At 47.7% G+C, this 143,736-nt stretch overlaps 2 protein-coding genes and 1 pseudogene across 3 annotated transcripts; 2 read left to right on the top strand and 1 right to left on the bottom strand.

The window, feature by feature from the left end:
- The first annotated feature begins 27,280 nt into the window (after window positions 1-27,280).
- Rab6b (RAB6B, member RAS oncogene family) lies at window positions 27,281-86,985 on the top strand. 2 transcript variants are annotated; one of them, XM_075964836.1, is made up of 8 exons: window positions 27,281-27,808; window positions 54,902-54,960; window positions 73,431-73,484; window positions 73,662-73,767; window positions 74,880-74,991; window positions 76,212-76,305; window positions 79,195-79,261; window positions 82,942-86,985. In XM_075964836.1, the coding sequence occupies exons 1-8, from the start codon at window positions 27,739-27,741 to the stop codon at window positions 83,004-83,006; spliced, it is 627 nt and encodes a 208-aa protein (XP_075820951.1). In that variant the 5' UTR covers window positions 27,281-27,738; the 3' UTR covers window positions 83,007-86,985. The 2 variants fall into 2 exon arrangements, with proteins under 2 accessions (XP_075820951.1, XP_075820952.1); XM_075964837.1 differs by lacking the exon at window positions 27,281-27,808 and adding an exon at window positions 35,750-35,991.
- A 2,377-nt stretch (window positions 86,986-89,362) lies between these two features.
- On the bottom strand, window positions 89,363-135,208 carry LOC142845663 (serotransferrin-like). The gene is given in 24 exon segments (XM_075964835.1): window positions 89,363-90,366; window positions 91,952-92,006; window positions 93,800-93,936; window positions 98,101-98,183; window positions 102,449-102,526; window positions 104,683-104,777; window positions 105,328-105,481; window positions 105,483-105,583; window positions 110,924-111,110; window positions 112,725-112,909; window positions 115,462-115,526; window positions 118,089-118,218; window positions 119,625-119,780; window positions 121,658-121,687; window positions 122,764-122,854; window positions 124,209-124,360; window positions 126,005-126,182; window positions 127,347-127,525; window positions 127,976-128,031; window positions 129,000-129,132; window positions 129,765-129,941; window positions 130,669-130,777; window positions 132,877-133,049; window positions 135,005-135,208. Coding segments are annotated over 24 exon segments (2,961 nt in total). The 5' UTR covers window positions 135,048-135,208; the 3' UTR covers window positions 89,363-90,152.
- Window positions 107,927-108,662, top strand: LOC142845662 (NADH dehydrogenase [ubiquinone] iron-sulfur protein 8, mitochondrial pseudogene; annotated as a pseudogene).
- Window positions 135,209-143,736: the final 8,528 nt, after the last annotated feature.

Below are 143,736 nucleotides of genomic sequence, written 5' to 3'. Positions count from 1 at the left end.
TCCATCCTTTGCTGCCGCCAGAGCTGAGTTTCCCCAGCCCCGCCCGCCTCCCCTCCTCCCGACACCATCCACCCTCTTCTCCACGCCTTTCCTCCCGTCTTCTCGCTCTCCAGGTGGGAGCTGCAGCCCGAGGGGTGTAATTAGAAGCCAAAAAGATAGACTCAGTGTATAATGGGGCAGCTAATTTTAACAGGTCCTCTGTTCAGGTTCCTTATGTACCCCTAAACCCCTTCTCTTTGCACTACGGGTCTCTCAGTGCATCACCTAAATTGTCCACAGGCCCCAAACCTCCAAGTGACCTCAGAGGATTCAGATAGGGACAAGCATTAGACTGAGTGTTCTTACCCCTCACAAAGACCAGGTTACAGGGGACCGGATCTCGAAATGACAAGAGCACTCTCCCCTGAACTTGTCCTGGAAAAAGGCAATTGGAATTCCAGAAAGGCTCCAGAAGTCGGGAGTGGGTTAAAAGATCAGAGGCCGCCAGGCGCTCCGTGCGTTCTGCGCGAATCGTGAAGCGCAATTAGTACACTGTTAAATGAAGGAAGCAAGTCTGGCTTCAGGGCAGAGGGCAGTATCTCCACCTTGTTCTTGCAGCGTGAGCAGTGCTCCCGGTCCCTGCAGTCTCAGTAAGCCACCAGGGGGCACCTCTCAACTGGACCGTGATGAGGTAGCGCCACCCTGGGGTCACCGCAGCTAGCCTGCAGAGAGGGCGTTCCCTGCGCTAGGGAGCTCGCTGCAAAGGGAACCCCTCAAACTCGCAGCCACACTGACACTCCAGACTCCCCACCCAAGCACCCGAGGCCCTGTGAGCGAGTATGATTTCCCCAGGCCCTACGACAATATGGGCAGAGTGGTCTCTAGGCTGCATCATGGGACCACTCTCCCCCAGGTGCTATCAGGCTTCCCAGGATTTCATAGGCTGCAGTATTCAGAGACTGCAGGACGCTCAGTGGGCTTCCACCTCTGCCTCCTAGGTTTCCAGTATTTAGCACCTCTTGGGCCTGAGGAACCGGCCTCTGAAAGAAAGTTGTCCTAATTAAAGGCACTGCCCACCTCCAGAATAGGTCCCTGCGCCTCCTGTCACCTTCTAGGGCATTCTGGAAAGGACTGAGCTCTGGGGCCAGGGTCAGGGTGAACAAAACTAAAGAAGCCTCTTGCTCCCTGGAAGCAAAGGCAGACATAGCCAGAAAAGCACACCCACTGGGCCCCTGCGATTGGCTGATCAATTTCAGGTGCTGCGGTGCTTGAAGGAGACCAGACAGACACCTGCATCCTGATGCAAGAAAAACTGGATTCGCCACCTTTGGCCCCACATCTGCTGTCCTTGACTTCTGCATCTCAACTAATGACATTCCAATCTTAAGGAATCAGGCCAAAACTTACAAAAAACGTGAAGACATATTTTAAGTGTCTTTCCTGGAAATCACAATTAAAATCATTTCAGGTTCGCTAATTGTTCTGTGTGTTTTTATAAATGTATATGAGAACACGTATATGTAGAACAGTGTGATTCTTAGAAACCATGCTACTATTCCTTTGTGTACAGTCTGTGCCCACTTTCCCACCCTGTCTCCCTCATTAAAGAATTTTCTCTCACCATGGGTTAACCTAACTTATCCCAAAACGTCATATAAATGGTTTTATGCAATTCATTCTCAAGCTTTTGAGATTTATTGCTTGTAGTTGTGGTTATTCATTCTTTTTTATTGCCATGTGGCACTCTGTTGGTTGAATACGCCATGATTCCTGTTTCTATTCATCGGGCCGTTTAGATGCCTTGCCATTTTTTATTATCACAAATAAAATTACTATGAAGATCTGTGTGTGAGGTTTTTGTGGATCTATGTTTTCATTTCTGTTGGGGAAATATCCAGAAGTAAAAACGGATAGATCATAGGCTAAGTTTCTTTTTAGCGTTATAAGAAATTAACTCTTTCTAAAGTTGAATAATTTAACACTTCACTAGCAATGTAGAAGTCTTGAAAAACTTTGGTGTTTCAAAAAAAAAAAACCAAAAAACAAAACAGCTTTATTGAGGTTTAGTTGGCATGCAGTTCTGTCCACACATACTCAGTGCTCCTTCAATTTATTAGGATAAATGTATGCATTCGTATGACCACTGTGGTGTCCCACGTGGGCTGGTGTATTGAACACTGGCTCTCAGTTTGTAGCACTGTTCAGGGAGGTTGTGGAGAGATGCAGCTTGCTGGAAGAAGGTCCAGGGCCAACTTTGAGAGCTTGCAGCCTCGCCTCATTTCCACCCGCTTTCTTTCCACCTCTGGCTGCCATTAAAGATTAAGTGTCCTGCTCCAGCTTCCATGACTCTCCCACCATAATGGACTCTGCCTGGGCACAGCGAAGCACACTTGGTATTCGCTGAGCTATTATATCCTAGAAAATTTCTTTTTTGTAATTAATTGTCTTAGACCCTTCCGGAACTCAACCGTCGTGGATGATCTGAGACATTCCACAGAGCCCCTGTGGGTTCGTTTTCCTTCACCTTTTTTCCTTGCCGATCCTCAGATTACATTTTTATTGAGCTGCCTTCCAGTTTATTGAGGTTTCTTCTGTATCCGATAAATATACCCAGATATATTTTAATTTTAGTTTTATGTTTTTCAGTTCTAAAAATACCGTTTCTTTTTTCTTTTTCAGTCATTTCCATAATATCACTGCTAAAAGCCCTTCTTTGTCCATTAAGATTGCATCTTCCTTTAGCTATAAGGTCTTTGAACTATTATAATAGCTACTTTAAACCGTCCGTCTGCTAAGTGAGACATCCGGGTCATCTCACACCTCAGCTGCTTCCATTTCTGGACTTTGGCCACCCTTCCCTTTTTATTGCTAGTCTAGTGTACACGGGAAGTTATGAGTGAGGTTTTGTAGAGACTCCAGATTCCATTGTTGTCTTTCCCACCTGGTGCTGGGATTGATACACAAGGCCTTTTATATGGATGTGGAGGGGAAGCTCTGGTATCCACTCTAACATCTTGAGACTTTGAGGTTGTATGAGACAAGGGACTGGGCAAATAGGTGGTGTTGGAGTCACCTTCTACCTATGGAAGGGAGCTTGCTTGGGTCTCTTACCCATCTTGTCTTTCTCAGGAGTATCCTAGGGATCCCCATGAAGAGTATTGCTGGATGGCATGCATGATCCACCAGTGTCTGCGGTCCCTTAGGGTCTGTGACACCTAATTCTTCTAAACAGATATGCAGATGCGCTAGCCCAAATTTGTCTTTTAGGAGCTTAGTTAAATATGAGCTGATCATTTTGCTTTGTTTGTGTTGTTTTGTTTGCCCAGCTAGATGTGGAGTCACACAGACAGTCTCCCGTCTCCTCAACGCTCTTGTAATCACAGTGTCTGAAGGACACATAGTGTTGTGTCTTGATCGCTTGTCTGGGTTTGCTGTGTCTTAAGAATGGGAAGAATATTCTCTTATAGCTTTTTGTTACTGATTTTTATTCAGCTCCACATTTTTCTCTGCTCCCCTCCCTGCCTCTCCCTTCCCCTTCAACCCTCTCCCAAGGTCCCCATGCTCCCAATTTACTCAGGAGATCTCATCTTTTTCTACTTCTCATGTAGATTAGATCTATGTATTTCTCTCTTAGGATCCTCATTGTTGTCTAGGTTCTCTGGGATTGTGATTTGTGGGCTGGTTTAATTTGTTTTAAGTTTAAAAACTACTTATGAGTGAGTACATGTAATAATTGTCTTTCTGGGTCTGGGCTACCTCACTAATACAATGTTTTCTAGCTCCATCCATTTGTCTGCAAAATTTTATCTGTTGGGTAGAAATCAAAGACCTCAGATATAGTCTCCTACAGAGAGTAAAATAACAGTAACCATAAAATGATCATCAGTTGAAACATATTGTCTTAGAGTTTCCATTGCTGTGAAAAAACACTGGAACCAAAAGCAACTTGACAAAGAAAGGGTTTATATCAATCTTAAAATTCCTATGACAGTCCATCGCTGAAGGAAGTCAAGACCGGAACCCATAGGCTAGAGCTGACTCAGAAGCCACAGAGGGGTGCGACTTACTGGCTTGCTCCCCATGGCTTGCTCAGCCTGCTTTCTTATAGCACCCAGGACCAGCTTAGGGGCGTGGAGGCACCCACAATGGGCTGGGCCATCCTAATTACACTGTTTATAATGCTACCAGTACATCACAGATAAACCTTGCAAATATTTTGTTGAGTAAAAACTGAAATATAGAACACAAACCCAATGATTCCAAAACCAGACAAACAGTTAAAAAAAATAAAAGAGGCTAAATTTGGAGGAAGCAATGTTAGTGACTGGGAAGAGGAGGGAGGGGTGTTGACTGTAGCAATGTCCCATTTCTTGACCTCATGGTGGGCATGCTGTGCTGTCATAATTCATTCATTATGAATTATGTGCACTCCGCATGCTTACTTCTTGTACTTCTGTGCCCTGGATCCCTTCTTCATTAATACCAAAGATAATTGATCCAATGTTAGAAAAATTATAGATACTTTTTAAAGTTTAAGAAGCCCATGGGGCATAAGAGATGCTGTTCTATGGAATTTTGATATAATAGCTTCTAGGATGTCCAAATTAGTTTACAAAATATTGCCCATTTATGGCCTAAAAGTCTGAACTGAACTGAAATAAGAATATTTTGAATATTTTATATATGTCAAAAGTAATCCCAGCTAGATATAAATAAAAGTAGGCTCAAGCATGCCTGAAAGTGTTTCAGCAATTTTAAGTAAATAAGCCAGACTTATGAGAAGTTCTAAACAAATGTTGGCCAGATATTCAATAAACAAAGATAAAAATGTCAGTGGGATTTGTTTCCTTCCTGGTATTACACTCTCATGTGAAGTATCTAATTTTGAAATGGCAAAGAAAGAGGAGAGATTATTTATGATCTGGCAAAGTAGGGACAAACATTTATTTTGCAGCTTTTTATAATACAAACCAAAAATAATGACTTGAAACAGTTTTGAAAATGAATCAATATGCATATTTTAATTATAACCATTGCTATTATATACAATGGCGGACAAAATATAAGACATTTGTGAAGAACATCTTATGCTGAAAAATTTAGAGTTATTTTAAGTAATATATTACCCCTTGATGGGATATTAATGCTAAGTTGACACAGGTTCTGTGCTCTGAATTCTTAGCGCAACATGGTTTTGAAGCTAGTGTTTTAGTTACTTTCCTTGCTGCTATGAGCAAATATCTGACAAGAAACAGCTTAGGGGAAAATTCGTTTATTTCAGCTTATGGTTTAGGATTTCAGCTCATCATGACAGGAAAAGTAGGACTCTCACCTTTGACCTTTTACCTCTTAGCTTCTCAGTGGAACAGAAGAGAGAAAGAGAAATGTCAGTGCTCAATTGACATCATCTTCTTCTTCTCTCTCTTCTTCTTCATTCTCCTCTCCCTCTCCTCCTCTTCTTCCTCCTCCTCCTTCTCTTCTTTCTCTCTTTTTTTTTTCAAGTCAATCTAGGACTCTGGATCATGGGCTGCCCACATTCGGATTTGGCCATTCTTCCTCAATCCTCTCTAGAAGAGTTCTCACAGGCACAACCCAAAGTGTGTCTCACAACCTCAGGTGTCTGTTAATCTAATCAAGGCTAACAGTCTAAATTAACCATCACAAGTGCACCCCTTGGCAGCTTGATACTCAAAACCTTCACTTTAGACCATAACATTCCACTCCTGATTCCCTAAGTCTCCTGTCCGTCTCATAGAACAAAATGTATTTGGTCTATCCCTAAGAACTTCCCAAATCTCAATAATCCCCATGCTGTCCAAAAGCCCAAAGTCTCTTGTACAATTCAAGGAAATCACTTACCTGTGAGCCCCTTGTGTAGCCAATAGAAGAAAGTCACATTCTTCAAATATACCACATGGTAACCATTCTTATTTCAAAGGGGAAGAATGGGGCCATATCAGGAAAGCTCTGGCTAAAACAAAAACATAATCCAGCAGGACAAACCGCAAACCCAGTAGCTTCATGTCCAGCATCTGGGGCTCTTGGAGGCATCAACTGGGCTCTAATGGACTTGGGAATCCCTGATTTTCTCGGTTGTTTGCCTGTGTGTCATCTCTCATGTACTGGCCTCAATCAGTTCCAGCCATTTTTTTCAGTGAACATCCCACGGCTCTGGCATCTCCAGTATCCTGGGTCCTCCACTGCAACCTCAACCTCACCTTCCCAGTTTTGAATGTAGCCTACTCAAGAGTTCCATGTGAGAAATCCAATCTTGCTATAGAAAGCTTGGCCTCAGCAACTGACTGGGCCCTGAGTACAAGCCTCCATGACATTCCTACCTTGAATCTTGCATGCCTGTAAAATAATCAATTATGGGATTGATGTCAAATTCTGCTGTTAACCTGAGGTGTAGCCTGGCCCCCTTGAACCACAGCTATAGTAGTCTCTGTAGACTGAACCTGAGAAAACACTTCCCAAGTCTTCTGTTCTCCAACAGGACACCTAGAAGGCAATTTCTTTTCCAGGCACACTCTTTTCAAATGAATTTACATTGTTGTATCTTGATGCTCTGCCTGTGTGGGGTCTTACCCATAAGGCATACTTCCTATTGCCCCAGCGCATTAGATATTTCTTAACGGAACAAATATTCTTTTTATTTAATATTTGTTTATTTTTTTATATATACCTGCATAACAGAAGAGGGCATCAGGTCTCATTACAAATGTTTTTGAGTCACCTTGTGGTTGCTGGGAATTTAACTCAGGACCTCTGGAAGAGCAGCCGGTGCTCTTAATTGCTGAGCCATCTCTCCAGCCCTGGAACAAATATTCTTAAGAACGATAGCCACTTCTGGCCACTGTGTCCATAACCTTAACATTCCCTTCCTCACCGCATTGAATATCTTGAATATCATTGGTTTAGGAAAATTCTTACCCATTAAAAGGTATTTTTTTTTCCGTATCACTCTCTCCTCTCTCTCTTTCCAGGACTATACTTATAGTTAGACCTTCTCCTTTCCTTACGTTTCTTCTTATCTTCTGAAAGGAACTGAAGGAAGGAAGGGTTGATTTAGGTTCATGGTTTGAGACAATAATTGATTATGAAGGAGAAGGCATAGTGCCAGGACTCTGAGGCAGCTTGTCATATTGTGTTCAAAGAGAGACCAGTGCTGGCACTCTGCCCCCTTTATCCTTTTTATTTGGTTTGAGACCACACGTCCATGAAAGGGTGCTGCCCAGAGTTCAGGGTAGGTCTTTCCACTTAGTTAAACCTCCCTGAAAATGATCTTATAGACAGACCAGATATTTGCTTCCCATGGGATTCTAAATCATGTCAAGTTGACAATCGAGATTACTAACCATGCCTTCTTTGTACTTCATGTTCTTTTTGTCATTTCATGCTGCTTTGGGATTATTTTCTTTTGATCAACTGTCCAGCTTATTAACTTTCTCTTTGGCTCTGTTTTATATTTTAAAACCTCATCTAATGGTTTCTTAAATTTTTGCCATTGCATTTAAAGTCTAGAATGTCCATGCTCTTCTTTTTTAAATCTAATATATATATATATATATATATCCTTTCACAGTTTTCCCTTTTTTCCCAGTATTTCAAACTTACCATTTAAAATCATCTTTGAGTTCATAAGCATTATTTTAGTGTGCATATCCAATATCTTCACAATCTACAATCCATATGTGCTGGCTGGTTTTATTGTCAACTGACACAACCTAAAATTGTCTGGGAAGAGAATCTCAATGAAAGGCTGTCTAGATCAGGTTGGTCTGTAGGAGACTGCCTTGATTGTTAATTGATATAAGAAGATCCAGATCATTATGGGTAGCAACATTCCCTAGGCATTCTTATTCCGAAGGGAAAAACGGGACCACATCAGGAAAGCACTGGTTAAAACAAAAGCAAAAACCTAGCAGGACAAACACAAAATCCAGCAGGTTCATGCCCAGCATCTGGGGCTCTTGGGAATCTCTCTTATGAGAATGGAGTAAGCTAGCAAAGAGCAGGCGAACAAAGCAGGTATGTGTGCAGTTATTCGCTCTTTGATCGTGTCTGTGGGTGTAAAGTGACTGCTTCAGTTCCTACCCTCACTTGCCTGTAATGTTGGATTCTAACTTGGAATTGAAAGTTAAATAAATCCTTTTCTATCATGTTATCTTTCCTGTATCTTCAAGTATATATTGAAAACAAAGCAAAACTGTGCCTATTGGCAAACTCTTTTAATCCCAGGAGACAATCCCAAGTGGACCTCTATGACTTCAAAATCAGTCTGGTCTTTACAGCAAGTGACAGGCCAGCCAGAGCTTTTAGACTTGCCATTTTCTGAATGGCTTGTTTCTAGTGACTTGTTGTTCCTTCTTAATTTTTCTTTTTTATATACTTTATTTATTTTTATTTTGTGTGCATTGGTTTTTTGCCTGCATGTATCTGTGTGAGGGTGTCAGGTCCCCAGGAACTAGAGTTACAGACAGTTGTGAGCTGCCATGTGGATACTGGAAATTGAACCCAGGTTGCCTGGAAAAGCAGTAAGTGCTCTTAAGCACTGAGCCATCTTTCCAGTCCCCGCTTCTTAACTTTTCTAATATTCTTTCTCACATATTGAAATAAATTTATAAAATCCATAATACTTATTTACAGATGCTTTTACAGTGGGGTGTGTATGTTCAGATTGTTGTATAACTTTTATAGTAGATGTTAGGTAAAATTGAAATGTACAACTATTAGGAGAATGATAGCAATAGACCCAGTGTTTGAGATGATACTATAAGATACACATTGTTTGTTGCAATAATGTTTATTTGGGTGACCAAAAATTAGGACATGAGTTGAAAGACCTCCTTATTTTTTATTGATTTTATCGAGCTATACATTTTTCTCTGCTCCTCTCCCTTCTCCCTTCCCCTTCAACTCTCTCCCATGATCCCTATACTCCTATTTACTCAGGATATCTTGTCTTTTTCTACTTCTCATGTAGATTAGATCCACGTAAGTCTCTCTTAAGGGCCTCTTTGCTGTCTAGGTTCTCTGGGATTGTGAATTGTAGGCTGGTTTTCTTTGCTTTATGTCTAAAAGCCACTTATGAGTGAGTAATATGATAATTGTCCTTCTGGGACTGGGTTACCTCACTCAATATAATATTTTCTAGCTCCATCCATGTGCCTGCAATTTTCAAGATGTCATTATTTTTTCTGCTATGTAGTACTCCATTATGTAAATGTACCAATTTTTCTTATCCATTCTTTGGTCAAGGGGCATTTAGGTTATTTCTATGTTCTGGCTATGACAAACAATGCTGCTATGGACATAGTTGAGCACATGTCCTTGTGGTACAATTGAGCATCCTTTGGGTATATGCCCAAAAGTGGTGTTGCTTGGTCTTGAGGAAGGTTGTTTTCTAATTTTCTGAGAAATCGCCATACTGATATCCAAAGTGGCTGTACCAATCTGCACTCCCACCAGCAATGGAGGAGTGTTCCCTTTACCCCACAACCTCTCCAGCATAAGTTGTCATCAGTGTTTTTGATCTTGGCCATCCTTACAGGTGTAAGATGGAATCTCAGAGTTGTTTTGATTTTCATTTCTCTGATGGCTAAGGATGTCCTTAAGTGGAAAGACCTCCTTATTAAGCCCATGGAATGTGTGGTCTTCTCATGATAGCTGAAAATAAAGAGACGGAGAAAGAAACTGCTTCCCACCTGGGAAATGATATGAGTCTTCAGATTTTCACATAAATTGATGAACCACTTGGATGGATAAATGAACTAACAGAAAAAAAATGATGTGAGTTGTGATTGAGAAGGCTAATAGGTGACTGTAATGTTGGGTAGATAAATGGATGAGTAGGTGTGTCTAGTACACACATCTAACCGGGTGGGTGCTAGAGTAAATGAATATAGATATACGGTAGAGGGAAGAACAGTAATATGGTGGGTGGTTTGTCAGATAGAACAGATAGACTATTTGTATAGATGAATGGCTCCAGGTGAATATACTGCATATATATGTATATATACATATATCTATATATATGTATTTGCATATGTATATATACATATATATTGTATATACATATATACATGAATGGAGAAGAAAGAAGTAGTAAGCATGGTAACTTTCACCAATAATCCCAGTACATGAAGCTGAGGCAGGAGAGATCACTACAAATTCCACACAAGCCTGGGCTACAGAGTGAGATTCTGTCTCAACAAAACAAAACAAAGCAAAAGTTAATTAACTTAAAAATTAAAGAGAAAGAAAAGGAGAATAAGAGAGATGTTTAATGGGTGGATGGTCCACCTAGCAGACGGATAGACACAGAGGTAGATTAATAGAAAAAACAGAAAACTAACAAGTGTGTAAGTGAATGGCAGCCTGGGTAATGGGTAGATGCTAAGAGAGAAGGTTCTGGAATTAGACCATGCTTATATCCTGGCTTTTCAGACTAGCTGTGCAATTCTGTGTAACACTGAACAAAAACTTGTAATTTCTCTGAGTCTTGGGAAAAATATAAACATCCCAAAAGATCACAATTTATGGTGAAAGCTTTTAAAGGATTATGTTGGAGAAAAATCAGTATTTTTGAGAATAAAAGCATTAAAATGGGTGTCATTAACTGTGAGTGGTAAGTCTTATTTGAAATTAAATTTCTGTAAATCAAAATGAAAACTTTAGGAATGGAGAACTGTGGTGAAAGTCTAGTGGTAACTCTTGAAAACAACTAACTATCAAATAATATTAATATAAAATATTTTGAAACTGATAGTTACAAAGTAAAATGTAAATAGTACTTATCTTGTACTGTTATCATTATAATACATAAAGAAGGGGAGATAAGAAAGAAACATTTTAGATCTACTTTCTTCATCACTCATAGCAGGATCAAATAATAGTACCTCTATTGAAATTTGGAAGCTGGGCGGTGGTGGCGCACGCCTTTAATCCCAGCACTTGGAAGGCAGAGGCAGGCGGACCTCTGTGAGTTCCAGGCCAGCCTGGTTTACCGAGCAAGTGCCAAGACAGCTAGGGCTGTTATACAGAGAAACCCTGTCTTGAAAAAAAAAAAAAAAAAAGGAAAGACGTTTGGAATGTGTATTAGTTCAGCTTTCTGTTACTATAACAAAATGCCTGAGACAAATGCTCGAGAAAAGATTTATTCTGCCTTATGCTTGTAGTGTTCAGACCCTTTTTTGAGACAGCACAGCATGATGGAAGCATGTGGAGAAGTGAAACGGCTGACATTGCAAGCCAGGGAAAGAGAGAGCACAGGTCTCCGTGAGTGCACTCCTAGTGACCCAAGAGCTTCGCAGGAAGCTGCACCTCTCTGTGGCTTTCTACCTCCAATCCCAGGGATCAATTCATAGCCCACTGGGAGCGCATTCCAGGACCCAGCTCTAGCCAGGAACAGAACATCTTTGTCTCCTTTCAGCTCTGCCTCCCCTTCCAGAGCTTCCTTATTGTGACGTGAAGGGTTTTCTTTTTCAAAATTATCTTGAAGCAAATAATACCTAATTGAAATTTCATAATTCTTTCATTTTCCTTTTGATTTCTTTTTAAATTTGAAAATAGAAAGGCAGTTAGATGTAATAACTTATTACAAATAGTGCATAGAAAGAAATCACATATTCATAGAAACGTTTTACTACGTTTGTCTAGCCTTTCTAGAACACAAAATAACGCCTGGGTGATGCTGATGCTGATTGTGATGGCTCTGAACTGTTTTAACCTCTTTGCAGTGTGTGAATAATTTATACTAATCATGCCTTTTCTTTTTTAAACCCAAACTGAGTTTTCTTTATATAAAAGAGAAAGTGGGAGGATATTAATTATTTGCTTATTTTTATCGTGTCAGAGCCTGGAAGCCATCTACTTTCCCAAGTGTTCTAACCTTCTGTAGTTGAACTCTAGGCTTTGTGGTTAATTCTGGAAGGACTTTAGTCCTTAATATAAGATTTTGTGGGGCTGGGTTTGGAATCCAGCTCAGTCGTGTGCTTGCCTAACATGCATGTGACCCCACGTTCAATTTCAAGCATTTTAAATACCACCACCATTGCTGCCCCTGCCGCCGCCACCACCACCATCACCACACATACACACATAAACACACACACACAGAGGCACACACACACACACACAGAGGCACACACATACACACACACACACACATCTTGAAGCTTTGGAAAAATACACTTATAACGCTAGCTTATTTTGTATATTTATTCAGGAAAGGAGTGCTTACTAGGGCACATTTTATAAAAACTGGCTGCTTATCTGGAGTTGCAAACTGTTTTTGTGCTAAGGATTGGAATTTGTTCTCTAATCACTGACAAGAAATCCATGGCTACGTTTCCTCTCGTCTTGTGATTGACCAGAGAGTCCTTGGTGGATAAACATGTCAGAGTGTGTGAGAGGGTGTGTGTGCAGGAGGGCATGTGTACGAAAGGGCATGTGTGTGGAAGTGCATGTGTGTAGAAGGCACGCGTGGAGCTCAGTGGCAGAGACACAAGGTTCTGAGTTTGACCCCACCACTGAAAAACAAAGTAATGGTAAACTTTGCTCTTTAAGAGAGTTTTTTTTTGGTAAGAATTTATAGCAGATTCATTTTAAAATAAAACATGGCATTTTATTTTAAGACAGTTAAGGAACTGTGGTAGATCCAGCTGGAGGAGGTGGGCAGGCTGTGTTCAGCTGGGTTTCTCTTACAATGCCAGGACCCAACCCCAGGGAATGATGCTGCCCACTTTGTGGAAGTTTCCCACACCAGTTATTCTAACCAACAATCCTTGGTTAGATTGGCACAGGGGTTAAGATCCCTCACAGCTGTGCTCAGAGACTTGCCTCTCGGGTAATCCCAGATCCTGTCGAGCTGAAGACACCAACCATCACATCTCCCTTCCGCCGGACATCCCACACTTGATCCCCTAACCAGGAGGTTACCCATACAGAGATGTGGTAATGTTCCTGGCTTCAGATAAACACCAAAGTGGTTTGTAGCTTCCCGACTCACCGTCCTTACAGCAGCGGCTGATGGGCGTGTTTCTTTCTCTGTCTTCCTTGTGTCTCTACAGCCAGGGATGCGCAGGTACAGCAAACATCTTGGCAACGCTGAGAGAACCAGCGAGTTTTAAACTCTGAGATGTGGGTGAGCATATTAAATAAATTTCTTTCTCTCTCTCTCTCTCTCTCTCTCTCTCTCTCTCTCCTTCCTTCCTTCCTTTCTTTCAAATTCATGGGTAGAGGACTCGACTTTATTTAAAACAACAACAAAAAGCGTTTTTGGAATAAGTACTTTGTAAGTATAAAATTAAGCCATCTAGCAATAATTAAGCTTTCTTTAATAAATACTGCATTCTGTTGAGGGGTAACAAATAGATAAAGATACTTAGGGCTAAAAACCTACTAATTGCGATATTTTCAGTCCCAAATTAGTTTCAAGCAACACAGGCTAGTCTGCTATTATAAATTATGCCTGGTGTTACAACTGATGGTCCCATTTCTTCCCACATAATTTGTTTGTTCTCTCTGACTGCAGACTGAGAAAGCAAGGAAGCATGTCACCTTTCTCTTAGATTTCACTAAGGAAAAAAGTCAGGCTTTTGGTTTGAGGCCATGTCTGGGGAAAATGAATCTCAGAGTAGGCAGGTTCCTTGGAGAGCCATCATATCAGCCCTCATTCAAATAACAATACATGGAGAGACAGATTTGCACAAATTCCACAGTGGAGAATGTTTTCTGGTCAGGACATTTTAACACAAAAGCATCTCTTTCCAGTTTGTAGCATGCTATTTATATAATAGAACCATGAGTGCTGACTGTAATCTGAAATCCCGCAAAACGTCTAATTAAATAAACCTGTAGAAAATATTAGGTATGAATTTGACTCCAAAGATGATTCTTTGTTTAATTCCTGGGATTAGTGGGGCAATTATTATAGTGCCCAACTGAGGCATGTGCCTGGTATCGTCATATTTTATACTGGAAAGTCTATAGGAAATCCATTATCAAGTTTATCTTAACTGAAGACCAATTTTGTAAAGTATCTTTTTTGTATTCTTATTTTAAAGATAATTTCCACAACTGATATAAGGATTTATTTTTGTCATTTCTCCATTTATTTGGATACAAGAAGGCCAGTTATCTTATCTGGTCAAAATTTCAACTTAGATCTCAGGAAATGTATTATCATTTAAATTCTGGTTTCAAGATAATAATTCCATTACTTCTTGCTGACCTGTAATGAGATTCTTAGCCAATTCATTATGAGTTGAAAATACCTATGACTCTTGTCTCATTTTTCACATGGAAATTTACTTTTTGCTGCTGTATGTTGAACAGGTTTTAGTTGCTATCATTATGACATCTGTACATAACTTCCTTCAGCTTCTTTTCTTTTTAGTGTAAATATGTGTGTGTGCTCATGCGCATGTGTGCTGTGAGCATGTGTGTGCACGTGAGCATGAGTGTGTGTGTGAATGTGTGTGTGAGTGTGTGTGCATGTGTGTGCATGAGTATGTGTGTGAATGTGTGTGCACGTGAGTTTGTGTGAGTGTGTGTGTGCATGCGTGTGTGCGTGTGAGCATGAGTGTGTACGTGTGTGCATGTGAGTCATGTGAGTGTGTGCGTGTGTGTGTGTGTCTCAGAGGTCAATATTGCATGTCTTCCTTGATCGACTTCCATTTTATTTTTTGAAATGAGTCTCTCACTAACCCTGAAGCTCACCGATTTGACCAGACTGATTGGCCAGCAAACACCAGGGTTCTACCTATCTCCTCCTCCTTGGCACTGGATTTACAGTCCTGAATAGCACCATGCCCAACTTTCCGGGGTGGTAGGAGCCAACTCAGAACCTCATGCTGGTGAAGCAGGCAGTTTACTGACTGGGCCATCTCCACAGCCTCTGGTTTCTGGCTTTTGTTCTGGTCACAGCATTGCTGCCTCCACCCGCTAGAGTCTACACTCACACTTTCGGTTAATATGTAAAGTTTTGCACACTCATTTTCTCTTTAATTAATTGATGGGTGTTGTATGCACATATGTGTAGCTGTGTGCGCCTGCGTGTGTACACAGAAGGAGAGAAGGATGTCAGGTGTCCTGCTTTATCGTTCTCCATATTATTCCCTTGAGAGGGGTCTCTCACTGAACCTGGGGCTAGGCTGGCAGAATCCAGTGAACAGCCGGTCTCCTTACCCACACAGTGAAGGGATTTCTAGCTTCATGTGACCACACCTGGTTTTTTATGTGGTTTCTGGGCATTTGAACTCAGGTTCTCATGCTTGCCCACACAGCAAGATTTATTATCCATTAAATCATTTTCCCAGCCCCTGCACAGTTACTTTCTAGACTAGGAAAATAATTCCATTAGTACTTACAACTTATATAGGTCCCACTGTATCTATATCATCCATCTGAATATAACTCTATACTATTATACTGGCATACAAATATATAAATAAATTCATGCTGAGTCAATCCATTAGCACTGACTAGAAACACGGAGTGCTTATGCATAATTATAGAAACCCCGTGACACGATGATACAATAAATTATGTAATGTAACGGTTAGAGCAAACCATAGTCCAGAAAAAATTATAAATCTGTGTTTAAAAAGAAAATATTTTACATGGTTTCAGTGTTTAAGTTGTGACAATGGTATTAGCCACGTTTGTGTGGAAAACACACTGTTAGGAGAACATCTCAGAAACCTCTTCAATGTCAGAGAAATCCATATGACAGAGAAATCTAACTCCTGGGAACCCGTACCAGTGGTCTGAAGATACATGTTAACACCAAGGTCTGGATGTGAATGCTGAGGGCAGTTTTAGTTATAATTTCCCCAAATTGAAACAATAAAACTGTATTGTAATTGACAAACCGATTTCAAAAAAAAACAATAGCATTATCTAAATGGTGGAATGCTACCAGCAACAAAAAGAAATGAACAATTTAGCAATTCCACAAAATGGATGAAGCTTAAGCAATTTTTCTAAGTGAGATAAAATAGATCCCAAAGGCTTTGTATTGAATGATCCTATTCGTGTGACATTCTGGGAAGGACAAAGCCATAGGACTAGGAAGCAGGTCAGGAGCTTCCCGAGACTGGTGAGAAGGGATATAGTCATTGTCGTGAGTGAGAGAAAGGACTCAGACTGTTCTGTGTGATGCTGTAACAGTGGATATATAACTCTAAATCTGTAGGAATTAGCACAATAAATACTTTTACTTAAGAAAATGTCACATGCAAACTAGGCTATCAAGAGAACCAAAGTGGAATACAGGCTAATAGGCGAATCAAGCTCTATTGTTAATTAATGCATAACCATATCTTAGTTTATTTCCCTGTCACCGTGATAAGATACTCTAATAAAACCAACTTCAGTGGGAAAGGGCTGTACTGGCTCATTTTTTTGCCACCTTGAACCAAAATGAGTCATCTGGGAAGAGGAGACCCTGGCAGAGAAAACACCTCCATTGTATTGGTCAATAGGCAAGTCTTTGGGTCACTTTCTTGATTGACTGGTGTGGGAAGACCCAGCCCTCTGTGGGCAGTACCAGGTGGTCCTGGATTCTATAGAAAAGCCGGCTGAGCAAGGCATGAGGAGCAAGCCAGTAAGCAATATTCCTCCACCGCCTCTGCTTCAGCTCCTGCCTCCAAGTTCCTGGCCTGAGTTCTCTCAATGACAGATTGTAATATGCAAGGTGAAATAAATCCTTTTCTCCCCAAGTTGCTTTTGGTGATGGTGCTTATCACAGCCATAGAAACTTAACTGGAATGGGGTTTATTTTAGCTCACAGTTCCAAGAAAAGTGTCCCGAAGGCAAAAAAAAAAAAAAAAAAAAAAAAAAAAAAAACACATAGTGGGCTTCATCTTTTGAAGATGCAAACTCACTTAAAGGAAGAAAGCCCAACTTTGGAGTTCCCTGCTCCTTGAAAGCAACTGCCTAAGAAAGTGCTTCTCCAGACTGGCACACAGAAGCTGATGTGACTGGTTCAAGGGTACCAGACTTCATGCCAAGCTAGCAGCAGACTCAAACAGATGGAGGATAGGAACTTTAGAGACCCTCGATGAGCAGCTGAGGCCTGGCAGTGTGTGGCAGGGGTGGAGTCCCTGAACAGAGATAGTAAGAGGCCATTGTGTGAAGCTTAGAAATGAGACCTCAGTTGTTACAGAGACCCTAGGACATCAGAGATGTCAGGATTGTGCGACATCTGTTAAGGATTGCTGCAGACATGCTGTAGGAGGCTAGGAGAGAATCTGTGCATGCTGCAGCTGAAAGAGCCAGAGGAGTGAAGCTATGCAAGCCTTTTGAAGCCCAGTTGATTATATCGTGAGCTCCAGATGCTGGACAGGAAGCTGCAGGATTTGCTATTTGCCCTGTTGGATTTTGGTTTTACTTTGGTGTGATTGTTCCCTGCTATGCCCTGGTTCTTTCGTTTTTAAATATATTTCCTCTGTGGCTTTATATATGTTGGAAGTGTGTAACTTGTTTTGTTTTTTCTAGGAGCTGACAGTTAAGAGATTTTGGGCTTTTAAAATACTGGAATTATTAAAGACTATGGGGACTTTTAATGTTGGAATAAATACATATATAATCATGAGCATATGTTGGGGGGGAATGAAGGGCATATTATTTACTTTTCTGTTGCTGTGCTAAAACACCATGACTAGATATGACTTACAGAAGAAAAGGCTGATTTTGGTTTACAGTTCCAGTGGGAGAGTCCATAATAACAGGAAGAGTGGCAGCTGGTGGCCCCAGCAGGGAATAGCTGTCTTCAAACCCAAGCAGAGAGAATAAGCTGGAAATGGGGAAAGGCTAAAACCTCTGAAAGCCTGACCCAGCTGACATACTTCTTCCGACAAGGCTCCACGGCTCCACCTTCCAAAGATTCTATAGCCTCCCAAACAGTGCCACCAACCAGGGACAGAGAGCTCAAATCTGTGAGCCTATAGGGACCATTCCCACTCAAACCACTACAAAGGTTATGGCTTCAAAGTAAAGTGCTTGACACCCTTCTTTCAAAGCTCAGGGAACATCATGGAAGAGGAGGGAGAAAGACTGTACGACCCAAAGGCCAAAAGCAGCATCTTCTGCATATGGCTGGGCGGCTGCCCTCATGAGCTCACAGCTGCTAGGCTTGCCCACGTGAGGCTCACACAAGGTAAAACAACAAATAATATCAATAAATCAAAAGTGCATTAAAGCAACCAATAAATCTCTAGATAGAATGTTAGGGAGCAGGGAAGAAGGAATATATAAACTGTCAATATCCGAAATAGGAGACGTATCACTAGAGAGTTTATAGAATTAAAAGATTAATAAGGCAACGTTACAAATAACTCATGTAAATGAATTGTATGGCTTAAGTGGACCAATTCCTTGAAAGACACTGTTGGTGTCCCTTCCAGCAGACAGACAGATAGCCTGAAGAGCCTAATACTGACTAAAGACACTGAGTTGGTATTGTTACGCCCAAAGTCCAGATCTCCAAATAACCACCAGGAGACTAATTCCAACACAAAGGCAGAGTCTTCATTGCGAGTTAATTCGGGTCCCTTTGCCAATCAGGAGCAGCGAAGGCAGCAACAGGAGCAGATCATGAGAGACGCTAGCAGTGTGGGAAGGGGATTTTTTTTTTTTATTATTGAGAAAAGGAAAAAAAAGTTTCTGCCTCCTCCCAGCCTCCCATTTCCCTCCCCCTACTCCCACCCTTCTCCCCCTCCCCCCACTCCTCTCCTCCTCCCTCTCCAGTCCGAAGAGCAGTCAGGGTTCCCTGCCCTGTGGAAAGTCCAAGGTCCTCCCCCCTCCGTCCATGTCTAGAAAGGTGAACATCCAAACTGGCTAGGCTCCCACAAAGCCAGAGCATGAAGTAGGACCAAAACCCCGTGCCGTTGTCCTTGGCTTCTCATCAGCCCTCATTGTTCGCCATGTTCAGAGAGTCCGGTTTTATCCCCTGCTTTTTCAGTCACAGTCCAAGTGGCCTTGGTGAGCTCCCAATAGATCAGCCCCACTGTCTCAGTGGGTGGGTGCACCCCTCGTGGTCCTGACTTCCTTGCTCATCTTCTCCCTCCTTCCGCTCCTCACTGGGACCTTGGGAGCTCAGTCCAGTGCTCCAGTGTGGGTCTCTGTCTCTATCTCCATCCATCACCAGATGAAGGTTCTATGATGATATGCAAGATATTCGTCAGTATTGCTATAGGCTAGGGTCATTTCAGGTTCCCTATCCTCAGATGCCCAAGGAACTAACTGGGGACCTCGGCTTGGGCTCCTGGGAGCCACTCTAGGTTCAAGTCTCTTGCCAACCCTAAGGTGGCTCCCTTAACTAAGAATTGTGCTTCCGTGCTCCCCTATCCAACCTTCCTTTATCCCAATCATCCTGTTTCCCCAAGTTCCCCCCATCCTGCCCTTCTCACTTTTCTCTCCCCATCTCCCCTTACCCCCATCTCACCCCACCCCCAAGATCCCAATTTTCTCCCCGGCAATTTTGTCTACTTCCCATAGCCAAGAGGATAACTATGTTTTTCCTTGGGTTCACCTTCTTATTTAGCTTCTTTAGGTTCACCAATTGTAGACTCCGTGACCCTTATTTATGGCTAGAAACCAATTATGAGTGAGTACATCCCATGTTCATCTTTTTGGGTCTGGGTTACCTCACTCAGGATAGTGTTTTCTATTTCCATCCATTTGTGTAGTAATATGGAGCGGCGGGGCTGCGTCCCCAACACCCCAGCCGCCTGCTCGGCTAGCTTTTGCCCCGAAATAATTACACAGACACTGTATTCTTTTAAACACTGCTTTGGCCCATTTCTATCTAGTCTCTTCTAGGCTAATTCTCACATATTAATTTAGCCCATTTCTAATCATCTGTGTAGCGCCCCTAGGTGCGCTTACCGGGAAGATTCTAGCCTATGTCCATCCTGGGTCAGAGCTTCATTGCTTGCATCTGCCTGGGAGCTGGGAGCATGGTGTCTCTCTCTGAGGCATCTGCTCCCGAGAGGAGAGATGTCGAGTCTGAGCTCACTTCCTCTTCCTCCCAGCGTTTTGTTCTGTCTACTCCTCCCACCTATCTTCTAACCAATGAAATGGGCCAAGGCAGTTCCTTTATTAGCCAATGACCTTCCTCCATCACATTTGCATGCAAAATTCGAGAAGTCATTGTTTTTTACCGCAGCGTAGTACTCTAATGTGTATATATTCCACACTTTCTTCATCCATTCTTCCATTGAAGGGCATCTAGGTTGTTTCCAGGTTCTGGCTATTACAAATAATACTGCTATGAACATAGTTGAACAAATGCTTTTGTCATATGATAGGGCATCTCTTGGGTATATTCCCAAGAGTGGTATTGCTGGGTCCAGGGGTAGGTTGATCCCGAATTTCCTGAGAAACTGAAACACTGATTTCCAAAGTGGTTGCACTTGGGGAATTCCAAGCCTACAGGCTTATGATTGGCTGCCCCCTCTGGGTTAAGGGCTGGAAAAGGTCATAGTACATCTCTAGGCTAGAGGTTACTACTTCCCTAGGCTGAAGTTGAGAAAAGGTCATGCCTCTAGATTAGGGGTTACTGCTTTCCTACTCAGGGATTGGCCGGTTTTTCCTGCTCAGGGATTGGTTGGTTTTGTGTCAGGGGAAGAGATGACTCTGATTTCAGGGCCAAACTGTGTTTCTTTCTCTGGTCCATTTTATATTTTGGGCTCCAATTTTAGAGCCAGGATGAATTTCTTATCAGGTTCTGATTCTAGGGGCAAAGTGTGTTCTTTTGGCTCTGATTACAGAGTCAGGGTGCTTTTCTCTGGCTCTGGGTACAGGGACAAAGTGTTTCTTTTGCTGGCTCACAGATCTGCTAGGGTCTGGATCTCTTAGTATTTTTTTTAAAAAATCTTTCCATAAAGAAAACCAGAAATGAATGGCTTCATTAGCTAATTCTGTGCCACTTAAATAATTTTTCATTTAAAAAAAAATCTTAGCTGGGTACTGGTGGTTCACACCTTTAATCTCAGCACTCAGGAGGCAAAAGCAGATCTCTGAGTTTTAGGTCAGCCTGGCCTACAGAGGACAGTCGGGGCTACACAGAGAAACTCTGTCTCAAAAAAAAAACAAAAAAGAAAACCTTTATACGTGTCTGTGTGAGTGTATGCCACATGTATGTGGGTCCCTGTGGAGGCTAGAAGAGGGGCTCAGAGCCCCTGGAGCTGGTCATGAGCTGCCTGATGTGAGTGCAAGGAACAGAAACCTGGTCCTCAGGAAGCCCAGGTGATGCTCTTAACCACTGAGTCATCCCTCCAGTCCTTCCATCCAATTTTACACAAACTCCTGCCAGAAATCGATGACGCCCTTGTACTTCTCAGTTCATTTTTGTGAGGTCAGTATGACCCTGATACCCAAACCAAACGGTGGCATTATTAGAGAAGAAAACTGCAGGCCAACATCACTCCCACACATAGGGAGGAAAAGTCCCAAAATTTTAGTAGATGGGATTTTTAACTGTATATAAAAGAACAATTTATTATGACCGAGTAAGGCTTATCCAAAGAATGTCTGCATCCTTTGTGGGTGAGGGAATAAACAGACTACCATCATCTACACCATGGCTTATCTCTCAGTAAATGGAGGGAACCTAATGGAACAAATAGGAACTCAAGAATCTCCATGGAGGGCTGGAGAGATGGCTCAGTGGTTAAGAGCACTGGCTGCTCTTCCAGAGGTCCTGAGTTCGATTCCCAGCAACCACATGGTGGCTGACAACCATCTGTACTGAGATCTGGTGCCCTCCTCTGGCGTGCGGGCATACATGGAGACAGAATGTTGTATACTTAATAAATAAATAAATCTTTTAAAAAAAGAATCTCCAGGGAGTTATCATGAGTGGAAAAGAAAAGCTAGTGCCCCAAAGTACTATGTAATTTCCATTCAGTTCTTGAGATGACGAGTTTAAGGAGATGAAATGGTCCAATGACTGACAGGAAAGCAGGAACAGGAGGTTCCTCATGTTGATAGGAATGCCTTTTCCTTGGCTGCCTTGGCTGCCTGTATACAGACCATGACAATGAGCTGGTGAGATGCAATCATGGGGGAAGTGAGAGGAAGATAAAGGACCCACAGGGTTTGTCTTTCTTGCAACTGCTTGGGAACCTATAATGACTTCTGTTGTTTTATCTTTGGCACAGCACAGCTGTGCCTTAACCTACTGCTATTTCAGCCAGCAATTGAGACACCACAGTTACTGGCCTGTTTCTCGGGCAGTGGCTTGCTGCTTAGGCTGCAGCCTGGCAGGAAATCTGCTCCCATAGGCACCAGCTCTAATGCTGCTGCTAAAGGTAGGTTTCACTAAATCTCTATCATTCTGTTTTATAAATAGAACTCAAGATTCAAAGGCTGGGTGAAAACCTGCTAGCTCAGAGAGGTTGAGTAGCAACTAGCTAACCTCTCCCTGCTGGCATCTCCCCAAATGTCCATTCTTCTGCTCTGCCAAAACAAAAAAAGGTATGCCACTCAAAATCCCTCCCTACTACTTCCTGTGTGTCCTTATGTCTACTCAATGACCTCTGATGCTCTATGATTACTTTCTGTCAACTAGTTGCTAACTCAGCCTCCTGACCCAAGGTTAGTTTTATTTAATCGATGCAAACTTGGGGTTCACAGTGTGATCAAATATCCCCCAACATTCCACCCTTTTGGCTAAATAAAAAGGAAAGGTTTTAACCTCAACACAGTAAAACTACATACAATAAGAACAATCACCAAGTAAGGATTACATTCAGAATATCCAGTCTATTTGGCAAATCCAAAGAAACTGCTATATTATCTACCCTATCTTGGTTAGTCCAAATTTTGGTAGTTAATTCAACTTGTATTATCAATCTAAAACTATCTTTTTAAAACCTCCAAAACATTTTCTTAGATAAACAATTTAAGCTTTTATGTCTCTCCACCTTGTACACATTATACCTCTTTTGTGAGTTTCTTTTCTGAATTTAGTAACAAAGAAAACTGTAACTGTTAACTATCTCAACTTCAACTCCATCAGATACCTGAGAAGGATATAATATTACCCAAATAAACAGGAAGTAAAGAGCAAACATCTTTCAAAACCATAGAACTATTAGGATATAACATTACCTAAGTAGCCAGGTGGTTGGTGTAGGAGGTTCTTCTGTTCATATGTTGCTTTCATTGGTTAATGAATACAGAAACTGCTTTGGGCATGATAGGACAGAACTTAGGTGGGCGGGGAAGACAGAACTGAATGCTGGGAGGAAGAAGTGCAGAGTTAGAGCCTCCATGGATCCTCTGCCTGAGATGGATGAAGGTTAGAATCTACAGTAAGCCAATGCCACATGGCGATACATAAATTAATGGAGATGGGTTAAACTAATATGTAAGAGTTAGCCAATAAGAAGTTAGAGCTAATGGCCAAGCAGTGTTTTAATTAATACACTTTTCTGTGTGGGTATTTTGGGTGTAAGCTAGCTGGGCAGGCAAGACAAACAGGCGGCCCATCTCTCCTTACAACAAGTGGGGGTGGCAAACACCTTTAATACCAGCACTTGGGAGACAGGGGCAGGCAGATCTCTGTGAGTTCGAGATCAGCCTGGTCTACAAGAGCTAGTTCCAGGACAGGAACCAAAAGCTACAGAGAAACCCTGTCTCGAAAATAATAATAATAACCTAAGTAAACAGGAAGTACAGAGCAAACCTCTTTCAAAACTATAGAAATGACAGAAGCAGTTGACTACAACACTGTGGCATCTATCTTGGGCCTAGAGGTCTGGATATCTGATAGACTTTTCTGTGAAGCAGGAATTTTGAAGGACTTGTCCTACCCTGTCTTGGCAAAGCTCAGCAGTCACTTTATTTTGTGTCCTGCACATCTAATTTGGACAAAATACTGTCAGTAGTGAAGGCAAGGGTAATTTCTTACATAGTGGCTAACTTTGACACAACAAAAGCAAACTCCATGTGGAAGTTCTTTGATTCCCATCATCCTTTTTTTGAAGCAAATTAGTACTACTAGGAGCATGTCTCACTCTCATAAAAAAAAACTTAGGTTATTAAAGCATCTTAAATGCCATATCTGTAAGTGTCAGAAGTGTTTGAAGACCATTTACTGTCTAAAATATATCCCTGTTTAACCTTGAAAATATAACAAGTTTAATTATTATAGATGACTAACTACTAACCTGTATTTTTAAATTATACATTACATTTTTAATGAGCTTCATAAGTACAATACCTACTCTACAAGAGTAGAAACATATATACAGCATAACAAAAATAACCTTAAATTTGTATCACTACACAAAAATCCATACCAATGTAAAATATTTGAGATTAATAGTTGCCTTTTAAACAATAATCGCCCCTTTTATCCTATCCTTTTAGTTTGCTTTTACATAAATATCCAAGGGCAAATAGCCAAAACCTTCTTGAAGAACATGAAGAAACCTGGGTAGCAAGGTAGCTATAGGTCCTGACAACGGTCTTTGCGTAAAGACAGCATACATTAGGTTCTACCGCGCAATGTATCTCCTCTCTGCAGAGCTCTGAAATCTGTTCATAGGTGCATCAGGAGACAGGTAGAGAGCAATCCTATCTGTACCATTTGCAAAGCAGAAAGAAGACTGGGTACATTTTCCAAGGTTAATTTCCTGGCTCTGCTAAGGTACTGTGGTTATGTAAGATGTTATTGTGGGGCTGTTGGATGAAGAGACACAGAAACTTCCTGTACTATTTTCTGAAACCTCTATGTTAGTCTAAAATTATTTCAAGCTTTAAAAACTGGACACATTTTGCTGAAAATGGTTTGAAAATTGGGGCAGACAGTGGAATATGAAGCAGCCGTGGGAACGCAAGACTCTGCTCTATGCACTGACAGGAACCCTGGGAGCATAACGAGGAGGAAAGTGCAGGTCATGGCACAGAGTTTGAAATGTGTACTCGAAAGACTCACGGGAAATGGAAGTGCCGAGATGTATGTCTAAACAGACTGCACCTGAAAGAAAAGCCATAGTTGGGGGCTTGGGGGTTAAGGAAGGAAGAAAGTGGGGGAACCCCCCCAGGGCATTGGGAATATTAGGAGACAGGTATGTACTCCTAGTGGTGACAGTTTTTCTGTGTTCCTCATCCCTCAACAAATGGCCCAGAAAGACGCCTTGCAGAAGAAACTCTCTCTAGTGGGGCTGCTATGTCAAGGCATATCGTGGCTGTTTTTTCTATCTCATGGGAAATGCCTGATATCCCAAGACAGAATACCCCTAAGAGACAAAGGGATGAAAATGTGGGAGACTTGGACTAGATCAGACTCTTCGTGTCTGAGGCTACGATTCCCACAGCATGAAGACCACACTGTGTGTACCAAGTACTGCCCAGACTACAGGAGCCAACCCAGCTTTTGCCATCTGACCTAGAAGTATCATCATCAGAAGAATGCTGCAATGCATTCTGGTCCATGGTTACCCCGGTTGTACTTGGAGCTAAGCCCCATGAGCTATCTCAGAGGCTTAGAGGTGCCCAGAGGTCTTCTGCTCCCTTCCTCCTTCCCAAATGCCCTCCACACGCTACCTATGTGTGAAGGACCAGATATTCAGAGAGACGGTACAGGATCAAGTGATCAGAGAGGGGTGGTCAGGGCTGAGCTAACCTTGCCCAGAAGACCATGCTTTCTCTCACACACTTTAACTTGCTGTCTCTGGCCTCAATGATGTCTTCAGGCCAGCATGAGAGGCTATGGGGAGATAGTAGTACCAGAGAGGAGGTGTGGGATGGAGGAATGTCTTGATTTCCATTGGCCTTTACTCATCGGCAGAGAGGACTGTGACTGAGGAGTATTTGCAGGGATGCCCACCTCTTGATATGAAGACACAACATTGCCATCTACAAACCTCACCCTGGAGAACCAGGAAATGAAATCAACAGCAACAAACTGCAAAAAAATAAAAATAAAAAACCCACCCCGATATCTCATGTTTACGTATGATTACAATACTGCATTGGTCAGCATTCATAGCTATCCTGCACGGCAATTGGACTGTGGACAGAGGGTTGGACTGTCCTTGCTTGGTGATCCTGAGATGGCAGCAAACTCAGGGCTCAAGTTGGGTGGAACCTGGGAGCGTTATCCTGTTTGGTGGCAAACACAGCATGCTTATATCCCAGGGGCATGATCTCCAACCCCAGGACCTGTAAACCAAAGAAGACCATGAGGATACAACAGTTACAATGATTGGGGTTCTAGACATTAGTTTGAGCTTCAGTGACTCTACCCTAAGCTCTGAGTGAGGTCCTTCAGATTCCAGATGGAGTCTCAGCTGCCGCTTCCATGGCGTTTACTGTGAGGGCTTAACAAGCGGTGGGAGACTGCAGTGAATACTCCCTGGGAAAATTCACAAATTTACGGTAGGCATGGGGCACATTCGCTCCTGGCTCTGTGTGTAGCATACACCACAAATTCCAAATAAGCATTCCCTGAAGGCCAGAGGTCAAGACGAGCAGGCAGCAAGAGAGAAAGAGGGGGCTTCGTAAGGCCTCTATTAACTGGATGTTTTAGACTGGGCTGTCCTGTGAGTGAGTCTAGTCCTAGTGTCTACCCTTTCTCTCACCCTGTTGTGTGTGTCCAGAAAGCAGAGATGAATAGGGGGTTGCCCTTGTGTCCTCTTGGAGCTCATTATACAAATAAACATAAATAACAAGGCAAAAGAGTGCAGTTGGACTGGTGGTCTCAGGGTCGAGAAAGGCTGGGCACTGTCCTGGTGTTAGCGGAGCTGGCTTCCACCAAGCCTTCTCTTCCATGGAGTAGATTAGGATTCAAACCAGTGGGTTTGCCTCAGGCACGTCCTGTGAGGGCGTCTTCTCTCCCACGGGCCAGACCTGCTGGGGACACCATAGACCCCTCCCCATGAAGAGTCTGGGCCTAGATGGAAGGGCGAGCTAGAGGTGACCAGGGGCGACAGAGGAGCCCCACCCCGGTCTGCGCCAGGTATTCTCACGTCTTCCTACTAGCCACTATACCATGCCCTGGCCCTTTCCTTCCCGCCTGTCCGACCACTACTCTCCGTATCTGTGCCTGAGACGGAGGAAGGGACCCGCATCCAGGTGTCAAAGACCAGAAGCAAATGTCCCCCTGACCACGTCATATCTTTTTTTTTCTAGGTGGGTGGGGGAAACAGAAGTAGCCGGGCCAAGCAAGCCGCTCCGATGCGGGGGTAGGGTGGGGTCGGGGGCGCCTCTCGTAAGCACAAGGCGAGGTGGTTCTCCCAGGCGGGCTGCGGCGGTTGGGGAGGGGGGGTTGGCGCACTCCCCCCAAGCCCCGCAAGCCCACGGGCCTCGCATGACATCAGATGCCGGGGAGCTCGCAGAGCGCAGGCGCGGGCGGAGCAGACGGGCGGGAGGGGGCGCGTGGCGCTGCTGGGGAGAGCGCTCCTCCGCCCAGCTCGGTCCCTGCGCCCCGCTCCACCCGTGCCTAGCTGCCCGCGCCGAGCCTCGGGCGTCCACAACGCGACTGTCGCCCGTGCAGCCAGCGCCGCCCTCGGCTGCGCCGCACACCCTGCCTCCTCCCTTTCCGCCGTCGCCGCCGTCGGACACGCAGCCGCAGGCCGGGGCCGGGCCGCAGCTGGGGAGTCAGGGGCGCGCGCAGCCAACCCTTCCCCCTCCGGCTCCCGCACCGCTCGCCGCCTCCCCTCGCCCTCCTACTCTCCCCTCCCTGCTCCTTCGCCGCTTCCTCCTCCTCCTCTCCGGGCCCCAGCTGCCAGCACCATGTCCGCAGGGGGAGATTTTGGGAACCCGCTGCGAAAATTCAAGTTGGTGTTCCTGGGGGAGCAGAGCGGTGAGTACTCGGTTTATTCTCTCGGCTCGGAGCCGAGTGCTTTCCCCATGCCGCCCATTCAGTCACCCCACTGGGGACCCTCCCAGCCCCGGCTCACCAAGGCCCTTCCACGCCCGGGCGGAGTAGGAAAGGGATGCAGATGGGGAAATGGGGCCGGCTCGGGTGGGGCCGGGCTGGGGAGGACCCGGGGTAAAGGATGGAGGCGGCTCCAGGGTCAGGGGATGAGGGTGAGGGTGGGATCTGGCTAGGGGTCCCCCGTGCAGGTGCGTCGTGGAGGACCGAGGGCGTCGGCTAGCACAGTGGCTCTAGGCGCCGGGCTCGCGGGCTCGCTGACTAGCTCGCACTGCGGCACCGGCTGCGGAGCACGGTGCAGGTGTCTGGGTGCCAGGGAGGGTGTGGGCAAGGGGACAGGAGCCTCTTTTGGGAGAACGAAGTGGGGCTAGGGGCTAGTCGCCCCCACCCCAATAAGGTTGCGCCCTAGGGGTTCCCTTTGGACCCTACCCGGAACCAGAGAGAAGGACAAGTCCAGCCCCGAAGCAGATGGCCGCTCGGGAATGGGGGACACGACACCTGTCCCTTTTCGAAAAGAGTGGGTGCAGGTGGTAGGGGAACAGAGTGCTTAGCTTCCCTGGCTTACATCTGACTGAGAAGGTTCTAGACCCACTGTCCTTCGCTAATTCATTAGCCTCTTTGGGGCTCAGGGGTGTAGACCATGAGAGTGAAGATTCTCTCCATAGCAGGTGACTTGGGGGATGGTACAGAAGCGTCTCATATCAAGGAGCTTGGCACTGGGCAGAGAAAGGCCTAAGCGACACGCCCTGCCTGGCTTCCCTGCCCCCTCCAGAGAGCATCATTGAAGCCGGTGGATTCTCCCACCCCCATCTCCCAGCTCACCGCCCTTCTTGGGGGAGGGGAGGTCACCGTGACAGCCAGCCAGAGCCAAAGGAGGGGGAGACTGAGGGTTTCTTTGCTGTCCAGGAGCCTCCCCACCCCAAGTATCTGAAACCCAGGTTGGTCCAAGGTGGGAAGCCCAGATGGAAGAGCAGCGACCCCTCTGATACCTGTAGGAAGGTGTGGCTCTATGAACCTCGGTCCAGGAGCCTCATCACCATCACCAGGGGGTTACAGAGACAAGTTAGGCTCTGAGCATTTCTGCTGGAGGAGAAGAGGATCCCCAGGGGGCGGGATCTCCGACTCTGGCTCTGGAAACCAGTCCTGTTAGCTGGTTTAGAGTCCAAGAGAAGGAAGGCTGTGGGAGGACCTGGTGGGCTCAGGCACAGTGCAGCTATGACGTGCGTGCGTGGGCTGTGGGGGTCACATGGCCACCTTCTGTCTGTTGATGCTCTCGGTACCTGACATGGAGGGTTGGGATCAGAATGGAAGACGTGGTTGGCTGTCCTGGAGAACTGGGTTTGGGACATTTCAGATCCAGCCCAGCCCAGCTAGGTAGTCAGCCGGCTCTGATTTCCAGTCCTTGGTAGATCCCAGTGTCACAGAGGACACTTCCATCCCTGCTGTGTAGAAAGGGTTTGGATGTACCTCAGCCCTAGGAGGGAACCTGCAGGTGTACAGCATCCTTGAGGTAGAAGTCTCAACTATATTGTCTTTTGCCTAATTTGAGGCCTCTCAGACACTCAGTTTCTGTCTCTGAAAAATGGCTGTCTCTGAAAAATGCCTCATGTTTTCCTCAGTGCCTGCACTATGCTCAAAGAATTTTGTTTATTCCAAGTCTGAACACAGTTCCATAAAGAATCATATGTGGTGGATTTGAATGAAAACTGTTTCCTTAGAAACACTGCTGATGGGGGAAACCCCTGCTGAGAGTTCTGCCAATCCCTCCCCCTTTGCAGGTCAGAAGTCACAAAAGTGAGAGTCTGCCTTTGCCCCAATGCTTCTGTGGAAAGGAAGCACCAGGGGATAGGGAGGGTTTGCCTGGAGACCCGTCGTGAATTGTGAGCACTTTAGGAGCAGGAATCCACATTTTCACTAGCCTGTCACTGGGAAATAAGATGACCTTCAATGGGGGAAGCCACATCCGGAACCTCTTAGAAAGGATATAGGGGCTCATGGATAGTTTGGGTGACCTAGAAGGAATGCTGGGGGTAGAGTTCATGGGCCCTTGGAACATGGTCCATCAGTGAGATTAATTGCTAGCCACCTTGATCCTTTCTGGCAGACAGCCCAAACTCCTGAATAGTTCCTTCCGCTTAGCTGTGTCATTAGTGAGTTGTTTACCTCAGCTTTACAGAGCCTTTGGTGTCTGTAAGTTGCAGAGGTTATGTGTATCCCCAAGCCCGGCGGTGTTGCCTTACCTATGCATGCTTTTGCATGCTAACATCCTTTGCAGCCTGTGCTGTGGAGGGAGGCTCCTGAGGTCTGATCCAAACCCTATCCTAGGTCTCCCTTCTTCTGTGATCTTGCAGGCTCCTTGCCTTCTATACCGGGGCACTTGAACCCGCTGAACTCTGAAGCATAAGCTTGCCTATCTGAGCTGGGTCTGCTGGTGATGAGGGAGGGGAAATACAGACATCTCCTGATCTCTACTCCTGGCAATATGGTGGTATGCTCTAGACTGGTGGGCAGAGATATCTGAACTCCAAAGAGGAGGGTAAGCCTTGGAGCAGGGTAAGGAAGAAGATACCCTGGGGCAGATAATCGCAGGTAGGCATGATGCCTTCAGAGGTACCAAGGAACTGGCTCAAATGGAAAAGCTTTTGAGTGCCCCGTCTCTGGAACACACCTCCAGCCTGGAAGAGAGCATGACAGCAGAGTCAATGTTATCACATGACCTATGGACTATAGTCTGGCTGGCAGTGCCAGCCCCGCCCGGGGTAGGGGCCTCAGTGGACGCTAGGGGACCTAGGGCAAGGTATTTCTTTGCATGAGGGAGGCCATCCAGTCCCGTTTGTGCTCAGGAAGCTGTCCGGGTCTTCCTGACTAATCCCAGCATGGATGACAATGGCGGGGAACACAGGAGGGTGACACACACCAGACCCTTGATAGCATCCAGAAAAGACAGACAGGCACAATGTCTGGAGGGGAAGTGGACCTGAAGGGTTTCTGTCTTCCTCCCAAGTTATCACAGCCTTCAAGGGCATCTGAGCCTCGCCAGACACATCTTGGTGTGTGTGGTGAGGAAAGGGGGAAGAAAGAGTGGACGTACATGAGGCAAGCTGTCTGCTGTCCCAGGCTGAGGTCAGTAGGCCAGCCTGTGCATCCGTAGGCCTGAGTGCAAGGACAGGAAGAGATTTCAGAGAAGCTCCCTTGCTCCCCTTCCTCTAGCCTGCTCGCCAGAAAGCATAGATGGAGGCACGGGATGTCAAGAGCGACCCTAAGGGATCTGGCTTGCTGGTGCCCAGTAGAGACTGACCCCCACTTCCTCCAGTTAAGGGTTAAGGACAAGCTGCCCACAGGCTCAGCCCTGTTCCCTGCAGCCTCCCTGCCCACCAGCACACAACTGCCCTTCAATAGCTTGGTGATGTGCCTGCTGCTGCCCTTCCAGAAGCTTTCTCCTTCTTTCAATTCCCAGGCCACAAATGGACACAACTTGGATTTTTTTTTAACAAGTACTTAAAAAAAAAAAAACAGTTGGTCATGTGCTATCCCATGACCCTCTTCTGTTGTTTCAGTTAGCTAAGGATTTTAGGATGCTCATTAACCCTTTGGGGTACCCAAATTCTGGGAGGCCAGAGCACTTCTAGAGGATTGTGTCTTAGTCATCTCCTGCCCTCGCCGCCCCATCTGTGGGCTGTGTGTGCTCACCAAATATCTTGATTTGAAGATGACGACATCCCTGATGTGTGAGATTTGATGATGGCCTGTTGGCAGATTAACAGTGAAGGAGTCAAGGCAGCTTCCCTGCATCCTGGCACTTGCCGTCTTCTCGTGCCAGAACTTCTTACCAGGGACACTTGGCAGGTTTTTTTTTCTTCAGGGAATTTCATCATTGTGCCATGGTCATGCACAGTCCCCTGAGATTCTCTAGGATTTCCAGCTCCTTTTATATCTCTGAAGAAACCTGGGGGAGCTCCCATCTTAGCAGGGTCAGGAAGGGCATGTCAGACCAGTTCTCTTGGGGACCTGGACTAAACCACCAAGCTCTTCTGTGCCTCAGTTGCTCATCTTACTTTCTTTTTTTTCCCTTAATTTTCTCTCTCCCTACCCCCTCCCTTGAATGATAATACACGAGAGAGAACCTTGGATGTTGGGTACAGACTTAGAACCCTTGATTTCTGTTTGTTTTGAGAGGTGTGTAGGAGAGACTCACATAGACACTGAGAAGAGTGTACCAGTGTGCTTTCTGGTACTGCACTGAAACACCCGAGTCAGGCTAGCTTTGTAAGGAAAGTGGGTGCCTTTAGCTGACACCGAAGAGTCAAGGACAGGGTGCTGGCAAGTGGCTCGGTTCTAGTGAGGCTGTCATAACAAATGACATCGCAGTGTTGGGAGTGATTATGAGAGCGTGAGGTCACATTACCACAGGACGGTAGATGGCTTCCAGTCCTTTCCCAGTCAAGCTCCAGTGCAACAGAAACCTCCTAAAATGTTTCTTGTCTTTTTATTTGTGTGGACGATTGAGTGGGAATGGGGGTAGGGGTATAAGATGGTGGCCAAGGGTCTTATATAGTCCTCACTGGCTTTGAACTCCCCATGTTGCTGAGGATCACCTTGAGCCCTCCAAACTCCACCTCCTGAGTGCCAGGGATTGAGTGCAGGGCCTCGTGCCTGCTAGACTAAGCACTCTGTCATCTGAGCTAAATCCCTGGTTCCACCTCTTAAAAGACCCACTACTACCCGAGGGACAAACCACATCCGGACTAGAGACTTGAAGACTATAGGCAGCACAAGAGAAAAATGGCGTCAATAGTTCCAAAGATAGATACAAGAGGGTTTGCCAGTAGAGAGAAAATAAAGTGTGCTGGCTGTGCCCTGTAGTGATGACCAGCTTTTGAATAATAACGTTGTCATTATCTATAGCCCTTAAATAATTATAAATCCTTTTAAAATGTAACAAAATAACTTCCTGTCCTTTTCTTCTACAATTGCACCCCTAAAGTCAGTCCATGTTGCCCTGATACTGCAGACAGTCCTTGGCAGACCCAAGAGAGGTGTATGTTGCATCCAGCCTGCCCTTGCCACCCAACCCCATTCGGTGTCTTTCACTGTTGCTGGACATACAGGGCTGCCTGGTCTTAATATAAACAATGAAATTGTTGGGCAGAACCATGGAGCCAGGTGAAAGGTTAGGTAGAACAGTAAAAGCCATGAATGGGGTTGAACTACTATCCTGGGCATGTGTGCATGTGTGTCTGTGTGTCTGTGTGTGTCTGTATGTATGTATCTGTCTGTGATCCTTTATTGTGTCTCACTGTGCAAAACGGGAAGATGGAGGAACTCTTGGTGGAGGTTGCCAAGGAGAAGTACCAGACACGCCCTGAGATGGGCAGCTCTTTTGTTCCAGACAGAAATACAGGCTGCTGGGAAACGGGGCTCCAGGCAGGGCCTGGGGACTTGAAGTCCCAAGGGGACTGGGAATGGCAGGCAGTCTTTGTTTCTAGAACCAGGGAAAGGATGGATGCCGGTTCACTTCTCAGGACTCCTGAGGAGGTCTATATTATATACCAGAACTTCAAAAGTCAAATTTTCTTTCTTATTTCTATGACTTTTGCTTGAAACTAAAGAAGGTTCATTTCAAAAAGTAAAATTTTTGGTGCCATGAGTATTTTTTTTATCACTTTAATAAAGTAGTTTATTTTTAGTATAAAAACATATTTATCTTGTGTTCTTGGTAACAAGACCAGTGGGAGCCTAGGTAACTGGGGCTACGTGCCTTGGCCTGGCGCTGTCTCCAGGGGGTGACACACCCAAGGGACAGACCTGGTTCCTGAAGGATACAGATGATAGTGTAGCCCTGAGGGCAGAATTGCTTCTTTAAAGTGGTCTTCAAGAGGGCTGGGAAGATGGCTCAGCCATGAAAGGCTAGGTTCACAACCAAAACTAAAGTGTTCTTCAAGAAATAGATAGAGAGGCTGGTTGTCGGTGTCCTTCCCTGCTAACCTCAGGTGGCTCCAGGTACCTCAGGTCTGGTGCCCCAGGATCCCCAGGAGCACTTTGTACTTTTCCGGTCACCCATGACAAACATGCAGTGATAATCATTTTGTGGTTCATGAGGCAGCGGCTTGGCTTCTGCCTTCTATTCGTGTAGCAAATTTAGAATTTGGAGCTGGGGCTGGAGAGGTAGCTTAATCAAGGGAGTGCCTTGCAAGCATGAAGAACTTTTTTGGTTCCCCAAAACTCATATTAAATGCAGGGTGTGGTCAGGTGGTGGTGGCACATGCCTTTAACCCCAGCACCTGGGGAAAAAAACAAAACTAACAAAACACAAACAACGGTAAAAAAAAAAAATTTAAAAAGTGAGTTGTGACAATAAATACTTTTAATCTCAGCACTGGGGGAGCAGAGGCAGGTATATCCCTGTGGCTCACTAGCTAGCCAACATAGTCTACTAGCTGAGTCCCAAGCTAAAGAGAGACTCTGTCTCAAAAAAAGGGAGGGGTTATGTCTGAAGAATGACAGGTTGGCCTCCAACCTACATACACACACACACACACACACACACACACACACACACTCACTCACTCACTCACTCACTCACTCACACACTCTCATACACCCCACCCAAGCATTTAGACCAGGTCATTGTCAAAGTCAGGCCTAGGGCCAAGAGCAGGGACAAAAGAACACTGAGGACTTAGGAGCATGAGGTCTGCCATAAATGACTCAGAACACCTGTGCCAAACACATTGCTGAAGAGGAACCGGCACGTCCCTGTGTAGAGCAGGCCGTGAAAGGTGTTGGAGCCCAGCACAGGAAGGACAGGCCTTTAGGAAAGAGGCAGGGTCCCTATGAAGGAGGCTGGTGACTCAGGCATTGTGTTGTGGCAGGCACTGTGTCTCCCCACACAGTGAATTGCTTACTTGTGATGCCTTGAAGGGGACCAGTAGAGAATCAGCCTTCAGCCTACTTTTACTGGGGACTTCCCGCCCAGGGTCTAGCTGGGAACCAGTTACCAACAAGGGACGAACCCATTCAAACAAAGTGTCAGCTTGTCAAACCACCTGCTGTGTGGACTGTGTGCCTGGGTCTACAGTGTCCTGGAGACTCAGATATTATTTGTCCCCAGCTCCACTCTGGCTCCTAAGACTCCTGGGTAGGGTGGCTTCTTGGGCCAGTGGAGCTCAGACTCTTCCTTCTGTAATCTGTGCTGGCACCAAGCACGATGCCAGGAATACAATGTCACTTCAGCATGGAGGTGAGCACGGTGCTGGCGTGAGGGGCTGCAGGGGGGCGGTGCTGGTTAGGATCAGGGGTGGCCAGCTCCGCTCTGGCTCCTCTCTCCTGGTGTGTTTGGTCCATCCTCTACTTCCTGTCACCAGAAGGCATTTCTTCCACATATTGATGACCTAAGATGAAGGTAACCAGGAAGGTGACAGCTCTCAGGCACCCAGGGCTCAGATAAGGAAAGAGCCAGAACCAAGGCAGTGTTGGTGACCCTGCCTAAGCTCCTGCTCCAGCCATCACTATGTCCGACCACCCGAGTCCTGGGCTTCTGCTCTCACTGTCTGGATGGTGTTTGGGTTGCAGCAGGACCACGCATGCTCCTTTTCCTTAGTTCATGACCTTGCTGGAATTTCACAAAGATCAAATGTGTGAGTACACGGCACACGGTTAAAGCCCAAGTGCCAGCTGGCTTTGTCAGTAAAATCGTGACGGAAGCCTCCCCTCCCCTCCTCACCGTGCAGCTGTTAGGGAAAGGTGCATAGGTGCACGGAGCATTTCTGCAGGTACGCTGCAGCCCACAGCCTCAGCGTGGCATGGTGGCTCTTCCATTTGACAGTGGAAGAAAAGGAAGCTTTGTGAGGAGGAGGCGTCTGTGGACCCAGTAAAGCCCAGAGGCAGCCTCTACTCAGCAAGGAGGAGACCTGGGCCTCTGGCTTAATGTTTGCTCCTGCTCAGCCCTCCTCGGTGGCAGGACGTGGCACCAACTCACCAGCCTATCCCTTCAAGGGCCACCAAAGCCCCTCATGGGAAGAGCACTTCATCTTCCCCGACGAACAGGAGCAGAAGCTGTGTGTGATGTGGCTTGGGGCCTGTGGAGTGTTCAGAGCGGCACTTGGCCTGAGGTAAGTGGGAAGACGCTCCAGCCATTATAAATAGGAAGCACTGTATACAGAAGCAAGGCTGTGGCCCTGGTCTGCTTAAAAGAGCCATTGGAAGTTCTCAGAGGTTTTAGGACGAGCGGGAAAGCACCTGCAGGCATGGAGATGCAGGGGTCAAAGGGCTTTACTCTGCCATGACAGTAGAAAGCTTGGGGCTTCTGGAGAACGGGGCATGGTTCAGGGCTGCGGGCAACCTGGTGGCCTGCAGGCGTGGGAGAGCAGCAGGTGTAGGCTCGAGCCTACTGATGTCAGGGCCAGACCTAACGGGCCACCCTTGCCTTCCCACGCTGGTATCTGAGCCTGTCTTGTAGAGAGCGGGACCCATGGAGGCTTGGACAGAGGAGCCCATGCTCATGATCCTAATTTGAAGGTCCAAGTGACTGAACTTGGTCCAGGTCCGACAGAGGACATTCAGAGCATAGAGTGGACTTCCGGGGGTCTAAGTTCAGTCCTCTGCCTCGTCTGGCCTGCCTAGTTGAGCGGGTGTATTCTCTCAGTTTGATCTTCAAAGAAAAGCCTTGGGACAATGAGAGGAATAGGGGAGGACTCACAGCCTTGTCTCACACTGCCCTCAGATGTCCCAGAAATAACCACTTTGAACTCCCCTGTCTGCCTTGCCTCCACAGTAGGCTGGGGCTCCTGGCTACTCTGACCTTGGGGGCAGGGGTGTTCTAGGTTGTGGTAGGCCTTCCAGACTTCCCTCTGCCAGCTGCTCAGGCAGATGCGGCATGCAGGTATTGGCTCTCTGAGCAGTCTCCTGCCAGTCCTCCCTTACTCGCCCCCCACTTCCTCCTCTGCTGCTGTCTCCCCTTAAAGATGAGGAGATTTGAGAGCACCACACAGCTGAAGAGAAAGTGCTCATCCCTGCCTTGGAGACCAAAACCTAATCTTAAACTAACTGCTCCAAAAGCCAGGGTTGAGAGCCAGGAGCCTGGGCGGAGGTAGAGAAACACCACTCTTGAACCCACCTCGAACTGGGGAAGAGTGGCCTGTTGGGATCAGCTGGGGACTGGTTTTTAACCTTCATGGCCCATGACCTTTGCTCCCTGCCCTTCCTGTCTTGGCAGTCTTCCACTGCAGTGGAACACCACCTGGTATAGCTTTGGCAGCATGGATGTAGCCGATTGCTTCATCTGCATCGACAACCCCTTGAACAGTACCGGATCTATCATCTCTGAGGTCAGGGTGGGGAGGACTCGTCTCTGTGTTGGAGCTCAGCAGAGGACAGAGGCACAACTTTGACTTGTTCAGCCTCTTCGGGGTCTCTGTGTCCCCATTTCTAGAACAGGCAAGGGTGGGAGCTAGAGACCCAGCCCCAGTTCAGGAATAGATTGCTGTAACTGTGACCTGTGCACCAGAGCCAAGTCCTGAGGGATGGGCAGATAAACATCTGGCTAACTCTAAGAAAGGGAGAGAAACATTCCCCCCTGACCTTGTGATGAGCAGGGAGTGGGACACAGGGCAGAGCAATGGAGGCCTTTGGAACCCCACCCCTCTCTCTCATGAGTATGGTGAGCAGGCCAGGAGGGAGCCACAGGTGTAGCCAGAGGGGAAGACAGAGACCAGGGAGTCAGGGAAGGTGTGCTTACTGCCTCCAGCGCAGGCCAGCACAACGCCCTAGGACTTAAAGGACTCACTGGCTTCCCTGGGGATCCCAGAGCCAGGATGCTTGACTGCTCATGGTAGTGGTACTATCCATCCCAGGGTTCTGACCAAGTCCAGTCAAAGGCTGGCGGTTCTGTCAGACTGCTGCTGCTTCTTGGGCACAGGACATTGTGACCGTGCAGGCCAAGAAGAGGACTGTAGCCCTGTGGGGCAGTCAAGAAAAGGAAGATTCTGAGTGGTGCTTGCTGGAGGACCTCCATCAGCAAGTCCCAGTATCCCAGCGCTTCCCGTGGGGAGCTGAAGGGAGGGGCGCCGAGTTCCACCTCTTCCTCCCCCAAGGATTTTTGCTGCTGCTGTGACCCTGAAGATGACACTTAACTGGTCCCTGTAATAAAGTCACACCTTGGGACTGAGCTCTCGGCTGACTTCTGCTCCTTCTGTAGAGAACTCTCCCCAGGAAGGGCTTCATTTCAGGAAAAAAAACACTCCCAAATTATTTTTAAGTTCTTAGCACATCCTACATGCACCCCTAGGGTCTGTGTGCTCTTGATTCTGATTCATCGGGTTTCCTCCCGCTTCCCCACAGCCTACCATAGTACTGCAGGCCACTGCCCAGATCACATGGAGTAGGAGGCCTCACTAGAAAGGCACATGGCCAGCCTCCAGTCCTGGTCTTTCCTACCCACATCAGAAAATGGCAGAGCCCCACATGTGGGGCCAGAAAACTCAGCTCTTCTGCAGCTCTGGGAACAGAAGGGCTGCTGGAGCTGGCATCGTTAGTGTCTGCTGTTTGGGGGCCACAGCTGTGGTGTGGGCGAACTGGGCAGAGGTGTGGACCAGTAGGCACTGCAGAGCAGCCCTGCCTTCTGCCTTTATCTCAGGAAATTGGGAGGAATGTCTGAAGGCTAGGAGACCCCGTGGCGGGGGTCTTGGGTGGGGGGGTAGTCAGCCCAGTTCACAGCCGTAGGAGGGGGAAGGGAAAGGCAGTCCCCCGTGAGCATGTCACAGTGAGTCCCATTTCTCAAATATCCTTCCCCTGAGCGCAGATGAACTTGGTGATGTGCTGCTAGCCCATACAGTACGGCAGAGGTGGCAAGAGGTCACTCGTGAAATTGAGTCATATTACTGGGAAAGGTAACAGGATAGTTTGTCCATTGATTATTTTTCATTGATTAATTAAAATGTATTCTTTAAAAACGTCATACATGTATGCAGTGTGCTTTGATGATAAGCATCCCTTATTTTCCTACTCCATGTCCCCCAGGGGACCACACCAGGTGTCTTTCTCCACTTCTCTCCACCATATATATTTTGAGACAGGGTCTCTCAATGAACCTGGAGTCATTGATGGGCTAGATTCACAGTTCAATGAGCCCTGGTAATTCTCCTGCCTCTACCTCCTGTGCTAAAATTTATAGGCATGTGCTGGCTAAAAAAAAAAATAGCCCTTGCTTTTCACAGGGGTGTTGAGGAGGTCCTCATGCTAGTGTGGATAGCCCTTTGCCCACTGAGCCATCTCCCCAGCCCTCCCCCCAACTGTTTTATTAGAAAACTATTCCTCCAGGCCTCAAATAAGCTGCCTTACTGTGTGTAAGTGTGTGTAGAGGGGGACTTTGTGGCTGGGAGCTGTGGCTGGCCTCTAAGAAGAAAGTGCAGCCACCAACCAGCAAGAGAACGAGGCTTCAGTTCAGTCCACAGCCATGAAGATCCAAAGTCTTGTCGTCTACTTTATAAGCTTGGAGGAGGATTCTAACTTCAGAAAATAAGTACAGCCTAGCAGCAGACACCTTGTTTGTGACCTTGTGATGGAAAACAGCAGCAGATAGCTTACACAGAGGAGAGAAGGTGGTGGGGGTCCCTTTATCAGAGAAGAAGTGGAGTTCTCAGGAGGGATCTGTGACCTGCCCTAGGTTAAGCAGCTGCCCAGGCCCCATTATGAAGCCCTGATGCATGATCTGCTTATGTTCTTCATGTGGTCCCAAATAAACCTCTGTCACATGCAGGGCTAGAACATCCCGCAGGCCCTTCTTGCCATGCCCTTGTATTCTGAGGCTGCCCTGATGGGTGGCCCTCCCAGGAGCCAGGCCGCCATGCTTTGTTGTCCTCTAAGCTCTCTGTTGACCCTTGGCACGTCCTCTTGTATGGAGCCTTCCTGGAGTGGTGGCACATTGGGGGACCTTGTGAGTTCATATCAGCGGCAAGGACAAGGAGTAAGAACAGCTTCTGAGGGCAGCCTTTCAGTAGTGCACTGGAAGAGACCGTGCCTGGCTGTGGCCCTGGTGCTGAGTCCTGTTAGACAGGTGACCCCTCTTCTCTGGCTTCACATCTCTTGGATGTGTGAAAGGTAGCATGGTGCCAGCTGGCAAACCAGGATGTTCTCAGTCTCCATGGTAACGGGGGCTGCTTCTCTTCCTGTCCTCTGTAGATCCTCATACAGCTTCTGACCTTACTGCTGGCCAGGAGAAACGTGGATTCTGAACCATCGGCTCCAGAGTCTTCTGTGGCTTCCAACATTATGGGGCTGCTTTTGAGACTGGCTCCTTAGAGATCTAGAGCATGCAGTGTGGGGGCGAGAATCTGAACATTGCCCCCATTCCCTGTTTCTTCATCTAGGCTGGTGCCTGACCAGCAACCGTCTGTTCCACAAATGTTGGAGGCACTGTGGTCCTTCCAGTGTTCCAGATGGCTTGTGTTCACACAGGCCCGGGGGCCTGAGGTTTAGCAGACCTCATGGTACTTCAGCAGGAGACCTGCTGCTATGCAGGGATCAGTACATATGTCTCATGAGCAGGAGGATGAATGAGAGATCTATCAATTTTCCCTTTCCAACCGGCTTGAGGGGGGCCGACCTCTGTCCATCTCCTCCCGAGCCAGAAGTAAAGTGAGAAGCTGTGTGGGCATCTGCGGAGGACAGAAAGAGGAGCGGGGACCCACAAAGGCAGCACAGGAACCAGCCCCTGTTCTCATGAAGACTGAGAACATCCTAGCTCACCAGCCCAAGAGTTCCTCTGAGAAGGGCATGGACTTCTGCATCCGTCATCTGTAGGCCTCTTCCGCAGTCCTGAGCAAGCTTGGTTCCGTTGTCGTGCCAACGCTTTGACCTGGTCTTGGGAACTATAGGTTATTACAAGTCTCTGACAACTCAGGGAGCACAGCCATGCCCCGCAGCATTCTGTCCGCCATCTTGCCACCTCATCTTTCTTCTCTTCCTGAGGCTTTTAACATCCACACCTCCAGCCTTGACAAGAAAAGGATGAGCATGCCCAGTACTTTATCAAACTCATGACTGGCCAAATCAAGACATCCTGTTAGATAAGCTGCCAGATTGCATTAGCAGAAACCTTTTAAAGAGATGGGGTGGGGGTATGGGAATGGAGCATGCTCATCTCCCTTCTCTCCAGCATGCTTGTGATCATGGTGGACCAGTTCTGCAGCTTCTGAGATGCATGGACACAGTTGGTCTGTAATGTCTTGCTGGAGCCGGGCTGAGACTCAGAGCAGCTGACTTAGCTCAGTGTGACTTTCCTGGGAAGCTAAGGGTTGCTGTGTGTGCTGTGTATGGGGACCTGCCAGTGCCATGTGTGTGACATCCAGGAGTCTTTACTTGGCCCTGCATGACGGCACCATACCTTTCTGAGATTGCTAGGAGTGTTTGATGCCACCCTGCGAGGCAGAAAGAATTGGGACTTGGGTAGGCTGGCTGGGGTTGGCTAGCCTATAGTGAGGTGCCGCGATCTCGGGAGGATCCCAGAACCATCAGTCCTAACAGCAAGCCCAGGGAAACTGAGGCATTTCCACACAGACCTCTTGTATTGGCCATGTATGTACACACACCTGTATATATATGTACAACATGCATCTCAGATGTGCACACAGCAGTGGGAACCTGTAATAAGAAAAGCTTACAGCAGCTTCTGAGGCAGCTCAGTCCTGTTCCTCCCTGAGGCTTGAATAGGTGTACAGTAATATTCCAGTTTCTTAGGGAAATCTCACTAGGGGCAGGCGAGATATTCAGCTGTTAAGAGCCTACCCAAGTTTGGCTCCCAGTACCCACATTGGGTGACTTATGACCACTTGTAACTCCAGCTGCAGGGGTTCTGATACCCCTCCCACACATATGAACATGTACTTTAAAATTAAATCTTAAAACATTCACCAACATATTTGTTTAATCAGCCCTCAGTTTGATTATTTCCAGTCTTCTACTTCTCCTGGGCGCATCTGCTTCTTTTTTTTCTAGAGCTTTCAGGTGTGTTGTTAATATTTGTTTAATCAGAATATACCATTTCCTGATTATGTTGGGTATCTCAGAGACATGTATATACTATAACTATTATTTTTCCTTTTAATTGTCTTTTATTTTGTCATACTTTTAGGTTCATAAAAAGTTAGAATAAATAATATAAAGACTTCCCCTTTGCCTTTAACCCAGGACCTCACTTTCTAAATCTTAAGTAGTAGAAGTATAGAATTCTTTTTGGTTTTTCGAGACAAGTTTCTCTGTAGCTTTGAGCCTATCCTGTATCTAGCTCTTGTAGACTAGACTGGCCCCCAACTCTGCCTCACTACTGGAGTGCTGGGATTAAAGGCGTGCGCCACCACTGCCCAGCAAGTAGTAGTGTTCTTAAGACTTTGGTCATATAGATCGTATGGATGAGGAAGCTAAACCCCAGAGAGGGTAGTAACTAGTATAAGGTCACACAGCCAGTCAGAGGCAGAACCAAGCTTATAAAACCCAGGCGTGGTGACCCTCAAAGCAGCTGTGCTGATGACAAGACAGAGTGGGCGAATCTATAGCCGCCTCTCCTTTTGCCCCTCAGTTTTCCCGTACAGTAGATCTGCCAGCAGTGAATTGTCTTGGCATTTGTCTGTCTTTATCTCACTTTCATTTTTGAAATATTTTTTCCTGAAATAGTAGAATCTGGGGCGGATACTATTTCAAAGAGGCTACTTCCTCGGCATGTCCTCAAAACTGGAGTCCTAGGCCAGAGGCCCAGCCCTGAAGGTTCCAACATATCAGGTCCCCATCACCTACTCCAAAGAAAGCAGGGAATAAGGGTAAAAAGACAGAGAAGGATTTTGATGAACCGGCTATGCTGGGAAACAAACTCCATTAAGTATTTTCAGGCTGTCCATCTTCTGGGAACTGACTCAAGGTTTAGGTCTAAGTAGACAGAAGAGTGACCGGGGTAAAAGGTTTGCCTAAGTAAGCAGTCTTGGTTAAACTGGCCAGTTCCGGTTCAGCTAGGTAGCTGACGTCCTTGCTTGAGGGGTCAAGCCAGTCCCCTAAAGACTTCTGTGCAGGGAGCAGGGGAGGGAGGAGGAGAGAGGAGGGGGGATGGAGTGGGACAGACAGGGACAGAAGACACCACGATGGGACAATACACTCAAGGTGGGCATTCTGTCTGTGAGGAGCCACTGCTGCTGATATCCAGGTGATGGCAGTAAAAGCAATGACTAGCCATTCCCTGGTACCTTGTGTTTCATTTTGTTGGGGGTGGGGAGGTGTCTCGGATAGTAAGGTCTGACAGGAAGATGTTTTTATCTACATACTTTCCCGTGTGAAGAGGAAGGAGGTAAACCGGGTATCCCAGTTTTGCAGATACTTCCCTTGGGTGACTAACATGCCTGTGTGCAGAGTTAAGCAGCAGCCTGGACCTAAGTCGTTTGTTTGAGACAGGGTCTCACTGTCTCACTGTGCAATAGAAACCAGCCTGCTTCTGCCCCCTGAGTGCTGGGATTAAAGGGGGGGCACTGGGACACCCAGCTCTGACCCTGAGTTTAAGACCAAAGAGAAAGATGTGGGATGAAGGGTTTTCTCCTGCTTTAGTGGCCTCATGGGACCAGTGGGGATCCAAGCTTTTTAGTAAAAACAGTTTCCAAGTGGCTGTTGCATCATTTCAGAGCAGCAAGGGTTTTTCTCATCGTCCTCTCAGGCTTATAGTTACTTTTGTTCGGACAGTCTGTCTTCAGAGGGACTTAAATGACAAAGGTCGTGGTATTTGCCCGTGTCCTGTCCACGCCCACCTTTCTCTGTGTCACTCAGCTTCCCCCCCCCCCCCAGCATCATTTCCCTCGTCCTTGAAGAATCCAGCAACGGTTTTTGTCGTGATGATCTGCTAGCGACACATTGTTAGCTTTTTATGTGTCTAAATAAATAAAATTAGCCTTTGTCTTGCCTTTTAGAGATGCTGTCCCTGCATATAGAATTTTAAGTTAATGCTTAGTGTATTAACTAAGTTTTTTACTTTCAGAACTTTATAGACATTTGCCCAAGGCCTGTTTTGGGGTTTTTGTTTGTTTGTTTTTTGTTTTGTGTTTTGTTTTGTTTTGTAACCATAGGGCTGAGAATTGCACCAAGGCCCAGGGCCCAGTGCATGCTAAGCAATCCATTGTCTTCTTGCTGCTACCACTTTAGGGGAGCACTCTGCTGCCCCCTTATCTTCCAACTTTTGGTGCACAAAGGACCCCCACCCTTCTGCGCTCACCCTCACCCCTCAGCCTTCTGCTAACCCTGACTCTGTATAGCCTGGAAGTGATGCTTCTTGGGGTGCTTTCAGTGAACTCTTTTCTTTTTTTCTTTTTCTCCCCCGCCACCACCTCTGTCTCTCCTTCAGCCTTTGAGAACATGTATGGAAGACCACTTGACATCAGCCCCCAGCTCACTGGTATTCTGATCATTTTTATTTCCCCCTCCCCCACACTGTCTCCTCTTAGATAGTGTTTATCACTGTTCTCAAGTTCACTGCTGTTAATTCTGTGATGTGTCATCATCTCTGACATTGTAGTTTTCACCTCTGGAATTTTGATTTCTGTTTTTAAAAACATATTTCTTGTCTCTATTTAACTTTTGAGCACACGGAATGTAGTTATAATAACAATCTCATATTATCTATCTGCTAATTCTAGTGTGTTGATTTGTGTTTGGTTCCAGATGATTTTTTTTCTTTTTTCCTTTTTATGTTCCCATTTTCAGGCTTCTTTGCATGTCTGGTGATTATTCCTTATGTGTATGGGTGTTTTGCCTGCATGTATGGCTGTGCACCACAGGTGTGCCCAGTGCCCAGAAAGGGCCAGAAGATGGCATGAAATTCCCTAGATCTAGAGGTTGTGAGCGGTTTTGGGTGCTGGGAATTGAACGTCTGGAGGAGCAGCCGGTGGTCTTAACCTCTGAGCCATATCCCCAGCCTCACCTGGTGATATTTTTTATTGGGTATCAGGTACTGGGAACTTGTTGTTATTGGGCACTGCATAGTTTTATATTCCGATAATATTCTGAAGAGTCGTTAGTTGGGTCCTAAGCAACACTCAGTGAATTGCAGCCCACTTCTGAGGTCCCCCAGTGTCCTTCAAATGATGAACATTCTAGGTGACTGGTGGAAACAGGGGCTGTCACCAGCCCTGTCTGGGCACTAAACATGGCTTCCTCTGCTGTAGGGGGAGGTCATTCCTCTGCCCCAGCTAGTTCCTCTACACACCGGCTGCTCAGTGCTCAGCTTGAGACTTGAGAGAGACCCTCCTAGATGCTACAGTTTTCTCTCTGGTCCTCTCTTCTGGAACTTTGTCTTGTTGACTCCAGTTGTTTATCTCCTAGGCTCTCAGCTCCGTCTCCTCCACTCAGGTGTGCACCAGGTTCCTCTGATGCTCACAGCATCGCCTGTGGAGCACACGCCATTTGTCCCATGTCTCTCTGAGACCGCCGTTGCCTAGAAGCCATTATTTTACATTGTTGTTTTCTGAACTTGTCTGTCATTTGAATGAGATGGTGTATCTGGTCTCTGTTTCTCCAGCTTGACCAGAAGCTAAAATCGCTGGATCTTAGGGTTCTCATATGTTTGTCTGCCTGTCAGGACACTATCCTGAGTCCGTGACTATGAAGGCTGACTTGATCTGATCATCAGCCTTGTTTTTTCCGGTAGTGATGGCATTCAGTTCATTGTATAAGTGTACGCATTGGCCCTTTGAGTGGCTATAATTTCTGCACTCCAGACTCTTTTCTAATGTGTTTTGGAACACAGCTCATAAAAAAAGCATCTCAGTATCTCACACCTGGTTTGGTTTTTAATCACATGAGTAGAATGGTCTCCCTCTAGCTGTCTCACTTCTACCGCTTCTCATGGCCAACTGGAAGACATGAGGTTAACACAGTGCAATAAGGTATTTTGAGTGCAGGTGTTAAGATATCCATATAACTTTAATAATAATGAATTGTTATACTTGCAATATTATGATTATTATCAGTCTCATATTTCAGGGGCTCCATGTCATTTCCTGGCCTTGAACTGGGAAAGCCTCAGTCAGAGCTCAAACTGCTTGCTTCTTGGTTCTGAACCGAGACTGGCTTTGACTTTGGGTTAAGGAGTAGGATATTCCTGTGGCTGATGCACCCAAAATCATTAAATCTCACAGTGGGATTGGCCAAGACAAATACCCCAAGGGTTTTCTTGGGATTAGGGGAGAACAAGAAATCTCAGTTAGGTTTGGCTGGGCAATGATGGTTTCCAGTGTCTTGGGATCTCATGAGGCTGGGCGGGGGGTGGGGAGAGTCCAAGATTAATGCACCAGTTCCCAGGCTTTGGAGAGAAGGAGGGAAGTGGACAGTGTGAAGTGCCGTCCAGTAGCCTGTGGATTGGCCTCCCCCTGATGCAGACTGGGTCTCCAGAACTCACCTGTGGCCACACGTCTGTACCTTTGCCTGACATCTCCCCACTTCCCTCACCCTCTGCCATTAGCTACTCTCTACGCTCTGTTTCTGAAGATTGAACTTATAGGTGAAACCACACGGCTGTGTCCTTGTGTGTCTGGCAAATCCTAAGTGTGTGTCATTACAAAAAAGGTACCTGGGAGTCTGGGGAGATGACATTGTGAGTAAAGCCCTTGCCGTACACATGTGATGATTGGCATTCTGGTGCCCAGCCCCTACATATATACCAGGTGGTCATACCAACCTGTGATCCCAGCACTCAGGAGGCGGAGATGGGTTATCCCTGCAGCAAGCTGGCTAGACAGGTGAGCCAAAGAACTCTGGGTTCAATTGAGAATCCCTGCTTCAACACATAAGGTGAAAAACAGCTGAAAAAGATACATGACGTCAACCTCTGGGCGCCACATACACATGCACACACCACACACCACGTGCACACACCACACACATGCACACACTCACCACATACACCACGTGCACACACACACACACACCTCAGGCACGCATATACACATGTCAGAAAGGTAGCTGTGTTGTGATGAATACGTTAGTTAAACTAACTGCTGTATCGTTTCATAGTGCATCTCCCTATCATCTGTCTGCATCTGTATAGAGAGGGAGTTGCAGCAAAGCTTCACATTGTATGCTCTAACTGTGTATAACTTTCCTTTGTCAGTGTGTCTTAGTAAACCTGGGGGTGGAGACAGAAAGGAAGTGGGAGAACAAAAGGAAACCAGAGGTGAGCCTACGATCCTCTGTAGGCAGGAAGGGGCTGAGCCCCCCTGAGCGGCCAGAGGCTGGGCACCTTTGGAAGGGTCTCACCTAGCCCAGCCCTGTGGGCAGCTCTTCCCTCCCCTTCCTTTCTCCTGAAGGAGGAACCACTGGAAAAAAAAAACAGGAAGACAGCCCAGAAAGGGGAACTGAGGCTGGGCCTTCCAATGCACTGTCTGATCACCATGCGAAGCCCTAGCAATGGGCTCAGAGCTTTGATAATGGTGTCTGGAGGACCACCCACCCTGCATACCTGAGGGGTCCTAGATGAGGGGAGCATGCTTGTCTGTAGTATTAGGGCAACAAGGAATCTTTATTTATGGCCCTCTGTTTTCTGCCCTTATCTGCCCTTTCTACATGGGTGAAATGGGGGTGTCTTCTTTATTTCCTTTTTTTGGGGGTGGGGGCTTTTCAAGACACAGTTTTCCTGTATAACTGTCCTGGCTGCTTCTAGAACTAGCTCTGTAGACCAGGCTGGCCTCGAACTCACAGAGATCCGCCTGCCTCTGCCTTTCAAATGCTGAGATTAAAGGCATGTGCAATCACTGCTCAGCCTCCATTTTATTTTTAATTTCTTTTTTTAAATGAAATTTATGCCTTGGTGATGCTGAAGCATGCATAGGCAGCCCGTATATGGCGGTTCTGTTGAACTTGTCCATATTGGGTTTCATGGTCTAAGTTGATGAGAATGACTGACGAGATCTCTTCCTCAAGAGGGCACCAGATCTCATTATATGATGGTTGTGAGCTACCATGTGGTTGCTGAGAATTGAACTCAGGACCTTTGGAAAAGCAGGCAGTGCTCTTAACCGCTGAGCCATCTTTCCTGCACCTATTTTCAATCTCTTAAATTAAAATGTTCTTGTTACTGTTGTTGTTGAAATTATATGTATGTGCCCAAGAAGCCCAGAGGCATCAGATCCTCCTGGAGCTGGAACTGGAGGTACAGGTAGCTGTAAGCCACCAGACTGAACTCTAGTTAGTCCTCTGAAGGAGCAATAAGTGCCCTTAACCACAGAGCCACCTCTCCAACCCCTAGCATGTGGACTTGTATGTTGCCAAGATTCCTTTGGATCCCCTGGTCCTACTCTTTCTTGCTCAAAGGACTGGGGCCCTCAGGGGGCCATAATGGTTCCAAGGTCTGTACCCAGTCAGGGTCGGGTAGGCGGCCGGAACTCCCTTCTGTACCCCAGGACCCCCACTTTTCCAGCAAGTGTGAAGGGTGGTAGTGAAGTGAGTCAGGGCAGGCTTCCAGGGACACTGGGCTTAGATGGGGAGGTGGCTGTGGGGGGCTTTGAGGCAGGGACACTCGGGAAGGAGGCCAGCGGGTCAGCACACACCAGCCTGCTCCATACCTTGCTGTCCCCAGCCTCCCTCTTCCTCCTGCCCTCTATCTCCCTCTTCCAACTTCACTGGCCCCTGAGTGAGGCCCAGGCAGCTGAGCATCCGCTGGCAGAGGGAATTAACACACTTAATTAAAGTGTCCAATGAAGAGCTTTGCATATTTCTTAATTACCGTCTGAGTCTGTGGGGGAAAGGTTTGAAATGGGATTTTTCACCTGTTTCCTCATTTAGCCTACAGTGAGCCAGCCGGGCCCTGAGGGCTCAGGTGGGAGCTGTCAAAGCTGCTTTGAGAACAGGGTGGCAGGGTGGGGTGTGGAGGGGGGGAGCCTGGCCCCAGGCATATTTTTCTTTCACAATTAGAGAGGGCTGGATTTTCTGTTTCTTTAACACGGAGCAAAAGGAAACAAGACTCAGACAAAGGTTGCTGCTGTCTTCTCCTGTTCCTCTCCCCCTCACAGGGTCTAGGTATCACGCATGCTGCAGCTGGGCCAGTGACCGAGAACTAGGTGTGCGGAGGTTGCAGGGAAGGTGCAGACATCTTTTGAGGGCACTATGAAACAGTGACGCAGGGTCTGGGTGGCTTGTCCTCCTGCCAGTTTCGGGCCCTGGGCTGCCAGCATCCCCACAGCATTTCCCGTCTGTGTCCTGAAAACTGAGTGGTCAGGACAGCTGAGTGGGCTGGTCCCATCCTCGGAGTAGGTGGCTTGAGATGGAAGGAAGCAGATTCGAATCTTCAGCCCCTAGAGCCACCTTCTCAGAGCTGCAGATCCGCCTTGATGAGGGCTGGAGACAGGGTGCAGAGACCTAGTGCCTGGCACCATGCCCATTCCTGAAACCCCCAACATCTGAGAGGCAGGCAATCCACCTTGGCTGTAACCATGAGTTACATGCTACTGCCATCCAGGACGTGAGCTCTTCCTGGACCATCAGGAGGACTAGGGTGGATGCGTTTCTTCCCGAGAGTGCTGCAGAGCAGTTAGGGACAGTACTATGCACTGGAGCAGAGAACAGGCTGCAGGCCAAGGCTCAGCGTGGTTGTTACAGCTTCTCCAGGCCTTGCAGACCCTCCAAGCCGGCAGGTGATTTCCTGGGCCCTGTCACATTCCCTGGCCCTAGCAGCCATCTCTCTGCCCACATTCACACTCACTGTGGAGATGAGGAGGGTATGTATCCTTCATAGAGGGAGGCCATACATGCAGCTCTCATCCTGTAACCTGGGCCCAAGTCACGCCCTCATGGGTACCGACTCTCAAACATGGTACTGATGGAATGGCATAGGTGAATGACTGCGTGATGGATCACCCCATCCCTCAGTCCTCAGATCTTCATCTCCACCTCTTCCCACCAATCCAGATGCCGCTTCCCGTCCGAGAGGAAGCTAGGACTCCCCCAGCAGGGCCTCATTGCAGCCACTTCCCTGAAGTCTGTCATTTCAGGTACTCATGGTGGGGTCTAGCTCCACGTGACCAGGGCTTCTCAAGGGCAGCCTGCTTTCTCACCGTGAATTCGGTGCCCAGAATGAACCTGTCAGATCAGCACCCAGTAGAGGCTCACCGAATGTGGAAACTTCTCAGTCTTCTACAGCTATTTAGAACCCAGCAGAATGTACAGAAATCTGTCAGGCTGAAACTTGTGCTGAGTCACGGAGGCCCACAGACTGTGGGAGGCGAGTGGAGTATGTGGACCCTGAGGACACAGGCAGGCAGGCACTGGGAGAAGGCCCCCCAGGCCCAGTGTTCAGTCTGTCCAGCAGCTGGTGGTACCTCCGTGGTGTGTGGGACTGCCTCACAGCCTGTGAGTGTGCAAGAGCCTGGTCCAGCAGCTCAGGAGAGAGTCCAAAGAAAATAAAGTTATTTCATGGGAAATAGGTGTAGACCCATTGCTCATGAGACTGAATGATTGCTTTTATATATTTACTTTCTGTAGTCAGGGCCTACATCTGATGATTCTAAGACTATCTGATCTTTCTAAGGAAAGCTTTTGTGGTGCTCTGAATCTGAGCCGATTACCCAATCTGTCCTTGGGTGCTGGAGTCCAGAGAATGGCTCCAAAGTCTGCTGGTTACAAAGCCAGGTGACTGAATCCATCCTGGGTTCTCACTTGGCTCTGACCTGCTCTGAGGTCCTGTCACCTCCTCTGTTCTTTCACCCCTGTGGCCCCTGCATCCTTTCAGATGGTCCATCTCTCATCAGACTTCTGCCCCACCTCCAGGGTGGCTTCTGTAGCCAATCTCCCCGAGCAGGGTGAGGTCCTTTTAAAGCTCAGAACTGACTCTGAGTAGCTCGTGCCCTCTGTCAAACCACCCCAAACTCAGCAGCAGCAGGAGGAGGAGGAGGATACTTACATGGCCCTCGGGTTCATAATTGGAGCAGGACACAGCAGGGCAAGCATGCTTTGCTTCTGAGCACGCAGCATTGAAAGCAGCCTGGAGGTTGAGGCAAGAGGTCTCAGAATGAGACGGCTCCTTCATGCACAGGTCACCTGAGATAGGGGATGTCTCAGTTGCTTGTCACACGAACACACCAGAGTGATCTCATCCAGATGGACTGGAGTGGGCTTTCATGAGATGTGACAGCCCAGGTCTAGGGCAGGAGCCCACTTCGGACAGGCGATCTGCCCTTTATACCCCGGTGTGGGGAGTCACACAGTATCGTTTCTGTCACTGGAGTCGGACTCGCCAGACTCAGCACCTGAATGAGTCCCAGACTTGCGTTGTGAGAGAGAGCATGTGGAATGCGGACCCCTCTGCAAGCCTATGGTGGGAATGTTGAACTTCCGTTTCTGTGCACATCCACAGCCTTTGTGCTAAGGACTCTTCTGGAGCTCCCACTGCCTTGGAAGCTTCAGCCATGGCTACCATGCCCCTGCCAGCCTAGCCTTTCCATCTGCCCTTTGTCGTCCTCCACAGCTGGCCCCAAGGGTGAGTTTCTGTTACCATCAACCCTGCAGCCTCATGGAGCTTCTGGGAACAGTGTTTTCTGTTCACGTCTCTCCTCGCACACTGGGTCTGACTCCGTTTTCTGTAAGGCAGGGTTAAGACTGAGGGGCCTCCACATAAGTCCCCATGAGATCCCAGCCTTCTCTTCTCCTTTCTTAATGGACATCCCCCACTCCCCACTTCCCCCATCCCCCGCCTCCGCATTGGCTTACACTGTTCCTGCTGCCTGGGGTCCTGCTGCCCACCCCACCCTCCCACCAGCAGCTCTGCTCACAGACCCCAGGATCTGTTGCCTGCCCAGACCTCTACATGAAGCAGCTCCGAGGTGCTGTGACAGATCTGTGCTCCTACCCCAGCTCCACTGCCTGTCTGCTTTCTGACCTTGGATATCTTCATGCACAGGATGGAAGCAAGGGTTCCCGAGGTGACCCAAGGACAAAGCCAAATACCCTGCCCGGTTTAAGTAGAGGCCCAGTGAGCATGAGTGTTTCCTCCTTCCTAGAGAGTCCTGGTCAGTGCCTAGGGGTGACTTTCCTCACCTTCCTTTGGCTGAAGGAACAGAAAGGCAGCTCCTGGTTTAGTCGTGTGGGACTGCACACCCAGGCGATGACAAGTGTTGCCAAGCCCTGAGCCGAGGGCAGAGAGAGCTCTGCAGTGATTCCCCTGCTCGTGTCTAATAAAGTCCTGTCCTGCTTTGCTGCAGTGTGTCTGCGAGCTGTTGTTGGCAGGGAGACGGGGTGACCTTGAGGATGGAGCAGGGTGGGAGCCGCTCTCTCTGGAGGGTTCCTGCAGGGATTAAAGGCTGAGGTTTACCAGCAGTTTCTGCCCCTCCCCCGCTGCTGTCCCGGTGCGTGTGCTGAGTGCTCCCACCCCTCTCGGCCCTTCCTTTTGCCATGACCTACAGCAGTGCCTAGTCAGGTCGATTTCCAGATACCAGCATCTTCTAGCCAGGCCTGTTGTATAGGGCAGGAAAGGGACAGGGAAGGGGCTTCTGCCCTTCAGGGTTAGGTGAGCTTGGCAGAGAACCCACCAAGCCCATAGAGCTCTTTCATTTGATGCCACTGCGGGGACCAGTGTGGGCGGACAGAGGGGATGTAATTCACTCTACTCAGGACTCCTGGGGGTTCCTGGAGACAGCCGTGGAGGACATCTTTCCCTGCAGCTCCCGGCATCTGGTAGCATTGTCATGCTTTGTGTCCAGAGCAGGGCAGTCAGTCCAGTCCCCTAAAGACTGTTGAGCTCAGAGACCTCAGAAGCCAGGGACAGGACAGAGACACTGCAATTCGACCCTGCCCAAGGTGGGGCTGAGACAAAACAAACCGACCAGAAATAAAAGTGCACAGACCAATGTTCTAAACAGCATGATGGCCTGAGGAAGGGTGTGAAGGGGCACCTGGGCCGCCAGGAACTGTCTCCACCTAGAGGAGCTGGAAAATGTTTGGGGGATCCCATGACATGGATACTTCTGACCAACTAGTCCCCAGTGCTCCTCAGGTTCAATAACAGACTCAGGAAAGCACTCCTAAGATTGCAGTGGCGGGGATGAGGGGCAGTGGAGAGAGAGCTCAGTTGGTAGCCTGCCATGCAATCCTGAAGACCCGAGTTTGGCTCCTCAGCACCACGTCACATGTGTGGAACCACACATTTAGAATCACAGTCCTGGCAGAGACAGGCAGATCCCTGGAGCTAGCCGGACTCCCCAACCAGTGAGTCTAGGAGTGCCGTGAATACAGAATGGCTGGGCCCTTTCCCCTTGGAATTACAGCCTGTCTACCCTCAGGGCACATCTGTGTGTTCACAACCCAGCAGGCTCCCCCACGAGCCTTTCCAGGGCATGGGTGTCTAGAGTTCTTACTGGGGTTTCACTGTGTAGACAGAGCTGGTTGAATGTTGTCCGTGTGTTGGAGCTAGGTCTCCAGGCTTCCTCCCTTTCCTGGAGTTTACATTGGCTCCAGACCCCACCCCTCTGGTCTTGTAATGGGACAGCTTCATCCCGAGGCCACCTAGGGAGCCACCACCTCATTAGTATAGGCTCAGGTATAGTGACTAGGGCTTAGGAAAAACAAAGATACTACCCCCCCACCCAAATGCCAATCCAAGCATATAATGTCCCCATCCCAAGACAAGGAGGAATCCGTTTCTTCATTATACAAACTTTGTGCTCGTGGTTTCGTTTTTCTCCTCATCTGTCATTCTGGAAAGTACCTCAGCTCTCTGAAGTGACCTGATCCCTCCTTCAGCCTTTCTCATGTACCTTTCTCTTTTAATCCTTACTCACTTCTGATTACATCCTCTGACTGCTTTGACATGTTATAAAGGGGTCCAGAGGAGTGGCGACCTCAAAGGTGGCACAGCTAAAACATGCCCCAGTGGGATTTGACCCCATCTGGGTCGGACTTGGGTCTTTTGACTGCAGCCCAATCCTGGTTTGTCGGGGCCTCCTGGTAAGGTAACTGCCTCTCTTTCTCCTTTCCGGGATCAGTGGGTTGTCCAGGCCTATCCAGGCAGTGATGAGCCATGCCTCCAGTCCCAGTGTGTGCCCATGGCCTGCTGGACATGGAGAGGACAGAATGGTGAGAGCTCATGGCCGTAGGCATCTTTGCCTTCCTTGTCAGGGATGGTTGTCTCCTGCCACTCCTTCTGCACCTCCCAGGACTGTGGCAGAGTCCTGGGAGGATGGAGGAGAGAAGTGCTCCGTGTTTCAACAAATGTCCCTCTCTTATCCTCCTTCCCCTCCCAGATGGCTAGAAGTACAACAGTTGGCATTCCTGTCACTGCCATGTCCCAGGGGAGCTGCACGGGGCTGTGTCAGGAGCCAAAGCCTGCGGTTTGGGAAATTAGCGGCATTTATGGGTCTCCCAAGAGACTCAGCCTCCTAACCATACTAGCAGTTTTCAGTTGAGGACATTTCTGCCCCAGTTAGGGTGCTCACAGACGTGTGGGTAAGTCTGCAGTTGTCACAGTATCTGGGAATCCTCTTGTCATTTACACGATGGGATCTAGAGATGCTAAGGGCCCAGCGTTGGGCTGGACAGTCAGGCACACTCCACTCCGTGGGGAATAGACTTGCCCTTGAGAGACAATAAGAAAGGACAGCTGCCTTCCCTGCCCCTTTGTCACTAATGTGTAAGCTGAATAAATGGGAAACTCTGTGAGCGGATGCCCCATGGTGAGATGGTGTGGCCCAGGGAACACGGGCAGCTATTAGAAGAGCATCCTGTTGGCCTTGAATGTCCTCTGGTACCCAAGGCCATGACAGACCTGGACTTGGGTGTGGTAGGAATTGGGGAAAGGGTAGGTCTCCTTCTCCATGGTAACCTGGCATCTGACAAGAGTGCCTCTGGAGCTCACCTGGTGTAGACCCTCAGCACCTTGACTTGGGGTCTTTTTCCTGGGTCTGCTTCCCGCCTTCCTGTGGTTCTCATAAGCCAGTATCTCTTTCAAGTTGAAAGACCCTGGCCATCCGGCTCATCTTCTTTCAGCTGAACATCTCTCTTCTTTCTGTCTTGCAGTCGGGAAGACGTCTCTGATCACGAGGTTCATGTATGACAGCTTTGACAACACCTACCAGGTGAGAGCCCCACATCCCCCCCTCCACCCTTCTTCCCTGCTTCTCATCTCTGCCTGGGGCTCCTGTCTGGAAACTACTGCCAGCCTGTCTCCAGGGACTGCTGAGATCAGAGGGGGACAACTCCAGGTTTCTGAGGTGTCTTTTTGCTTTGAAGGAACTTCTTCGCTAAGTACTGGGCCTATGCAGAAAATGATCTCAGAATCTAGATGTTGAAAAGGAAGCATTATTTTTTGTTTTTAGGGAGAAATCCCCAAACCAGAGGGGGTTTGGAACCATTACAATGTTTGGTTATGTTGGGAGGCAGGCAGAAGTGTGCAGGCTGAAACCAAGAGCGGCTGCACGTCCCGAGTGCTTGTGTTCTGTTCGCTGGACTTTACTTGCGCAAAACCCAGACCGCACATGTAGAGGCTCTCGCCACTCTCTAGGTGACATCAAAATCCTGGGGAGCATAAACATATCTGTTTGGTTTCAGTGGTGGTGGGAGGGTTGTTGTACAATTAAATTTTCCTCATAATTCAAGTTTTTTGCCAAAGTTGTAAAACTTAGGCATTTCAAAATATTCTTATGTATTTTTAAAGTACCATTTTCCCCCTTTAGGATATAGACAGTTCTGCAGTTCATTTCTCTAGGTTGTGGGTCCTGTGGTTACTAGTGCCCAGACATGTTAGTAGGTAACACCTGAAAAGGGGAGCCTGGGTATTCAAGCAGAGCTGGGCTCTTCAGGCAGGGAACGGCTCTCAGCAAGACTTCCCCGGGCTTTGCTTCTCAGTGTGGGCCTTCAGCCTGCAGAAAAACACAGTGTGTTGGAAGAGGAATCCCTTTATCATCACATTTTCAAGGACAAGTATTTATAGATCCACTGGGGCAGCTCTTCCCAGATGTCACTCCCCACCGCTGGGTGTGGGACAGCACATCCGTCATGCTTGAGATTCTGTGTCTGCTTGTCAGTCTGTCTTTACCCTGGGCCAGTCATCCTTGTCTTAGATGCCCTCAGAGGGCAGCTTTTCTGTTTCCCTTGAGTTCCTTTTGCAGTGGGTATACCAGAATCCTCTGTGGGGAAGGATTGTCTGTGGGGAAGGAGACTCTGGGTGCTTCCGAGTGGTGCACATGGCGCTGTACAGGGCTCTAGGACGGCGATGTTGGCCCTGCTGTTGTGTCCTCTCCAAAACCAGGACTTGGTGTCACTTTGGTCCCGCTGTGGCCTGTCCTCCCAGTAAGGAGCAGAGGTGACAACCCTTAGGGCCTCCGTCCTCAAGCCTCACTCTGTGCTCCGTGTGTGCCCACATGTGAACGTGTGTGCCTGCACACATGCTCGTGTCTTACTTTTATTATTTGACCTTTTTTTCCTTTGGCTTTTTGAGATAGAGACTCATGTAGCTCCAGATGGCCTGAAATCCATTGGGTAGCTGAGGGTGACCTTGACCTGAGGATCTTTCTGCCTGCACCATATCTGGCTACCAGTTGATTTTAAAATAATAAACATCTTCCCGATTTCTGTTGTCATCGCACTGAAAAAAACAAACAAAAAACCCAGAATTTTAGCAGCAGTGGACAAGTCCCCTTTGAAATTTTGCTTCCTCTTCCCAGTGTTACCCTCACTGCCCCCGCCTGTCACTTAAGTAAGCCCCACTGCTCCCTGTGGGGCATTGCTGGCCTCAGCTCCTGTCACTTTCTCCTCTTTACTCTGAAAATTCTTGTGATGCCAGAAGCCTGGAGCAAACGTTTGTCCTTGGTGCAGAGACCCTGCCACCTCCATCAGCTCCTCATGACCCTCTGCCAGTAGCATGTTGTCCTTAAGGCTAGTTGGGCCCCCCCAAATGTAGGCCGGCTACTCTGCCCTCCTGGTTTTCACCTGGGTCTTGGGATCTTCTTGGAGCCATCTCCATACAAGGCCTTGCCGCAGATGCTGGCACAGTGGTAGCTGTTTGCCTCAGTTCATCGGTGCTCTCAGGCTGAGAGCCTCCCAGGTCCACTGTCATGGTGAGTCAGAGAGGTCAAAGGCTAGACATCGCTCTCTCCGTACATGGCAGAATTGTCTGGCTTGGTTTTTCTATAGCCTCAGGTAGGAGACTTTTCCAGAAGCCCTTTAGAGCAGTAGTTAGTCTGAGAGGCTGGGCTCCACTTCTACACACACACACACACACACAGGCACACACGTGCTACACACACACACACACAGGCACACACACGCTACACGCACAGGCACACACACGCTACACACACACACACACGCATCACACACAAGCACGCACACACACCATCTGTATTACTGGATTCTCTGGAGATGTTTTTCCTAGCAGAGCAGCAGGGGTGTATGGGAAGTGGACAAAGTCTCCACCGGCTCTAGGAGGTGACATTTACTTCCTCTCAGGTTGTCCCAGTGCACAGTGGCCATGCCAGTCACCCTCCCACCAGCATCCTGTCTGTCCAGCAGCCAGGACAGCGTGGCAGAGTCTAGACCCGCTTAGACGGTTCCTAGACAGTGCTCCCTCCCTCTCTTCTCCCCTTGTCTCCAGGCCCCAGACTCTCCACCCATCCCCTCACCCTGACAAAAGATGTCTGTGTGGTCCATGGTTTGTGGAAAAGCAGTAGAAGAAAGCAGTGAGGCTGGAGAGCTTGGCCTCCCTCAGCAGGGTATAGAGGACAGGACCCATCCTCAGGGACAGCAGCTCCACCTTGGTCTGCGGCTCAGCATGCATGAGGCTCGAGCATGGGGGGCTGGGGTCTTCTGTACCTCAGAAGGTTCTGTCTGCCTGTGAGCCCTTGGGGACCTTTGAGGAACACATCTTTTTCCTATATTTACCTGGCAGTTACACGCACACGCACACACACACACACACACACACACACACACACACTGTATCCTCTGCTGACTCTCACCACCTTGTCTAATTACCCCACACAAAGCAGTTCACTGTGCAAGTGCAAAACCACGCCTCGGCCTGAGAAGAATTGTGTCTGTGATGATTTCTTCATGCAAAATCCCAACTAAGAGGTTACCTTGAGTTCTGTGGTGGGAAAGACCTGTAATACCCGTGATAAGAAATGGTTCTGGGTGCCCCCACACACACCCAGGAAACCCTTGTAGGCCCTGGGAAAGTCAGCCGTGTGAAGAGGCCCTAGAGGAGGTGTGGACCTCTGGAAGCAACTGCTGGCTGACCTTGGAGAAGTAATGCATTGTGGGGCTCTCTTTTCTGTCTGCAGATGAGGCAGCTGTTGGGAGATGCCTGGGAGTTCAGGCCTTAGCGTTTTAAAAAACTGAAAAGTGATGGAGATGAACTTAAAGCTGGAGCCAGTGGAATTCACACCATGGTACAAGTTAGGAAACAACAGATCTAATGGGCTGCCTCTGGGAGAGGCCCCCTTGCTGAAGGGCTACTCTCAGAGGACACCCTGCTGCGACTGAAGGGGGAAGCTCTGGTCTTTCCTGCAGGCTGGGGCTCCTGAGGTGCCCTTGCCTACAGCTGATCCTCAAGCCACGCCAGGCTGTTCTGCCCTAAGGCTCCCCACACTGGCCTCTTGGGGCTGCCATAACAAATTACAGCAGACTGAGTAGCTTCAAACAATGGGAGTGTATTCTCTCATCACCTTCCTGGGGCCTGAGGGTGGAACAAATACAAGGGGCCACACCCCTTTCAGAGGCACTAGAGGAAGATGCCCTTGCCAGCTTCCAGCAGTCCCAGATGCTCTTTGTTGTGAGGCTACAAGGTTCTCATCTGGTCTCCCTCTTCACAGGATCTGAGGAGATGTGGCTGATAGATCAGTGTGGATTCACCTCTGGGCACTGGAGGTGGAGTCAGTACGCCCCTATCCTCTGGGGCAGGCTCCTAACCACCAGGGGGTCACCTGGTACCCCACAGCCTTGGGTTTTATCCCTGTTTCCTTTCTGTGTGCTCTTGCTATGGCCACAGAGATCTCTCTCTCTCTCTCTCTCTCTCTCTCTCTCTCTCTCTCTCTCTCTCTCTCTCTCTCTCTGACACAGTGTACTAACTGGTCTCTTATCTGACAAGCTATGCCTCCTCTTCTAGGTGAATATACACACACATGCATGCACGCACTCATGCATGCACACGCCCATGCAGCATCCACACTCACAACGCTGGATCCTGACACCTCAGCCTTTCTCGAATCCTTCTGCATATACTCCCTCCTCCCTCCACTGGGGCTGCCTCCTGCTCATCTCCCACTTGCTTCCCTCTTTTCTCCAGGAAGCCTTCCTGCCCATACAGCAGCCATCCATCGCTGGCTTGTCTGCACCACACACCCAAGGGACCCTGCCACTAACACACAACTTCTTCACAGGCTCAGCCGCTAATGCAGGTGGGGGAAGGGTTGAATGGGAAAGGACTTGGATGGCAGCCGTGATGTTTCTCATTTCTCATGATGTGTGAGCCCCATGTCCACTCAGGGACAAAGTAGCAAGCTGCTTTCTGAATTAGTATTCTCTCGAGGAACAGAACCTATAATTACGAATTGGATGGGCATTCTTCATACAGAGGAAAGTAACTATCCGAAGGGGACAGATTGTGACACTGAAAGGCTAGGTGCCTGCCCTGTGACCTTGGGACCCAGCATCGCCTCCTCTAGGGTACTCATGAATAGCCACGACTGGCCACGGTTGGCAGCGACCTGGCAGTGCATGTTTCCCAAAGGCTTTGGGATCCTCCCTACAAAGCACCCGCTTGCCGGGCTGAATCTTTAAGTTTACCAGGCTCATTTGCATGCTAATTTGCATGACTTTACCCAGATACTTTTCTCTGATGGTTGGTTGTGCAAAAGGAGAACAGCAGAGTCATTGTCAAGGGCTTGTCATGCCCAGCTGCTTCCTGTCATTTACGGATGCTTCTCTCCAGCCCTGGGCTCGGGCCTGGCCAAGACTAAAAGAAGACACACATCCTTGCCTTTTCATTCTCTTCCCCAGAAGAAATGCTGAAGTCAATTTATGCAAATTGCCATGCAGATTTCCTCTGTAGACTTTATTGCTGTATCTTGTCAGAATGTGGATGCAAAATTATGTTTCATAATAAATGCACGGAGCCAAGAAGATTTCAACAAGTGCCGTAGGGAACATCTTGCTCGGAGATGAGCTGCGCTGGTAGAAGTTCCATCTAGAGGAATGCACGGTAGCACGCCATCGTTTGAGCCCCTGTTGGTAGTGTTTAAAAACCACACGCAGAGGAAGATAAATGGTGGGGAGGAAGTCTGTGCTTGTTAATATTCCTTGCATGTGTAAAATAAAGCGGCGGCCATTTTTCACAGGCAGCGCTGCTTGCACTGGAATGCATTAGCATTGCCAGGTCCGGGGACCACGTACCACAATAGAGTACACTGCAGTCTCCTTCAGAGAGGACATCGTGCCACGCAGGCAGAGTAGGCACAGCCTTGCAAGGGGATCCTGGGGTTTCCAGGCTGGCAGGAGACTCTCCAAGCACATGCCTGTTGTCCGTGTGTCTTGGTGTCCCATCCCCCGTGGAGCAGCTGCCATCAGAAATCATTTGTTCCGTACCTCACAAGATCAAAGAACAGAACAGCTGCGTTGACCGTGACTCCTCGGCACAGTGGAAGATGGGTGTTGCCTCTTCTCAGACCTACCTTTCTGAAGCTCGGCCTTTGCTGAAGCCCCAGGAACACTAGACCATCCAGGTGTTGATAAGGATTAGGGGTACAAAGGTTCCTGAGGGTAGGGAGGTGTGGCAGATTAGGAAAACCCAGTTCCTGCTTCTCCTGGGCAGGACTTAGCAGAGCCTTTAATGAGACACTGGAGGCTGGGAAAGGAACCGTTTCCCCAGAGTACTGGCTCACTGCTCACCTTCACCCTGAGCAGGGACTCTCAGGGTCACGTCACCTAAGCAGACAGACACTGACAGTCTCCCGTCCCATGCTCCTTAGTGCTTTCAAATAATGCCACCATCTTAGGAACCGCAAAGGATTGTTCCATTGATCAGGCCAGATCCTCGTGACCTGATCATCTTTGGAAATAGCATTACACACACACACCTGGAGCTGTGCGTTATTTTCCTAGGCATTTCTCAATCTTTTTTTTTTTAATTTTTAAATGTCCTCCATAGGCATATATTTTGAATGCTTATCCCCCCAGCCTGTGCCACTATTTTGAGCGACTGCTCCGTGTTTAAAAGGTGGGGCTCTGTCTGGTAGAAATAAGTCACTGGGGTGGGCCTTTGGAGATTATATCCAAATCCTACTTCCTGTGGTGTTCTCTGCTTCCTGGCCTGCTGTGATGTGAACAGCTTTGCCCATGCTATGCTACTACCACGATATCCTGCCCTAGCATGCGGGACCAGGCCACCATGGACTGCAGTCTTGGAAACTGTAAGCCAGAAAAAAGTGGTCCCACTATTGAGTTCTTGTTTCTGTCAGGTGTTTTGGTCACAGTGATCCTAGAGTATGCACTACTCCAGTCAGCAGGGTTAACCATTACCCAGCCCACGAGGTCTTTATGCTCTCACGGAAAAGTCCACGTGCCTGCTGCAGAGAAGACACACGGCAGTTCTTGTCACCCTGCCGGCTCACTATGAGACTTTGGAAAAGTCACAGCTTGTCTCTGAAACCCTGGTTTGTCATCTGAAAAGTGAAGGTGTGTCCCCACATATGCAAGCCACTCCACTTGTTAAAGCCTTGCCTCAGCCACACAGCCTTCCTGTGTCTCTCAACATCCACCAAGTCAAGCATGTCCTCAGTAGCATCCATGTGTGTCCCTCCCTCTGGAGTCTGCTCTGTCCCCTTGCCTGTCTCCCAGACCTGCACAACAAATGTCTATGTGTCTTCCTGGCATCTGTCCCACCTGTCAACCAGAGTGACCTTTCTAGAGTGCTGGCTTCTAGGAAGTCCTTCCGAATTTCCACTTCATCCAGTTCTCTGGTTTCACCGTGTCATCTCCTTGTGTCCCCTATACCAGCCATTAATCTCCGCCATTTTTTGTTTTCTGAAGAAAACGTGTGGCCTCAAACTTCAGGGTAGTCTCTTCCACAACACTGTCCTGTCTCACCACATCCTGTGTCCTAGCCCTTCCAGAAGTCTCTCTCTTCCCGCTGACGTCATTGTTTCCTTTCTACCCGAGGGACTTCATTTTAACATAGACTCTTTGTTCGCATTTATTCAAAAACGCTTTTGGTTTATCTGCACATTGGGAGAACTTTTCGCTGGATTTAAAACTCCAGCTCTAGTTGCTATCCATTGTCATGGTCATCGCTGTCACCATGCCTTCCCTTGGTTATCACATGCCATTTCCCTCTGCTTCTCTCAAGATTTTATCTTTTGTTTGTTATTCATTGATTTGACACTGATTTTTTTTATGTACGTGAGTACTCCCCCCCTCTCTCTCTACCTCTCCCTCCCCCCCTCTCTCTGTGTGTGTATGTGTGTGTGTGTATGTGTATGGAGAGGTGCATGCCGTGGCACATGTGTGGCCATCAGAGGACAACTTTGTGGAGTTAGTTTTCTTTCTTCTACCATGTGGGTTCTCAGGATTAAACTGAGGTGGTCAGGTTTGCTGGCAGACCTCTTGCTGGCCCAGATCTGTGTTTCTGTTAGGAAAGTAATTTTCTTCTTTTTTTTTGTATTAGAATGACTTTATTTTTTGTTTTTGGTTTTTCAAATCAGGGTTTCTCCATAGCTTTAGAGGCTGTCCTGGTACTAGCTCTTTTATTTATTTATTTATTTATTCATTCATTCATTCATTCATTCATTCATTTATTAAAGATTTCTGTCTCCTCCCTGCCACCGCCTCCCATTTCCCTCCCCCTCCCCCAATCAACTCCCCCTCTCTCATCACCCTGTAGAGCAGTCAGGGTTCCCTGCCCTGTGGGGTGTCCAAGGACCTCCCACCCCCTTCCGGGTCTAGTAAGGTGAACATCCAAACAGCCTAGGCTCCCACAAAGCCAGTACGTGCAGTAGGATCAAAACCCAGTGCCATTGTTCTTGACTTCTCAGTAGTCCTCATTGTTCATGAGTCATGTTCCTCATGTTCAGCGAGTCCAGTTTTATCCCGCTTTTTCAGACCCAGGCCAGACATCCCCATTGTCTCAGTGTGTGGGTGCACTCCTCGCGGTCCTGAGTTCCTTGCTCGTGCTCTCTCTCCTTCTGCTCCTGATTTGGACCTTGGGGTTTCAGTCCGGTGCTCCAATGTGGGTCTCTGTCTCTGTCTCCTTTCATCGCCTGATGAAGGTTAATATCCAGGAGGATGACTATATGTTTTTCTTTGGGTTCACCTTCTTATTTAGCTTCTCTAGGATCACGAATTATAGGCTCAATGTCCTTTATTTATGGCTAGAAACCAATTATGAGTGAGTACATCCCATGTTCATCTTTTTGGGTCTGGGTTACCTCACTCAGGATAGTGTTTTCTATTTCCGTCCATTTGCATGCAAAATTCAAGAAGTCATTGTTTTTTACTGCTGAGTAGTAATCTAACACGTATATATTCCATACTTTCTTCATCCATTCTTCCATTGAAGGGCATCTAGGTTGTTTCCAGGTTTTGGCTATTACAAACAATGCTACTATGAACATAGTTGAGCATATACTTTTGTTGTATGATTGGGCATCTCTTGGGTATATTCCCAAGAGTGGTATTGCTGGGTCCAGGGGTAGCTTGATCCTGAATTTCCTGAGAAACCGCCACACTGCTTTCCAAAGTGGTTGCACAAGTTTGCATTCCCACCAGCAATGGATGAGTGTACCCCTTACTCCACAACCTCTCCAGCAAAGGCTATCATTGGTGTTTTTGATTTTAGCCATTCTGACAGGTGTAAGATGGTATCTTAAAGTTGTTTTGATTTGCATTTCCCTGATCGCTAAGGAGGTTGAGCATGACCTTAAGTGTCTTTTGGTCATTTGAACTTCTTCTGTTGAGAATTCTCTGTTCAGCTCAGTGCCCCATTTTATAGTTGGGTTGATTAGCCTTTTACGGTCTAGTTTCTTGAGTTCTTTATATATTTTGGAGATCAGACCCTTGTCAGTTGCGGGGTTGGTGAAGATCTTCTCCCAGTCAGTGGGTTGCCTTTTTGTCTTAGTGACAATGTCCTTTGCTTTACAGAAGCTTCTCAGTCTCAGGAGGTCCCACTTATTCAATGATGCCCTTAATGTCTGTGCTGCTGGGGTTATACGTAGGAAGTGGTCTCCTGTGCCCAAGGAAAGTAATTTTCTTTCTGCGTTTGGGCATAATAGTATTGACCATTTTAAAATATTTCCTCCTACTTTCAGCATCTAAATTAACTCAGGAGAGATCTTCATTGATTTATTTTTCTCGGGTCTGGCTCTCATTTTCCTCACCCCTCTTGTCTGTTCATGTGGGATTCTGTCCTGCACATTGTGCTTGTGACTGTGGATTCCGCTTGCAATTTTGAGCAGAGCTGTTTCTTTGGCACTTGTGTGGACCCTGATTCCCAGCTCTGTCCCGTGCTGGGTAGCAACTGTACATTCTGTTCCAATTTTTGTTTATTTTGTTTTGTTGCCAGCCTTGGGTAGGTTCCTTGGGGTCTTCTTGCCTCATCCAGTGTTGGACAGCATTTATATGCAGACACCAGAGTCCCTTCTCTGTGGCTGTCTCATGTCTAGGCTTTTCCATACTTCTTACCAACTGTGGTAGCTTTGCTTGTCCTCTGACTCTGGGTTTCTGCACAAATCTGAGCCATCCCTTGGCTGCAGCTGGGGATGCCATTGGGTGAGAAGTCATAAAGCAATAGGAAACTCACCCAGCTCTTCCCCCGTTAAGTGAGTGCTGACTCATTCTAGCTTCTACCTGTGCTTTTTGGTGCCTTCACTCACCTGGTAATTCCAATTGATTCGCAGTTAATGATAGTAATCAAAGGGTTAGACGAACTCACGTAAGAAGAGAACCAGAACTCCCCTTCCTCCCTCTGAGATGTTCTCCCTGAACCTCCCATCCTCCACTGTTCCCCATCCTCTGCCTGATGAGAAGGTGACATGTACTAAAGGCTTATGGCGTCCGTGAGACACCAGCCAAGCAGGGCCTGCTGCTCTGGACCCTCCAGCCCTCCTGTGCTGGCTCTTCCCATCGACTGTGAGTGACCGTTCTGTGCATCATCTTCTCCACAGAGTCAGTCTCTTCAGGGGCAGGGGCCAGGGACTTTTATAGCACACAGTAGGCACTTAAGAGCCAAGTGGCCAGACTTAATTATTTACACCATCTGCCACACACACAGAGATGCTGCCCAGAGGAAACATGGCCACCTTCTCTGGAAATCTGGCCTTCTTTGGGGGAGACAGACTCCAGCTGGCTGCGGTGTGGGGCCTGCTGCTGCGGCTTGTGTCTAGGAAATAGATGGTGCCCAGGAGCTAGAAATGTTCTGGTCATGGAGACCCAGCCAAGTCTGTCTTCCAAACCCTTTCCCTTCTGTCCTTTGAGGGTTCGTTTTATTTATTTCTACTAAAATGCAAATGAGCTCCCTCTTAAGTGGGCTCTGCTGAGCTGCTATGGCTAATTATTACCCCTTTCTGACAGTAGGGAGCCAGATAGGCCGTGATGCCAGGGAACCAGTGACAGCTTCAGAAACGGGACTTCTAGAAGCAGAAGGAGTACAGTTCACTCACCTGTAGCAGACTTCAATGTCAGGGAGACCTGGGTTTGGATCCCCTGCTACCCAGACTGTGTGACCTTGGTTCTGAGTGAGCCTGGTCCCTGAGCATAACACCTCGTCCACTAGCGTTGTCCTGTCTTCCTCGAGCCTTGTTATCAACCTGTGGCCCTTGGAGAACACGGCCTCCTCAGACCCGGATCACAGCACAGAGCGGTTCTGTGCACGCTTCACTGAGCAAAAGAATATTCTGAGAACTCCTTGTAGTTCTGATTCCCAGACTGACATCCAGAGCTTGCGCTTGCATCTGCCTGAGTGGGATCAGAAATCTCGGTGTCAGTAAAGCTCCCAGGGTAATTCTGAGGCACGTGATCAGCAGGCTGCAGGCTGAGAGTCACCACATCTTTTGACCGGTGGCTGAGATGAGCCAGTCAGAACCTGTCCTGTTCGGTAGTAGAGAAAGTACTGAGTGGGTTCTGGGCTGGCCTGAGAGTTCAGAATGTGGCTTGCAGAGGAGAAGCATCTCGGATTCTGAAGAAATACTGACCGTGGAAGAGCAGGGGAGGAACAGCATCAGAAAGAGACACACAGAGTGACGTGGGAGGGGCCTGCAGGCTGACTCGGTGGGTGGGCAAAGGTGCCCACTGCCAAAGCCTGATGACCAGACACACATGGTGGAAAGAGACAACCAGCTCCTGCAGATTGCCCTCTGACCTTCACACAAGAGCTGTGGCATGAATGGATGCACAAATATATACAAAATAAAAATAAATGCAAATTAGCATGGTATTTCAAACAGCATTACCCCATGGTATAAAGTCAAGCTGGGGAAGGGGTATACGAGGCCTTGAAAAGCCAGTGGCGGGTCCCGAACAGTCAACCACACGTTTAGACTGTTTCCTGGGAGCAGCAGGGAGGAATGGAGTCGATTTTTACTTTGCATACTTTTTGTATTTTAAGATTTATTTATCTCTGTTTCATGAGTGTGGGTGTTTTGCCTGCATGTATGAAAGGGTACCGTATATGTGCATTGTTGGTGGAGGCCAGAAGAGGGCGTTAGATCCCCTGGAACAGAACTATAGAGCATTGTGAGCTACCATGTGTGTTCTAGGAAGTGACCCTGGGTCCTCTGCAAGAGCAGCCTCTCCGAGACACTCCTAGTTTTAAACTCAGGAAAATAACCTAGCCTGCTGCATAAGGATTTCTTACAAGTGTTGAGGACAGGGAGGTTCAGTCTGAACCAGGGAGTGGTGGGTGGGGGTGGAAAGGGGAATGGAGATGTGGGCAGGTGGAAGTATAAGAGACAGCGCTACGTGGTAGCTGGCCTCGGCCTCGATTGTCTCTGCCTTTCCCCACCTCGGTCTCGTTTAGAATGTCCTCAGATTTGTTGAAATCCATCTGCACGTCTATTTTTTCCTCTCTTTTTAAGCATACCATTTGTATCATCTGGGAGTCTATGCCTGTTGAGGTTTTTTTTTTCCTCTTTGATTATGATTCAAATTCCTTCTCTGCATGGCTGCTCTCTTTTACTGAGCGGATAGGATGACTTAGATGCAAGGTTCGCGCGGTCTCCTTACTTCCCTAGAGACCGTAATCCTCCGTTACACCCCAGTTTGTGAACACTCTGAAGTGCTTGCAAGTTGTTACTTCTTGAATTTATAGAATAGCCTGATATGATCTGCTCGGCTAGTAACTAAAGTAAAACTTTGACCTATGCATTGACGCGAAATGATGGCCCAGTTACAGCCGGAAGTGATGCCTGTGCTTTGTCCCCGACATGTGCAACCACAACTTCTCATGGTTGTCTGTGCAGTAGCAGTGGCCTGGTTGGGTGGAGAATTATATTTATTTTCTTATGTTTTTGCCACCAAATTGCCTGACGGGAATAATTTACAGAAAGACTTATTTGGCCTCATGGTTTCAGAAGAAATCAGTCCTTCACGGACAGGGAAGGCTTGCAGAATTACAGCAGTGAGAGCCTGTGGTGAGTGTGAGCATGTGAGTGTGAGCGTGTAGTGAGTGTGAGCGTGTGGTGAGTGTGAGCATGTGAGTGTGAGCCTGTGGTGAGTGTGAGCATGTGGTGAGTGAGCATGTGGTGAGTGTGAGCGTATGGTGAGTGTGAGCGTGTGGTGAGTGTGAGCATGTGGTGAGTGAGCATGTGGTGAGTGTGAGCGTGTGGTGAGTGTGAGCATGTGGTAAGTGAGCGTTTGGTGAGTGCGAGCATGTGGTGAGTGCGAGCATGTGAATGTGAGCATGTGGTGAGTGTGAGCATGTGGTGAGTGAGCATGTGGTGAGTGAGCGTGTGGTGAGTGCGAGCATGTGAGTGTGAGCGTGTGGTGAGTGCAAGCATGTGAGTGTGAGCGTATGGTGAGTGTGAGCATGTGGTGAGTGTGAGCATGTGGTGAGTGTGAGCCTGTGGTGAGTGCAAGCATGTGAGTGTGAGCGTATGGTGAGTGTGAGCGTGTGGTGAGTGTGAGCATGTGGTGAGTGTGAGCATGTGGTGAGTGTGAGCCTGTGGTGAGTGCAAGCATGTGAGTGTGAGCGTATGGTGAGTGTGAGAGTATGGTGAGTGCAAGCATGTGAGTGTGTGTGAGCATATGGTGAGTGTGAGCATGTGCGAGTGTGAGCGTGCAGTGAGTGTGAACATGTGAATAAGCATGTGGTGAGTAAGCATGTGGTGAGTGAGCATGTGGTGAGTGTGAGCCTGTGGTGAGTGCAAGCATGTGAGTGAGCGTGTGGTGAGTGTGAACATGTGGCAGAGGCTCTCACATCACAGCGGACCATGAAGCAGACAGAGCAAGACTAGAACCAAGATAAATTGGTGTACATGCCAGACACCACCTTACATATCCTGTTTCCATCTGCCAGGTCCTACTTCCCAAAGGTTCCAAACCCTCCCCAAATAGTACCACCATCTGGGGAACAAACACTCAATACCTAAGCCTGTGAGAGACTCTTGAGATTTGAACTAAAACATTCTATCCTGGTTGCCAAAGGTCCGTGGCCATCTTGTAATACAGAGGTGTATTTATTCCAGTTTCCAGAGGCCTCATAGTCTCAACGCTGATCAGAAGCCTAAGTCTAAAGTCTCTACTGAGGCTCCAAATAGTCTTTTAGCTGTGACCTGTAAAGTAAGAAGGATGTATTCAAGATTGAACCAAAGCAGGACCAAAACATTAAATCTTGTAACTCCATGCCCAGAACCTGGGGTGCATTGTTTGGTCTTACAGCGTTCCTTAGATGATGGAGGAAGGTCATTGGTTAAGTAATAAAGAAACTGCTTGGCCTCATAGGTTAAAAGATAGGTGGGAGGAGTAAACAGAACAGAATGCTGGGAGGAAGAGGAAGTGAGGTAGATGCCTCAGACAGATGCCATAGCTCAGCTCTACGGGGCACACGCGATGAAGCTCAGACCCAGGATGGACGTAGACTAGAATCTTCCCGGTAAGCGCACTTTGGGGTGCTACACACATTATTAGAAATGGGCTAGTCCAGGTGCAAGAGTTAGCTGAGAAGAGGCTAGATATAATGGGCCAAGCAGTGTTTAAAAGAATACAATTTGTGTGTTGTTATTTCGGGGCATAAGCTAGCCAGGCGACCAGGAGCTGGGGAGGCAGGAACACAGCCCACAGCTCCCCACAACACTTAGAAACCTAGGTGCAAGTCTTCATGACCCCAAAACTCGAGACGGGTGGTGGTGGTGCACACGTTTAATCCCAGCACTCTGGAAGCAGAGGCAGGAGAATCTCTGTGAGTTCAAGGCCAGCCTGGTCTACAGAGCCCATTCCAGGACAGCTAGGGCTGTTACACTGAGAAACCCCATTTTTTTTAAAAAAAGACCCCCAAACTCTTGCGTTCTGCACACTTGAAAATAGCACCCGGTGGATAATTGCGAAGTCCACTGCTAGCTAAGACCCCTTAGATCGTGACTGCATCACCCCGAGTACTGGAGTAACTGAAATTGGAGCCAAGGAAACTAATTCCCTAGGCGGGCCTTTTCCATAAGAACATCCTGGTAACTCTGAAGCATTTCAGGATTGTCTTCAGTTTTATGCTCAGGAACCTTCAAACAGTGGGGACTCATTCTCGGGTCACCTGCTTTGCTGTCCCAGTGTCAGATACGCGGCTTCTGAATGAATCTGATGACTTTAACATCAGCGGCCTGTCTTGCCCGCACTTCCCTTATCCACAGCTTTAAACATCTTCACCTTCCTTTCAGGACCAAATCCCAATTTTAGAAATTCTTCTCTGCATTTTGTTGCCGATTCTCACTGTAAATCTAGCTAAAAATAGCTCGCCAGAACCATACCATAGGTTGAGTGCTAACTTGTCTTGCATTTTCTCCATTACCTTTGATATCCGCCTCTCTCGAATTTTCAGGACATAGGTAGAATGCAAACAAATTCTTTGTCAGACACAAGTGGCTCTGTAGACCAGTTCCCAGTCGAGTCTTTGTCCCTACCTGAGACCACGTGAGTTCCATCTTTGCTGTCCACGTTGCCAGCATTTCTCATCCTCCAAGTTCTCACCAGAATGATGACTTCACAGCTTCAAACTCTTCCAGATCCCTCACACAGACCAGTTTCAAAGGCTGATAACCCGCCTGGTGGCATTAGTGACAGCAATGACCACTTGATTGGAGCCAGCTCTGCTCTCGCTGCCTTCGCACTGTTCTGAGAGAAGCACCTTGAAAGGAAGAAAGATTTGTCCTGGCTCCTGGATTTCCAAAGGACTTCTGTCTATTTTAGCAGTAGCGGCATGCAGTACAGGCACCTGATGTCACTGAGGTTTCAATATGCAAGAGGGTCGGGCTGTGTTGAGGCTGAACAGAGATACAGTATGCGGTTCCTTTAGCGAGCGTGATGATGGAAGCCACTGGGCCGTGCATGGCTGCGGCTTGATCCAGTGACGTAACTCCTTGTCATAGTATCTGATGACTCTTTGCTCTGTAACAGTGAGGGGCCCTGTGTGTACACAAGGAGGAAAAGGCTTGTCACCGTCACAGTTGTTATCAGTAACATCCCTGTCACCGTCCAGGTGCTGGCCTTTGAGGATATGATTTCCATGGTCCTTCACCCTGTTGATTAAGGTTCGTTACACTGCGTTGACAGAGTAGCTTGGAAAAAGCTATAGAAGCTGGGGACTTTCTTTCACGACAAGAATAGGTGTGTGCAGGCGAGCGGGGCCAAGGGAACTGCACGGTCGGGATGGGCTCTGCTGAGAGTCCTCCTGCCCTGTCTTCCTCAGCCTGGTGAGCCGCTGTCACTCACTCCACCACCTGCATTCCAAGCAGTGGGTACGGGGGCAGCTTAGGGCGCACTGACCCACAAAGAACTCTCATTCCAGATTCATCACCACCCTGTAGCCATGGGAAACATGGCCTTCGACGTGGGGAGGGGGGGCAGCAGCCAGCTCATCACGTGTCTCGAATTCTGTATTAAGGGAAAGCTGGCAGACCCTGCCTCTGATCCTGAGCCCAGGCATCTGGTTTTGGTTCAGGGGTCACTAAAGAAGGAATGCGGTACCCCGTGAGGATCTTGCACATAGAGAAGTTGAAATCTGGCACATTCCTCGAGGTTCTGAGTAGACATGGAGTTGTCAGTCCCCTCATTGATGAGTGAAAAGGCCGTGGCTGCTGTCTGCAAGTGCTCATTGGTTCTAGGTTTGCCGCCATGACTGTGCTGGGCGGGACACTTCATAGCCAGGCTAGCAATGGCAAGATTTCCACACAGCTTTTCCCCACCTCTGTACTGACTGGCAAAGTCAAGAGGCATGCCCTCCGGCTTCCCCAGGCTTGTCTTGTCATCCCTGCAGTCCGATTGGACTGAGTTGTGTCTATGCTGTGAGTGTAGCTCTTAAGTTGTGAGTTGCACATTCATCCTAGAATGAGATGGCACAGTACTGTGACCAAATGCCTGGGAACCAGCAGCTTAAGGAAGGAAGGACTTATTTTGGTCTCAGTTTGAGAAGGGCTCGAAATCTTCATGGCAAAGATGGAGTGGCAGAAGCATGAGGCTACTGGTCAGTCTGTATCCGTAGTCTGGAAGGAGAGAGAGTATTATTGGTCCTGGTTTTCTTTTTGTTACTATGATAAAACACCAGCCAGAACTGGCTTGGTGGTGAAGGGTTTATTTGTTTTGTTCTTCTCCATCATGATCCTTCATTAGGGAAGTCAGGCAGGAATTCAAGTAGGAACCTGGAAACAGGAGCTGATACAGAACTGGGGAGTAACACTGCTTACTGGCTTGCTCCTCATTGCTTGCTCAACTTCCCTTTTTGTAGCACCTAGGACCACATGCCTGGGGTGGCCCCATCCCCAATGGGTTGAGCCTTCCCACATCAGCCATTAATCAAGAAAATGTCCACACTGACACATCCAGAGGCAGGACTAACCTGGTGGAGCCAACTGAGAGTCCCTCTTCCCAGGTGACTCTAGTTTGTATCAAGTTGACAAAACAAAACAAACCCTAACCAACCCAGAGAAGGAAAAGGAGGGAGAGGGCAGGAAAGTGGCCTGCCTACCTTGCTTTCTGTTTCTCCTTTTCATTCAGAGTGGGACCCCAGCCCAAGGGTGGCGCTCACATTCAGGGCAGGCCTTCCTGCTCAGGTAAACTTCTCTTGGAAATGCCTTCCCAGACAGCCCAAGGTGTGTCTCCTAGGTGACTCTAAATCAGTCACGTTGACAGAGATCTCCGTATTTACACCGAAGCCTCCCATTGGTGTCTTTTGTATTCACTGCAGGTTTTCACACAGTGAAACCTTTTCTTTCAAAGATTTAAAAAAATAAAAAAAATCAAGACTCACCATGTAGCTCAGGTTGGCTTCACACTTCCGTTCTTCCTTCCTCTACCTCGAAAGTGCTGAGATGACAGACATGGCCCATCATATGCGGCTATCTCAAGGATTTTTTTTCTTCTAAATTCATAGCTATTAACTGTTTACTGTAAAAAATATGAACACATGTAATAGAGAAAGCAATAATTGCCCAAGATTCAGATACCAATTCAGATACCAATATCTGCATTGCCCAATTCAGATACCAGTACACAACATACTCTCTTCGTCTCAGTGTCTGAGAAGATAGGAAACAGTCTGTCTACTTTGTTTAATCAAGTTGGGATCTCAGCACACACAATGCTTTATACTGAGCCTTTTCACTGGGTGGAGATTCCTCCAAAGCCGTATGTATTTTACGAGGTGACTCCTGGCACAGGGTGAAGCATGCTGCTGACACCTTGCCCTGGCTGCCTGGCTATCTGAGGCTTCGTTACTACTTAATGGTGTTGGCTTCATGTCACATTGACAGTATCTTCGTTCCTGCTTGTAGGCACAGGGCCAGAGAGGTGGGGTTGCCCACCAGGACAGAAGAGCCACCGGAGTGTCACAGGGTGGGTGAGGGGCAACCCTTGACTTGGCAGCGCGAGGAGCAGAGAGATCATTGGGCTTTCTAATAAGACATTATTGTGGATTGTCCACAGTACCTCCACCCGAGGCGGGGCACACTGCTCTCTGTTCCCATGCAGTGGCAAGTTCTGCTACCCCCACCCCACCCCCACCCTGCAGACCCTCCCAAGAGCAATGATGAGCCCAAGTTCAAGGGAGAGGCTGAGGGAACTAGGGGGCTGTTGGAGAGCAGTAGGGAGCTCTCCTTGGTGGACTGTTCCTGAGGAGCTCTATTCAATGCCCCCTGCTCTCTTAGCCATTCCGGAAGCATTTTTCTCTTCTCTGAAAACAATCCCATTCTCACAGATAGTTTGCTCAGGCTCCCTCCTCGGAGAAGGATGTCAGTGGCCACTGGAGGGACTTAGCTTTGGTACCCCTTCTGCCGTCTGTGCCATTTCTGGGGTCCCAGGGCTTTTGACTCCGTTGTGTGAGTCCTTGTCATTTTGACCTCCCTGTGCTGTTCTTTAACAGGCAACCATCGGGATTGACTTCTTGTCAAAAACCATGTACTTGGAAGACCGTACGGTGAGTTCCTGATCTCTACCTGGGAAAACAGAGGGGAAATTGTCTGGTTTATCCCCTAGAGCCCTCAGTTGGGCCCTCTTGGAAGTCTCTGCCAAGATCAGAATGGGATCTGGGCCTCCAACCCCTCTACCAGGAGGGCTCCGCTGCCTCACTAATGCCTCTGCCTTGACCCTGTAGGTTAGACTGCAGCTCTGGGACACAGCCGGACAAGAGCGGTTCCGCAGCCTGATCCCCAGCTACATCCGGGACTCCACAGTGGCTGTGGTGGTGTACGACATCACTAGTGAGTAGGGGTCTGTGTTGGGATGAGGGAGCTCTTGGGGTCCAGTGTGACCCTGATCAGACCTGTGTTATGTGACTGTGTATACAGGGATGTGCTCAGTGTGGGGGTAGTGTGTTATCTTGGACCACTAGTGGGTTCACTGTCCTTCAGACTCCTGTGACAGACATGGCTGAGCAAGACAGGGTCCTGCGTGTTGGGGAGGCAGATGCTCACAAGGCTAACCTTCTGCGCCCTCTATGGCTCTGGCTGACATGTGTTCCGGCTTTCCCCAGGGATTCCTGGAGGCAGCCCTGCTTGCACACATGGATCCTGAGAGGGCTTCACGGGCTCAGTGGGGGCCCAGAGGTTATGTCAGGCCTTATGCATAGCCCAGCTACCCAAGACCATCTAGAGGAACACAGGCTTCAGTCATAGAGGACCCTGTAAGGACCCTGAAATCACAAGGGATAGGGGTACGCCTGACTCACGGCTCCAGCCTGCCACCTCAGGTCTGCCTTTCCCCTCTGTCCTCCTGACCACATGCTCTTTGTACACCCTAGCGAGATGGGAGCGATATCCCAAAGGACCTGTGTCACCCGCTATGGAGAGCAGCCACCTCCCTCCCTCTAGGTGCTGAGCTTGAGTGTAACTCCATGACTCTCTGAGGGAGATGTCGCTGCCCATAGATGCCTGGTCCTGAATTCATGTGCCGCAGGGTTGTGGGTTCTCTTCCCAAGCCAGCATGGCCTTCCTCAGACTCCCCCGAGCATCCCTTTGGTGGGACAGCATTTCCTAGGGGCTGCTGTGTCCTCCCTTCAGTGGTCTGCAGCTTGGCCAGGCCCAGTGCCTTCCTTTCCGCCTTCCTCCGTGATCCCCACATCAGCTCTGATGCCTGTGTGACCTCTAGAGTCACTGTCCTGTGTAGAGATTGTGACAGCCTAGCTTTCCAGGTATGGTAGCTTCTCTCCCTGGGATGGCTGAGCTGTGCTGAGGACCCTCTAGGATCCCAGGGCAGACCTCACTTCCCTGATTAGCCCCGGCCTAATTGGTGTGTGGAGATTGGATTGGTGTCTTGGTACATGCTTGCCCCCGGGGCCCCTCCTTCTCACTCTGTCCCCACTTTCTGCCTCCAGATCTCAACTCCTTCCAGCAGACTTCTAAGTGGATTGATGATGTCAGGACAGAGAGGGGCAGTGATGTAATCATCATGCTCGTGGGCAACAAGACGGACCTGGCTGACAAGAGGTAGGCATGCGCCAGAGAGAGCATGGAAGCCTGGCAGGACCACGCTTCCTCACCGTTCTGTGGCTGTCCTGCCCTGGAGGTCTGAGAACAGCAAGGCAGGGCTCTATACGCAGGAACACTGACAGCCCTGTTAGACCCCACACACGGCGGCAGGCGTCTCATTTCAAAGTTCCATCTTCCTCAATGCAGCAAAGACAGTCCAGGGACCTGTCTGCACAGATGCTCCCATTATGGTCCCAAGATAGCCTCTGAAAGAGTGGCTCCCTGGGCTGGAGCGCCTGCCCTGTGAAAGCCCTGCATTAACATGTGGGGTACGAAGCCCAGGTCTTCAGGTATGGGTCTGTGGGATGTCAGCAGGACACAGACTTGTCCCTAGTCTGTGCGTCCTGGTTTGTCCTGTGTCCGGGCATGGAGTGTTATTGGAGGAGGCTTCTCTGCAGCTACCCTCCAGTGTCCCGCTCACTAAGGTGTCCTTTCCATGTGTGTCCACTCTCAGAACTCCATGCTGACTTGGACAGATAAGGCCGTGTGTCATGGTTTCTAATAAAGCCCGCGGGCTTCTTACAGGATCTCTGCCATTTAAGAAACAATCTGAGTTAAAGAGGAGAGCCCTGCGCAGAGGGGAGGGAAGTGGGCTCCTCTGCAGAGCAGCGTGGGTGTGGGGGGGGGTATTTTTAATTTGGGTTTGTACATTAGGAAAAGGCTGATTCTCTTTGGAAAGGCCCCGTGGCTTGTGTGCAGGAGCTCCAGGTCTGATGGCTGCCGAGAAAGGCAGTGGGGTTGTGGCTCAGTTGTAGAACACTTGCCTTCTATGCATGGAGCCCTGGGGTCGGTCCCCAGCACTCATAAAACCAGGCTTGATGAAATATACCTGCGGTCCCTGTTCTAGGGCAGTGGGCACAGGGCAATCAGAAGGTCAGTGTCATCTTGGCTACATCATGAATTCAAGGCCAGCATTACCTTCCTTCAAAGATGGGGGTAGCCTTGCTCCCTGGTCAGAAGACATGGAAAGGGGATGGCATCCTCTGTGTTCAAGTACCGCCTTCCTACTAGACAGACAATGGCTGGCATTCTGGCAGGGAGTCTGTCTTCAGGGCCCACTAAGGGGCCTGGCAGGCTCCTTCTGCCCTCCCATAGTCCTTCATCTTAGGCTGCCTCCTTCACTTCTGCCGGGATTGCCCCTCTGCCAGCTGATCCTTCCATCTCCCCTTCACTTCCAGGCAGATAACCATCGAGGAAGGGGAGCAGCGGGCCAAAGAACTGAGCGTTATGTTCATCGAGACCAGCGCGAAGACCGGCTACAACGTGAAGCAGGTGAGGGCACGGCCGGCAATGTCCCTGACTCCCCCAGGTCTAGAAGCCCTCACCTGGGACCATCCTTTCCTCCGGTTGGCTAGTGACTAGGTTGGGGGCATCCAGCCAGCACATACGCCTGCTTCTCTTGGGGCTGACATTGACTTCCGGGGCTGGTGATGTGGAGGGAGCCATCAGCTTGGGGGCCACGCAGACACCCTCAGTCACTAGTCTCCACAGCTGTGATCGGGTTGGGCCCCGGTAGCAGCCTACGTGGATGAGTGTCCTTGGACTCCCACCTGGCTGAGAAAGCTGTGGTTCCTAGCATCTCACTTCACTTCAAGAGAGAACACAGGGTATTTAGTCTGATTAATGCATTAGGTTTATGTCCTGTATGTGGCAAGTACTCGGGGCCATGAATGGAAACTGAGAAATGGAGCAGAGAGGATCCCGGGGCAGCTGGGGATCATAGGAGGGGGAAGAGGTGGAGCTGGGGCTGGAGCAGTCTTGTGCAGCTGGGATCCACAGAACCCAAGTTGTCCATGAGCAGAGCTTATCTGCTCAGGTTGCCTGGGCTTAAGAAAATCCCACCTGCGTTGTGACTACTCCCTCGTCTGTAGCCTGATCCTCAGTGATCCAGCCAGGCTCAACATCAGCAGTGAGTGCAGGGACTGTCACCAGCAGAAGCCACAGGTGTCTTCACGGTGTGACAGGCATCCTGCACTTTGCTTGTGGACCTCAGCATCCCACTAGCTAATCCTGCTGTCTGATGTGTCCATAAGGAGACACAAATGTCGCCTTGGCATGGATTTATGATCCTTAAGTATTTGAGAAGCTTCATCAGAACCAAACGGTATCCTTTACCATCTCCATAACTGACTTTACATATGAAAAGGGAGTCCACGGGCTTTAGCAGATTGTGGAAGGGGTCCATGGCTCAAGCAAGGTGAGAAGCCCTCTTTCGGGGCACAAGGAGGGCAAGGTGGCAAGGAGGAAGGGCATCACAGGTAGGGCTGGTGGGAGCAGAGGCCTGGCAGTAGGGTGCCTGCAGCATACGAGGGCACTCCTGATTAAGGAGCATGGCTTGCTATTATCTACTGTGACCCTAGATTTCCCAAGAACACCAGGCAAAACTGGGCACCAGTTGGCCTTTGGGAGATAGTGATGGTTCACCCCACGTTGATAGTGCTGGTGGCCTCAGAGAATAAGAATGACAGGGAGCTAGAAGGAGAGGGTGGGAGGGGCTCTTACGGCCACATTAGAGAGACCCCACAGCGTCTGGAACCCAGTGCCCAATTGGAGGTCCTTCAGCAGCTCCATTCATCCCAGCCCCTTCCTGTATGAGTATCAGAGATGAGCCTGAGGCCCTTCCCTCGGGGGCACCTCAACAAGGAGGAGGAGAGGAAGCAGGAGCGCTGCTCTTTGGGTCCAGTGATGTCATGAGAAATGGAAGTGGAGGCCAGCGTTAGGCATCCATAGAGCAGGAAGCATCTGCACAGCCCTCTGGGCCAAGGAGAGGCTGGTCCCATTTCCCGTCTGGCAATGATCTGGAATCTGGGCAAGGGTTTGAGCGGGAGTTAAATCTGACCAGTTGAGCTGCCGCCACAAACCGCCACGGGCCATGTGGTTTATGGAAGCCAGAAAATGACCTCCACCTGCCCTGAAGGCTGGGGACCCAGGTTGAAGGCGCTGGTGGACTTAGTCTCTTGCACCGCCCCCCTCATATTGACACCTTCTAGCTGTTTCCTCATATTAAAGGAACTCGCAGGCTCCCTCAGCCTTTTTGTCAAGGCATTAGTCCCAGTCAGGAGGGCTCCCTAGCAACACCTTATTATATCGTTCTGCTGGGAACCAGGTTTTAACATATGGAGACCCAGACATCAAGACTAGTCCAGAATCCTCTGTGCTCTGGGATTTGGCCTGTACTTGTTTCTTTCAAGATGTTATCCCTGCCAGCCTCCACCTTCCAGGTGCCCCCCCATGTCTCCTCCTGTTCTCATACACACAGGTGAACTCACACATGAACCATACTTAGCGTGCTTGCTTCCCCCACGCTCGCTTTCTCATATACACACAGGAACATGACATTCACAATACCACACACACACACACACACACGTCATGGCGGCATTCTCATGTTCCTCGCTGTGGCTGTGGCCCTGGCTCCCAGTGTCTGCCTTGCCCCAGTGTCCCTGAGTAATTCCATTTGTCTTAAGTCAGGTCAGAAACTGGTTTTCTCCACCTACTTCCCATGTGAGGGCAACAGGCAGAAGCCTGCTCCCTGTGGCCCGGATGCTTTCTGCACTAGAACAGGTCCTCTGCAGTCACCATCACGCTCCTGCCGACTGCCTGTGGCCAGTCTGCCTGTAGGAGAAGCCACAGTTTTGCTGTGTGTGGGGACATGCATGTGTTTGCACCTGTGCGGGCCACAGGCTAACTTCCGATGTCATTCGTCAGGTGCCTTCTACATTGTATTTTGAGACAGGATTTTGATTTTATCTGGAGTGCACCAGTCCCGCTAGGCTGGGAGGCAAGTGAATCCTTGGGAACCTACTTGTCTCTGCCACCCCATCGCTAGGATTACAAGTGTGTGCCACTATACCCAGCTTTTAACGTGGATTCTGGGCATTGAAGTTGGGGCCTCATGCTTGTGTGGCAAGCACTTTATTGACCAGGCCGTCTCTCTAACCTCTGTTCCCTCTTCCTGCAAATACCCTGAGACCCTCCAGGACCTGCCCTGTGAGGGGCTATGGTGGCAGCAAAGGGCTCAGACCAAGCCTGCACTCCATGGCGCAGTCAGTGGGCAGACATCCATAATACCCATCCACATGAGGAGAGCAGTGCGGGAGGAGATGGGGAGATGGGAGGAGGGGGACTGGGCGGGCCTCACCCTGCATCTCCTGCCTGCAGCTCTTCCGACGCGTGGCATCGGCTCTGCCTGGCATGGAGAACGTCCAGGAGAAGAGCAAAGAAGGGAGTATCCTTTTCCTTTGACACGTGAGTGAAAAGACAGCCCCAAAGCCCGTGTTTTGCTTGGTGTTGCACTAGAGCAGGTACAGGTTACCCGGCCTCCAGCCAGGCCTTCCCTGGACTGATCCAGATAGCCAGGCCGCCCCTGTTCAGCAGCAGGATGGGCTCCATGGCCATTGAGCCCCCAGCCAGGAAAGAGAAACAAGGGCTATGCAGGAATCACCGGTGTGGGGAGGGGAGGAGACATAGTGGCTCCATCTTGCTCTGTAGTGAACACGATGTGTGTTTTGTGAGGCCGCTGGAGAGCCAGGCAAGGATGCTTCTCTACACTAGCATGTGAGTTCAGCATGTCAGTGCTTCCTCCATCTTCCCACTGCGCTATGGAACAACCTAGCTAACACCCAGTGCTGAAACTGAGGCACATAGAGGCCATGTATGTAACTTAGGGAATTAGGATTCACACTGAGGCTTCCTTCATATCTACCCCTTCTCTGTTCTGGGGTGCTGTCTCTCAAAGGGCACCTGAGAGGATGTGATGGGAAGTGCATAGGGGCAAGAGGACATGGCCCACAAACAGGCGTTCTTTGAAGTTGATCAGATGGCTCCACCTGAATAAGGCCCGAGAGACCCCAGCCTCCTTCTGCCCTGCCCATTGCAAAGGCAAAGCCAACCTGCCCGGGTGAGTGGTGGCCATTCATGCATGTTCTCCCGGAATATGGTCCACATGGGACTCCATGCCGGACCAGCTATCAGGCCACATGCTCCCACTTCAGGGTGACAATTAGCGTGGCATCCTAGTGTGCCTAACATCTCACTCGGCTCTAGGGGAAGAATTCTGAGCAGATAGCAAGCAGATCACACAGGGCAACCTGGGCTGTGTCTGTTTGCCCTATGTGGTACCCCCATCTGGCAGATGCAGCCATACCCTTCCCAGGTGTCCAATGGCTGGAGCCTCCTAGGAGGCAAGACTAGAACAGCCTGGAACAGACTGGGGACAGCTCAGAAGGGACCAGGTGGAAGCAGTGACCACTCTGGCTCAGCCGCAGTGTCAGGCTAACACATCTGCCTGCAGATGGTTCAAACCCAGATGTCTTGAGGATGCGTTCTTGGGGTCATGCTTGGGATGGCATAGACATGAGGACCAAGCACACAGAAATGCCACTTAGGGGTGCTCTGTGAAAGGTTCTTAGGTGGCTCTGCTCCCTGGACGGGTGGCGGGGGTGGGGCATGGATGTGCCCTGCTTCCAGATCCCCAGAGAGCTCCTGTACTTCCACTCCACCCAGCACAGGAAGCCTCCCCAGGGCCTTTCTAGCAGCTTCTGCCACCTGCTGTGTAGCTCTCAACAGAGTTGGGCTAAGGGACCCCAGGATGATGGAGCCACAAGCCCCTTGCTGGGACCACACACACAGGACTCTCCTTTCTGGCGGTGACTTACCTGCTCTGTAGCTCTCAACAGAGTTGGGCTAAGGGACCCCAGGATGATGGAGCCACAAGCCCCTTGCTGGGACCACACACACAGGACTCTCCTTTCTGGCGGTGACTTACCTGCTCTGTAGCTCTCAACAGAGTTGGGCTAAGGGACCCCAGGATGATGGAGCCACAAGCCCCGTGCTGGGACCACACACACAGGACTCTCCTTTCTGGCAGTGTCTTACCTGCTCTGTAGCTCTCAACAGAGTTGGGCTAAGGGACCCCAGGATGATGGAGCCACAAGCCCCTTGCTGGGACCACACACACAGGACTCTCCTTTCTGGCAGTGACTTACCTGCTCTGTAGCTCTCAACAGAGTTGGGCTAAGGGACCCCAGGATGATGGAGCCACAAGCCCCGTGCTGGGACCACACACACAGGACTCTCCTTTCTGGCGGTGACTTACCTGCTCTGTAGCTCTCAACAGAATTGGGCTAAGGGACCCCAGGATGATGGAGCCACAAGCCCCGTGCTGGGACCACACACACAGGACTCTCCTTTCTGGGGTGACTTGGCAGTGACCATGACACTTAGGCCTCGCAAGCAGGGCAGAGCATGCCCCAGACCTCCCAGCTGATAAACCTGCATGTTTGTATCCTGTAGCCTCTGTCCTCTGTGTTCCCCGTAGCACCAGAAGTACTGGGGCAGGGAAGCATACCCAGCAGTTGGCGATAAGATGGTAACGGGCCATCTGGGCCCATCACTGTCTCAGGAGCCATCAGACCGTGGGCCTTGATGTGGTTAGTGTCGGGCCACACCTGGGGTCCTGACTGTGGCCGGTGCAGCATACTGGGCTTGAGGGGCATGCAGCCACATGCTGTCCTGTTACAGAAGAGCACAGGGCAGGTTCATCCCAAGCCCTATGGCACATCTCCGCACAGAGTCTCCTCTTCTGGGTGCGATTGAGAAGTCAGCCCACCCATTCTTCCCCAACTTTTCAATCAGAAGCAGCCCTCGACCACAGTATTTCAGTGGCACGTAGCATTACAAAAAAGAAACATTAAATGTTAGTATGTACAAATGCTTGCAGCAAAATATTTAAAGTTGTGCTTTATAATATCATAGTCTTACACGAGTGTTTCCACTTAAACTAGTTAAACTTGGGTTAATATAAAAGTTAAGTTTCGGGATGTGGGAGATGGGTCAGTGGGTAAGGGCAATTGCTGCGCAAGCTCGAAGACCCAAGTTTGAATCCCTGACACTCTTGTGAAAGCCTAGACATGGCCACACAACTGTAGCCTCAGTGCTGTGCAGAGACAGGAGGGTCAGTAGGGCTTGCTGACCACCAGCCTAGCTCCAGAGTTAGTGAGAGACCCTACTACACACATGCACACGCACACATGCACGCGCGCGCGCACACACACACACACAGTTTAAAAAGTTTAGTGTGGCTACCATGCAGATGGAGAGTAGCCTCCCACCACAAGTCCCTTTGAACAGTGCCATCTTGGAATTACCCAGTGTCTGTAGCAGTGGCTTCCCAGGTGCCGTGCATTAGGATGTTCCAGAGTTTTGGCTAATTCGCCCTGCAGATCCATCTCCAGATCCACCAGGAAGATGTATTTTGTAACAGGTTTCTCAGGAGATGTTTAGACACAGTCCAAAAACCCCACGTGGTGTCCATAAGTGTTGTGCCTCAGACTGCACTGTAGAAGATTCCTTTGGAACACAGTCAGGTCACTCCCGTATGGGACAGAATGTCATCATGGCAGCAGCCAGCCTTTAGCTGGACCAGGGCTTCTCAGCTTGGACTGACTCCGGCCCTCCCTCATGAGGGGAATTGGGCAATGTCTGCCGACGACTTGGGTTGTGGTAAATTAGGGGACTGGAAAGCAAGTGTTTCTGGCAGAGGATGGGTGGGGATCAGGGATGCTGCGAGCATCCTCCACCCTCAGAGGGTGTGCCATGACAAAGTAGCACTTGGGAGGAGGGCCAGCAGTTAATGAGGCCGAGACTAACGGAATTTGAGCACCATCCATCAGTCACTGGGGAAAGCTTCTGAGACAGACCCTCCCCGGCCTTTGTGTCACGTCACAGCCCAAGTTTCCCTCTAGGGAGACAGTGTGAGGGATGGAGGCGGGTGGAGGTAGGAGAGAGAAGGGTGGAAGCCGGGCAGTTCCTTCCCACTCCAGCTGAGTTACGAGCTGAATGTGGGGTGTGCAGAAGGGCAGAGTGGCATCTTGGTGACCGTCATCTTCCTTAGCCAGCCTCCTACAGTGATTGACATCAAGCTGGACAAGCCCCAGGAGCCCCCGGCCAGCGAGGGTGGCTGCTCCTGCTAATGCAGACCCACTCGGCTTCCTCAGAAACACTCACTTGTGTTGCCTCCTATTGGTTAGCTTCCTAACGGGGTGGGAAATGAGTTTATCAAACGGGAGGATCTTTCTTTTCTCTCTCTCTCTCTCTAGGAGTAGGGTGGGACATGGGGAGGGAGGCTGGGCATCAGGGACCACGTCACTCTTAACAGCTGTTACCTAAACAACTATTTTTTGGTTTGGTTGTAATATATTGTACTTTATTAAGATTGCCAAAAACTGTTAAAATTAAAAAAAAATTTAAATCATGTGTATACAACTTTTTGCCAGATAAAAGAAGTAGTCATTTTTATTTGAAAGATGTGCTTTTTTTGTTTTTGTTTTTGTATATTTGTAAACTTATAGAGAACCTCTCCATACACCTCTTCCTTCCTGTTCTCTTCAAACTGTGTGTCACCTCTACCTTCCTCCCATCCCCTGTCCCATAAATTAAAGCAATTAACTGAAAAGTAGTAATTAGGTTCCAGGCCTGGGTCACATGACTCAAACCAACCAAGCCCTCTACCCAGGCTCCCCTCAGTCAAATCAGACTTTAGTTTAACAAAACAGCCCAGAGGGGCCATTATTCAGTCCGTCCTTGGCAGAGTGGGACACATTAGCCGGCCCCTGACTGGAAATGAAGGCCTGTGGGCTTTAGCATCAGCGCCAGGCCCCACGGCTGCTTCTGCCTCATCTCCTCCCCTGAAAAAACATGCAGACAGAGAACACAGACAACCGTGTGTTCTCTGTGCTGACCCAGTGACGAGCAGAGCGAGAAGATACTGGAAGGATGGGGTGCTCCAGGCAGCTGAGGACTGAGGCAGGGTTGTGGTTCTCAAATGTTGTAAGCTACTGGCCCAACAGTTGACGCATGTACTTAGGCTGACTGGCCAATTCAATGTGTGAGGTGAAACGGGGTGGCTCAGGGGTGCTGAAGCCTGGGGTACGTGCCGTTGGTCCACCTGTGATTGGGGAAGAGACGGATGTCTGCCCTGACTCTGAACAATATGTGTTCCCAAACCTTCTACTCCTCTTGCTGGGTACTGTTGTGGGAGCGTTGATTCCTTGATGTGTTTTCAGCCCCTGGCATGGTACATTTGAAATCTTTGTGTGGATACCTTTGGGTGTTGTGGCTGCACTACGGGCATCGTGAGGTTACTGTAGGATTTCCAGAAGGCTGCCCAGGGCACTACCACCCGCCCCAGCAAGCTGTCCTTGCTGTTTCCACTCATTCCTGAGACTGCTTTAGTCTTAAAGATCCTCAGAGACTCTTAACAGAGTTCTCTCCTCAAAGCAAAGTAACCCACACCCTCAACGCCCCCAGACTCACTGCCCCCTAAGCCTGTCCAAAAACAGACAGGGGCAGTGACCCTTCAGAACATCCCAATCCTATAGCATTGGCTCGTCTCCAGACCGCTGATGTGCAGGGTAAATGCCACCACAGGGGGTTGGGATGAATTATGGAACTTCTCAGAAATGAGTTCAGAATGGCAGCCTGCATGGCGGGTTTCATTTAGTGAGTGGGCCTGCCATGCTTCTCCATCCTGGGAGACAGTGTCAGTGCCTGCTCTGGTGACGAAGAGAGGAAGCAGGATCCTCGTGGGTACCGCTTCCAGAAGGCAAGGACCAATGTACAAGCGTAATTGAAACATCATGTGTTTAGCTTTTTTTATGTGTGTACATAATTATACATAGAGATAGACTTGTGCATACACCCCCACACACACATCCTCACGTATACATGTGCTCAATGTATATTCCTGTCGCTCCCACTCTCAAGTTGGAACTTGCATTGTGATTCCAGTTTTGGAAGTTCAAAAGTATGCAGTGTACTGAAATAAGAAATACTCAAAATATTGTCCAATAACTTGTGGTTGTCTTGCCTTCAATAAAATAGTGCATAGATGTGTTAAGCTACAATCAGAACTCGTCCACAGAACCACCTTCACTGCTTTCTGTACCTGTGTGCACAGGTGTGCATGCCTTTGTGGGCCAGTGTCCCCCCACCGTGGGCACCCCACCTAAGTGGTGCTTGTTGGAAGAAGGCACACTTACCCTGTGCTGACAGCAGCCTGGTTGGCAGGGAAGGGCTTCGCTGGCAGCCTCTGGCAGAGCCCCACGACAGGGCTTTGTCCTGTGTCTCAAGGAATGAATGTAGGGTGAATTTTAATCTTCTTGGCACTAAACGATAACTTTTCCCGTATTTCTATAACTCGAAGTAGCAGATCCGTTCCCTCCTCTTGTGCACACAATCTAAGGCATCATGGTGGATGCCATCCTGGTTGATCGGACCTAAGGAGCCCTGCCTTCCTAGCTTGTCCACAAAACCCCTCTTGAGTTTAGGGTCTCCCAGTCTCGTTGCTTCTAAGAATGAGGGTACAGTCACCCCATTGCTCTCCCACCCCAGCGGTGCCCTGGCCTTTTCCTCAGCCCATCTCCTTCTATGACGGCCATTAAGGCAGCCGGGCCCCGCACAGAACTAATTCTGTTGCGTCCGGGACTGATTTCTCCTTGACGCCCACCCACCCTCCTTGTTGGCAGGATCTGGTCAGGTTCGCTTGAAGATGTCCTGAAATTATCTCAGTGCCCCCATCTTTGCTGAATCCACATCAGTCAGAAGACAGATAGAGGATTCTCTTAGGACAAGATCGCAACTTAGTAATTCAGTTCCTCTCCCTGGACATTTGAGCCTGGCCTGGCAGATGGACATGATCCTCTCTCTTTCCTTTAGAAGTCTTGAAGGAGATTGTCAGCAAAACTTCTGTGAGCATTGCAGGAATAGTCTAAGATTGGAAAGGCAGGCAGCTTAGCTATACCCACACGCACTCCAAAATGGAGGTGTGACGTCAGTGTCCTGAGTGCTAGTCTTGCTGTGGGGTCAGAGGTTAGAATGTTTGGTGGCCAGGGCCTGACTGCTGTCACAGCCACTGCTTCCTTCCTGTCGCCATCTTAAACATTCCTGCAATACCCCAAGATGGGAGGCGAAGCCACGGGAGCATCAGTTAAACGTCAGGCAGCAGAGATAAGTGTTGCAAGGTGGTAACTAGGAGTGTAGACAGCTGGGTACAGTGAGAGCTATAGCCAGGGCTTGGCCTCCAGCATCCAGTGTGACAGTATGGGGACAGCAGTGGTGTCAGCGTCCTGCAGGTAGAGCGGTTAATTCCTTCGCCATACGGAAGGGGAAGAGGCTGTCAGGAAGACAGGGCAGGAGAAGGTGGTGTGTCTGAGTGTGTCAAATGCTCAGGGCTCAATGCTCACTAGTTCCCAGACTACCTCTCCCCCAAGAATGGGAGGCACTGTCATCGTGCCGCAGCACCGGGAGCCAGCCAAAACAGACAAGGTCACCTGCAAGCCAGGAACAGTCAGAGCCAGTGTTGGCATCCTCCACCTGTTGCTGACCTGGGGGTACAGACGCGACTGCATCTTGTGCTCGTGTCCCTTGAGCCATCTCTACACCATGGCTAGAACATGTTATTTCCAGCCTTAGTAGCTAGAGAGAATATAGGTGCAGTTTGGGCTCTTTCGTTGTAATGGGTGGTCCCCAAATCTACTTGCGTTGTCTAACCACACACAGAGCAGTAGTCAGGGCACCCTTTTAATTTTTGTTTGAAATCAACTTTTTCGGTATTCCAAAATCTTGCAGTTTCAGTGTACAAACTCCTTGGACTCCAGGCCCTGTCTGATTGGCACTCTGCAGGGTATATTATCAGGAAAGCCTTGCAGCGGGAGTTCAGATGGTCTCTTCAGGAGACAAGAAGCCTCCATAGCAACGAAGGCCAGCCTGCCTATTGTGTGTTGACTTCTCACCTCACCTGTTCTTTAAAAGAGGAACACAGAGGGTGGCATTTCCATCTGTAATGGGCTCAGAAGGCAAAGCGGCCATATTGACTTTACATTCAACTGTGTAATATGTGGAAAAGACTCAGCATGTTGGTCAAACAATAAATGTCCTGATTCTCAACACAAAGCTTCTTGTCGACTGTGTCTAAGTGGTACGGTTTTGTATATAGGGGGCTTAAAAGTGGATTTCCTCAAAGGCCCTCTCATGTCTGGGTGGCATGTCCCCAATGGAAGGCCTTTTGCCTCTTGTCCCTGCTCACCTGGGCTCTCCACTGATTCTCAGAGAAAACTGTGGGCTAGTGAGATTGGATGCACAGCCTCGTCTGTTAGAGTCTAACAGTAAAAGGTCAGGGCGACTCCAGGAGGAACCAGGACTCGGGAGTGTAGTTATCACCTCTCCACTCTACTCAACAGGGCTCTGGGTTAAGGAGGCAGAGTGCAGGGACTAGGCTTCTTACCCTTTGATGATTGCCTGTCATTTAAAGGCAAGAACTTAAGGGTTGTCATGATCCCCTTTTAGATGACATCAGCCATCACCACCCCAGCTTCTTCCACACCAGTTGGGGGACAGTCTCTGAGAGGCCCCTTGGGTCTCCACTATGCCTACCATAGTAGGTGTCCTGAGTTCCTATCTGGGTTCTGGGAACAATTCCTTAGAATGCTGGAAGTTTCAGTTCACGAGTGACCTTTCCCATCGAAAGGTCCTAAAAGTTCTGATACACTCCAGTTTGCCACCTCAAGGCCACCACGAGGATACAAAAGTCCCTGCCCACTTAGATTGGTATCTAGTGGTAAGGTGTGAGGTGGGCAGATACAGGGGATGGGGAAGTGGGGAGGGCTGAGAGCCCGGGAACATGACTCCATGCCAGATGAAAGTGAGAACAGCAGCCCTCCTCCAACACAGTAGTGTCCAGAGCCACGGGGCTTCACACTGAGGGCATGCTTGCTCCCTACATTAGCACAGCTAAGCCCCACTGTCTCGAGGCTGAGGTACTCCAGGTGTGCACAAGATGACGTTGTGATTGTCCTGTTTGAAGTGCAGTGTGGCAAGGGCAGGGGCTACTGGGCGACTCGCCTCATCACTGTAAGAGTGACCACTGTTTGCTAAGCCCAAATTTTTATATATATATGGGAAACCTTGTACTCTTGGCTATGTTATATATAACATACCCATGTATATACACATATATACCTATATTTGTGTGTGTACACAAACACGTATTTTGTAAGGTCAACAGAACATGGCTAGGGGCTCCTGTGGGTGGGACCTAAGGGTGCTGATTAAGGCTACATTCTGGGTGAAATGATATCAGAAGACCTCATGTCACGAGGTGTAGAGGCCTTGGGAAACAGTGGCAGGGGTTCCCCAGCTGTTGTTCAGTGAGAGCTGAGGCCCTTCCAGAAACTATGAGGCACCTGGTAGTGAAAAGCTACCACTGCCAGCCACAGCTTGAGAAACCAGAATGAAGTCTGGTCATGCTGAGACTCCAGAAATGGAATCCTTCAGGCCTTTCTCAGTGCAGCTGCCCCTGTACAGCTGGGCTTTGCAGCACCAGGCAAGCAAGCACTCTACCAACCGAGTTTCCAGCCCTGTCCAACCTAACCTTTCGTTTAAGAGCACCCTCGGGCTATGAATAAAACTTATATCTTTGCTCTCCATCCTCATCACTTTTCTGATGTGCTGATTCTCCCAGTAAATAAGATCACTTTATTACCCAGAAAAAGGGAGTAGTGTCAGTGAACATGGTTTGTTTTGAGACAGGGTTTCTGTGTGTATTTCCAGCTGTCCTGGAACTCACGCTGTAGACCAGGCTGACCTAGAACTCACGGAGATTTGCCTGCCTCTGCCTCCCTGAGTGCTGGGATTAAAGGCGTGCGCCACCATTGCCCAGCAAACACATAGTCTTTAACTAAACATCTACTTTCTTCCCCTGCACAGCTACTGTAATGTCAGTCATTCATGCAGCAGGGTCCAGAGAGCAGTGAGAATCCCAGCAGCACACTGCTCTCTAGTAAGAACTGACAGGGTCATCTCTCGACTTAACCTTTGTGCGACACATCTCATACACCAGGAAGAAATGCGTTAGGGTGGGGAGCCCCCCCGAGTGCCTGCTGGGAACAGCAGCGCTCTGGGCCCCACAGGAACGCCATGTGGTGCGGCAGAGGCTGGGGCTGGACTGCACAGGGAGCACACCGTGTTTATCCTGACTCCCGCTGGTCCCCAAGGCCAGCCCAGACGCTCCTGTGCGTGTTCCCAAGCACCACACCTGGAGTCATGCCTCTCCTACAGGGTCTCTCTAATGAGGCCTGTCTCTGAGTGTGAGAGGAGACAGAGTCTGTATACATGCAGTAGGCTCAGGTAACCTAGAGTTGAGCTTGAATCCTAGTTCAGCTTCCCAGCTACACTCGCTCATCATTCAACTTAATGCTTTCAGATAGACAGTTATTTATCAAGAAACCAGCCATTTGTAAAAGCAATAAAAACACAAATGTTTAAGACAGCATTACTTTGAAAAGGCAACTTTTTTTTTAAAGCATGAATGAATTCACTTAAAAATACATACAGTGGACTTTTCCCGTTTGTGCTGTTCCACGGCATTTGAGCTGAGGCAACACAACAGGACCTGATCAAGTAGCACAGGCAGACAGCCTGGGGCCTCACTCGCCCCCAGAGGCAGCAGTGCACTGTCTCCCGGCTCTCCCCAGGGGAACCTCTGGAGCACACTAAACCATGAGTGTCTGGGGAGCTGGCTCTTACATCCGTCACGTGAGAGTGACTCTAGAGGTTCTCGGCAGGCTTCTGAACCTCAGCTGGAGTGGAGACAGGTCACTGTCAACGGTGCCCTGTGGTTCTGAACCTGTCTTCGCTGTAACTACCTTTATATCTGAGACTTCACTAAGAACTGACAATGCATTAGTTATGCCAAAATACCAGGGGCAACTGGAAATGAACTGGCTCCACAAAAGGGCAGGTCTGGCTCTGGGAAAATGGACCGAAGCAGAGGCAGAGGACAAGAACTTCCCTTTTCTCATGGTAATGCCCTCTCTGCTATGTCACACACTAAAGTAATGCTACACCTACCAAGAGGGAGAACAGGAGAATTAGATAAAAAGGACTAGTTGAGAAAGGAGCTAGAGGGAGGGACAATGCTCTCGAGCTGTAACAATTGTTTCTAGAACACAGAGATGCTGCAGACACAGGCCATGTTCCCTCTTCAGCTCCACACCACCACAGCCCTTTCCCAAACTGCTCGTCAGTCACAGATGCCCATGGCTTGCAGCCAGGGCTGCCCCTCAGGCGATCTTGGCCAGCCACTTCTCCAAGTCCTGGATGTCGGCGGTGTCGGCATCCCCTCGTCCACCCTTGGCACTACACTCCAAGAACTCCACCTTGAGGGGCAACTGGGAGAATTCGAATTCTTTGCCTTTCTTTCCCAGCTGAACAGGTGCAGTACTGGAACTGTCCAGTGTGCTGGGAGCAGCGGAGCGGGTGACTCGTAAGGTGTTGCTGTGGGCAAAGGGACAAGTCAGAGGAATCATCAGTACCCATTCAAGACTGATAGGCTAGCCGTCAATTTGCTATTAACACTGCTGACTTATCCTTTATATCTATGAACCACTGTTTCAGATAAACAGGTCAGATGGGTCCAACCTGTCTATTAGCCAGAAGTCAGGGGGTTAGGAGACCCAGGTGCCACCACCTCTTTTAAGCCTAATTCCACTTCTAAGATCTGAATGACACCATAGAAAAATCAGTTTTAAATGCATGTTTTATAAAAAGTCAAGGTTTGGAAACTTCAGCATGGGGAGATAGGGAGCTTTTTATAGTGAGTCTTCTTGGATTTAAAGTTCATACATATGCAGACTTCAGTCTCATAGAAAAACCTTCCCAAATTAAGCCACTTTCCTGCCAGCTGCTCGTCCTGTTAGAGAGCACACAGGCAAATGCTGACTGACTTCCTGCTAGGGACTAATATTTATAAATACTAGATCCAACTAAAATAGCAAACTGGGCATGGTGGTGCACGCCTTTAATTGCAGCACTTGGGAGGCAGAGGCAGGCGATCTCTGTGAGTATGAGGCCAGCCTGGTCTATAGAGTGAGTTCCAGGACAGTGAGGGCTGCAGACCCTGTCTGAAAACCACAGGCCTTACTCTTACAAAAGCAGTAAGAAAATGTAAATGGGTTTTCTGTGCTGGTCTTTTCTTCTGCAAAATAGCTTTTTAGTTCCTAGAAATAGGAACTGCACAGAAGCCTGCTAGGTTCCTTAATGCTCACAGTTTATCTCACTCAACTTACAAGCTTTTCGACACTAAGATAAATAATATTGCCAACAGCTTGAAAACCATGTAAGAAATTACAAAACAGTAACATAGATTTTTATATTCTTCCTAAGTGTTCTTGTTCTGTCAAAAATAATTTCCAGTAGCTACAATTTTTTATTTTATTTTTTGAGACAGAGTTTCTCTGTAGCTTTGGAGTCTGTCCTGGAACTCACTCTGAAGACCAGGCTGACCTCGGCCATTGTCTCTGCCTTCAGAGTGCTGGTATTAAAGGCATGCGCCACCAGCACCAGGCCTAATTTTTAAATTTTATTTTCTGGGACAGGCTCTCACTATATAGGCCAGGCAGGCCTGGAACGCTTGCTTTCCCTGCTTCCAGAGTCCTGGGACTACAGGTCTGCGGGAACACACCCAGCTTCCAATAGCTTTTAATTTTTTTACTTCCCTTTTCCCCTGACCCTCAGTTTTTATTTAATGTTACTAATTTACATATTATTTGTACCTTTTAACACTGTTTTACATGCCTTACTATAATACCGTCATTCACTGAAATAAAATTATTTTAAACTTAGTGTCGTAAGTCTCTCAAACCTTCCAGCTATAAAAGAACAAAATGAGCTGATGGTTTCAGTAAGTCACAAAATTTTAAAACAGCTATGAACATCATTAGGTTTTTTAGAATTCCACTAATTCTTTCATAGATTATTTAACACATACATTCTACACTAATCTTGACTGTAATTCTGATAACCATACACAGGCACTGGACGCTTGGGTGCTGGGACATTTGCCAGCAGTGCGTGCACTTACAGTTCCTTTTCAAGCTGCTGCTGAATTAACTTCGCTGATTTTGCCATTGCGATATCTGGGGGGAAATAAGAGCATTGTTCTAGATTAAACCTCAATGTGTCTTTGCCTTGGATTTCTACCACAATAGAAAATTCCTATTTATTCCAAGAAGATTACCTCCCATTCCTTTGTTAAACCATTTTTTTTTTTAAATTTATTTTAAAGCTGGGCGGTGGTGGCGCATGCCTTTAATCCCAGCACTCGGGAGGCAGAGGCAGGAGGATCTCTGTGAGTTCGAGGCCAGCCTGGTCTACAAGAGCTAGTTCCAGGACAGGCACCAAAAACTACAGAGAAACCCTGTCTCGAATATCAAAAAAAAAAATTATTTTAACCTTATATTATGTGCATTGGTGTGAAGGGGTCAGATCCCAGGAAACTGGAGTTACAGACAGTTGTGAGCTGCCATGAGGGAGCTAAGAATTGAACCCAGGTCCTCTGGAAGAGCAGACAGTGCTCTTAACCGCTATACCATCTCTCCAGCCCCATTAAATCATTTTTTGTTATGCTATTTCTTTCTTTGTCAAAGTAAATGCTGTATTTGTAGTTTTTTGAAAAATGCTTTAAAAAACATTAAATGCAATAAGACATATTGTTCTAGTGCTAATGTCCATAAAACTAAGTAAGCTTGAGCTTTCACACCGTACGAGCCTTTCAAGCTTAAACCTGTCCACAGCACTGTGACTGACATTTGATGAGAACTTTAACACGCAACTCCTTATTTACTGTTTAAAGAGAACCTCATCCAACCAGCTAATTTTTAGAAGCTGTGGCAAGCATGAAGTACACTGTAGGTTAGAAACAAGCCCAGGAGGGCACAAAGCCCAAGCCAATAGGTACTGAATGTCCTCCTTATATAAAACAGAGAAAGGTAAGAGCTGGACCTGAAGAGGTGGCTCAGCGGTAAGAGAACTGGCTGCTCTTTCAGAGGATCTAGGTTCGATTCCCAGCACCCACATGGCAGCTCACAACTGTCTATAACTCCAGTCCCGCAGATCCAAAGCCCTCTTCTAATTTCCTCATGTACCAGGTGTGAATACAGTTCACAGACATACATGTAGGCAAAACACCCGTACATATAAAAATTATTTTTAATATTTTTTAAAAGATTTGTTTATTATGTATAGTGTTCTGCCTGTAAGCATGCCTATACACCAGAAGGGGGCACCATATCTCATTATAGATGGTTGTGAGCCACTGTGTGGTTGCTGGAATTAAACTCATGACCTCTGGAGAAGCAGCTACTGCTCTTAACCTCTGAACTATCTCTCCTGCCCCTAAAAACAATTTTAAAATAATACCCGCAGCAGGTATTATTAGGATTTTAAAAAATTACTTCTGAAAAATGCTCCAGACTCCTAGGAAATGTAGATGTGAGAGAGTTCTGAAAGACCAACTATCCTGGGTTACTTGAACTGGGCCCAGAACTGAAGCCCGCTGACCCAAGTGTGAGCCCCAAAAGGGGATGCAGTTTCCTGTGGTGGAACCTCTCAGTGGTAAAGTATTTTACAGAGTCCCCCCAAAATCTCCAGAAGTGACAGTATGCAACTTCACAAACTAACAATTGGTAAAGTAAAATAATTTAGGATCTTCAAAATAAAAAGCACCGTATTATGAAAAAGGGTATAACAACACCTGGTTGCCAGTCCTTAGGGCAGCCTGGTAAAAAGACTGGGAAATAGTAATAGATGAAGATTTAATCCCTTAATTTGTGACACCCTGTGCCCCATGCTCGACAGTAACAACTGCAGGTAAATGAACTAATTCTCAGTAGCAATCCTAGACCAACCCACTGCCGCCGCCAGGGAGCACCTTGCTTATTGCAGGCTATTAAGAAGGATGGTGCATTCTTCAGTCCCATGCTGTCGATGAGAACCTGATACAGAAACTCGGCCACATCTTTCACCTCCCGCTGGAACGCTGCACTGTCCACCACGAACACCACAGCCCTGCAGTGAGTTAAAGGGAAGAGGCACATGAGTACACAGTAAGTGGGGACCACAGGACAGGCCCCCCATCTCTCTAGACTCAGCCCTCTGTCATACACACACAAGCACACACACACCTTGACATAATAATATTAGCAATAATAATAATCATACAGCTGTTAAGAAACTAAAAGGACACAAGAAATGGTGTCTGCTCAAGGGCCAGGAAATCATCCTGTAGTCCACAATGGAGTAAGACAAAGAGGAAGACATTTGAACAAGACCAAAGGACGATCTAAAGCTGAACCAACAAACCACAAACCGGCCCAGACCGTTGGGCTAAAGGAATGTGCTGACCGTACAGATAAAGCACACCTTGGAAAGAGTACATGTGGAGGGTGAGCTGTGGAAAGCCAGGTCAGAGATGACACACTGACCTGTACAGTTTGTTTTCCTGTCCGACAAAGACTACTGGTACCTAAGTGAAGACAGAGAACTCTTGGGACGGTAGCTCAAGAAGAACTATGAGCACATGGCGCTAACCTCAGGCAACAGCAATAATTATCCTGTAGCAGAAACGAAGCCGTCAGAACTACAAACAGGTTCTGGGGTCAGGAGCGTGAAGGCCCAAGTAAAGAGGGGTGCGCAGAGGCTAAGAGGAACCTGCGCAGCCACACCAAACACGCTGCACAAAGCCTCCAGCTCAAAGGCAGGCTAATGGAGGCTGTGATTAGAAAAATTCCCAAGAACTACAACACCTGTCTCCAACGCCTCACAGCTGCCATGCACAAGTTGACGCTCTCCCTGCACTAAGATCCCAGGCGAAGGTTACATAAAAACCAGACCAGATTCATCAACCCTCATGATACCAACAGATGGAAATAACCCTGGAGTCTACCCTTGGCATCCTAAAGTATCAAAGACTTTCAACCTCATCAGTGACACCCATTCCCTTGAAGGAGGGGTTCTAGACATGCAGTTCCAACACAGAATATCCAGAACCCCCAAACTGGAGTTTAGAGTGACCTAAGCACATAGTCATGGAGATGTGCTATTGATAGAATGCTTGCACCGCAGGCACAAAGTCTCAGATCCATCCCAGCCAGCATAAAACCAGACAAAGCGCATTCCTGTAACCCTAGCAAGGAGGTAGAGGCAGTAGGTCATAAGCTCAAGGTCGTCTTTGGCTAAATATGAGTTCAAGACCAGTTTGAGTTATGTGAGGCCCTGCCTCCAGAAGAAAAAAAAACACCAAAGTTACAATAAAATCTATGTTTAAAATTATTTTAGAGAATAGTAGAAACAAACAAAAAGAAGCAGGTGTACTTTTAAAGGGTATTTTAAAGACTACATCATAAAAATAGCCTATGAAATAGGCAACTCAGTGGAAAGCTAAGCAGATATAACTTAGCTGAAAAGAACACAGCCAACTAGACAGTAGATCTGAGGGCTCACACAACACTCAAGGGAAAAGGATTTCTTAGATAAACTAGCAAAGAGACGGCAGAGAGAAGGATCAAAAATGTCAGCAGAGTCCCATGCTGTGACAAGTGAGAAAGAACAGACAGTGCCATCTGTCGGCATCACAGGGTTTGATGAACTGGCCCAAGTTTCATGCTAATCTTTCACTGGGGTCTTATGCCTGCAGTCCACTTGTGCCCTGCAGCTGTGAGGCAGGAAGCCAGCTGTTTCAGTTTCTTAGGCTGCATTTGAGTGGGAGGCTTTGTTGGGTGTGGCTGGCCCAGCTGCGCGGGACCTGTCAGCCACTGCACCGGAACAGAGGATAGCGTCCTTTGGTGTAGGGTGGTACACTTGAATTCCAAATACCACGAAGCCAAAGACAGATGTCCCGTAGGAAAACGACACTGAGAAAAACAGAACCTGAAAGGAAGGAGCAGAATTTGGCAAAGAGCAAAGAAAACAGCAGGTTTACTTTACCCACCGGATAGGAGAAAAGTGGCCATCACTGGCAGTTACAGAGGCGCATCCCCAAAGAACAGATGGTCTGATGAAGATCAAAACATGGGTGCTTACAGTTCACCAAAAGGAAATGAGTGTGTATTGGATGCTGTTATTTATTGTTTAAAAAAGGGCAGGAATCCAAGAAAGAGTAAAAAATAAAATACTTTAAAATCATTGATGGGGAAAGAATCTTAAGCCAGAAGCAGAATTTTTAGATGGCTCCGAAGATAAGAGGACTCGCTGCTCTTGCAGAGGACAAAGGTTAGGTTCCCAGTACAAACATCCGGCAGTTCACAACTGCTTGTAACTCGGTTCAGGGGATCCAGCACCATGTTCTGGTCCTTCAGGAACACGCACATATATGATGTACAAACACACACAGGCGCATGCACAAAAATTTTTTTAAGAAAATCTTTAAAAAGTCACAGATCATAGTATTTTCAATTCCCTTGTATTATAACTGAAGTTCCTGTGAACTTAGTTTTATCTTTATATGCTACATATTCTATTTATTCAAAATACTTGGATAACAGAGTATAATTATTCTACAAACTGTAAATTATTTGCAATTAGTAATAGAAAAAAACTGGTTTCGAGACAGTTTCACTATATTGCTTAGGCAGGTCTCAAACTTGCCATTCCCCTGCCTCAAGTCTCCTAAGTACTAAAAGAACACCCTATTATGGCCAAATTTAGCAGTTCTAGGTATGTCTCAATTGTCTGAGGAATAAAAAAAAATTCTCATCCGTGACAAATTGCTCATCACCATCTTTTTGTGGCAAGAAGCAATGACAAAATCTAAGTCTAGAATGCTCAACAAAAAGGAAGCTAAGATACCATCAGTCAAAAACATGAATACCTCAGGTATAATACTGCCAATTAAACTATCACAACATCATTTCCAAAATGCTTTCCAAATCTAGTTATTAAAATATGCCTTCACATCATTGAAATGTATCATATAAATTTACCTCTTCAGTTCTTAATCAGTGTTAGATAGCAAACATGAAGAAAGCCTTTAAAACTAGAGCGTTCAGATTTTAGGAAAGAACTTAAGAATCAATTGACAGGAGGACTTACACTGAAAATAGCTCTTGAGGCATTGATTTAATGTAACTGAAGAACAGACTTGCTGGGCTGCCGTGCTGCCTCTAGCATTTGGCGGATTATACAAGGGGGATGACAAGGACGGTTTCTATACCATGCTTCCTACGAAGTGGACTGCTCCAAACCCATTAGTGGGAGAACAACCAGCAAACAACAGGCTACAAAGCTGTTGTAAGAGCATGCTGCTACTGTAGGGGCGTGGAAGCCTCATCACCCCAAGCCTGGCACTGTGTGACACTACTGAGCTCTGAGCCACAGACTGCCAGTCAGCATCTAGTGTGGAAATCACCTAGGACTTCAAGACGGACTCGCACTTATGGGACACAGCTACTGGTGCTTTACAGAAGCCAAGCCAGGCCTCTGGCCGGCCTTTCTGAAAATACCAGCTGTATGCTATCCATGCAAATAATTAGCAGTTACACCCAAAGATACCCAGCTAACATCCACTGCATTGTGTGCAGAACATGGCTAAGAATTTATGAGAGTTGGATGTGGTGGTGCAAGCTTTTAATCCCAGCAAGGCAGAGACAGGCAGATCTCTTAGTTTGATGCCAGCCTGGTCTACAGAGCAAGTTCCTGGACGGCCAGGGCTATACAGAGAAACTCTGTCTCGAAAATCAAAACACAAAGAAAATTCCTTTTCCAGACTCTAAGAGCTCTAATATATCATTAAGTCTATCTTTAGAGTTAGGGGATGGAGAAATGGCCCAACAGTTCCGAGTGTTCTGCTCTTGCATAGTTCAGTTCCCAGCACCCACGTTGGGAAGTTCACAACCACTTGTAACCCCAGCTCCAGGAGATTTAACACCCTCCTCTGGCCTACACATATACCTCCACATAAGTGAACATAGCTGGCCTCACATGCATATGGTTAAAAACAATTTTTTAAAAACAGTATCTTCAGAGTTACCATGAAATTTAATCATGTTAATGGGAGTAACGCTCCCTGAGAAACTCTCCTACAGTCTTCACAATCCTAACACCCCAACGGATACTCCAAAACATCACCTTTCCACCCCAGGGCACCATAGCATCAGAATCTTAACAGAGGAAGCATCATGAGTGGATGCCAACACGGTCCACACTTACACAAACCCATGCCACTTCCTAACTTACCTGGCTGAAGACTTAAAGCGATCTAAGAACTGAAGCCTCAAGCTCTCGTGCCCAGGGAGGTCAATCAAAGTCAGGCTATTGCCCTGAGGAAAAGAATGAGATCAGGTCAGCCTTCAGTTCCAGGAGGATAAATCTGCACCCTCAGATAGATCCCAGGCAGCACACGGGTGCTGTGCTAACGAATCAAGCAGATGACCACTGCAGACAGCGAGTCAGATGGATGTCTGTGGAGCGCTAACCGTCAACACTGATGGAGAAGAGTGCTTGATGAGTATGCACGAGGCACAGAAAGAAAATAATAAAAACCAGGGGCTGGGGAAGATAGGCCAATTGGTAAAATGATCTGAGTTTTATTCCAAAAACCTACATTAAGAAAAAAAAAAAGGTCCAGTGTGATAGGGCTACTTTTTGCCTCAACACTGGGGAAGCAGAGACAGGCAGATCCCTGAAGCTCTCTCTCAGCCAGCCTAGCCTACTTTGTGAGCTCCAGGACAGCGAACAGACCATGTCTAAAAACCAATGTGTATGGCATCCTAAGGAACAACACACCCAAGCTTGACCTCTGCACATTCTTGCATGCCCCCACATTATTGCCTCCCCCACATACTAAATAAAAGCTCTGGCAACAAAACAGCATGGTTCCTGACATGACATGTATAATGCAATGTAAAATTATGTAAGATGTATAAAATTACAATGTAAGTAAGTGTTTGGTTGGTTGTTTTGAGACAGGGTTTCACTATGTAGCCCTGGCTGTCCTGGACTCACTCTGTAGACTAGGCTGGTCTCAAAATTGAAGATCCGCCTGCCTCTGCCTCTTGAGTGCTGGGATTAATGATGTTCACCACCACCACCCAGTTTAATAAATGTTCGTAAGAGAATGAAGAAGACACCTTACTGTCTGAAGGAATCACGGTCTATCCAAGGCTTAGGAAATACACTAATATGAGTATAAGCAAACTCATATGAAAACTGGTAAATATTCACAAACAATGTAAAAACATACAATTTATAGCATGTATTACAATTAATGAGATTCTCAACCTTAATGAAATATCCACAATTTTGACTTTTGAGTTTTAGATATTTGTACATTAAGATCACCATTTATTTGTTCCAATTCTGTCAGTATTCCGTTTGAATTCCTGGTCCCCTACTTAGCAAACTCACTATGCCCCCTAGGAGGTGGTAGTCACCATCCTACGACCTCATCCTTGGAATGTGCTATTGTAGACATAAATAAAACCGTCAGGTGTGGTCTGGTACATCTGATGGATGATTCAGAACCATCCATCAATTCTCACACTGACCTAATTCTCAAGCAGCTATGACCATGGTGTCTGCAGAAGTCAGTACCGCATACAGACTGCGCACAACCCTCTGGATTCATTATGCCCGAACCTTCATCGACAACATGTCTAACAGCTTTGCAGCTCTGCGCCAGTGAGAGCCTGGAGAGCCCATGCTGAGGTCTACCACTCTCTTTCTGAAGCAGTACTAGCACTGAAACACACAGCGTTAGTGATCCAGAAGACACGACTGTGCACATTACTGCTTAGACTGGAACAGAACACCAGGGAGTGGGACAGGAAAGGGATGAGCGTTCTTTATGTTCAATGAAGCACAATGCAGGCTCATGTGCCTGAGGAACATTCTCTATTAATTTTAATAAAGTATTTAAAATTATTTAACCCAATATGAAGTATTATTTCAGATTTATTTATATGTGTGTATATGTGTACACGAAAATGTGGATGATCATAAGGCCCAGGAAAGGTAGTTAGATTCCCTGAAGTTACAGTTGTGAACTGTGGGATATGGGTACTAGGAACTAAACTCCAATGCCTTGGAAGAGCAACAGTGCTCTTCATTGTTGAGCCCCAGAATCAGGCTACAAAAATCCACCAATACCAAGTCACCCTGGAACTCCCCCAGCCACCCAAGAAACCCTATGTAAGCTCTGTACCTGTTCAGTTTGCTGCTGCTTCTCACCCTAGAGGCAGCTGCCTCCCTGGATTCTTCCTTCCCAACAAACGTCAAGTGAGGTTTGTTGTGCACTGTGACTTTTTCGCTGGAGCAAGTCAGAGCGGAGCAGAACTGTAACCCTGTCGCTAGGGAAGCTTTCCCCTAGCAGAGCGGAGCAGAACTGTAACCCTGTCGCTGGGGAAGCTTTCCCCTAGCAGAGCGGAGAACTGTAACCCTGTCGCTGGGGAAGCTTTCCCCTAGCAGAGCGGAGCAGAACTGTAACCCTGTCGCTGGGGAAGCTTTCCCCTAGCAGAGCGGAGCAGAACTGTAACCTTGTGGCTGGGGAAGCTTTCCCCTAGCAGAGCAGAGCAGAACTGTAACCTTGTGGCTGGGGAAGCTTTCCCCTAGCAGAGCAGAGCTGTTACACTCCGGGGAACTTACACAGAGGGTGTTGCAGGAGACACCCTTCTCAGCAGAGCAGGGCTGCAACAGCTTCACTGGGGAAATCCTGCCCTTGCTGGAGCAGAGCTGTTGCACTTGCACTGGGTACCTTTCCCTGGAGCAGGGCTGTACGCTGACACCTTACAGTGACTTTATAGTATTCCTTGGCTCCTAACTGCCAGGGTACCTTTCCATCTGAGCTGCAATGCTTACAATGAGACCTTGTCTTAAAGACAAGAAAAAACTAAAAGTTCTGGATCAAAGAAGTACCATTGTAGAAAAAAACAGCTAAATGGCAGACCCTATTTGCACAGTGCTTAATTCTGAAGGCACCAGAAAGGGGAGGAACAGGGGCTCTAAAAGCACAACTCTTAATTCGCCTATCCATCCGTCCTTCCTTCCCTCATCAGCCACGGAGCCCGCCCCCCACCCACCAAAGCTGTTGGCCCTGTAATCAGCTCGGTAGTTCCCATCTGCGCCTTCTAGCAACACAGGTGTGCAACAGTCATTCTTCTGATTCTTCGTGGGTATTTTTGAAATGCACGGTGTGCAGCCATCACAACCATGCTCATAAAAGCAAAAGATTGTAGCAACATTAAATACTAACAATGCTCTGACTAAATAAAAATCTAACTATGGCACAGCTTCTAAAAAGTCAGGGTAGCGGAAACAGGAAAAGAAAATCACTTTTTTTTTGTAAATTAAATCACTGCTTGGCCTATTAGCTTTAGCTTCTTATTGACTAGCTCTTACATCTTAATTTAACCCATTTCTATTAATCTGTGGCTTACTAGCAAGGTTTTGTCCAGCATCTATCTCTGGCGAGGCTAAAAGGCGTCTCCCTGACTCCACCTTCTTTCTCCCAGCATTCAGTTTCGTTTTCCCTGCCTAGCTCTGTTCTGCCCTGCTATAGGCTCAAAACAGTTTCTTTATTCATTAACCAATAAAAGTAACACATATACAGAAGGACTTCCCACACCATCTCAGTATTTTAAAAATATAAATTATTCTTTATTTGGGTTTCTAATATGCTACTTTCATTATGTTGAGGTATATTACCTCTACTTTTTTTTTTCTGAGCTTGAGTCTTTTATTAGACTCACAAACAGTAATTAGCATAGACGCCTTCAAGGCCACAATCTTTTTTTTTTTTGAAAATTACTATTAAGTAAATGATTATCCTATGTCTGTGTACTACTCTTGTAGCAGAAAAAGACCCAATGCCCACTGAAACTTACAGTAACCTTGAATAGACAGAACCTAGAAAGAAAAAATTTTGTGACGTAACCCTGTACATGTTATGTTACAAGGAGAGGCATGACAAAATCTGCTACCAAGAATATGTTCTTCATAAAAGCAGGCTACAAATGATTCCTACATCCTACTCCTGTCAACTGGACACAGCCATCTGAGAAAAGCCTCAACAGAGTCCCCTCAGACTGGCCAGTGGGCATGTCAGCGGGTCGTGTTCTCAACTGCTACTTGATGTAAGAAGGCCCAGCCCGATGTGGGTGGTTCCATCGCGAGGCAGGTGGTCCAGGGGCATGAAAAACTCAAGCTAAGTAAACCAAAGAGTGGGCCAGCAAGCAGCAATTTCTGCATAGCTGCTGCTTCCGATCTCCAGTCTTGATTTCCCTGACTAATGGATCAGATTAAATCCTTTCCTCCCAAGCTGCTTCTCCTCAGAATATTTTCTTTTCTTCTCTTTTTTTTTTTTGTTTGTTTTTGTTTGTGGTTTCTCCAGACATGTTTCTCTGTTTAACAGGCCTGGCTGTCCTGGCATCTGCTTTGTAGACCAGGCTAACCCTGCCTCTGCCTCCCGAGTGCTACCACCGCCCACCTGTTTCCTTTTTTCAGAGTATTTTCTCACAGCAATGGAAATGAAACTAGACTTCACAGCAAGAAGAGTGTCAGATTCTAGAACAGTCCACAGACACCTTACCCTGTTATTGTTGACTTTGTATGCAGCAGAACTGTCGGTAATTGAAGTCTGTGTGTCTCTGTAGTGGCCAGTTAGCAACTGTAAAAAACCAACATGGACCAGATCTGGGTGAGTGCACTACAATAACACCAAACCATATTTAAAGAACACTTTTAATTCTGTTGAGCATAAGGTCAAATGAACGAACGCTACTTGGAATAGTTGGAAAGGATCATACTGGCTTACTTTTAATCTGTAGAAATTTAACAAGTTACAGGCTTTATTCCTCTTTTTTGCAGTGCCAGTGATCTAACCCAAAGCCTCAGACATGTCGAGTGACACCCTAGGCCGAATGTTATTTTTTTCAAACGGCAAGGGGCCAAATTTACCGAGCGGTAAACATTTAAACTATCAACAACTCAAGGTCTGAGGAGATGTTCCAGCGGATAAACATCTGCCGTGCAAGCCTGACAACCTGAGTTCAGATCTTCTGAGCCCAATAACAACAGATCTAGCAATGTACACATTCGTAATTCTAGTACCCTGATGGGGAGAACAGGAGGAGGAGACGGGAATTTCCAGAAATTCAGACTAGCCAATCTGGCGCAGCAATGACAGAACACCAACACCGTCATCCTCTGACCTCCACGGATGTGACAGGGCACACATGTATCAGCACTCACACATGAACACACACACACACACAGATTAAATAATAATTTATACCTGCCAAAGGAAGAGTGGAAATTCTCCACAGTAAGACACGCTCAGTTAAAAAATACTGGCTACAGAAAACTGAGCATTAATGACAGGAAGCCTCACTAGCTTCAGCTGTCAAAGGAGGGTCTTTCTGCCACGTCTTTGACAATGCTGGGCTAGAACTGGCCATGCTAGAACTATCTGACGTCACAACAAAAGTTACTGGGCTTCCTTTTTTCTTTGATTAAGTGGTGAAGAAAGAGTAATAAAGCAGGCTAAACTTAAAAGCACATGTCTGTAGCCATTATATTCCGGGTCAGCCCAAGAAACTGAGACTGCATCTTCCATCGTGTGTGTGTGTGTGTGTGTGTGTGTGTGTGTGTGTGTGTGTGTGTGTGTGTCTACACTGGAGGCTGTGTTCGCTCACTGAACCTGGAGCTCACCAACTAGCAAGGCTTGCCGGCCAAGGAATTCCAGGCATCCTCTGTCTCTACTGGGATTACAAGCACCTCTGGGTATGGCTTTTATGTGGGTTTCAGGGATCCAAACTTAGGTCCTCATTTTTGCCAGGTAAGCTCGATGGCCTGGGCCACCTCCCCAGCCCCAGACCACATATTCTATCGATATCTGGCACAGCAAAGACATTCGTTGCCCATGCCACTGACGAGTGAAGTCTGGCATACATCTTCAACATTTCCCTGCCATCCTTTAAACTAAACAACGTATCAGCCAATATTCATGCCATGGATCACTTTCAGGGAGTGACCATGAACTTCTTGAGGTATCAGTCAGCAGGCTAGGATGCCAATGTCTTCACCCAGTCTTGGTTCAACTGCAATCACAACATTGCTCCTGATACAAAGGGTGTTCTATAAGAACCAAAGAGCTACACAGAATTCACAACACAGATTACAAATGAGGAAAATATACTGTTTTGAATTTTGGAGCATTTCCTTTTACGGATGCTTAAGTGATAAAAATGTATGCAAATATGCCAAAATTCAAAACATCCAAAATCAGAAACAATGAAAGTCTCCAGTAGGCTCTCAGAAGGGGTTCTTATCCAACAACAACTCTTCTGGCATCTTTACCCACAGAAATATATTTACAGAAGACCCTACAGTAACGACTAAATATGTATGTGCGTGGAGGGTGGGAACAGGTTTTCCTGGAGCCTTTTTGTATTCCCAAGTAAGTCAAGAATTAACTTTCAGGATGGAAGGAGGGTCAGTTAAGTTGGTTAAGAACACATACCGCTCCTGTAAGGAAGGGAACTGAGTTCCATTCCCAGCATCTGGCAGCTCAGAATAGACTGTAACTCCAACTCCACAGAGTCTACACATCTGGCCTCTACAGGCACAGGCCCTCATGTGCACACATCAACACACATCCATATAGTTAAAAAGAAAAAAAAACTTAAGTAAAATATTTTTAAAAACTTGTCCCAAACTTGCTGACATAGTGTCCTGTACTAAATAAACCACAAGATGACAGGAATACTGACATGCCATGACAGTTCCTAGTACGTTTAACAGAGGTGGGAAACAAAGCATTACCCTGACAAACAGCAACGTTTTCCCCGAGTCACAAAGCCCAACGAGGAGAACAGCTCTCTGACTGCTCTTTCTGCTCCAGATGAACTTCCAGAAAACTGCGGAGAAGAGAAAAGCAGCCTTTATTTTCAAGGGCATTAACAGGCATTTGCGACAAAACAACGTGTCCGTCTGCATTAGTTTCACTGTTACACCCCATTAGAGTTATAGTTAGGAACCCACTGAGTGCCAGCCACTATCGACTGTCAACCTTTCCACACCTATGTCCCTCATCCTAACTGTGGAGACCTCAAGTATCTACAGAACGATGAATCTGGAAAAATAATAATAATAATGGCTTGCTAAATCTGATTTGATGATCTCCGCTTTTCCTTAGTACCTCAGTAGCCCAGCTCCCAGCTCCCAGATAGAAGCAGCTCAAAGTTGGTGTGAGCGATGGCGACGGCCGCCCTCTGCGCTCAAGCGCACAGGGGAGCCTCGAACACTCCTGTCCCAAGAACTAGGTCACTTCGGAGTCCCGGTTCCACGCCGCTGCGTTCTGGAGGGCGGATGGCAGAAGAGGGGAGCCTCGCAGCTTGCCTCCCAGGCCTGCACGGCCGAGCACCAACTCCGCCACCCCGCCTTCGCCGCGCCCGCCTGCCGCCTCACCCAGCGTCAGCAGGACCGCGAGCAGAGCCACCGCCATGGACAGCAGCGTCGGATCCCTCTGCTGCAGCTCCTGCCGCAAGGAATCGAGGTAAGGCTGGAAGGCGCCCCCGGGGCTGTCCCCAACACGCCGAGTGTCTACAGAAGCCATGAGGGAAGGTCCGTGGTCTTCCCGGGCTGCCTAAGCGACGTGGCTCTAGACTCCGCGCCCCGGGACGCAGAGCATCACGGGAATGGTAGTTCATGGGGGCGCGGTTCCCTCCTGCAGGCCCTGAGGAACTCCAGGTGCCTGATGGGAGTTGAAGTTTTGTGGTTTCTACAACCCAGTTATCTGGTCTACTGATACCTTTACACTTTGGGATGTGTATGCACCGACTCTGTCTTCTTTGTGCGTCTTCCCCCTTACATTTAAAATTTTATCTTTGGAGAATTTCATACATGAATGTGTGTTTTAGTCAAATCCACCACACTACTCCTTTTTTTTTTTAGATTTTTGAAAGAACGATGAATTTGAGCAAAATTAATGGCTTGCAAATTTTCACTTGAGAATTTCTACTCTGCCTTTACATGTTCTGAGACTTGTGAGACATTTTACCAGTGTGGCAAGAGATGTGACAGAATGAGCCCCCGTGCGGAATGGGAACCCACAAAGACACACAGAGTCCTTCATGGGATCAGAGAAAAGTAGCTAGAGATGGACCCGAATCCTGAAGGATTCGGTAACCTATGCAGGCAGCTAAAGAAAAAAAGATGTGCCGAAGAGAAGCATGGGTAAAAGTCAGCGACATATGGGGCTCTCCCTTTCTCACAGCGTAGCAGTGAGCAGATAGGAAGAAACGTTTTTGATTGGGTAGGGAATAAAACAGATGTTAAGGTTTGTGCTTGAAAGGCCCCCAGCGTGATTTAGACACACCACAGATGAAATCAGCACACTTTGGGCCACTCATTTGGCCTTGTCATTACAAGATGCTGAGTGACTGGTTACAAACTATGTAAAAAAAAATTGAATTGAATGTTCACTTAAGCCAAAGTGGCAGAAAATCAGCGGTGAAGTTTGTAGAACTCAGACATGGAGGGGTTTGGTGTGCTGTGCTGAAGAACCTAGAGTTTATTCAGAATGGAACAAGTTGAAGGTGACATAGACAATTAGCAGATCTACAGAGATCTGACCCTTGGGGGAGAAAAGACTGAAGCTGGGCTATCAATAGGAGTCTCTTGTCATATTTAGGCAAATGATACCCAGAGTCTAACATAGGTTAAAAGTGTGGAATGGAGGGCACAAATTTCAGGGGTGTTTAGATGATAAAATATGTAAGTTGTAATGACTATAAAATATATAGATAATGACTTAAGTAGAGAATAATCAAGGTTTTCTCCTAGAACATTGGTATTGGGTGACTGAAAAGACAAATGTGTATAAACGGACGTTTCCTGTCCTGACCAGGCCTGGTCCCAAATAACCGACTCAGAGACTAAATATGAACTATAAATGCTTGGCCAATAGCTCAGGCTTATTACTAGCTAACTCTTACATTTGAATTAACCTATATTCCTTATTTACACATGGCCATGTGGCAGCAACTTTATTAGCATGTCACGTTCATCTCGTGCGCCCTCTGTCTGTCACAGACTCCTCTGGACTCCTCCCAACCTCATTCCATCATTCTCAGTTTGGCTTTCCCACCTAACTTCATCCTGGTCAGCTATTGGTCAGTCAGCTTGTTTATTAAACCAATCCCAGCAACATATATTCACACTGTGTAAAGGAATAGTCCACAGCAATTGTGTCCTTTGGTGAACGAAAGACTTTACTAAGGGAGAGTGAGGCTGTGGACCCAATGAGAAAGGGAAGCTAGAATGAAAATTGCCTGTCTAGGTTCTGCTTCAGGTGTTTCTGAAAAATCTGAGAGCCACTCTCAAGCAGGTGGCAGAATAAAGAGATATAAAGTGCCACAAATATGTACTTGGCTTTCATTTGGAGTCAGTAATCAATTGGGCTTCTTTGGGAGTTCCTGAGTCGGTGGCATAGAAATAAAACAAAGGTTTCTGGTGGTTGTTGATAGACTCTTTTGTAGCAGAGAAGCCGCTGTAATAAGGATGCACATGAGCTCAGGGCTCTGGAAGTGTGGGGAAGTGCGAGTAAGGAAGACTACGGTAACAAGAATGGGACTAACGTCTACTGGTAATGAGCGCTTTCTGGGGTACTGTTAATGTACTCATCTGTTAAATCCTCACAGTGACTCACCACTCCACCTTTACAGAGGGGACACCGGGGAAGGGTTTAAGTAATTCCCCATGAGCGCATAAGTAGAGGTGGAGCTGGGATTTGATTACAAGCAGTTAGGCCTCCTGCAGCATCCCCCTACTGTGGGACACCCTATATACCAAAGTTCCCAGTGACCAACACTTGAGGAGCTTTTCCTTGCCTGTCCACCATGTCTCACTGAGTGATGTAAAAGGACGCCAGCCCACTGACTGATGACAGAAATCGCTATGTTCTCAGGCTCAAAAGAAGATTTTTAGCAAAAGCTGTTTCAGATTCGCTTTTAGACCCTGGCTATGGTGTCAAAACACATGAATAAAATTATATATTCTTGGAACCACACCTGGGCCAGTGAAGGAGCCGGCGCGCCTCAAGATGAACCGTCTGACCTCACCCATGCTACCACGGGCCCTGGCCCAGGCCGTGCGCACAGGACGTCTCAGCGGCCGAAGCCTCCGTAGCAGTGCAGTGGCAGCAACATACAAGTATGTGAATGTACAAGAGCTGGATATGGACATGAAGTCTGTGACTGACCGTGCAGCTCGGACGCTGATGTGGACAGAGCTCATCCGAGGACTGGGCATGACCCTGAGCTACCTCTTTCGGGAGCCTGCCACCATCAACTACCCATTTGAGAAGGGCCCACTGAGTCCACGCTTCCGGGGGGAACACGCACTGCGCCGCTACCCATCCGGGGAGGAACGCTGCATTGCCTGCAAGCTCTGTGAGGCCGTCTGTCCTGCGCAGGCCATCACCATTGAGGCTGAGCCGAGAGCCGATGGCAGCCGCCGGACTACACGCTATGACATCGACATGACCAAGTGTATCTACTGTGGCTTCTGCCAGGAAGCCTGCCCTGTTGACGCCATTGTGGAGGGTCCCAACTTTGAGTTCTCCACTGAGACGCATGAGGAGCTGCTGTACAACAAGGAAAAACTGCTCAACAATGGGGACAAGTGGGAGGCCGAGATCTCCGCCAATATCCAGGCTGACTACTTGTACCGGTGATCGGGCCACCTGGCTGAGTCCTGTGGCCCCTGCTGCCCATAAAGAAGCTATGATCCCCAAAAAAAAATTATATATTCTTTCACCTTTCCCAGTATTCATTGGGGCGCTTATTTGTAACAAATTCCTCTTTCTTGCGCCTTGTGTATGCACATGTGCACACACCCACGTGTGTGCCGTATGGATTTGATTCTGTTAGGATGACTGAGGAGATTCTTCCAAAAGGGACTGTTCATGGGCTAGACCCTGAAACTGTGTCTGTGGACCCCAGAGCTGTGGGAAAGATTATCTAAATTTTTCTACTTCTTTAAAAAATATTTTTATTTTTTAAATTACTTTCTAATCTTTTATTTTATGTGTATGTGGTTGTGTGAACTCATATGTACCAATGCATGCAGGATCCTGCAGAGAGGAAGAGGGCATCAGAGCCTCTGGAATCAGAGGAATCAGAGTTACAAACAGTCGTGAGCCCCCATGTGGGTGCTGGAAACTGAACCCGGGTCCTCTGGAAGAGCAGTCAGTGCCCTTAAGCCCCGAGCCATCTCACCAGCCCTGACAACCTGAATTTTGAACTCAGAAGACAAGGTTCAGTTGCAAACAAATATAGTCAGATTGTATAAAGAAATCCTGTTGAAAACATTTAGAAAAGAATGGAGCTTGGGAAATATAAAGTCACGGTCATTTTTATTTTGTGCTCTATTACATGGAGACACACAAACATGAAGATGGACCCAGTCAGCCTGAACCCCTCAGGCCGCAGGGGCCAAGGGAAGTCCACGGATCACGGAAACACCCATCTCTGTCACAGTGGCAGCCCACCTCTTGGATTTTAACTTTTGTGGAAAGTGCAGGCTTCCAGGAGTCCTGGGAAGAGAAGAGAGAGGTAGAGCCTTCAGAATCCACTGATATTTACACAAAGGTGCCAAGGCTCATTGTTCTGCTGCATGTTGTGGCCCATTGTTCCCTTGCCCATCTCTGCATGCCTACATAGCTCCTGTGCCTACCACAGGAAGGGCCTCGCACCAAGGATGCAGTAGCTGTAACACAACTTTCCTACTCCACGGCATCCTCTACCTTGTTTGTTGTTGTTGTTTGGTTGTTTGGTTGGTTTTTCAAGAGAGGGTTTCTCTGTAGCTTTTGGTTCCTGTCCTGGAACTAGCTCTTGTAGACCAGGCTGGCCTCGAACTCACAGAGTGCTGGGATTGAAGGCGTGCGCCACCACCACCCAGCTCCACCTTGTTTTGAATGGGTGAAGCTCTGCACCTGAATTCATATAGCTAAAAGTTGTCTATGAAGACTCTTTGCTGAGATTTTTAGGCAGATGGTGGCTAGCAGTCCCCAGCAACTTCTAAGCTGGGTCTAGGGATGGGGTGGAGAATAACGACGTTAGACTGTCATCTTGGGCAGCATAAAGGCCAAGGAAATATTGACTTGGATTTTGTAACAGTGGACATCAGCAAGCACATTGCTTATACTAGAATTGCACATGACAACCTGTGTATATACACACACATATATTCTCTTCTACCGTCAGACCAGGATCAGACTCAGGTCATCAAGCCACAAGCTTGATGGTACAAGCTCTTTCACCCACTGAACTGTCTTACCAACCCACACATGGATACCTTGAAAGTGCCAACACCCTGCAGCAGTACAGACTCACGCAAACTGTATCTCTAGGATAGCAACTTAAATCAGGACCAAGTCTTACCTACAAACTGCAATCGAAGACTAACCACTTTTCACCACATGGATTCTCTCACACCTTCCAAATGCTTCCAAGTGGTTCGATTAATCCCAAAACAGACTGCACAACCACATTTTATTCTGTTTCAGTGCCTGGCATATGACATTCCAGACGGCCTTGACAACTAGAGCTAGCCAGAACTTATCACGACTGACGTTCTGCAGATCAGACCTGTCTAAGAAAATATTCCGCAATATTCTCTTTGCTGTGGCTACTTTTCGTGAAAATTGTAGCTGGATGGAATTGAGGAAATGACATCTGCATTTAATTCAGCTGTAATTTAAATTTAAGTAGCCACATCTTGTTAGTGGTTGCCATATTGGACAAGAACCACTAATAAGCTTGGTGCCCTTTTTTGTCTTCTTAGAAATAAGATGGGATTATGTACATCTAATAAGTTCACCGCCCTAGAGTCCTGGATCTGTGGTCCCCTTACTATCTATAACCCACCCTGCTGTATCTGCTAGGTTTTATCCTGCCCGTGTGACTATTTCCTAAAGGCCACGCTTGACTCCTCTATTATAGCGGCTATTCCTGCCACTGGGTTTGCTTTGCAACTTCTCCACACTGCTCATTCTACTCACGTGAGGTTGAGCATTTTTTCATGTTACCAACAGCTTGGACATAGTCTTCTCCTAAGTATTTTTCCCATGTGGTGCCGTCTGGAACTTTATACAAGCATTTGGTGTCATCTCTGAACAGAAGGTCCTTCGTTGTAGATTTGAACAAACAGAAACTCGTAGAGCAATCAGCATTGCTTCCAAATGCATCCTGTCAAATGAACAGAGAATACCTGTGAACACACATCCCTGAGCAGTGGAAAACGCTGGCATTGCAGGAGGCTGAAAACTCCAAGCCAGCCAGCCCTGAAAAACCAAAGGAAAACTCCGGAATACAGCTTAGGAACTTTCCACCTCTCTTATCTGCCATTTATACCCACCTGAACCTAAACCACATGCTTCCACAATTCCCCAAAGTCCTCTGAACACCTCTTACCTTATTGTCCTCTGAGACCTCCAACCCCTCTCACTACCCATTACTTTGCTGATGTCATTTCCGTTCCGTGGCTTAAGTGTCTCAGAGGTGTTCATAGGAAGGAAGAAGAAATAATATGCCCCTTCCAGTATGGTTGCCAAAAAGACATCAGACATGCGCCCTCTCAGAGGAATGGTAAAAAAGAAACCAATAGAAGTTCACGTCTGGATACATTTTATATGTGTCTTGGACCAGCCATGTAGCTTCTCCCAGCCCAGGGCTGTAAAATGAGGGCGCTGGAAGTCAGTCTAGCATTCCTATCGCACGCGAGGAGTATTCTTGAATGCTCGTGACTATCATCCTGTGCCCTCTTCTTCATTCTAAACTCTGTATAGCTGACATAGTATTTAAAAGATCTACGTAAGAAGCAGAGGTTTAAGACACTGTCAAAAGGCTAAAGAATTTCACTCTTTAAACATTGGGAACACTGATAAGAAACTGTTAGCTACTGTAAGATTATTTGACCCAAATCTAATGTCAAACTAGAAACATCACTCGATGTTATCACCAATGTGCTATTAAAAGGGGCTTTTGAAGACATGCTATCCTGTTTTCTTTTCTTTTCTTTTCTTTTAGAAGTAATGACAGATTAACATGCAGGAAGCTACACCAGAAGGCAGAGTGATGTTTGTGTGTAGAGGGGCTCCGGGGATTCAAGTATTCAAGCAGCACCTGCTCCCTGTAAACTCCTCCCCCAGGCTGTCCCTGACAGGGTTGTTCTGAGGGTGAGACTCTTGTATTTTCCGAACTGTTAAGAGCATGGTACAGCTACTGGTCTAAGCATGAGAAATAGAAATCATTTCTGGTCCTCCAGGTTTGTATGAAAGAACATTAGGAAGCACGATCATTCATCCTCATTTTCAGAAAAATATACTTGAGGAAAATAAAGGAATCCCTGAGTCAAGGTCAAAAGGGGCTGGAAAGCAGATTCCAGGTCCTGAGGGCTCGACTCATGGATCAGGTGGGAACTCGTCTCTAGTGACTAGGAATTCCACAGAAACAGAGCCAGGTCTGAGGGATCCAGTCCCAGCTAACACACTGTAAGCCCCTTCATTAGACACACATTTCCTACGCCTTTGTGTGCTTACTTCCCTTTTTTTATTAACTGTTTCCGTTTAATATGTAAAGAAACCGAGAGTAGAAAATTTAAGCCATATACATCTAAGATGGCATGGATAGAAAAGCTGCCGAGCTGAGATTTAAACTTGGATATTCTGATCCACAATCTCAGGACTCCAAATTATAGTTTTCAGGAAGCAAATGTCTACACCGAAGCTTTGCTCAGCTCTGAGCTCCAAATAACCTGCCCCAGCTAGGACTAAATGGTGGGAGACCCTGGATGGTCCATACCTGCTGGTTACGTAGCACTGTGCTAACACGGGCTGCCTTCTCTTTCCGGGAGACCACGACGTGGTTTGGAGCTTGGGCCAGGTGGCAGCTGGCATACTCCGTCACAGGCTTCCTGCTGCCATCAGGGCACAGCAGCTCAAAGTCTGTCAGCTTCAGATCCTTAGCCCATGCATCAGGGTTTTTTCCTGGATAGAGAAAAGGGTGGATCAGCTGGATCTGACCATTTTAGTTACTGGAAGGGGGAAAGAGGGGGTGTCCCTGACTTGCTGGCATGTGGGAAATCTGTGCCTTCTGGCTCACAGAAGCATGTGTGCAGGGTTATGGCAGTGTTGGGAGGAAGGAACACTCAGGTGGTACTCAGTGCACAAGAGATTACCGGTGAGTACTCCTTTCTGATATTCCCTCTCAGTCAAATGAAAAAGAAACATGTTCCATGGGTGTTGTTTAAAAAAAATAAGGTCTTCATTTCTATTAAATTCCAAAGGTAAACAACATCAAAGTGTTTATTAAAAGGCCAGGCATGGTGGTGCACACCTTAAACCTCAGCTTTTGAGGGCAGAAACTAATGGATCTCTGTGAGTCTGGGGCCAGCCTGGTCTACATAGTGAGTTCGAGACCAGCCAGAGATACAGAGTGAGGACTGCCGGTCTCAAACAACAATAAAGTTCCAAAGCCTTTGTACTTCTGGCTCCAACATGGAGAGAACGTGACACTCTAAGTCAGTTTCCCCATCTCTTCACACATCACATCTCCAGACCAAAGAGAGGAAGAAAGAAAAGAAAGAAAGAAAGAAAGAAAGAAAGAAAGAAAGAAAGAAAGAAAGAAAGAAAGATCAACATTTTCAGTTTGACTTTATGCTGGTCCCAGGTGAAAACGTCCTGTCTCAGCTGCTTGCTTGCCTTATCTTTTCTGTATTCTCTTTGCAAAACTTAATTAATCAGTCAGTCAATTTAAACGCCTTTGCCCGACCTGAGGCTTTCCATAGCTCCTCCTGGCATTTTATTTAGCCAGTTTTCATCTCTCTCCCATAAAGCAGAATTGCAACCTTTCTCATCTCATTCATTGCTCTCTCAAGAATCATTCCATAACTGAATAACTACTACGTGAGACCAGGGTGAGGGTATTTGTAAATGTGTCTACTTACGAACTGAAACCTCCCTTCTGCATTCCCCAAATCCCACCGGTTCCTTTGACTCCAATCCTTAAAATCTCAATTTCACAATCTGTGTTTCTATCTATGGCTGGTTTTTTGTTGTTGTTGTTGTTGTTTTGTTTTGTTTTTTGAGACAGGTTTCTCTGTGTAGCCTTGTCTGTCCTGGAACTCAGTCTGTAGACCACACTGGCCTTGAACTCACAGAGATCTGCTGGCTTCTGCCTCCTGTGTGCTAGGATTAAAGGCGTGCTGCCTGGCTCCATCTATGCCTCTTATACTCATTTACCTATATATGGGTCTACACAATGTTACAAGCTTATAGTTAGTTTTCTAAGCATTCAATCTTAACATAAATAAACTTCTGTAGTTCTTTCTCAGCTACTTATATACTTTACTTTTTTTTCTACCATTATGGAAACCGAGGTCATTCTTTCAAATAACTGGACCTCATTCTATGGTGTGGCATAGAACTGTGTTTTTAAGCCATCCTTCCATTTATAGATATGTGGAGTGTTTTTAATTTTGTTGGCTACTACAGGAATGATAAGTTCTATTGAATGTGAATGGGCTCATGTAGATGTGGAACAGTAAATTCGGCTTAATTCTAATATAACCAAATTGCTTCCACCACCCTGAGTGGTAAAGTCTTGCTTAAGCATAAGCAAGGCCTTGATTCCCAAGTACTGTTGTGTTATATGGAGGGACAAGGGGAGACACTGGCAGGGAATTATAACAATGTTCTCTACCTAAAGTCTGGAGCTATGAGAAGAGAACTATGAAGGGTGTGCATGTGTGCAATGGGGTTTTCAATGCCAGCATTCTCTGCATAAAAATAGAAGCTTGGAAATCAGAGGTGCTGAAGGAGGTGAAAGGTCAGGTCTCTTAGATAAACTATAGCCAGGAGGCTATAGACTTTGGAGTCTTTATGAAAAAGTGGAGAGTCCATTGGAGCACCGGACTGAAATCTCAAGGTCCAAATCAGGAGCAGGAGAGAGAGCATGAGCAAGGAACTCAGGACCGCGAGGGGTGCACCCACACACTGAGACAATGGGGATGTTTTATCGGGAACCCACTAAGGCCAGCTGGCCTGGGTCTGAAAAAGCATGGGATAAAACCGGACTTGCTGAACATAGCGGACAATGAGGACTACTGAGAACTCAAGAACAATGGCAATGGGTTTTTGATCCTACTGCACGTACTGGCTTTGGGGGAGCCTAGGCAGTTTGGATGCTCACCTTACTAGACCTGGATGGAGGTGGGTGGTCCTTGGACTTCACACATGTCAGGGAACCCTGATTGCTTTTTGAGCTGATGAGGAAGGGGGACTTGACCGGGGGAGGGGGAGGGAAATGGGAGGCGGTGGCGGGGAGGAGGCAGAAATCTTTAATTAATAAATAAATTTTTTTTAAAAAAAGAAAAAGTGGAGAGTCAAGGCCTAAAAATCAGAGACTTTCTTAGAAAAGCACAAAAGAAATCTAAGGTGACAAAGAACAAGATCAGGTTAACCCTCTGGTGGCAAGAAAGAACCCCAGCAAATCGCAGGGACCCAGATTCCGTAGGGAAGAGGAGAGGGAGCACACATACCTTCAGTATTTTGCATGACAGTCTGGTGTTTCACAAAGGCTACATCTCCCTTCTCAACAAGACACCTGAACAGGTCCAGATATGGGGGAGAAAAAAGACAGGAGGTCAGATTGATACATGTCATTCAGAGGCATCGTACAGACCCAGGTTGGCCACCTGATGCCAGCATGGCTTAGGACCATTCTATCACTAAACAACATGCATAATAAGGAAAGCAAAAGCCTCCAAGTTGCTATGCAGTTCCGCAAACTCAGCTCCACACACTACATAATTTTTTCCTTATTCTTTGTGTATGCGGTGGGGAGAGTATTTGCACATTCATGTGGGTGTGCATACCTGTACACGTATGTACACATGTGCAGAATTTGGAAGTCAGCGTTGGGTATCTTCCTTGACCACTGTCTATATCTTGAGGCATGGTCTCTCACTGAACCTGGAGCTCCTCTGTTGACTAAACTGGCTGGTTAGTGAGCTCCAGAGATCCACCTGCCTTTTTTTTCTCCATCCCACACCCACAAGCACTGAGACACACACGCTGGTGCCTTTTCTGTGGATTTTAGGCATGCAACCTTAGATCCTCATATATGTGTGGTAGACATTTACCCACTTAGCCATCTCCCACCCTCTACATCATATTTTTAGTACACTCCTTTCCCCAGCACGAACGTAGGGAACAGCGAATCAGTTTTCTAATGATAACCCCCCATAACTCCCCGTTATCTGAAATATGGATGAGAAACTCCATCCCTTCAGATTTTTGAAGCCCCAAATGCCTGTGTAACATTTTTGAGAGACTGTAAATTTCAATCTGTGGTATCCATACTTCATTTAAAAAATAATTTTAACATCCAGGGAGCATGCAGGGGAGGTCTGTTTTGGGTTGTTTGGTTTTCTTTTTTCCTTCCTTTATCCCCCTCTTCTTCTCTCTATCCCTCTCTTTCTCTCATTCTTTCTTTTTTTCATTTGAGAAACACAGAAAATATAGCAAACCTGATGCATACGCCCTTGACTCTAGCAAGGCCCATATCCACATCTGAGAAGGGTGTTTCAGATGGAGAACAGAGAGTTCTGAGCCGCAAGACAGCTCCCAGAAGTTCCCAGACACAAATACCCACAACATTAACCCTGTTGTGTGTGATTCCACCATGTTTACTGCAGCCCCTTGAAAGCGGACACATGCAGGTGTTGAACTAGCATGTGCTTCAGTAACTACGCGCTGATCCAAGTAAATCAGACTCTTAAACAGTGGACCCTGTCCTTTCCCCCTCTTGAATCAAGAAAAAGCATCTGCCTCTTCCCGCAGTTCTTCCAAAGTCCTGTGGACAGTCACTGAAAAGGTGAAGGGACTACTGTGCCCTAAACTGACTGTGTTTTCTTTAAGAGTCTGTTAGTTTGATAATTCCATGTCATATCTGAGTTTTATAAGACATTTTGGAAAATGAAACCCTTTAAATATGTTTCTATAAGCAAAGTTTGAGCTTTTCCTTTGACCTGTAGTCCTCAAACATGCTACCACTAGCAAAAAGGACAAGGAAAAGGTCAAAGGGGGTGCATTGCATTCTACATCTCCCTACGTCCCGCTTATCCTCTTTGGTATGATCAGAAGTGTGTGTGGTATGGTGCACACTTCCTCTCACGATTTGTTCGTAATGGCATTTTACTCTTCATTCTGTTATTGGGAGGCTCAACGGTAATAGCATCAAACATGGATTCCTGAGTGACCACATAACAGAAGGTGTGGCTGGGCAGTTAAGTGACTCTTTTTTTTTTTGAGACAGGGTTTCTCTGTAGCTTTGGAGCCTGTCCTGGAACTAGCTCTGTAGACCAGGCTGGTCTCGAACTCACAGAGATCCGCCTGCCTCTGCCTCCCGAGTGCTGGGATTAAAGGTGTGTGCCACCACCGCCCGGCCAGTTAAGTGACTCTTGCAGAGCACCTGAGCTCTGCTCCTAGCACCCACACCAGGAAGCTCTCAACCGCCTATAACTCTAGCTCTGTGGGATCTAACGCCCTCCTCTGGCCCCCACAGGTAGCCTGCACACAGCACACATACATATATGTAATTCAAACGTTAATATTTAAGTTTAAAAACTGATAGAGATTCTATAAAATATCATGGTAGAGAGGAATTTAGAAATCATGTTCTTCATTATTCTCTACTTCAAAATCAGTATGGTTCTTGGTTAGCATGGAAAAGCTTGAGCCAAACCCCTGGCTCAGTATTTTGTTGATTATGGAAAGATAGCGTTGCTTTGGCGTTAGTGACATTTGGGATTTTGTTAATTAGCGCTGACTGTAGAGATTTATCTACTTCCAGCCCTTCAATGCTGGAGGCATCCCCTGCCAACATCAACACCATCAGAAGCATCTCTTGACATTGCCAAGGCAACAGGAGGCAAACTGCCCCCAGTCGAGAACTGCTAAGCAGCATCCCCTGGCAGACTCACTGGCAGAGCTCTGTGGGGACCCAGAGGCCCCTTCACACGCCATCTCTACATTTGGTGGGGAAATCTCTCATCCTAATATGTACAACACTTAACAGACCAATACTATAAGACCTCATCTCACTTCCTAAAAGAAATCTGGTCAAGACTAAGGCATCATTATAAGTTAGGATTGGAAAACTCACCTGAAAGCCCCTGTGTAGCCAAAATATCCCTCCCTGTTGTTCGGAGCACATTTGTTTGGGCCCATGCACAGGTCACAAAGAGTGGAATTCTTCTCATATCCAGGAGCACAGCCTTGACTGAAATATTCATCTGGACCCAAGAACAAGAGAGAGTCAGTTTCTTCGTGTGTCAGTTCTAATGACTTACTTAACACATGACAGGGATTTAAATAATTCACTCTGAAACCTGCCACCCACCAACCCAGAATCACCAGACTGAAGGCCTTTGAAGGAAACCTATCAAGGATGGGAAAGGATCTCGTGAACCGCCCACTTCCGGCTGGGGGTGGGGGGTGGTAGGGGGCTTTGAGCACCACCATCTCCAGCCTGTAGAATGAAGAAATGGAATTTCTGAGGTTGTACCACTGTTTTTGTTTCTTTGCTTTGTGTTGTGTTTGTTGGAGTTTCCCCTTTCATTTCAAAACTGAAGAGAAGAACAGGGAATTTCCCCTGCATTTTGGCTGCATCCATGGCTGTGAAAGTCCAGGAGGTCCCAGAGGGTCCAGGGGCCAGAGGTCAGGAGCCTGTGTTTTGTGCCCATGGCTCCAGGTGGGCTTTGTTTCTGAAGTACTGGAGCATCTTAGCTTAGAGATGCGTCCTCATTTCCAGTGCCTCCATATGCTAGGGCTGCAGGGATCACAGTCAGGTTTATATAGTTCTCTCATTTTTTAAGGAGTTGCCCAAATTTGGAGGCACTAGGAAAGAAGAACTCAGGAAGCCAAGAGAAAGCAAAGCCGCTGTCAACATGTGTCTGTTGGGATCTTCTACTCAGAAACTTAGGAGGTAGAGACACACTCCACTCGGGATCTTCAGAGGACACAGAGAAAACTGAAGACTCCTAGGAGCTGAGCGGGAGCTTGGCCAACACCGTAAGAGACCCCGGACCCCCCCAACAATCATATCATAGAACCCCCACAGCGGGGATCACGTAGTGTCTACCCAATGTCCATTTCACTTCATTCCTCAGTAACACAAATCTAGCTTGATTTGTGGCAGGTATGTGTAGGCAGGTGTATGATAACACACCTAAGATCTGCACAATAGGAAGTTATAGCAAAAATAATTGCTCAGATGTCCAGAAGGCTCCTTTCAAACACGGATCACAGCAAGTATAAGCTTCCATTTGCTCTCATTCCTGCCTGGACCATGAATGCCCTGGAAACTATAAGACAGCTTTGAACATGGGTGTGCTATGATGGGAACTGTGGAGCGGGAGAAAGGAAGGAGTCTTCAAGACCTTATCAGCCATGGAATGCCCACATCTGGTCTTCTTCATGGGACAGAAGATATGTAAATGTATATTCACTGAAACCACTATGTGCAACTGAGACAAATCACGCCCACTCCATTCCCTGGCTCTTTCGCCCTTCCAGTTCTTTCTGCTATTTCCTAGAGGTTTGCTTTTATGAGACTTCACTTGTACGGACCTGGATCCCACAGCCTTTCTCAGGACCCCTTTGATCTACAATGCCAAGTTCCTTTCCCAGCTCTGCTCACCAAACTTGCAGCTCTTGGTCCTACTGTAGAGCAGGCCCATGGGGATGTTCCAGCCAGCAGTTCGGTCTACTGCAGTATGGCAGGACTTCTTGCCTTTCAGCTTCTCCCAGGTGATGTCACGGTTCGATGCCTTCACCACTGCCACAGCATAATATCCTACAGGAAAGATGCCACCAAAATCATTATTAATATCTCTGGGACCTCCCAGAGTATATGCTTCCAGCAGATGCCACTGTCTTCATAAAACAGCAAGGATCTCCTAAATAGCACACTGTGTCATGAAAGGAACTCCCCAGCTGCTGACTCTGGTGAAGAACAGGACAGTCTAGCAGGAAGAAGTTCAAAAGCAAAGCACTAAGATCACGTGGTGCCCCGTGATCAGGTACAGTTTTTAAATGTTTTTAATCTATCAACTTAAAAATAATGGGTGTGGGGGGGACGGATCAGCTGGTAGAGTGCTTGCCCCTAGAGCATGAAGCCTGGAGTTCAGTCCCAGAACCCATGTAAAAAAGCCAGGCATGGTGGTGTGTGTATGTGCCATGTGCCTATAATCTCAGGAAAAGGAGTATGAAAACAGACAGATGATTTACTTACTAAAGGGGCTCCAGGCCAATCAAAGACCCCATTTCATGAGACAAAGTGGATGACTTCGGAGAAAAGCCACTAGAGGTTGACCTGTGACCTCTACACGGCGCATCGCAAACACACACATGTGCCCACATACACATGGGTGCCCAGACAATGCGAAAATAAAAAGCAGAAGTGCTAACACATTATCATTACAGAAACGGCTGGCCCAGAATCCTCACCTGGGTGCATAAGGCTAAGGTTATTGAGTTAGAAACCTGTAACTTACTTTCCAAAGCATTAAATCAGAGAAATGGATGCCAGGAAGCAAATGTAACTCTAAGAGTTTATAATGAACATGCCTGGGGGTTAATCAGACCAGACATTCTCTCATAAGGAGAATATAGTTTTATACCAGAGCTAATATGCAAAATGGAAACACCAAGAACAAATCGGTTGTCCTTTTTGGCAGTACAAACACATCCTCTGATAGGGGCTAGAACACCAACCTGTGATCCTGTTTTCTTTTTTATTTTTTAAGATTTATTTATTATGTATACAGCATTCTGTCTCCATGTATGCCCGCACGCCAGAGGAGGGCGCCAGATCTCAGTACAGATGGTTGTGAGCCACCATATGGTTTCTGGGAATTGAACTCAGGACCTCTGGAAGAGCCGCCAGTACTCTTAACCTCTGAGACATCTCTCCAGCCCTGTGGTCCTGTTTTCATTTTAATTTATTCAGAATATTTTCCCCAACGAAAAAACAATCCTTGTTATCCGTGGAATAATAACAGCTCTTTCTAGATATGCTATAAGTCAGAAGTTGTGTTTAGTTGCGGGGCAAGGCCAGAATTGTACACTCGTGGTTCCGTGGAATACAACCCAAGGCGTCTGCACACTGGGTCTCCGCGTCACGTGAGCGTCACGCTGGGGTCAGGCTTCCTGCTCACTCTTTGGCATCATTTTGGATTTATCCCTAATCAGAGCCCTCGTCTGGTTAGTCTAATTTCTGGGCCCAGCCTGGTTGGATGGGCAGAAAAATCCACACTCCTAGATATCAGTATTTTGACGCTCTCTACTCAGTCCTGCAAGGACCACACCAGTAGGGTTCCTTGGCTGTGCTAACTCTCATCTAAAACTCTGAAGACTTTAATTCAGAATGGAGGGAATCAATGGGAAGAGCCTAGATTTGTTTCCAGGATTCTAAACCACTCATAAATTCTGAATCCCTGGATCCTCCCATGAGTCCTAACAGAGGACAATACCTATGTTAGAATATGAAATGAGAAGCCCCATGTCTAAGTCACGGGGAGTGCAGAAGCACAGCCCTCCTGATCGGTGCTGACCCTCACGCAGCACTTTGCATCCCGAAACTGTGTCTCTCCATTGACTTATAAACTTGCCTAACCACTTCCCCCAACAATGAGGACTTCCCTTCCAAGGTAATTGCCAGATTCAACTCACCTTTTTCTAGTCGTCCACAGTCAGAGCTGTCTGGAGGAAGGAAAATACAGCATTAAGCATTTATTTATAGGTTGGAAGATCATGCCCATCTCATGAAGCCACCAACAAGGAAAAGAGTGGATACAACTGCACACATCACTGGTTGACACTAAGGCAAGACTCTCCAGATTTTGCGAGTTCAGCTGGGTGCTGGACCTCTAGGGTTCATTCACAAACCACATTTCAAGTGTCTTGTTCACTGTGTGCCAAGCCTGCAGTGGATGTTAACTGAATGTATTTGTCCTGCAACAGGCAGTGGGAAAAGCAGGAGTTCTGGACATTGCAAGACTTTCCAGACATCCCACATGGACTCTGCAGTGGGATCCCTTTCATACCAGAAGTCTCACAGCAGGGATGACGGACGGTACCACCACCCTCATTCTTTAAGATAGTTGTGGAGATTCTAGGTGAGGGAGTCCCAGAGACTGGGGAGGAGTGTTGCAGAATATTATTTTAAGATGTGTTACATCTGTTTATGCTGTGGAACATTTGCTTTAATGGTGCAAAGACATATGACATTCTTTGATGTTGCATTTGTTTAACTCTGTGAAGCTGTGTTACTTTGCCTGTCTAAAACACCTGATTGGTCTAATAAAGAACTGAACGGCCAATAGCAAGGCAGGAGAAAGAATAGGTGGGGCTGGCAGGCACAGAGAATCAATAGGAGGAGAAAATGGGGAAGAGGGAGATCAACAAGGGAGAAAAGAAAGGACCAGCCACCCAACCACACAGCCATCCACAGAGTAAGAGTGAGAGTAAGGTTACAGAAATAAGAAAAGGAAAAAAAGCCCTAAGGCAAAAGGCAGATGGGATAATTTAAGTTATGAAAATCTGGCTAGAAATAAGCCAAGCTAAGGCTGGGCATTCATAAGTAATATAAGACGGTATTTGAGAGCTGGGTGGCAGGCCCCCCAGAGAGCAAAAAAGAGTGAAAAAGAGAAACCAACCACAGAGGGTCTCAGCAGGAGGCACTTTATCACGGCTAGATAGAGATAAACTGGGCTGTGGTTCTCCTCGCCATAGCCCAGAAAGAAGAAAGCACAGAAGCAGGCACTCAGCACACTCACCATAGTTCTCCGCCATGACTGGCACTAGACCACACTGGCCTGCTATGTAGGCGTATCCTCCATCCAAGCTCATGGCATCAGCTTCTCCATTCTGCAAAGAAAGCAGGTCACAACAAATGGAGAGTTGCTACTTCCTGTGCCACCTGCCCTTCTAGACTGTCTCCTTGAAAGTCCTTCCCAGCACAAGGTATAAAGCCAGGGGAACTATAGATGTTGGCACTGGACTCCCCCCCTCCAAGTGATCAGTCAGGCACACCCAGGCGTTAGCATCCCTTTAAATAGACTCAGGTTTTTGAGTTGGCAGGTTTTGCATTAATTTGGTTCGATTTTTCTTGCCTCGACTCAGGCAAAACAATGAAATGGAATGCCACTAAATACTGTCATATTTTAAAATGCCAACAGAGGAGCAGGGTTGGTAGTCAGATTTGCTTTGTGGCTGAGAGCTTAGAAAGCACAGGGTTGTTTTTAAGGGCTCAGAAGCAGAGCTGAGAAACTCCAGAAGGATCAGTTGACAGTGGCAAGTTGTCAATAGGTATTACTTTGTTTCCATGTATTTACAAGTTTGTTATCAAAGATCGAACTGAAACCACTGCTCAGTTCGGCTCAGTTGGTCAAGCGCCAGCTGAGCACACCCGAGGTCCGAGGTCTTGTCCTGAGCAACCCTAAGCCTAGGTAGTGGCATAGTGGTACATGAGCCCAACACGCCAGAGATAGAAGCAGAATGATGTGGGTGTAGCAGCTCAGCCTCAGCCAGGAACTGACCAACAGCAGCTGCTCGAGACCCTGTCTCCAAATACTACCACCATCATCAGCCGCAGCTAGAGTAGCAACTAGAGGAACATCGAAAGGTTCGACTTAAAGAATAGCCAGGTTGTGGGGAGGGGCGCTCTGTGAAAGCTCGTAGCTTCCTTGCCCTCGCCAGGTATGCCGCCCTGGCAGAACCTCAGCGCATTCTCTAAGACAGAAACACTAAATCAAGAGAGGCTTCTAAGACATGATGAAGGGAGAGGCGCTAAGCAGCCTATTCAACACGATCCCAATAAGAGGGTTTTCTCTGAGTTCTATGATAACAAGGGGTGCTTATTTTCTTCTTTCTCAGACTGAGGATTTTGAAGATTCTCTATAGGAAAATAAGGAACACGATTTTTGATCAATTAAGCAGACGTGTATTTGCCTGCGAGATCAAAACCGAGGCCTTCCACACTCATCAGGGCAAATTATGATCTCAGTCCACTCAAAAGGACATGGCTGGGATTACCCTCTGAGTGGGCTAATGTAAAGCGCCAAAGGAACCTGGAGGCACCCTTCAGACCCACACACTCTAAGGCTTAGCACCTCCTGGGGAGCTGAGCTCAGACCATGAAATCAAGGATTCTAAAAAGGGGACTTGCCACCTTGCAGGCCAGTGTTGGGGACACCACCCCGGACAGGGAGAAGGGCCATACCACAATCTTGTCGATGCAGTCCTCGGTGGTCTCTGCCGATTCACAGTCGATCTGCCCTCCGCTGTTCACGCTCCACTCGTCACACTTCTGTCTCTCGTGATGACCCAGGGCACACCACTTCACTGGCACGTTGCTGCTGGGGCTTTCTGGACCTGGAGTTCAAGAAGAAGAACCAGAGGTCAGGCAAGAGGCAGCCCCAGCCGCTGTCTAGGATATGTCAATGCTGTGGACTGCTTCCTGCAAAGGAGATAAACAGATCCCATTCGAGGAACTCATAATCATCTACGGGAGACAGTCGGCCAACTTTGGTTAAATTCAGCTTCATTTAAATTCATTTCATTTAAATTCATCTTCTCCTCTTTGGTAAGATTATTTGTCTTTAGTTTTAATTAGGTATGTATGTATGTATCTATATGTGGGTTTGTGCATGTACAGTACCCTCAGAGGCTAGGAGAGGGTGTCAGAGCCTCTGGAGCCGGAATTACAGGCAGTTGTGAGCTGTCTAATATGGGCACTGGGAGACACTCTAGGGTCCTCTCAAAGGCCATACTTGTTTTTGACCACTGAGCCACCTCTAGACCCCAGCCTTTTCTTTTCTTTTGAAAAGCTGATTCTCTAGCCTCAGGGCACCCTAACATCTGAACGCTTTTCTTTCTTCCTTCTCTTTCTTTCTTTTCATATCTATTTACTTATTATGTATACAATATTCTGTCTGTGTGTATGCCTGTAGGCCAGAAGAGGGCACCATGTGGTTTCTGGGAATTGAACTCAGGACCTTTGGAAGAGCAGGCAATGTTCTTAACCTCTGAGCCGTCTCTCCAGCCCCCTCCCTTCTCTTTCAAACAGCACTTTTAACTAATCACTTATTTCTGCGTTCATGGTTTGCCATAGGTTTCCACATGGGGGAAATGTAAATTCTGCTAGAGAAAGAGACACACTGTGCCATTCACCAGGGCACCCTCCCACTTAAGCAGTGCTATCATGGAGTCATTATAATATATGTCCAGCAAAAAGATAGATAACTAGAAAGACAGACAGACAGATAAATGGACACATGCCCATCTTTTAGGCTTGGCCCCCAGATCACTCCCTCTCAGGGGCTCAACCCTTGGCCAGGAAGGTCTGTTTGACTTTGCTTCTCACTCCTGTAGGACCTCACTCACTATTTTACTGCTGTTGCTATTTTCCATTTTCCCACTTTGTGATTAGTTGTCCAGTAGTGTGACCATCTCTCAAACATTTGTCCTCCCCCTGGCCTGAAAGTTCCAGGACAACAGAATCTCATACGCGTTTTTAAGTCCAGCATCTAGCAGAGTGTGTGGCTAGATATTCAACAGATATCCACGGCATGAATAAATTGCCAGGCAGACTTCCAGCGCCCCAGTAAAACTCGGGGCGAGATCAACCTCCCTAGACCTAAAGCTTCCTTAGGCTTGGGTTGACTACAGTATTGACAAGAGAGGTGCAATCTGCAGAAACTTCGAGTTATTTACTTTGTAATAGTCTAATTGGCTTCATAAAGGGCATGGGAATACCCTGAGTTATGCAGAGGAAATGATACTAGTACCAACCCAGGTCATTTAAAATGTGAACAGCCTTTAAAGCCCTAGGTGATCTCCAGGCCCTCTCATAGTGGATGCTACCCAGCATCTCTCCAGCCCTGGGCTCACAAACAAGAGACAGAAATAGGAACATCAGGAGAGGCTGACAGTCCCCAGAAAGACTATGGCTGCTTTCTTGACCTTGCCTAGCTCCCCGCATTCCTCGGGGGCACCCGGCTTTTCCTGAGTACTTACACTCTCCTTCCCGGACATTCCGAATGGCGGTGACATAGTTGTGGCCGAGGTACAGCCTGTAGTCCATTCTCGAGGGGATCTTCAACAGCCCAATGGCAGAGTTCTTAAACAGCAGGTCTTTCTCAAGAGGAGAGTCGAACAGTTGGAAGTCTTTGGATTGGCCTTTGCCAAAATTTTCCTGTTTCCGGAAAAAGACAGAGCAGCAAACAGCAACAGGGATTAGGGAGGGTAAGTAGAAGGACTGAAGAGAACAAGGGAAAACTCCAGGAAACTGATTTAAAACCACGGGGAAGTTGGAGGTCCTAGGAAAGAAGACATTCAGGCATACTCTCCACCACCCAGCACCTTCGTCATCCAGTGCTTTGGAAGAACCATCCCACGGTCTCCTTCCCTGTGCTTCTGAGCCTGTCTTCCGGAGTGGCCGAGAGCTAGCTGAGAACAAGAACTGAGCCTAGTGCGGAGGCTGGTACTGGATGGTTGCCCCTTACATTCTTGATGGACAGATAAGTAGGCTGGACCAGAGGCAGTTGTCTTAACCAACCCCAGCCAAGAGACACAGAACTGGCAGGGGGAGGTCAGTGCCTCTACAGTCAGGATGTGTGCGCGTGCGTGCGTGCGTGCGTGCGTGTGTGTGTGTGTGTGTGTGAGTGTGTGTGTGAGTGTGTGTGTGTGTGTGAGTGTGTGTGTGAGTTTGTGTGTGTGAGTGTGTGTGTGTGTGAGTGTGTGCGTGTGTGTGTGAGTGTGTGTGTGTGAGTGTGAGTGTGTGTGTGAGTGTGTCAAGGAGTGGGGAGATAAAGAGCGATGCTCTTTCCTTCTGGGTTTCAGGAGAGCCTTTTGAGATTTTCTCTGGGCCTTAAGGGCCTACCTTAGATAGAAAATGTGTCACTGGTCAAAAGGCGGTGTGCTGTAGGAAATCCTTCAGCCAGTAGCCTTTAAGTTACCCTCCCACTTGGACATGGCCTTTTATCCTATAATTGCCGATGTAAAGTGTGTATTTGCTCCCGTCTTCTAGCTGCTAGATTCGGTTGCTGTTTCCCGCTCGAGCAGAGGACTGTGATCTGTGAGTCTAACCCCTAAATAAATGACCCTTTATTATACTCAATTCTGAGCTAGTACAGGATTTGTTTTTTAGTGTCCATCTTCGTGGTGGATATTGATACCAGAGGAGGCCCCTGCTACCCTACAAGGCGTCCCAGCTGGGGATGTGGAAGAGGTTGTAACACATAGCACGGTCCCCACTGTTTCCTGAACATACACAAGGACTGTTCTAGTATGTCTAGATGTCAAGAAGATCTGACCATGGAGTTGTAAGTAGGGGAGAGAATGGGGGGGGGGCGGATACCTGGGCCACTTTGAGGATCTCCCAGATCAAGTCCTCCTTGCCGTCCACAGCTCGAGCCACAACAGCGTGGGAAGGGACGCGGGCCAGGTAGCACTCCTCAAATTGATCCACTGGCTTGCGGGTGTTGTCGGGGCAGAGCAGCTCATATTGGTCCCTGTCAGACTTCTGTGGCAGAACCTCTGAGGAGGGAAAGTTCAGGTGAGTCCCTCCCGCCTTTGCAGTCCTCTTATCAGAGAAAGCAGGAGTTGAAGGACCTGGAGGGATCTCTGAGGGCCGAGGAACAGGCGGGAAGATGAGCCCGAAACAGGATGAAGGCATGGAGGTTTGGGGGGCCTAGGGAAGCAATGGCACCCTCCATCCCATGAGTCTGAGTTCAGCAAGATGGCTGACAGGCCAGCGTCAGCCAGACCAATCTCCAAACCTTAGCTATGGCAACTCTTCCCTAGAAGAAGAGCCATTGTGTGATTTGAGTGGTAGAAAGGGGCCCATAATCTAGGTGGAGACCCCAAAAGCACCTGTCTCTACCCATGGAGAAATTCAAGCAATGGTAGAGAAACCATGCAAGCTCGCGCTCACCTACTGACCGCAAAAGAGGGGAGTAAACCTCCCAGGCTTTTCCCATCACTTACCAAATATGGTCGTGTGCTTGACAAAGGCCACATCCCCACCTCCATCTTTCAGACACCTGTGGGAAAGAAGCACAGGAACAAAGACTCTGGTGATCTGCTGACATTTGGAATATGGCTGAGAGGGGGGATGAGCTCACACGGGACAAATGCCCCTCCATTTCTACCCCAAACTGGCAAAAAGAAGGTGAAAACCTTTTAGTGTAAAAAAGCTTCAAATCCGTAGTGCAGAAGATGATGGTATTTCTACTCTGGCTATGTGAACTTCAGGGTATAAGCGAGATAAAAAGAGAGAGCAGGAAACCAGCCAAGAAGTCCCCCTCCTAACCAAGAAGCTACTTGCAACTGCTGCTTTCTTGGAAGATCAGTTTTCTTCAGGGCAGGCCCCATGTCTCAGGAATAGTTGGCCAATGCGAAACAGACTCCAAGCTTTGTTTTGTATTTTTACCCATGTGCTTTTTGTTTGATTTGGTTTTTGTTTGTTTTGTTTTGACCTTTGTTGTTGTTGGTGGTGGTGGTGGTGGTAGTGGTGGTGGTGTGTGTGTGTGTGTATGATCTAGGAGGAGTTGTGGGAAGGGAAATAATATGATCAAAATATATTATATGTAAAAAAATTTAAAAAGGCCAAATGTACTGTTGGGTTGGGGACAGGGGAGTGCCCAGTACATTAAGCGTGGTTCACTTCTGTCATAGGGACAGAGGTTCTGTCACATCCCCAGGCACAAGGGGTGCGTTAGTCCCTTCAGATGCTGGCCAGCTCGATGAGAGGAGACACAAGCCAGATGCAAGAGCTCCGAGGAGAGAGAGAGGAGAGGACTTCTAGAACAGGGCTTGAGCTATCACAACAGATGAAAGGGAATGTCTCTAGGCTGGCCTTGAGAGTTCCAGGTTGTACCCCTGCCTCCTTGGGAGAAGTTTAAGCTCTCTAGATGTGACTTTAGGCAGGTTAGGATCTGCTTTAGGTCAGCAAAGAACCCCCATTTGAGGACTTTCAGCACTGGTCATCAGAGAGGCCAATTCAACTCACTTGAAGGCGCCTGCATAGCCATAGTACGGTTGGAGAGAGGAGCAGCCACAGCCTGGGCACAGTTGACACAGTTTGGGGAAGGATGCCGAATCTGCACAGGGGACACAGCTGCCCGAGAAGAAACTGGCCACAGCTGCTCGATACAAAGAAGTGGATAACAATGCGTAAGCACAATGCCATTAATGCCTCCCTGCCTGGGCTCCTAAGGCGATTCAGAGAAGCGATGAAGCCAGCAAGCACACTCCTGGCTCCGCCTTGCACGCTCTGAGCAGGGTTTCTAAGCAGGCACAGGTAAACCTCTGCCCTGCAGGTACCCTCCGAGGTACACCAGTCCGTATTTCCTGCTAGCCAAGGCTAGCTCTCGACCTTTGTTCAACCACTCTCTTCCCAGATCTTTCCGACAGAGGGCGCCTTTCGGGGAGGTAGAACAGCCTAGAGAGGTGCGGAACAACCTCATGCCCAGCAGGTGGCACCAAAGCACCCTTTAGCAGAGTGAATCACGTCTCCAGACAGGAACTGGGGGTGGGGAGCAGGCGCAGCTGCTGTGAAAATGGAAATCCTTTGCGAACCCCTCTGCCCTTTCCTTTCCTCCTCAGGACAGCCTCTGCTGGGGTATTGGGAGCTCACAACGACAAAAAGGGCCCAGCTGCCATTCCCGTCGACAGCTGGTACCACGGACCTGCCACTCTAGACGTTTCAGTCTACCTGCCTAATCATGACTGCGTGACCTTAGCAGGATATCCAGGAAGAGAGATGACAGCTTACCCTTCTCAATGGGACTGCGAGGCTCCGGAAATTTACAGAAAAGTAAGCCGACGGGGATGTTCCATCCTGCAGACCTGCCCAAGCCAGTGTGGCAGGACTTCTTGCCTTGGAGCTCGTCCAACTGGAAGCCAGAACCCTTCTTCACCACGGCCACAGCCAAGTAGGAGGTTTGTGGCTCTGAAAGGGGACAGTGTGAATGGAGTACTTTGACATAGCACAGGGAAGCACTGCTCATCAGGGCTTGGCTCTGATCGAGGGAAGAGAGACCCAGGGTAACCTAGGTGTAGTTGGCTTGTAAGAAGTCAGAGGAACCTCTGTTGGCTTAAAAGCTGAGGGAACCTTTGTAACATCATCTCAGGAAAACACAGGGTCGAGAAGCACCTGCACAAGGGTCAAGGATGCTCCGTTTACTCTGCTCTTGCCCACCAACCCAAAGCCACCGGGAACATGGAACTGTAACAACAGGGGCTCACATTCGCTGCCTCCCTCAAAGTGTTTTACATCCTCTGGTGACAAGGGACAGTCAGAGTGATCTCAGAAGACTCCTTGGACTGTTGGGCTCTCACTGTGTGCCATTGGATGGGTTCTCCTATGTCCATGGCACCCGACGCTCCAGCTTGGACACATCACCAGATCCAATGAAGACCAAGCTGGACCCCAGGCTGCTCTCTGTCCAGTGAGGATGCCTGACTCAGAAAGTCCATACTGGCCTTCAACCAGCCCAGAGTCCCCAGATGCTTTCATCTGTGCCTGGAGGACTAGAAGATCTTCTCATTCCTCACTGACTCCCCGAAGAGAATGCTTGCTAGTGTTTAATATCTAATACCTGCCTACGAAATGAGCGTTAATGTCTCCTAGGAGACAAAGCCGCAACACCGCTCCTTGATCCTTTGGGAGAACTTACTTTCAGGTGTCCCATAGACCTCCGCTACCACAGGTTTCAGGTTGTTGGGCGACAGGCCTGCCTCATACACCCAACCGGCATCCAAGGTTATGGCATCTGCTTCACTTCCCTAAGAGAGAATAATCCTCAATGAAGCCCTTGCTTCCAAAGAAGGCCTCCCTAAGCCATAGCAGATGGGGAGGGACAGTGATGGCCCATGCATCTAGGGCCAGAAAACCCCAACTCTAACAACACATCCAACCCTGCTAGCATGCGTTGATTCCATTTCTGTCAAAAGACCCCTTCGCTATCGTTCACATTTGCTCTGCATAGAGAAAAGAACGGAGTTTTTTTCTCTTTTCCCGATGATGTGTCTGTCCAGCGCCTAACCAAAAATACCCTAATGCGGATTTACTTTCAGCAATTGTAGAGGCTTGGCCTGGCAGGCTTGATTGGGGAAAGGGTCCCTCCCCCTCCAGAGGCGGGCCTAGCCACTGTACTATAGGTTCTGACATGGTTGTATAGAGCACTCAGGGACCTCTAGGTGGCCTTTATATCTCTTTCCATGCTCAGCCACCCAGAAAGGTTTTTCATCAGAGACCCTTGTGTTCTGAGCGTTCCTGTCAGCTCCTCTGTGGGCGCTATTGTGGAGTTGCCTCCGAGAAAGATGAAATCCTTGAAGGCACTTGGCTCTCCACTGACTCGGGACTCATTGCGTTCCCCTGCAGTCCTGGGCCCGCGAAACAGTAGGGGCTAGCATGCCGTGGTCACACACACCTGTTATCCCAGAGTTTGGTAGACACAGGCAGGAGGATTCAACGTTCAGGGTCTCCCTCACACCCTCATTTCTGATATAATTGTCTACTTGTGCTGCGGGAGCTCCTTCCGCATGACACCTTCATGAAAAATGTCCTCTCTCTTTGGGAGAACAATAAATGACAGGCTTTCCTCTCCCTTTCTATGGCAAAAATAAGACTTCTGGGTGTAACTGTGTATTTGTTGCAGCTCAGAAGTGTTACAGATACACACACCTCCTTCGATAGATATCTATCAGGAAGAACATGGCATCTGCCTCCCCACCTCTATGTGGAATGGAACCCTAAATATCTAACTGCCAGTCAGCCAACACTGCTAGCCTCACCAGGTTCACGGGGTTCACTGTGAGCAATCTTCATCCACTCATTCCCCTAACTCTTGAGTTCCTGCACTCCCCTCCCTTAATAAAGCGTCCAATCTACCGGACACTGGAATGGAGCCCAGTACTCCCCCTGCTGGCAGTACTCACAATTACAAATCTTGTTCCCCCAAAGAGCAGGCTGGGTTTCTCTGGTTTCCTGCATACAGCTCACACTAGCTTGGCGCTGCCTTTGAGTGTGTTGTTCATTCCTGGTGTGCACCATGGCTCTTAGCAGGAAGCCCTACCCTGGGTCATCAGTTGAACTTTAGCCTCATGGCTTCCTTCTCAATGACACTGATGCTGACAACAGGGGCCGACACGTTTTCTCCGTGCGTCCCTGCTGGAACTTTTCTTCCCTTTTGTCCACATTAATAGTTCTCTCACTCACAATCCTCTCTCCTCTCCTTACTAGGCTGTGGACACCTCGAGGGGAAAGGTAACCAACCCTGCAGCTCCCTGGCTAGAAGAGGGACTGACAAGCCCGGATGTACAAGAGCTGAAGGAGGGAAGAGAGGAAAGCAAAGGGATCCACGGTCACCTGCAGTCACCACTCTTAATTCTTGCCCCCTACATCCACTCATGTTTCCAAAGACGCGTCTAGAACCTATATAGTGGGGGGATGTAATGCAGTGTCAGAGTGTGTGCCTAGCATTCCCCAAACCCTGGGCTCAATCCCTAGAAACACACATACACTAGAGAGAAAGAGATGGACAGAGATAGACAGAGACAGAGGGAGGGAAGAGAAAAGGGGAGGGAGGAAGAGAGAGAAAGAGAACTTCCCAGCAGAGTTAGACAATAACTTTTGACGCCTGTTCCCCCACCCCAAGTTCATAGGACTTAAGTGCCTCTAAGCAGTTACCTCTCAGGGCGCACTGCCCCCTTCCTATGGACAGTAACCACGGCTTCTTCTATGTCCATTTCTGATGTGATGTGAAGGGCAGCAAGGGGTGGCCTGCCTCCCACCTCAGCCTCCTACCTGCCCTCCATGTTCTCCGATGACTAAAGCAAACAACCCCTTCAGCCTTTCTCCCGTGTGAGGCAGCAGGACTTACTGCAATGGCCTTGATGCAGTCAGTGTAGGAGGTTTTCTTCACACAGGCAAGCTGGGGACCATCGGCCGGCAGGACGTTTTTCATGTGGTCACGGAAACTGATGCACTTGGTGTTCTCATGCTCTGATATTGCGCACCATTTTACAGTTTTGTCGGGGACAGCCAGACACAGTCCTGCAGGAGAGAAGGGAGAGGCATAAGGGACCCACTTCCTGTGCCAGGGGAGAGAAAGCGCCACTTTGTCGCACCCTCATCCCACTCCTGCTGGCGGTCATGACAGAGCACAGGGCTCTGCTGCTTTCTGATGCTGGGCACAGAGAAGGTGGCTCATCCCAGTGGCCTCTCCTCTTCCCACCTACCCCTGGGCTGCTTGGAGGGATTCTGGGAGAGCTGAGGATGACAGCCCACAATTCTCCCAAACCCTTGCCTCGCCATCATGGCCCCAGAATGTGAGCACCATTCTCCGTCACCTTGACCCAAGGCTCTGTGCTCCAACTCCGAGGATCCGGGGGAAGGAATGCCAGCTTTCAGAAACGAGAGAGCTGCACTCCGGAAGTGAGGCGTGATTGTCCAAGCTCACCGTGTTTGTTAGCGGTCCAGGTCTGCTGGCCAGACCACAGAGGAAGATAACCATCTTCTGCGCTTTGCCTCTCTCTGGGCTGCAGTTAGATTGTGAATTCCCCCGTGATACTTTTCAACTACCTTCTGCCTAGAAATAGCTAGGAACTCCCTTCTACTCAACGGCTTCTGCTTCTACCAAACCTTCCCTCAATGCTTTACCCCACTTTGGTCTCCATTTGGAGAAATAGCTAAAGACAATCCTGTGCATCATTATTTGTGTGCCCATGCATCTAAAAATGGTGTATGTATGTGCGAGTGTGTGTGTGGTGTGTGTGTGTATGGTGTGTGCGCACACATGTGCAGATAGGAACACATGGAAGCCAAAGGGCAATATGGGGTGTCTTCTGCTATTACTCGCTGCCTGATGTTTTTGAGACAGGATCTCTCACCGAATCTGAGCCTTGCTAATTCCACTAGATTGGCTGGCCCTAAGTCCCTGGGATCTTCCCGTCTCTGTTTCCCCAGTGTGCTAAGGTTCCCAGCTTTTCCCATGGGTGCTAAGGTTCTGAATTGAGGTCCTCATGCTTACGTGGCAAGCATCTCCCCAACTGAACCACCTTCCCAACTGTGTCACTGTTAAAATCCGTGTGATGGAGAGATACCATCCATGAGATTTGGCAGTCAGGCCTGGCTTTCATCACATCTGTTCCCTATGGAACAACTCAGCAGGGCTGATTTACTGACTCAACCAGGTCCACAGTGCACAAAGGATGGGGTCAGGTGTGCGAGGTGAGGATGGATAGGGAAGGACAACAGGGAGACTGGCTGCCCCAAGTCCTTCCCTTTATTCCACGCCGGCCAGGGGGAAACCAAATAGCAGACTTTCCCTAAACCACCTCCCTAGCGCTTCAAACTACTTAATCTAAATTGTAAATTTTGTCCCTCGTCATGGGCCACTGTGCACATGAGGTGCCCTGAGTTGACAAGCATGGGAGCCTCTCCCATGTTGACAGTGTTCAAGGAAGGCAAATAGCTCAGACTAGAAGGTTCCAACAGTCCAACGAGACCCCATCTGGAGAGGAATCAGCAGGATCTTGTGACTTCACCCTCACCTGACCCTCCGAGGCAGGTGCCGTAACTACACCTGGCACAGGAGAAGTACAGGCAAGATTTGAACTCAAGATTTCTGGCTTCGAATCCCACACCATAGTCTGAGCCACCAGCGCCAAAGGCATCCAAGGGACGTCAGACAGTGAACGGATAGCACAGTTAGATCCCAGAAGTCTTGACTGTCCACCAAGCTGTTTGGACTACACTAGACGGCCCAGGGTAATACCTAGGTAAACTGGTTAAAAGTTTTCTACCTTATCATAGACCATGTCTGCAGATTACTGGACATAGGGGAGACCGCACATGGTGCATAAGAAAAGGAATCCGGGCCCCAGACGACTGAGTCAAGGTTATTCCTACATTATCGAAGGATGGAGATGTGGCAGGGAGAAGCAAAAGGCAGGCTCAGTCTTTGGCGTGCAGGCAGTAATCTACAGTCCTTCCCAGCCCACACTCACCCAAGGCAGCACAGGCCAGCAGGGCGCCCACGGCGGACCTCATCCTCCCGGTGTGTGTGGCGAGGAGCGGGGAACACAGACCAACCCGCTTCTGCACCGCTTCTCTGTGACCCGCTCCCCTTTATGTCCGGAGCGGGCTGGCTGGGTGCAATCTTTGACCTCCTGTGTTTGTGCAGCCCAATTGCCCAATAGCCCGCATCCCCCTCCCCTTCCTTTCTTGCCCTGATGATCACCTCATTTCCTGAGCTGTGGGGCTGTGAGACAGAACTGCGCATGGAATCCACCACAAAAAAAAAAAAAAGCTGTTTGGAAGGAGGCCTAAAGCAAAATCCACTCTTTGTTATCACTGCTCCCTCGGTGCCAGGAACGGCATGGCTATAGCCGCTTGGGCGGGAGTGACATGCTCCAGTACCCCGGGTACCAGAGCTGCTTGCCAGCAGCTTCATCATCCTCACGAAGGGAGACTGAGGCTGGGGGGGGGGGGAACTGCCCTGGACCCCAGTCTAGAACCCGAGAAGGAACATAAAGAGAGGAAAGCTGGGCTCTGGTTAGAGAGGCAGCAGCCCCTGCTCTCACAGGTGATCCTGGGAACACTCCAAGAGCCTCTCTCTCTCCATCCCTGCCAGGCAGAGCCTGCTCTGGGGCTGAAGGTGTCTTGTCCCTGAGCTTCTGGTGGGACAGCCCAGGCTAGGAACAGGAGCATGAAACTCTCTCCCACTTTAGGAAGTGGTCAAACTGAGACTCAGAACAAAGGGCCGGTGTGAGTGCAAAGAACACCCGGGAGGATGCTTCCTGCCCATACCGAGTCCCCTCGATTAAGTAATCATCAAACTGCTTTGATTGCATGGTTTTATCACAAAAATAGTGTGCTTGTACCTCCCATATGTACTATTTTCACAATAACTATAATTGTGCATTTCAACCCTGCACATGGGTTGGAAAATTGTGAAACGATGAGGTAAAAATAAAATGGGCATTTGAAAATGTCCCTGTGGGTATATTAATTACCTCGTGTACTATTTCAGCACACAAGATGCACCCAGGAAAAGGTCAAGGAGCTATAGGCACAATGTCAGTCCAGATTTCAGAATCATTAAGAGAATTTAGGGTTTTCAAAATCAGTTTACTCAAGATGTTGTCCGCTCTGTTTCCTTGCCAAGGAAAGGTGGACATATTAAAGCACCAGTGTCAGCCTGTGGGAGGAGCCCAGTGATGCTCTCAGCAAGTCTCAGCCGTTGTCAAGATGTTCACGGGAACCATGAATGTCCAGAAGGTCTCTGGTGCAGGACTAAACACTTAAGTGAAGACACAGTTACAGACGCCGTGACGCCAACCTGTCACCTCCGCACACCCCTGTAGACATACACAGGCCTGGGCCATGCAACATGTCCCTCCCCATGGCTAGCCTTGTCCTGCCGACCCCGCAGAAGAATGTTGGACATGGGATTCTGTTGTTATCCTTCTCCTGTGCAGAACCAGTAGCCTGACCTCTCCACCAGGAATGGGCAAGTGATGTGAGTCTACTTCATATTTTAGCTGATGGAGAGCTCATGCCAGGCCCAGACAACAAGCTAATCTGCTGCTTTGGTTGTGTGCAATGGTTCTTAGGAATGCAGGCAGGCAGCTTTCCCCAGTGTGATTCCAGTCTCTGGCGGGAATGGTTTAAAGGTTATGAGGGTTAGAGAGAAAGTCATAATTTCTTCCTTTATTTATTGTGCACATATATATGTGTGTCCAAGCACAGACACACTTCTGTCGTATGTCACAGTGCATAGGTCAGAGGACAACCTTCAGGAGTCAGTTCTGTCTGTCCACCGCGGAAGTTCTGGAGATTAAATTCAAGTGGCCCCAGGTTGAAGTCTGTGTGGTCTGCTGAGCAGACTTACGAGCCCAAAGGTCAAATGTTCTAACTTAACACTCATGGAACTGGACACACAGAAGCCCTAAACATGGAAATGAAGATGTCAAAAGCAAAAGACAGGGATAGGGTGTACTCCTCTCCCTTGCCCAGTCTTTGTCGAGAGGATCCCCATCTTCCCTCAGGACACCCCAGAGGCTCCAGACACAGGTCCAGCCTATGGACCCAGGCGAGGAGACTGGGCCAACCCCCTGAGCCCCACTGCTGATTTGTTCATCTTCTGCAATAGCTATCCCTAAGCCAGTGGATGGTCTCCTGTAGAAAGGAGTTACACACCAGCTGCTTTAGAGACCATTGATTTAACAAGGGTTTTAGCAGGGACATGAGGCAAACATACATCACTAATGCAATCATTAGTGCATCACTAATGAGGAAGGGAAGCCCCTCTTGCTCTGGGTTCCATCCCCTGACCCTCTCATGGCTCTCTTTGCAGGAAGATCATATTCCCACTACCATCCTCAGCAGGCATTAGGATGTGGTCTGGATTCCTTTAACACCTGGAGGTAGGGGCATGAAGATGGGGGGGGGGGGTGGACAGGAGATACCCAGCAGAGCAACAGGTACACTTGCAGCTGATGCCAGGAAGCAGGAAGGGGAACCATGAGGTGTTGAATGTATGACACAAACTCAGGGCTCCTCAGGGCAGGGCATGGAAGACACAGAAAATGACTGTCCCTCCCTCGTCCTTTCCTACACCCACAGAATGAGCCCACCTCAAGCTACTCCTCCCGCCACAGGCTTGCAGCCTTGCCTTAGCCAAGTCTCTGGTCTCCCTGGGTCCTAGCCAGACCAGCCAAAGTGAAGCCCTGCTTCAGAGGGGTCCTCTGAGCCCAAGCCCAGAGAGGTGCACAGGACATGGAGAAGGTTCCTATGTGACATTGGTACCTACAGCTACCATGTCATCAACACATACCTGGCAGAGAGGTCCAGGCCATTGGTTCTTGCTCAGGAGAAGCCCTGTGTCTGTCATTCTTCAGAGGATAGGCGGGACAAAGGCTGTTTGGGGGGTGTTCATGTGAACACGACCATGGTTAGATTGGGTGCCCAGGTCTATGTATGTCTGTACAGTGTGCGGGGACGAGAGGTTGGCATCACAGTGCTCTGTGTTCTTGGTGGCCCCAGCCACCCGTCTCTGTGTCCTCATTGGTGTATTTAATTCTATCGGAGACCCTTAGGGCATGCATTGTTCCCTTGAACACCTTAACAATGGATGAGACTTTTGGAGGTGGGGTTTGGTGACGTCTTACTGCAGCCCCTGGTATTGGTGCTTGAGAATCTCCATCTAGATGGGACAAGGACACCAGAGAGGAAGGGCCTTGCCGAAGGTCAGCCGTAATGCCAAGATACAAAATCAGACAGACTGTATATTAACTCATCAACCAGGGACACAGCTCCTTTCAGCAAAGCAGAACATATGGAGGCCAAGAAGGCTCACCTACAGTCACACTGAGGAGGTGACAGACTCCAACCCTGTCTTTTCCCCACAGGCATTTCCCTCACTTCACCCTACCTCTGCCGTCTGAGGACCAGGTCAGCCTTGGAAAGGAAGGCGTACCGGACTACAGGCTCTCAGATGGGGTTGGCCGAGTTAGGAATAGTTGAATGGAAAGCAATGTGTTAGCCCCTTGCATGTTCCAGGCCCTGCTCTGGGGCAAGTGGGTCTGTAGTGTTGATCAACAACCGTACAGATGAAGTCAGCATCCATGATGCTCCCAGTCGCAGTCTGTTAAAAAAGAGGCTCCTTGTTCACAGACCTTGGGAGCAGATCTCAGAGCTCCTAATGCTAGCTAGCCTTCTCTATAACACAGCTGCTTTCTTAATATTTGATCTCCCTATTTAAAAAGGGCGAGAAAAAGAAGAGAGGGAGGGAGAGAGCTTGAGAGACGGGTTAAAGGGGACTGCTAGTTTCAGCCCAACCTGCTTGTGACCCAAATTGTGTACCACAAACAGAGTAAAACCCTTCCATCTCAACCACAGAGCGAGCTATCAGGGAGAAACAGCTGGAGCTGTGTGTACGTGCAGGGGAGTTTGGGGTGTTGCCCAGATGGGGGTGGGCAGGAAGGCAGTGGACTTCTGGACCAATATTTGCTGTTTACAAAGGTTACCCAATTTTCATAGAAACTGAGCAAACAAAGAGCTTCTGTCTGCCTCAAGCATTCCTCCCCATGCCCCCCTCCAGCTCCGGTTCATCCCCCCCCTCCCCGCCCCCGCAACAGTGTCCTCTGACCAAGCCAGAGCCTTCCTTCTCTGAAATCTCGGGGCTGGGTCGTCTTGGGGAGGGAGTAACCTGGAAGCCTGCGCAGTGAAAACCACAAGGCCAGTCGTTGCCAGCCTGCTGGGTCAGGGAAAGTTTGAAGGAACTGGGGCAGGCGCCTAATGGGAAGCTGGCATTGGGATGTAGTATGTGGCACCTCCTCCGTCTCTTCCTCCCTCTGTCTATCTTCCCTCTCAGCAATCCTAGAACAATGGAAGGTCTTTATTCTCTTCACATCAGAGACCACAAAAATAACATGCTCGTAAACAGTAGCAATCCATGGCCCGGTGGACTTGGAATTCAGTCCAACACTTAAGAAAAAAAAAAACACACTCCTTCTGGGAACCAAGTCTAGGAAAGTCCCAATAATGTTTTGAGAATGGAATATAGACTTTGAAAGGAAAAAAATCAATAAAGACATCATGACAAACACAAAATATCTACTATGAGCAAAGATGCAAAAATCCTATGAAACAGGCCTGGGAAGAGGCTTGGTTAGTCAGTCAGGTGCTTACCTAGTATGCTTGAGGTCCTGGATTTGATAGCATTGCATAACGTGGGCTTGGACACACACAAGGAAACCCACTCCTCACAAGGCAGAGGCAGCAAAAACAGAAGTTTAAAGTTAACTTTGACTTCATAATTAGTACCAGGCCATTCTGGGTCACATGGAACATCTAAAAAAAAATCACAAATAGGATCCACTCAAATACACTAGGAATAATAAATAATTACTCAGTTTGATTTATCCAGGAATGCAAATTATTTTTTGAAGTATCACTTAATATAACTGAGTAAATCAATATAGTAGTGGATAAAATGAATGACCACATCTATCAGTATCAGAACATCATTTGGTACAGTTCAACATCCATACATAATGACAGTTCTTAGCAAGCTTGCTCCTCGATTTGATAAAGATCTACAGATATCCTGCTTCAGGGTGGAATGTGAAATGAAACCTTTCTCTTCGAGAGCAAGAAGGATACTAAAACACCCACTGTTACCATCTGCACTCAGCATGTTAGCTGGAGGTCTGGGCTGGACCTCTAGGCAAGGAAGAGAAATGGGAAGCAAAATGACTGGGGGAAAAAAAACACTCTCCTCTCTTGATATATGGCTTAACTGCATAAATATAAAATTCTAATTTTATATTTATTTTGTATCGTAGGATAAACGGACTAAGAAGAATCAGAATGTATGGCAAATTATACAAAACCAACTCATTTCTATATACACAGTCTAAAAAGCAAAGGATTCTACCTTAAAGAAAAACAAATGCTTGTGAACAAAGACATCTGGATTGTCACTGACTGAATGATTAAATATTATTGAGGAAATTAAACTTGAGGTTAGTGAGAAACTATGCCCTGCACATGGAGCACTGTGAAGGTCTCCACTCTCTCCACACTGATTTGCTGATGAGAGGGATGGGGCCCACTGGGAGTTAGAGGCTATATCGGGTGTAGATGAGGATGGGAGCTAGGAGGAAGTGCTGGGTCACTAAAACTCAAGGAGAATGCCAAGCTCTGTGGAAACCCACTACTTTGTAAACTAATTAAAATAAGCTAATTAAAACGCAGAACTTTTTTTTTTATAAAGGGATTTGAATGCAGACACCCTGCTTGGGTGTTCAATGCTTTTTGCCAGAAGACATATGTTATTAAACAAAGATCTTAGTACCAGATGTGGATCCCTCTCTATGAATGATTTGGTCAAAAAGGCCCTCAAAACCACATGGGCTGTTGCCATGGTTTTTGGTTGTACACCATAGCTAGATGCTAAGACCCTGCTGCTGAAAATTGGTTCAGGACATAGAGAAACCACGCTGGAACCGACCTGCAAACTTCCTTCCTGCTGGTCGGCTTTTCTAGTGCTGGAGGGTACCGGGAGAAAAAAGTTATCGATGTGTATTGTCTGGCAGTGAACGCTGCATACTGCAATAGTGATCTGCCAGGCTCTGCCAGGCATGCTACTGGTGCAATAGCGACATTAAGGTTATGGCGGTAACAAGCTGCTTCCTGATTGGATCGAGGCCTCCCAGAAGGGGATTCATCCTTCATATTAAAAACCTGGTTAAAAGTTCGGAAGATTGTAGACCACAGTGAGGACTGTACTACTGTTGTTTCCCTAAATGAGCTTGTCAGAATGCCCTTTGAGGCCTGCGAGATGGCTCAGCAACCAAAGGTGCTTGCCGCCAAACCTGACAACCTAAGTTTGATCCCCAAGATGCAACCGGTAGAAGGAGAGAGCCAACCCCCACAGGTTGTACCCTGACCATCACAGGCAAGACCTGGAATGTGCATGCACACACAAGGGATGAATGAATGAAGCAATGAAATTTAAAAAGTTAAAAAACAAAACACTGCCTTCTAAATACTGGTTTATCCCCATAGGTTAGTGCTGCTCGCAACTTGGGCCAGAAAAGCCTCTTTGTGCAGTTAATGCAGAGACTCGTGATTGGTTAAAGGGCTGAAAAAGGGGGACTGTTGAGTGATCAACCCTAAATGGGACATTTATATCAATCCTCTTCCCCCAAGACTTAGGGAGCATGGCCAAGGCGAGGCAGAAAGACGATAAGAGACAATGGATGGGGAGGAGGGCTATGAACTACTGTTTTCTGGACATGACGTGGCTGTTGGACTCATGAGTTCACTGAAACTGTGGGTACCTGTGTGCAACCTGCGTGAGATCAATCCAAAAACACCAGCCAACTTCATGACAGGCAACACTAGTTAGGCTGGGTGAATTAGGAAACATAATAATAATAAAGAAGAAGGCGTGCAGGGGACCGTGAGAGGGGACTATGTTGGGTGTGGTGTGGGGGGAGTGGGAACGAGGAGCTGGGGTTTGCTATGATCAAGATACATGGTATACATGTATGATACTGCCAAATAATAAATAAAAGATATTACTTTAAAATGATTTATGGATTCTAGTACTCTAAATACTCCCAACCAAATTCCTAAGGCATGGCTGTATATTTTTGGCGTCAATCGACAATACATTTCTACAGTCACATACAAATACAAAAGTCTCCATGCATTCGTTGGTTGTGCATGGCAAGGCACAAAAGCTAAGAATAGGTCGCGTTTAATTTTTCTGACCTTCTTGCCCAACCCTGCACCAAGATAAATAGTAGGATCATTAAGTTGTTGAAATTGGTGTAGATTGTGCATATAATTACATAAATTTGTTTTTAGAATGATCTTGGACTAATGGCACTAAAAGAAATGACACAATCAACCACGTTCTTTCTATAAAAACAATGTATGCTTTTTGAGATTCTAACTACATCATTTCTCCCTTCCCTTTCCTCCCCCCAAACCTTCCCGTGCACCCTTCCTTGCTCTCTTTCAAACTCATGGCCTCTTTTTTCCATTAATTATTGTTACACAACATATATGTGTTTTCACGTATATCCTTAAACACATGGGTGCAGCCTGCTCAGTCTGTATATTCCTTGCATGTATGTTGCCAGAGTATTTGGCAGTTGATAACCAATTGCTGTGCTCTTCCCTGGGGAAGAGCATTTCTCCTGCTCTCAGCATTCCTTAGCAGCCTGTAGCTCCTTGTATGAGGTTGAGGTCTTGCGGGCTTTCCCTCATCCATGTTATCGTACCTATTGTTATTGTGGGGTTCATTCAATCACAATCTCAGGGGTGTGTGCCCACACATCGCCACAACAGATAATCACTAGTCTCACCCCCAATGTTTTATGCTAAGAAGTGGAATAAACTTTTGATTTTACTTCTGTGCTCTAAAGTCCCTTTCAGATACTTCTCTCCTCCTTCGTATGAGAGCTTTCAAACAGACACAAAAGAGATTAACAACATAGTAAGCGCCCACAGACAATCCCCAGTTTCAACAAAGCTCCGTCTTCTGTCAATTTAATTTCACCTCTCCCACCCTCCCTCTCTCTCTCCTTCTTTCCCTCCCTCCCTCCCCTTTTTCTGAAGTGGCAATTATCATAGTTCCCCCAGTATGCAATCTATCTTTAACACATAGGAATTTTTACATAACAATACTGATACATCTGCAGAAATTAATTATTATTCTGTATTGCCTAATCTATTTACTAATATCGAAAATAACTTTATTTATTATTTGTTATTTGTGTTTGTATGTGTGTACACACACTTGCTTGCAAGCACGGAGGTCAGAGGACAAGTTTTAGAGGTGTTTCTCTCCTCCTACTGAAGGCTTTGAGGGACTCAGGCTGTCTGACACGAAAGGAAGATCTCTCAGCTGCTGAGCTGCCATCAGCCCCTTACTACTCATCAGTATACAAGTTCCTATGTGGATCTACAAGAAAATTAAGCTAGGTGCTCACAATAGATCCTCATTGAGATCCCCATGCTACGTGGTGTCTGCTGAGATCCACATGTTATGTTACATGGGGTCTGCTGAGATCCACATGTTATGTTACATGGGGTCTGCTGAGATCCACATGTTATGTTACATGGGGTCTGCTGAGATCCACATGTTATGTTACATGGGGTCTGCTGAGATCCACATGTTATGTTACATGGGGTCTGCTGAGATCCACATGTTATGCTA

This window comes from Microtus pennsylvanicus, chromosome 3, assembly GCF_037038515.1.
Source record: "Microtus pennsylvanicus isolate mMicPen1 chromosome 3, mMicPen1.hap1, whole genome shotgun sequence".
NCBI classification, from domain to species: domain Eukaryota; kingdom Metazoa; phylum Chordata; class Mammalia; order Rodentia; family Cricetidae; genus Microtus; species Microtus pennsylvanicus.
This window is presented reverse-complemented; position numbering and strand designations above follow the sequence as displayed.

Excerpts from the sequence above, each read along its gene's own strand:
- Rab6b (XM_075964836.1), top strand. The coding sequence starts at position 27,739 with ATGTCCGCAGGGGGAGATTTTGGGAACCCGCTGCGAAAATTCAAGTTG. Across the intron at positions 73,485-73,661 it reads TGTACTTGGAAGACCGTACG|GTTAGACTGCAGCTCTGGGA; the intron begins GTGAGTTCCTGA and ends TTGACCCTGTAG. Across the intron at positions 73,768-74,879 it reads GGTGGTGTACGACATCACTA|ATCTCAACTCCTTCCAGCAG; the intron begins GTGAGTAGGGGT and ends TTCTGCCTCCAG.